This window comes from Clytia hemisphaerica, unplaced genomic scaffold, assembly GCF_902728285.1.
Source record: "Clytia hemisphaerica strain Z4C2 unplaced genomic scaffold, Clytia hemisphaerica genome assembly, whole genome shotgun sequence".
Lineage (NCBI taxonomy): Eukaryota > Metazoa > Cnidaria > Hydrozoa > Leptothecata > Clytiidae > Clytia > Clytia hemisphaerica.
In genome coordinates, this window is record NW_027103289.1 from 1,494,362 (window position 1) to 1,637,992 (window position 143,631).

Below are 143,631 nucleotides of genomic sequence, written 5' to 3' on the forward strand. Positions count from 1 at the left end.
TAGTGACGTGATTTGTTTCGATATCGTTAAATAGAGCTAAATAAGTCATTTTTGTAACCCTAGAAACAAATGACATAATTGTTCACGATCCAAAACTAATTAAATCATAGATAAAAGGTTCTTTAGAAATTTGACGAAATGCAATGTATTCGATGTTGGGTTTTTATAAGTTGTCGCAAACCTTATTATTTATATTTAAACTTCGAGAAAGAAATATGCATGGTGAACTGATGTGAACTTTTGTAATCCTGTGCAGTTGGCCTACAGTCGTTTTAAAACAGAAAGAGAAATTGTTAAGTATGGCAAATTTAAACATTGCTACACCCCCTTCTCACAGAACAGACCCGGTAGGTTTTTTTCAGCCAGTGGGGATAAAAATAATGAACTGAAACTCTTCTATGGCTGGAGATTTTAATTCTTTTGTTTTCAAATCAGAAAATTCAGCGAGAGGGGAGTATGGATCCTATTGTAAACCTTGGTGACTGGTGACTCGATAACGACTTTAGGTTGATTTAAAAAATAGGTAACATACGATAAAAAGGGAAGTTTTAGATCTGGGAGACAGGAAGACGGGAAATGACGCACTTTTCTGAAATTTTGAGTCTAACGAATTTTCACGCAACCAAAATCACTTCTCTAGCACATTCAGTCCTTTCGTCACCCTATGACGACTAAAGATTTTTTGAATCACTAATTTAATTGATCTAATTGCCTGGGAGCCTTTAGCATCAATCTTACACTTACTTTAAAATGACCGCACGTTTTTTTATAAGAACATCCATAAAGCCCTTGGATGTTCTTAACTTTTCGAGTTTTAAGCCCAAAAATGTTCTTGAAATGTTCTTATTTTCAATATTTTGTTATGGAATTTCTTAAGAAATCAGGTCAGATCAGGTGTTTAGAGACTTAAAGTGTTCTTAACTTGTTCTTAAAATTTTGATCATCGAAGCCTTATGTTCTTATAAAGATATAATCATACCGTTACTAAGAATTAGAGAAAGTAGATTTTGATCAAAAAGAATAAAAGTGATTATAAACGACCGTAAGCCCTTATTATCCCAACAAACTTTTGTATCATGTCTCGAAACCACGGTCAACTAAAAAGCTTTTCGCTGACGATCAAATAGAGAGATTGATATCTCAGAAATAATCAGAAATCTGTTTTATTTTGACTTGTTGTTTAGTGTCATGAAATTGTATCATGCTTGAGAAAATTATTTATCACTGATGAGAATTTTTTCATTGGAGTGCTGACGGTTTGAGTCAGAAACAATGCATGTTTCAGTTGTCTTAAAAGAATCGAAACTGTGATTAACTGGACTGACTCCTTACTTTGGCTTTTAGTACATTTTCGGTTGTAAAAGCATTTTGTCAATGAATTTACATTCGTTACTTTACTAGCCGATAATTTATGTCACGCATGACTGTTTGAGAAATAATTTAACTTTTGGCTTCTAAGGATGAAAACATGAAACTAGCCTGAGTTTCTTGTTATGTTGTCCTCGTGATGAACGGGGTCTACTGTAGTTTTGTCATTGTATTTGCGTATTTACATATCTGTCGACGCGTTTATTTACTCGGTAAGCTGATAATTAGAACTGTGGAGGGTAAAAGAATTCAAAAATTGACTCGTAAGAAAGACAGTGATGTAAGGTTATCAATGTTTCTGTTGCAAGTAGCTTTAACTAATATGAAAGTCCATTTTACTGAATAGTCTCTAAATGGGCACCCTTTACGGGGGGAGGGGCAAGGGGGAAATTGGGTTACGACAGCTTCATTCTTTTGCAGAAAAACTTTTTAAATTCAAAAAACTTTTCTATGCTGTTTAGGTGCAGCAAGTGAAAAATGATGGTAAGTTTTCGTCACTGGATTAATCTTTTTGGATGATTTCTTGCTCTCTGACTGTGTTAGCAATTTATTAGTGGGTGTTAACGGTGATCCAAGAAAAATTCGTTTCAATGTTATTTTAAGTTTTTTGCGACCCCCTTCTTAAGATGTCCTGGCTTTATTACATATTTCTCTTTTCTTGAAAGATAAAATTACAAAACAGACAGTGAGCAAGATTACAAAAATTGGCGTTACGGCAAGCGATGTAAAAAGGGAAAAAGAATATGCCCAAAGACAAAAAGTGGAAAACCAAAATTGGTAATGCTTGATTTCAATAAGAAGAGAAAACTGGTCCTGTTGGTATTGGTTATAAGCACATGTTTAGAGGTATGTAAATCGACCGTGGTTGAGAGATTCAATGATGGTGAAGATGAGTTCGAAATCAAAGCAGGGTTAACATGTGATTTGTTCAACGCGTATGAGGTTTTTAAGCATGAAGATGGTACAAGATCTTGTGCGTGTGACCAGGACGAGCATTTGGCGTCAATGGATGACCACGGCTCGCACATGAGATGTATCAAATTCAAAGGTAAGTTGCGCTTGGCTTAACTACGGGAAGACTTTAGAAAGAAAATCAATACGCAGGTGTATACCGTATTACTCAAAATAAACGCCTCCGAATAAACGCCCCGGGCGTTTATTAAATTTTTTGATTTTTAGGAGGGGCGTTTATTCGAGGGGGAGGCGTTTATTCGAAGTAATACGCGGTATTTGAAATAAACAATGGATGTACTGCTAGGGTACGTTTATCATCACCTCTAGGATAGCCCCCAAAGACAACAAATTAAAAAAGCGAATTTTTATTAGGGTTTCTTTTTGGCAAAACACAATATAGAAAATTTTGATAAAGTTTTTGGAATTTCAGTCCCTCAGGAGAACTTTATCCACAATCGTCTTGATTGAAATTTTCTATCAGTGAAGAGTCTTTGACAAGGCAATATTGCTACTTTAGACTATTGCAATGTCGAGTACTTAAAAAACCGAAAGCAAACCGTCCGAACTCGAGAAAAAGTTGACAAAATCTTGAAAATGGAGTTTTGGAACATAGTTTCGAACAATAAAGGCAAATGGGTCGATTTGACGAGTGAATTAGATGATGTGATTCGAATAAAAAGAGCTGGCAGACTGGTAAGTTTGTTTTGAAATTCAATTTCGTACCCTAATGCCATGTTTAAGAGTTGTACTAATGGACGTGATACACTATGAATGGTATTTTCCTAACGGGGGTGAAATTTTGACCAAATTTTCCAGTGGGGTGGGGATCCCACCGGGTTTGTGACACTTGAGGCTTAAAATCGAATTCTTTGAAACTTATTATACTTGGCAAGTTACTTCTTAGCTCATGGAAGGTTAAATTTAAATTGCGCATTTTATTGTGATTTTTATATCTGAATTGAAATGACAGTACTTCATAGGCACCGAAGCACGTATGGTAATATTTTCTAGCTCTTTACTCAATAATTTCTCATTTAAAATGATGTTTTGATGTCTTTTAGAACGTGAGGGCCACAAAGAAGAAATACAAGGGCCAACTGATTAAAATCTCGATGAACAAGGATACTTGTCTTTATTTGATTGGAGAAGGTGATATAACATGTAAGTGCATTACTCCGACTATATGAAGATACCGTAAAGGAGAAAAATTCCTTGTAAAAACAAAGTAAACCATCAAAGTTGCTATCCATAATGCATAGCACAACTACTTTAAATATGAAATTTGAATTTCGAAAATTCCGTATCTTTTTAGATCCCTTTGATTTCAACAAGATTTTTCCAGGGTCAATTCCTACAACAACTACCACCACAACCACCCCTCCAACAACAACGACCATCTCTCCAACTACTACGACAAAAACTACAACAACAACAACAATGGTCCCAGTACAAACAACAACGCCATCGACAACTCTTTACACACCAACAAAAAAAACATCAACACATACTAAAACAAGCAGCTTACAACCACAAACAACAACAGTATATAAATCATCAACAAACGCAATTAGAACATCCTCAACAGAAAACCATAACACATCTCCACTTATTCAATCTACTCAGTATTCAACAGACCAACCTGTCACCAGATTTCCAAACAACCAGAAAGAAACAGCCGATGAAAAAACGAGTTTCAACATTGGGTTGATCGCAGGCTTGGTCATCTTTTCAGTCATTGCATTAGCGTTGATTGTAGTGGTCTCCATATTGTGTAAAAGAAGGTAAGTCTGATCATACAAATGACACACGACGTTAATCGAACCTTATTTGGACGTTATATGGACGTTTTTTGGACTTCAGTCATAGCATTAGCGTTGATTATAATTGCTTCCATACTCTGTAAAAAAGGTATAGTCTAAGATTTTACAGTGAAGTCTCCTTAACTCCAACCTCTACAACTCGAATGTCTTTTTAACTCGAACGACCATGAGACACGCACTTTTTTTCTTGTGTTGGTGGGATGGAGCATATTGCATTGCACCAACGCGAAAAAAACTTCTCGTGTCCCAAAGCCTCAACTGTTAACAAAAGAAAGAAACAAAAGCTTTCCAGACCGGGGTTTTTTATATTGACTATGTTGTTATCATAAAATGCCTCAAGGGAACTAACTTTGACGAAAAAAAAAAACAATTTATCGTCAAAACAAAATAAAAAAAATTGCTGCCTTGCCAAAAAAATAAATTCCTCACCCAATTAAATCTTTTAAAGATTTTTGCTACTAGCCTAAATCAGTTCCCTTAGGGTAATACTTATGACTGTCATTTCTTCAACAGAGCTAAAGCCCCAAGTAAACAAGCACAATCATCAATCGAAAACCCTATCTACACTGTACCTGCAACAAGCCAAAACGAGAATCTCTACTTATCACCGATTGACTTTATGAACGATGCAAAAATGTACTCAAAAAGCGGACAAGATGGCGCAAATATATACTCGGATATCGGCCACCTCGGTCAGGCTTCACGAACTGGCTCCTTTAACTCTCTTATTACAACATCAACAAATAACAGTCCACAAGTACAAAGACCTAGTCCCCTGGTCGTTTGTGATACCGAGAGTCCAGAAGGATTGTATGTAGGGTTATCCCAGAATGCGACAGTTGGACAGACAGAGAATAACTATCAAACATTGCCATCATCAAGTTTTACAGGTATTTTAGCAGTTAGAATGTATGTAACACACCTTTTCGACCGTAGCCGCCAATAGATCTTATCGGAGCTTTTGATTTTTCTAAAAAAGCGATGCATTGTTGGATTGTTTCGAGTGTATTACAATATAATTCCCTCGAGGAATTCCTAAGATATTTCTATTGTAATACACTCAAAACAATCACACAATACATCGCTTTTTTAGAAAAATAGAAAAACTCCGATAAAGTCTATTGCTGCGCGGGCATTTTTTGTCCGTTTTACCACCCTAAAATCGTCCCAGTCTTTTTTTTTGCACCTAAAGACAATAAAAAAAAGTGTAAAAAAAAGGATTGGATCGAGTTTAGGGTGGTAAATTAAATAATATAATAACGCGTCTGACCACGTGACTACGGTCGAAAAGGTGTATTCCATCAATATATTTTATTTTCAAGATCTGAAATTTGAAGGTCTGAAATTTCATTCCAATGCACCGAGCTTCAGAGCTTAAGTATATATACGGAGCGCAAATCGGTTGGTGGGATGCCAGCAACATAAAGGGAAAATGCAAAAGAAGTAGATTTTAAACTTTTTAGCGAAAATTAGTGAAGATCTGAAAGAAACAGAAAGTTCATCGATTTACGAAATTTTCTTCCTAAAGTAAAAACTTGATATAAATATATATATTTTCAATCTTACTAGGAAGCGAATATACAGCATTATCACCAGACAATTCTGGCGCTATTGAAGCAACGAGTGAACCAATGTACCGTGAAGTATACGAAGATCCCAACAGTCCTGGTGGCAGTAGTAACACCTACATTGAACCTTCTCAAGGTGGTGGAAATTATCAATCATTGAATTTACAGAATGAACCACCTAGTATCTATCACCAGCTGCAGAACAACTAATATGTTGTTTTAACTTGCCAAATAGCTTAGTAAAACTCCCTCTTTAATATTCCTTTAATTTATAACAATATTTATAAAAATGACTACCCTAACCATATATAATTTTTTGTAAATAATTTGATACCAAGAAAATACTTTAGAACATTTTTAGCTGAAAATATATCTTTTCTTTATGAAGGAATTTTTTCAGCTGATTTACTTTTGGCAAATTTGTTCCAAAAGCCACATAAACATGACATCACATCCCTGTCTTTGAATGTAATAATTTATACAAATTTGGTTTTCCGATGTAGTAGTTAAAGTCGGTCAGTTGCAATTTCAATGGTTCGAAATTTGTGTAAAAGTCGTTTTAGAATGCTGTAAAGAAGTCATCGAATATTTCTGGTTGGTGGCTTAAGAGTCACTTTTTCTTTGATGTAAAATTCTATCTTTGGTGGTGAATAAAAAGGTTTTATTGGAAAGATTATCGAATCTTGCTCAAGGATCGCTGAGTCGGAGCAACGTTTTGATGTTGCTGCTTTGTATCAGCTCGTCCTCTGATTCACCGAGTTCTGGTATTTTTGGCGCTCCATCACATTCTAAGAGTCTTTCAACACCGTAGTCTGATTGTACGCGAAATTTCCTGTGAAAAAAAGATAGATCTATGAGTAAAAAATAACGCCTAATAAACATAGATTTATAAAGTCCGAAGGACTAGATGTCGTGCCGTCGCAGGCAAAAAAAAGTGAATATCGGAAAAAAATTTTTACTATTGTTTTCGAAAACCCGCGAAGCTTCTGATTGGTCAAGCGCTGAAATTCTATTGTAATGTCACGTGACTTTAGGATTTCCTACCTAACCACGGCACACTTTTCAGCAAAGGTACGCCATCTATGCTAATAACATGGGAACTTCCTAGAACCCGATATTGACAGTTGATACGGTAAGCCGAATTTTCGGTAATCCAGCGTTAAAACTATTTTGACCGTCATTAGAGAAATCTTTAGAAAGCTTTCCGGATATGAAAAATAATAAATAAAACCAGTCGGCAAAGAAGTACTCAGTACTGAAAAAGTATATCTTTTACAGGGCTGTGAATTGTCTAACAAGAATCACTCTTAAGTTTTGCGTGAAAAATTTGTCTAACAAACCTTGTATCAAAGACATAAACTCGGTTTCGTGCAAAGAAAATTGTTTTGCTTTTATCAGGAGGTGAATATGCTGCATCGATGGACGACGGTAGTCCTCTCCATGCCCTTGAGATGTCTTTCGGGTATCCTGTTTTATTCAAAAAGAGGAAATAAACAGACGTTTTGCGAACCTTGCGTAGTGTAAAGGTAAAGCATTTCGCTACGGCGCGCAAGAACGTGGGTTCAATGCCAGGTCGGGTCGTACTAAAGACTTTACACTTGATACAAAAATTGTACTTAATGCTCAGCAATTAAGGGAAGGATAGATATTAGTCTGGGTAGAAAAAGTGGAGTTCTTGATTATCAAGTTCTCGAAACAGGAACCTTCGAGTATTATCTTCTTTGGTCATATCAAAGGTTTAAAAAATGGTACTTGATGCCTGTCTGCTTAATTCTCAGTAATTCATGATATTCATGACGTAATGTTTTCTACGGAAAGACCCCAGTTTTTGCCAGTAGTGACAAATTTTATATAACTTTAAATTTTCCACTACTGGCTAAAACCAGGGTATTTCCGTAGAAAACATTACGTCATGAATATCATGAATTAAGAAAAGGATGGAGCAATCAAGGGAGAAAGAGTGGCGATCTTTCCTACGTTCACGTAGATCGCTATCGAAGGAAGAACCTTTGAGTTGTCTTTAACTTCAGTTGCAGAACTACTTACTTACCTATGAAGCTTTACAACTAGAAGTGACGGAAGTTGTGAAGCCTTTTACGGTCCTAATAAATCATGAAATCGGGACTTGAGTGCACTTTAATAGCAAGTTTCAATTTCTTGGGTGACTGTGATTTAAAGCCTCTACATATTTCTTTCTTAGTATACCTCTAGCAATCTATTTCAGATAGATTGTTTAATGTTAGGAATTTTGGGTTCGAGTTTTTAAGCTTACTTCTATAAGTAAACCTTGTCAAGAATTTCCAGCTCAGATTGTTCTGAAAAGAGTTAATATTACCTTTATCAAAGTCATTTTTCTTGTTGTTATATCTCCAGTATTGGGTACCCGCAAAGAAATACGTTCGTCTGTTACGTGGCCAAAACAAGGCTGCATCAATTTTACTGACGTATCTTGGGAAATTGAAGTTCAGTGGATCAGTAGTACCTTCACTGATAGAGTGAGGACCAGAAATATGATCAAAATTGTTGTATATAACGTACCTGGAAAAAGAATAAATTAGGAAAATCATTTCAGTGGTTTGTCAAAAATTAAGGTCACGGGTTTATTTTGACCGTAAAGTGCGATACCGTAGGCATGTACATAATTTGCCAAAGCAAACCATGCAAGTGAAATCTTATGTACAGGCCTACGGTATCGCATTTAACGGTCTAAATAAACACTTGCTTAACCTCGCTAATATCCAGGAAGTCGCCGTTTGTCAAAAGCTCGTGGATTTTAAAGGGAGTCATACAAAATAGAAAAAAGAGGACGGGTTTTAAATGATGAAACTAACCAACCTTTTTCCAGAGAAAACAATGAGATTTTTCTTTTTACCAAAATCATTCGCTAATACTGCATCAATATTGCCAGGGACGTGTCTCCTTTTGAAATAGCTATATCTGTTAAACGTTGGTAAAGAATTTCTGTAGCCTAAGAAATACATTTTGTTTGTATTTGTGAAGCCTATTTTAAGACCATATCGTTTAGCGTCAAAGATAGCTGTCGTAATGCCAGTTGGACAACGGCGATTGGATTGCGATTTAGATTTTGATTGTGATTTAGTTGTGGTGATTGTCGTGGTCGGGGTGGTGATTGTCATGGTCGGGGTGGTGGTTGTCGTGGTCGGGGTGGTGGTTATCGTTGTGGTTGGGACAGTCGTTGTTGTCGTAGGAATGGTCGTTATAGTCGTTGTCGTGGTTGGGATGGTGGTTGTTGTTGTAGGGATGGTGGTTGTCGTGGTCGGGGTGGTGGTTATCGTTGTGGTTGGGACAGTCGTTGTTGTCGTAGGAATGGTCGTTATAGTCGTTGTCGTGGTCGGGATGGTGGTTGTTGTTGTAGGGATGGTGGTTGTCGTGGTCGGGGTGGTGGTTATCGTTGTGGTTGTGATAGTCGTTGTCGTGGTTGTAGTAGGAATGGTCGTTGTAGTCGTTGGGGTAGTCGTTGTCGTGGTTGGGATGGTCGTTGTTGTTGTAGGGATGGTGGTTGTCGTGGTCGGGATGGTCGTTATCGTTGTGGTTGGGACAGTCGTTGTTGTCGTAGGAATGGTCGTTGTAGTCGTTGGGGTAGTCGTTGTCGTGGTTGGGATGGTCGTTGTTGTTGTAGGGATGGTGGTTGTCGTGGTCGGGGTGGTGGTTATCGTTGTGGTTGGGATAGTCGTTGTCGTGGTTGTAGTAGGAATGGTCGTTGTAGTCGTTGGGGTAGTCGTTGTCGTGGTTGGGATGGTCGTTGTTGTTGTAGTGGTCGGGGTGGTGGTTGTCGTAGTTGTTGTAGCAGTAGTCGTTGCTCTCGTTGTTGATGGAGTTTTTGTGACTTCGAAAGTATCGGTAGTGTCGATCAGATCTTGTTCAGTAATTACTAGGGGTGGTTCTGGTGTAGGGGTGGTCGTTGTAGTTGTGGTTGCAGTGGTCGTTGTAGCAGTTTGAGGCACATCCTTTGCACCTAAGGAAAATAGACACGGTATATAAATTGACCTCTGAATGAGATAAGGACTCCAATAGCATAAAGTCAGATTACTTAGCTTTAAGATAAACTTCTTAGATTTTTCTTCATAATAAACATGATAACACTCATAACAAAGTAGGGGGCCAAACCTTAGGATCCGTGACAACTTTTCTAGGACTCAACCACATAAATTTTATTCAAAAGTTGAATGTATTTAAATACATTTTCTCGGGGGGGTCCGATGCTTAGGCCTGGCAAAATTTTTTAGGGGGCAAGTTGGGAAATTACTCATTGGAAAATTAACCTTTTTTGACCCCATGAAAAATTGTCCTTAAGGGCGATGCTTTGGAAATCATTTCCGCTATGTAGCATTCGCGACGTCGCATTTTCTATGTTCATCCTAGGAAAATTAATTGGTCAGCCCCGATGACCCTTCAAATCCCTTTTTTCCAGCCGCCGCAACTTAAGAGTTTGGTTTTTTTATTCCGATTTCTAAAGTTTTTATCCGATCGGGTTAAGTTTGGTCTCCCGATCTGTGTATTTACTCTCAAGCTTTTTTAGGGCAGTGTTCCGGTTGGGATACGCTTTCAATTCATCCAATCGGGCTAAGTTTGGTTTCCCGATATGTGTTAAAAACAATTCAATATGGCTGCCAAAGCGGTGCTTTTTCGTTCGTTCGTTGTTTATCTCTTGCCAGCTTTTATTTTATATACAATCATTATATTTTGTTGAAGTGGCTTTTAAACTTATAACTAAGGAAGATACAACACTGGAGTTAGATTATTAGGATGTTCTTTTCTTTAAGGTATGAAGATTTTAACTTATTTGCTCAAGTTTTTTCCTGAATTGTGAGTTATTGTTTTACCTGCTAGACCTCATTATTTTGTAGCATGAAAACATATTTTTTCATTTTGGACTTGAATATAGAGTAACCACCAACAATTGCTGGAATTTGATGGAGTGTATATATATTACAGTTCACAGCTTAATTATCTGATTATTCTTATTCACAAAAATAATGTTTTCTCGAACTTGAGCGTTTTTTTTTATTTGATACATTTATAGACATTTTATATGCTTGTTCTTCTGGACAATTGGAGATAATATTGATAAAGCGTAAATGGAAATTGTTCAAGGATATTAAAGTACAGCTCCTATGTAAATTCGAGAAGGAACGAAGTTCTTAATCAAATTATATTGACGCAAAAATGATTTTTTTCTAGACTTGCGTTTTTCACTGGTAGTTACGTTTGTTTTTTCGGACCGACTTGGAGATAATTATCATAAAGCGTAAATGGAAATTGATCAAGTATATTAATAAAGTACCTCCTATGTAAATTTAAGAAAGAACGAAGTTCTTCGTCAAATTATATTGACGCAAAAATGATTTTTTTCTAGACTTGCGTTTTTCACTGGCAGTTACGTTTGTTTTTTTGGACCGACTTGGAGATAATTATGATAAAGCCTAAATGGAAATTGATCAAGTATATTAAAGTACCGCTCCTATGTGAATTTGAGAAAGACCGAAGTTCTTCATCAAATTATTGACGTAAAAATGATTTTTTCTAGACTTAAGTTTTCACTGTGATTTGAAAGCAGACACTTGCATTAGTTCTTTTTGACTTGGAGATAATTAGGATCAAGCGTAAATGGAAATTAATCAAGTATATATTTAAAGTGCAGCTCCTGTGTAAATTTCAGAACGGCTGAAGTATTCTTCATCAAATTATTGACAAAAATTATGTTTTTCTAGACTTGCATTTTTTCACTGTGATTTGATGGCGAACATTTATACATTCTGGACTAATAATGATAAATAATAAATGTATATAAATGGATTGAATATTTTTTAATAGATAAATATTGCACGTTTAAGCATATATATTTAGGCTCAGGTTAGGGAAAATACAGTACAATAATTACAGTCTTTCTGGGACGACACCAGGTATGCTAAACATAAAACTTTAAATTTGAATAAATTTTAGATGTCAGTGTAAACCTTATTTTGAATTTTTCATTGCTTATTATAAAAACATGTAGTTTTAAGCTAAACTATTTCTCTGCAGTTAAGATGAATAAGAATGACACCATTTTAACTTTTACTGATTTACAGCATCTTTGTTTTTGAAACTTTTTTGATTTTTTGTCCAGCTTGAGCTTGAATATAATTATAAGTCTAAGCTTAGTAAAAAATAATAAGTGTATAAACTTTTTGTGGTTTTTGATAAGTACAGTATGCCTTGCATTTAACTTCCTTGCAAGGATTTTTATTTTCTTGAATCTGTTGTTGATGTAGCCTTTTGTTGCTGTTCGTCTGTATAATTTGATGATTTTTTTACTCTCGTTTTAGTAAATCATATCAATTTTTATTAACAACATATCTTTCTAATCATATTAAAGCAATTTAGGCTGACCTTCCAGCGTAGCTGGTTTATTTATCTTATATTGGCACTAACTTTAAATATCGAACTTAGTATAAGTCAATTTAGGAAGATCGCTTTTATATAGCTAAAAGGCTTGTTACCGACTTCAATCAATTCTAAACACAACCCTTTCCGACAATTTGAGCTCATCTATAGAGCAACAAATTATATGCCTGAGGGAATTGCTATTCTAGCTTTTATAGAGCCTTCAATTCTCTTACGAATATATCAATTCTTATTTTATAGCTTGACCATATTTCTAAAACTGTCGAAAGTGCTAACCGCACTGGCTTAACTTCAATATCTTTTAAATTACTCGTAGGCCCAATTGTAAACATAAGATAAAAATTAAAAAATTTAAAATCAAAATTTTGAAAAAGTGAAAAAAAATACCCCCAGATATTCACCCAAGGAACAAGTGTGCAAGATTTCAGCTGAATCGGAATTTTTTAAATCTCCAGCCTCCCCCAAAGTTTTTAGGCTTGTTTTGAGGCTAAAACTCGTGACCACGCTCCTAAAAAACAGACAGACAGATAGACAGACAGACATTCTCAGATTCTAGCTTCAACTGAAGTTGAAAACCTGTTAATAATTACCATAAATAGATTGGATTCCAAATATGTCATCCAGGCTGAGTTGCAAATCTGGATCATAGGCAGTAAACCAAGGGTACATGACCGCATCGTCGAAATCAGAATGTTCTAAACCAATGGAATGACCTGAAAAGAAATGACAGACAGACATAATTCATGATATGCACCATTGCAATCTCTTCTGACATTACATCATGGATCCAATAGCTTATTGGTTGTAAATGACGTAAAATCAATCAATACGTCACTTGCAACCAATCAGTTGTTGGGTCCATGATGTAATGTCAGAAGACATTGCAATGGTGCATGTCACGAAGTAGTCATTTACATAAATCACGTGTCGAACAATATTTACCTCGTTTCGAAATGATAACTAATGTGATCGCCTTCCTTGGGAACAAGTTTAGTCAAATCGGAGACAAGGTCGGAGTCAATTGTAAGTGAGAAATCTCGATATTCTAATCCAAATCCAGCCCGGGGGTCCTCTCAAGATTTTAAAATGGATGGCAATATTTTTATATGAAACATCAAGAATTATCAGAAGACATAGTTCAATCGTAAGCAAGTTCTATTCTAAGCCAAATCTAGAATTCTAGCCCGATGAATAAAAGACAAGTCTTCAAGATGATATTCTGAGGTCCTACCACGAGTCTGTCTCTTACTAGACGATGCTATCGTCCATTTAGAGGGTCAGTAAACGCGGGAAAATATATATGCGCAAAGTCAGGGCGTCAGGGCGGTTTACGGGAAAAGTAGTGGTAGAGTTTTGGAACACTGTAAACACCTCCGCCACAGTTTACTCCGCCCCGAGCTGAACTCCGTTTTCAAATTTAACCCGCCTCCCGAATTATTTCCTTTTTTAGTAATAATGTGTAAACGATAAGATCGTCGAGTCTCTTACCTATTTCATGAACAGCTACCCAAAGGAAATTATATCCATCTTTCGATTGAATAGTATAATTTTCATCATCGTCAAAATGAATGTCACCACTTAAACCGACATTTGTCAACGGATAAAACGCATGCGCAAGAGTACCATCTGAAAAACAAAGATCAGTTCTCATTACGCTTGACCTCTAGGGAAACAAACTTCACTCCTTTACTACTAAGGAAGGCACATAGTGAGTAGAGATCGGGGGGAGATGTCCCACCATGGTTGGGCGACGAAGAAAATTTTCGACTTTTTACCCCTCTAAACGGTATATATGAAATTTTTTAAAGTAGAAAAAAATTACTTTGCAAAATATTGGGGGGGGGGGAGAGGGGGAGAAGGAAAATCCAAGTGCGTACGAATACACCTCAACCCTTGTAATGAGGAGGCTGGGTTCGAATTAGCCAAGAAGGAATGATGTCAAAATGTTTGAAGTCGTTGTATTCACATTTTTATTAGCGAGTTTATATATCGGAGGATATGGAGGGTGACGGAAAGTGAAGTCGACGCAAAACAAAGTCGATAGTTGATGGACGACTATATATCGTCTTTGCTCACCGTCCTTTCCCTGAAAATTTAATACCAGCCCCCCTTGAAAGCAAACCACGCCATTAAGAGTTGGAAGGCGTATAAGAGTTTAAGCTTTGAAAATAGCTAACATTGACACAGGTGTTAACCTTTCCAACGCTACGTTTATATGCTCAAATGAGCCAATATACCGGATGCTAGATTTAAGGCTATATATACCTTTCTAATGCTGACAGAACCATTGTCTAACTCTCAAGTTATAAGCCTTTATATCAATATGACGGTTTGAATTCACACTTTCCAAAAGAGGGTACCTTATCGGCCAAAACTTAGTCGGGCTTAATTTTAGTCGGCCTTAATTATTAGTCGGCCCTAATTTTAGTCACCTCGTCAAAATTTAGTCACTAAGAGCCGACTAATAATTAAGTTTTAGCCATTTTTTAAATTTTTAGTTGGCCCAAATTTTTAGTCGGCCCTAATTTTAGTCACCAAACCAAAATTTAGTCATTAAGGGCCGACTAAGTTTTGGCCGATGAGTTATCTGATTATGACATCATAAGAGACTCTCCAAATACGAAGAGCTTGAGTAGTTTTGTCTCCCGAATAGACGTCCCCCCCCCCGCTAATTGCTAAGAGACAAAAAAATCCATCCCCCCGCTCTTATTAAGACCCCCCCCGCTAATTAAATTCGAATAATTCAAAATTTTATTACAGTGTAGATAGACCTTAAATTTGTTAAAAAATTTCTTTTTGTTAGTATTGGTTCTTATTTTACGTGTTTATTTGTTAAAGTTTCTTTTTTGTTGTTGAAATTGATATCAGTTTAAAAAAATTCTGTCTTCAAATTACCCCCCCTCTTATTCCATCCCCACCGCTTATTAGAATTTAGAAAATTTTCCTACCCCCTGCTTATTTGAACCCCCCGTCTATTCGGGAGACAAGAGTAGTTTTCTAATGCAATCAAAGGAGGACATAAGCTGCTTTAAGTTTTGCGAACTTTACTTTATGAACAAAATTCACTTTCGCGAAAAAAAAGGCCAAAAACTTGAAAATCTTAAAAGTTTCGGTTTATGAAACTTTTTGCTTTTTATACTAAGACACGACAATCTGTTTGAGAAAGAAACGTTACCTGGTCCGTCAAACCAATATGGGTCATTATGTTGCCCTGTTACAAAACTCACTAAAATTTCAATGTCGTTTTTCTCGAATCCTGGTTCGCCTACTTGTGATTCAGGGATTTCAATGAATATGAGGTTAGTTACTTGGGACCAGAAATCAAATGCTTTTCGAAGGTTGATTTTGATGATGGATGAGTCCAACGTCCGTCCTGAGTTTTCCAAAGTCCATTTTAACTCATTCTAAAGATGGAAGTATTATATTGAAATTATTTAGTACCTTATCGGGGTAAACTTTGTCCGGGAAAAATATTCGTCACTTACTGGTAGTTGGTAAACGCATTAAGGCCGGGGAAAATTTTCGACGTGGAAAAATATTCGTCAATCGGCCAAAATTTCGTCACTTTTCCCCGACGAAGTTTTCCCCGATAAGGTAGATTATTGTCTAAGCGCGTTCGCTCACTATAGGCGCTGTGGTAGAGTGGTCCTTGACCTTAGTTGCTGCACAGGCGACTGAAGTTCAATTCCCACTCGCAGCAGTTCACTTGGCAAGTGAATGTGAACCTTCACCCGGGTCAAGCCATTTCATGTGAGGGGAACCGGGTAGTCAGTCCAAGTTGCTTGCGGGGTGCTCATCGAAAGCGTCTATTAGTTGCGAAAATAGACCTCAAAGCCTCCTGCAACTCAACCAAATAGAAATATAGAATATGGTCGAGACTAATCATTTTTTTATTATTACTGAGCACCAAGCAGAGAGACATCAACCCAGCTGGCACACAACGTTGTTTCAACGTTCATCTAACGTTATATGGACGTTGTAAACGTCAGATAAACGTTGAAACAACGTTGTGTGCCAGCTGGGAAGTAGGATTTTTGTACTAAGTACGAAGTCTTTGGTGTGCCTCAGTCGGGGATTTAACTCACGATTATGCGCACCGTATCCGGATCTGTCGGAGACGGAAGAAATTTTAGCACAGTCACTGAGAGTAGAATTTTTTAATAGTATTTTGATAAAAGACCCAGTAAATTCAGGCCCGTAGGAAGCATTTTCATTTTGAGAAATATTTCGAAATAATTTCACAATTTAAGGTGTCTCGATTGCTGGAAAACGCATCTAATTAAAGGATTATGTTTTTGTTTTTTTGTGTGCCCCCCCCCCCGGATGCTACGGGCCTGAAATTCTCTATATCCATTAAATAGCCGTTTCGGAGAATTTGAGACTCCAATTTCTTGAGCTTCTTTTTTAAATTTGAAATACAATTCTTAAGAATTTAAAGCAATACTTCTAAATGAAGGTACCATTAGGTAAATTTTAAGCTTGTCTGTCTGCTTAAGAATTAACAGTGCAGCAAAGAAAACATCCGTTTGTAAATAAATATAACGATAAGTATGTTAAGAGTAGATCATTAAGGCTGTCGACGGAATTAGACGCTAGAAACCGCAGAAAATCCGAGCAATTTCAAGTTGCTGCGATGACAAACAAACTCTCATTTGTTTAAAATTTGTCATCGAATCAATGGGATCTATGATGTCATAATTATTCCAGACTCGGTCGAAAATTATGCGTATCATCCTCTAATAGCAATTGAATAAAGAACTTTCACTTTCGATTTCATGAAAGAATAAATTATAGCAGTCATAAATTACGATTTTCCAAGGTCACCTTTACTTGAAAAAAAATTATGGAAATATTTTCTATTTCGTGCTACCATGTTGCTACCATGGAAAATCCCTCATTTTTACAAACATTTACAAAGTTTTGGTTAGGAAAATTGTAAAAGTGTGAAAGATTGGAAAAGTGGTAAGTTTTTTTCCCAAAACTTTCTCCTGTTGGTCATCGAATCAATAACAATGCTGTGATACCTACTTGGAGTACTTGCAAGTAGTTCGACGCTCTGTGACATCCACTCATATCGTCGAAACCAGTGCCACGTGTGCAAAACATCGATTTCAAACATGAAACGTCACGATGTTTGAAGAACAATGTTTGATGGTTTGCTCCCAGCTTTACTCTGCTTTATCAGTTTTTTTTGGATTTGTTGAAAAATCGATTCTCACAGTGCATTTTGGGATGCTGAAAAATCCTACCCATAAGCGCGGCGCGCGGAACACGACCTGTGCCAAATCATAGTGCCCCCTCCGGGAATACTGTTCGTCTCAGCTCTCCTCAAGCTTGTGTAGCCTGAAACAAGAGGTTCATCTGGGACACTTCACAAGTAACAATCAAGTTTTCTTTTGAATTCGGCTTTTTTACATTTTGTAAGATTCCTCAAATCTTTGGGTAATGATTTGAACAATTTTGGTCCCTACATACGAATGGATGCATAGAACACAGATCTGTAAAGCCCGAAGGGCTAGATTTGCGGCTTTTATCGAAAAGTGAAGCCTAGGTTTGGAAGGATTTCCTACCAAAGTCACGTGACTAAAATATGCAATTTCACCGGGTTGAGAGATGTGAAATAGCGTTTGCCGCCTACTTTTTTTGATCTCGCGCTCCGAAAACAATTAAAATGCTAGATCCTATCCATCGGCACGAAATTTAAAAAGTCAAATTTTTGCTTCACTTTTTTTTGCTGAAGAAAGCTTAAAGTTGCCTATCTAGCCCTTCGGGCTTATAGATATCTGTGGCATAGACTTGGCGTTGAATGGGACTTCTCTTTATCAGGGGAATGAAACACTTCCTTCCATGTCTCTCATTGAAATAGCTGAAGATGCCCCTATTCTCTGTTTCATAATCAATTGCAATATATGGAACTAAGGCTTCTAGGATGCTCTAACGTATCTTTCCCTCCTTCGTTGCAAAGAACATATTACAAGCTCCGTCAGTCTTTCCCATAGCTCAATGCTTTGACATCAGTGATTTGTCTTTGAACAGCCTCGATTCCTTGGATCAGGCCCTTTACCATTTACTTTCGCGAAAAGGGCCAAATTTCGCGAAAATCGCGAAAGTCTCTGCTCGCGAAAGTTTGTACACCTAAAGTATTTATAATTTTAGGTGAGTCTTTACAAGATATTATGAGAAATAGTTGATGAGGCTTTCTCAGTAAAAAGATTACAGCGCATTATTATCATTACTATACCTTCCCAGTTTTCTGAAATAGAGGTAGCCAGGAAGTTCCTTGTTGGAGGTATCTACGACTTCTCCCACTTCTATTATAATCATCTTCATTTTCATCGTCAGTTTCGTTCGCGTTCTTCTTTTTCCCTTTGTTTCTCCGTCTCCCTCTTCTAGCATTGATTTGTTCGACATTTTCTGGTAACCCACATCGAGGTTTTGAAAGTTGGTCAACGGTTGCATCATCCAAAATACCTGGAAATTGGGGATTAATAAAGAACAAGAGGAGTTATGTGTGAGGATGAGTATAATCTGTCAATTTTACAAACATTATATACCTTAAGTGGATTAAATTTCGTATGGATTTATTTCACGAAATTTTGTCAACAAGAATAGGATAAATTGATAAAGCAATCAGCAAAGTCATCATAACTGATAAAACAAGTTCTATGAGCGTGTGCAATATTTCTATAGAGGTATGTAAGCTCAATATCTCACCTGTTTCGGGAAGGTTAGCATAATTTTGAAAATCTTTGATATTTTCTGCTGGTATCTCCATGCTCTCGGAAAAACTGTCCGTATTCAGATATCCCCATTTCAAAAATGATCTCTGAAAAGAAAAATATCAGAATAGTTGGCAAGATAATTGGAAGTGGAACAATTACGTGAACATTCGATTGAAAACCTCAAGGTGAAAAGGAATTATGGTATAATTCATCCTAGATAAACGGAAAACAAACAGTTAAATCAGAATGAGGTTTCTAATACACAATGGTTAAAAGTTCATTATTTTCTTCAATTTCCATATTCATTTTCCTAAAATTTTTGAATTATTTTTCTCAAAAGTTATAGTGTTCTAAAGTTTCTATTCAACGGTAGACATTTTTTTTGAATTTGAAGCATTGGCTTAAAAAATGGCAAGCAAAACAAAGATTAGTGCGAATAGACTTTATTTCTGAATATATGTCATAGTTTAGTGAGATGATATGATATACCTGTGGGGTACGTTTTAATTTCTTGATTTTTTCTCGCAAGCTTGCACTGATCACTTGAGAATGTACCACCAATGCAAGTTGACTGACAATCACCAGAAGAAACAAACGATACACTGGTACCATTTTTTCAACGCCCTGGAATTTGTTAGGGAAACGGCATGTAAAATCAAAACCCAGCTGGCACACAACGTTATTTTGACGTTTATCTAACGTTCACAACGTCCATATAACGCCAGATGAACGTTGAAACAACGTTGTGTGTCAGCTGGGAAAAGCCATTATAAGGTCATGCACAACACCTACAATATTTATATGAACACTTCAAACCCAATGTTCAAAATAAGCCCATATACCGAATTTCAGACATAAGGCTATAATACCCATAGATTTATAAAGCCCGAAGGGCTAGATGTACAACTATTGCTATAAAGCGTGCCGTGGTTAGATAGGAAATCCTACCTAAGTCACGTGACATTATAATAGAATTTCAGTGATTGACCAAACAGAAGCTTTGCGGGTTTTCGAAAACAATAGCAACAATATTTTTTCCGATATTCAATTTTTTTACCTGCGATGGCTTAAAGCCCGACATCTAGCCCTTCGGGCTTATAAATCTATGATAATACCTTACCCCTTGATTAGGGCTCAACCTCTTAAATTGTGAACTTCCCCAAATGTCAAAATAGAATCGCTTTTTTTTCTAAATGTACGCTCATTAAAAATGTGACAAGTCAATATAATTAGGACTCGTATACCTTTACCTACCAATATAAAAGCAGCGAAATTCAACAACTGAAAGTGAAAAAAGATACACAATCAGGATTAGATGCAACGAAATTTGATTTGTAGATCTAATTAAACCCGATAATCGAGAAAGAAAAAAATTGTCCCACCGCTTTAACACTAAATCAAAACAAACATTCAAATCCGAGAAGCAAACCTGATATACAAAAAAGTGAGATTTAATTTAATCAGCACAGTTTACCAGCTTTATGCAACCCCTTAAATAGAACAATATTTTTCCAATGACAATCGATTGTTGACAAACCCCTCATGATTTATTAAACAAAATATTTTCATTGATAGAAAAATTGAACAGACACAATAAGGATGACAGCCCGGCGTAGACGGATGCAAACTCGAATCGTTTTTTTATTATTAGAAAATATTAGAAGACATCCAGTTCTTAATATGGAAGTCAAAATCTTATTAAAAGGGGCTCCTTCTTACAGTGCAACGATAGTGAAATCTTAAGGTCGATGAAAAGATTGATATAGCTACTACCTCCATATTTGCTTACACAGCATATCTAAACAAAAAAGGACAACTTTTACCCCACGTCAGCCCCTCCTTTCTACGTCATGAAAAAGAATATCTTGAAATCATCATACAAGAATTATAATACATCTGTCTGTAACATAAAATCTTACTTACTGGTGAGTAGTTTGATGAATCAAAAGTGTTCACAGGGAGGTCAGGCGGAGGTTTTATTTCAGGATAATATTTCATTGGTGAGATGGTTAATGAGCAGATGCCTTGCTATAATTTATACTCCTGGCGAAAATGTGCGTATGTGACGATTTTGAATAATCCAAGCAAATATACAATCTTGTTATAAAAAATTTCGATTTCCGCGTGATAGCGCCGTTTCATGTTGTAATCCATACTCATGGCGAAAATGTGCATTTATACAAATTTTGAGCATCTATCCACGTATTCTTACAAAAGATACACGGTTTCCGCGTGATAGCGTGATAGCGTGATAGAGGTTGACTTTGTCCCAAACTCCCTATAAAAAAAACCTGTTAGTGGAAAGGAGATTATGAAATCAGTTCATTATATCATTAGTACCATGTAACGACCAATTTTACTAATAGTGGGTCGTTTAGCATAATTTACGGGAAAAAATAAGATGTAGCTGAAACTTTCTCCAGACCTTCTCTATAGGATGGTTATGCCTCAGGAAAAAATCCCCTAAAATCCCACTGGTGGAACATCCCTTTTTTGGGACATTTCTTTTTTCCCCAGGGAAAACCCTAAGGGCGAAATTTTTTGAAAATTTCAAACTTATTTTCAGAGATTATCAAGTATACAATTCGAAAGCTCTCGAAAAACTATATAGAAGACTTTTAAACGGGTATAGGCGATTTCATTACCAAACTCAAGATAATTCACGCAGAAGATGCTATATTTATTGTCAATTTTAGACCAAAGTGTGGCGAAAAGTGGAACTTGCGCATGAAATATCTCGAGTAAGGTAAGGAAATCAGCTATAACCGAAAGTTTCAGCTAGATCTCATTTTTTCCTACAAACAGCCTGTATTTTTGTAACACGACCACACTATAAACAAACATTATGGAATGAAAAGCGAATAAAATCCACTCTCAGTCTATGATAACTTGAATAAAGGTTTTTCTTAAATATATTTTTGGAAAACAAATTTGACTAAAAAAGCTCTCAATTGTGGAAGTAGTTGATCAACTTTAAAAAGTAATACCTCAAATTTAAGGATTTCTACTTTCTAAATATAAAGCTTCGAGCACTTTAGGATATTTCTTCAGCCTCAAGATGTCAAAAAGCTGTTTGAATTTCGTCCCCCGCCCCCGGTAAATATTATAAACCAATACTTAAACTAGGGATGATTTCGTCAATCGAATTTTTACAAAATTGGAAGATATCTTATTTCTTATAAAATTAATTTACATCTATTTTTGATATAAGCGGTCTAAGTATAAAAAATTTCCTTTAAATTAATGTGTCAATTATGTCATCATAAAATTCATTGACATTTTAATATTTTCTGAATTTCAAAATAATTTGTAACTGAACTGTAAAAAACCGATTTTCACATGAGTAATCTATCATCGATTCAATAGAAAATTATCAAAGTCAAAAATCAATCCAGGTGACCAATTGATAAAAATAATAATTTCAAAAAATTTCTAAAAAAACATAAAATTATAAGGTCTTACATCAAAGAAAAAATAGTTGAATCTTTAAAGTGAAAATGTGATGAATAATACAGTCCCCTGAGTCACTAGCCTGGGGTCCACTTAAAGCTTTTTTTATAGACTGGATGGTGCAATTAAGTGGCCCGGTGTAGTATATGGTAATATGCTTTTGCTTAGGCCAGATTTTTGTTGTTTTTTTGAAGGTAAAAACAGAACGAAGCAGTGTTTTTATTTGATATTAAGGGATTGCAAATCTGTTATTGATGTTTGTTTCTCGTTTTTGATTTTATCTTTCAACTCAAGTAGTTTTATTGTTATTTGGATTTTTAACGTTTTCTCTCAAAATGGCGACCTCGCCAAACGCTCCTAGTCTACTTTACTGGACTCAGCGTCATAAAAAAATTATCAAAAAGTAAAGTTCAGCCAAAAGTAGACTCTAGTCTACTGTGTCACTGAAAGTATAATTCACTATTTCGTATTTAAAAAGAATTTCGTATTTTCGGCCACACTGATTTTTTCTCTTGTGTATATAAAGATTGAATATTGTTAAATAAATCCATTTTTATGCTGAAAAAGACCAGTCGGCCTAAATAGTCACAGAAAGATGATGTGTTTCCTTGATTACGCTGATTAACTTGAATATAGTCATTCTGATAGACTCAATTAATTACCTAAATTACATACAGTTGCCGCTCTCTAATTCGACGTTCTACTATTCGATAGGCTCCCTTATTCGATGAAATTTCAAGTTTCCGTCAACAAGAAACTCTCACAAACGACGCTCTCTTATTCGATGAAAGTCCAACTCCCCTTGAAGATCGAATTAGAGAGCGTCAACTGTAAATTGAATGCATATACCGGGTGCCTCAGAAAAATCTTTGGACGTTTGGCGAGCCACTGAGGCCAAGCAAAGTCTTTTTTGAACTCGAAACCATTTTTATTAGAAAGAGGATAGTCTAACTTAAATTTTGCGGTATAACTTTTTAAGTTTGGTCAAGTAGTTGTCAAGTTATAAGCTTTTGAAGTTAAAATTCACTTTTCGAAAAGTGTGAAAAACACGTAATAAAAGGGTATTAAATTAAGCATTTTTAAGCGTTTTCGATAAGAATTTTTTTCAAATATTTCTAAAAACTGACTATTTACTAAAAACTGACTATGTTGTAAACGAAAACTGCTTTTAAAAGTATTTTAACAATTAATTATGTCGTAAAAGTCGTTAAATAAGTCAAATACTGAGCTATTTTTTCATTATTTGCATAAATTTAATACACCTTTTTTTACGTGTTTTTACACTTTTCGAAAAGTGAATTTTGACTTCAAAAGCTTATAACTTGACAACTACTTGACCAAACTTAAAAAGTTATACCGCAAAATTTAAGCTAGCATGTCCTCTTTCTAAAAAGTGGTTTTGAGTCTAAACAAGACTTTGTTCGGCCTCAGTGGCTCGCCAAACGTCCAAAGTTTTTTCTGAGGCACCCGGTAGCTTTAATCGTTTAGGACACGGTCTAGTTAGCATGAGGAAGAAAAAACTAAAATATCAAAATTGATTAAAAAGAATACGTCTCCCCTGTGTTGTGTACGACTTTCTTCACGACGCTGCGGTCTCAGTGGGTGTTGGAGTTTCGGTTTTCTCTTCGCCATCTGCGGTAGTTTCTAAGGAGTACAAAAAGTAATAGATATCTTTTTGTCAGTGAAGAATTCTTTGATAGTCCACTTTCAAATCACGTGATTTGAGTATTGATAAGTTCCATATTATACCGTATAATTTTTTTTTGATTTTCTATACCGTAATTGAGGTACCATGAAACCAAATGAAAGATTATGTACACAGATTATATACAGTAAAGCTTATTCAAACTTTTGTTACTTCATTCGAATCTTTCTATAATTCGAACTTATTTCTAGTCCCCGTCAAGAAGAAACTCTCCTAAAATACTTTCTATAATTCGAATCTCTCTGTAATTCGAAACAATAAAGTTTCCCGTTCGAAGTCGAATTGGCGAGGGTCAGCTGTACCTCAATTACTGTTTAGAGACTCATCGACAACATTTGCATGCCTCAATTGTGGTATTACAAGCCAGGTAGGGAAATTCGAAGCTATAAACTATCTGGGCAAAAACCTTCTAATTAAACGCTCTGAAATAATATGCCAACTTCGTCAAAAATTCAACTTTTTTCTTTATTGTCACGCGCAAGATGCACCAACTGTCAGCAGAATAAATATTATTTCAATAAAAATATCGAAAAAAATTACCCCTATGTTGAAAATATCATTCCGGAAGGTTCTCTTCCCTAATTCAACTAACCCGTTTTCTCGGCAGCTGGTTTGGTTTCTTCAACTGCTTCTTCGTCAGCGCGGAAAAAGATACGTGCGCTACTCATGGAGAAGAAAACCAACTCGAATTCCTAAAAAAAAATGAATTGGGGTTGATGAATAGAATATCTGTAAAGTGAAGCAACGTTGAGTGAAGTGAAATCGCAAAAGAAATTTCTACAAAAAGAATACACAAGAACAGGATTTCGTTTAAAATAACAACCTACTACCACCCTATACCTTTGAGACATCGAGTTTAAAGACCGAAGGGTTAGAGAGAATATTCATCTTTTTTCAAGCAAGAAAACGTAAAGGCTTCAGATTTGTGCCGCATTAAAAATGAAGAATTTAACCCTTTCTTTATTGTTTTTACGCGGCATATTTTTTTGAAATTTGTCTTCATATTTATCTGGTGTTCGTGTGCAAACCTTGCGGGTCAAGCGTTTTAGATGGGAAATAAACACATCATTTTCCATCCAAGAAGATCTCTAGCCCCTCCGAGGCTGTAAACTCAATCCTTAACCTAGCCCGAGTACCACTTGATGATTTTAGATAGACTGTAGTTTGATAGACTGGATGCTAATGATAAGTGTGATGGTCTTGTTTTAGCTTTGGTAGAGCTTCTACAAATCCTAAAATTTGTTTGGTTTGATGGGGTACGTACTCTTTGATAGTTGGTGAGACGTTTGAGAGTTAGATTAGTGGTCTGTTGCAATTTTTCATCTTTTACTCCAGCTGCACTGGACACCGTTGCACTCTGAAAAAAAAACAACCGAAACAAGAGAAATGAGTCATTTATACAGGTCTTGTGAACAATCGTACATCATGGACAATCGTACATCATGGCTGGCATTGAAAAATGATGAACATGAATTGTGATGAAATATCATGTCATCTTGATACTTTTATGGACCTACCTGGCCAATCAACATAAAAAATAGTCAAACAAGCAACATGCTGAATGGACCTACCTGTCGATCAAAATCAGAAAAAAATAGGACAAATAGCAAGGGAATAAGAAAGTGTAGTGAGCAGCTTGAATAGATTACCGTGAGTATCAGAGCTCAAATTAGTCAAAAAAGTCTAAAAAAAACAAACATTAGGCACTTTTCTACCCAAATTACCATATACAAAAAATAAGAAAAAAAATACCAAGCCAATCTCGAGAAATGCTCATTTTCCCTAAATATGACAAAAGGGAATTTCTTTAAGAAAATCCGATTTACTTTATGCATAAAATCAGGAAAAACTAATGAAGCAATTTTGCACCAAGTCCAAAAAAACTTATTTTTAGGTAGTTTTTGGCCCAAACTTGCGAAAATCCGTATTTTACGACGAAAAAAAATTTTCCGAGAAAAATTACTTCAGCCACATTTTAGGGTGCCTTGCACTCTATCTTTCTGCCAAAAATCAGGAAAAACTAATGAAGCAATTTTGCACAAAGTCCAAAAAACCTTATTTTTAGGTAGTTTTTGGCCCAAATTTGCCCCCAAAATTTTTTTTTCAAAAATCGGGCTCCGTCACTTTTCAGGCATTGCTATTTTGTATCATTGTGCAAAAAAATAAAAATAAACTTATGAGCCAATCCCGAGAAAAGCTTGTAACAGACGAACGGACAACGGTCAAATTAAAGGACCTCCCGGTAGGTCCAAAAACCAGGAAAAAATACTTATTTTACACAAGTTTGTCCAGAAAGTCAGAAAAATTCAATGCGCCAATCACGAGGAAAGCTAGTGGGTTACTAACGAACGGACAACAGTTAATTTATAGGACTTCCACAGGTAGATCGAAAAACTTACCAGGAATTTTTTAGCTTGGGAATCTAGATGTATTTTCAAGACTTTTAACCAAACATTTACAACATACTGAATAACTAAGCTATATAATGAATGGAGGGGTGATATGAGTTGGGGAATGATCAAGATTCATTGCAACAAATAAAGTAAATCAAGCCGCTTACATATTCCATCAAAGTTCAAACTCAAAATATTGAAAAACACCCGAAGGCTTCAAAAGTTTTGGATGTTCTTATAAAAAAAACGTGTACCATGTCGTGGTAGAGAGTTAAAAGGAGTCCGTAAGAGATGCACGTAGTACCTTTTCTTTCTGATATTTTTCTCGAACAGATTGGAACCAGTGAAGCGAATCAAATTCTTTGTACTGGTCCAATAGTTTGAGAATGTAAGCCAAACCCATGACAAATCCATCGTCAGTGAAACTGGCTCCTATCTTGTTCTTCTTATTCACTTTCTCTTTGCAACTCATTGAAAACTCGATGAAATTTAATGTCTAGGAAAAAACAGTTGTTACTGTTATTTATCAAGAAAATAAAGATGGGTCAAATTCTAAACTCAAGGGCTAGAGAAGACGGAAAACCAGGTTAATAGTCTTACTTTCTTCACAGAAAAGAACTACTTAAACGGCTTCAATAGGAATTTTGTTAGATGTTTTCCCTAAAGCTAAGGTTGAACAATCCAGCCTCGAGGTTGAACCTACAACCCTGCAAACTTAAAAAGTGCAAACACAAACTCGCTAATGAATCCACTTACCAAAGGTGGCAGTATCATGAAGAAGTTCTTCAAATGCATATTCTTTTGATCACGAAATTCCGCTGAGAACACATCTACCAAAATCTAAAGTCAAAGAAAAAAGATAAGAAAAGTTTTTTACTACAGTTGACGCTCTCTAATTCGACGTTCTACAATTCGATACACTCCATTATTCGATAATATTGAAAGTCACCGTCAGAAACTCTCGAAACGACACTCTACTATTCGATACGGTCCCTTATTCGATGAAAACCCATTATATGAAATTTGCCGATTTTTTTTAGCTTTGTACCCTACTGGTACAGATATAAGAGCTCCGTACCTATGTTCCATATCGAGTTAAAAAGGATAATATAGTTATTTTACCTTGAAATACTCTGTTCCTTGAGCGAAATTTTTGGTTAAATTCAAAATGGCGGTGTCAACATTCCTTAAAAGAAAGAGTCAAAGTAAAATCTCAACCAAGCTTAAGAGCCAAAGTATATACCGTATTGCTTCGAGTAAACGCCCCACCTCGAATAAACGCCCCTCTTAAAATCCAAATAATTGGCAAACGCCTGGGCCTTTATTCAAAGTAATACGGTAGTGATACTTTTGGTTAAAACAGATTTGAAAAACACGCACCACCATTCTTTCATCAATACCTTATTGATAACACTGATTGCTTTGGATGTTGAGAAATCACACAATTATCAATTTTTTTTTCGACTTGACGAATATATACATATTAACATTACATCGTGGTAGTCGACTTTGAGAAAACTTACTTTGCAGCTTCTTTCGATTCAGTGGATAGATCAGCCTCAGAAACTAACTCCTCGAAATTGATGATGTCGTCCAGATCTGGCAAAAATCTATTAACAAAGATTTGAAAATATGACATCGATTGGTGCCCACAGCTCATCGCAAAAAAATTAGTGGGTAAAAGAGGACAATATTTTAATTTTAATTGAAACCAGAAATATTATATTAGTAGAAAAAAAATTCAACTTTGATCCACGGCCGTCATTATCATTCTGTTTCAATTTCATGGATGAAACCCTCTCGAATAAAACTATGTTCTAATTTCTACTACCGTAAATCCTCCAATAAGCGCCCCTCTCGAATAAGCGCCCCCCTTTTAGTTAAAATAATATCATAAGCGACCCGCTCGAATAAGCACCCCCTTCGAATAAGATATTGAGTAGATACTTGTGTCTTAAAAAGAAAGAAAGCCATCAAGAATAAAATTATATAAATTGTCAATTGGATTTTTCCAATTTTTCTTTTATTCATCTTTTTTTGAAAAATCAACCCTTTGAAACAGTTAAGTTTAAGCAGATTCCAAACTTGTTGATATACGAATTTCTGAAATAAAAAAATAAGCGCCCCGCTCGAATAAGCACCCCCCTTAGAGCCTGAAAAATTAAATAAGCGCCCGGGCGCTTATTCGAGGATTTACGGTATGATCAAATTGTTTTTTCCCTCCTTTTCGCAGGACTGAACAACTTTTCAAACCAAAGTTTTCCAGTAAAAACACACGCCCATCGCCGCCTTATAAAGATCTACGGTTGAGTCTCCATAACTCATACACACACACGGGGAGTCGAAATTCGTTCGAGTTAAATGAAATTTCGAGTTATGGAGATTGATTCATAAGGCAAGAAAACTTGTTCGAATTAAGGAGACATTCCATTAACAGAGGTTCGAATTCTGGAGGCTCCAGTGTGTAACAAAGATTTCACCTGACAGCGTTCCCGACAAAATGAATACCACCCGATCTGATCATGCGGATGTATCCCATTGCATTGCCGATTTGTGTGATCAAGTTACGGAACTGGTCCAAATAAGAATGACCGTCCGGCGTCAAACCCAGCTTCCGAATTCCTTTATTGAACTTCTCTGCACGGTCGAATGGATACTAAAATCGGGAAGAGAAGCAATTTCAAGATCTTACGGGCTGTTAGACAAGCATTTTGACTCTTTGTATCCATTGCATATGCCAAAAGGGTCAGGAAGATTGAAAGGGTTTCACCTTGATCTGATAGAGGGGACACATTAAACGTCAGGGCCTTTTTTTAGGCCTTTTTTACATAGTAACATCTATTTCAATTTGTGACTTTTTCGAATGTTTGGAGCCTAGGTTTTCAGGCTGTAAAGGTCTCCACTTGCACGCGCTTCGATCGCACTTTTTCGAGCAAAGCTTTTCACGCTATTGTTCAAAAGAAAACTGACAGCGGTTAAAAAAAGTTGAAATGTGTTCAACTTTTTTTTCAAAAGCGCGCTACATTTTTATGACGTAATTTTTTCAAACAAAAAGGCCAAAAAATGCGATCGCAGCGCGCGAGGAGACACGCCTTAATGCTAAACATTCGATCTTTTTACGAAATAATCGAATTTACGTCAAAATACTTCAAATGCTTCTCTCTTTTTAGTAAATCACAAGAGAAGGAATGAAAAATCATGTTTTTTGGTAAGACAATCACTACTTCCTTTTGGTTACTTTTTAAAAGTTTGCCCCATAAACGAAAGTATCCATGATACAGTCATGTTTCCCCTGTAGGATAATTTAAACTTTTAAAAATCATAAAAAAAATCCCCTGGACGGTTGGCATGACATAAAGAACTTTCATAGAAAGTTTCTTTATGGACGACACGACATGTGTTCGGAGAAAAGAAAACCTAAAACTAACCTTTTGATCCAGTGCTTCTTTCGAGTCCTTGAAAAATCTGATATCCTAAGATAGAGCGAATAAAAATGTTAGAAAAAATATTAATTATCCTTTAAAATCACTTAAACCGTGGCTTACGTACGGGTTCACCAGGGTATAATCTGCATTGATGCACTCATGGAAACAGACATTCTACGTCAGTCGTGCCAAGTAAATTTTCATTTCAAGCCAAGAGTTGTTGAAATCATTTAAAGGATTTTCTGATTCGTTATGAACTCTTCGTCCTTCTTATTCGAGGATGTTTAAACATAATGACGAAAACGTATTTTACTAGTTTAAATTGGTAAAATTTTTCAAAATGTTAAATGGAGGTTTACATAGAACACTATTAATGCTAAAAATAATACGAATAAGCCTGACATGATGTTCGTCGTTCAGAAATTGAGATAAGGTAAAAGTAGGCGATCTCATGTCTAAGCACTGGACCTTGTAAATTAGGAAAGTTAGTACAATACCTTTATAAGTCTAGCTTTAATGTGTTCGTCGTACAAGAATTGTGAAAAGATGAAGAATTTCTTGCGTAAGAATTGATAAGTGAAGTTGACGGTCGTGTTCATGATGCCACTACCGTGCGTCCGAATGGAGTTGGCAATATGGCGGATGTTGATAGTGTTCAAGTGTTTATTGTTCGATGCACGCTCTACGAAAATCTGAAACAAAAAGAGGTGAATATGTCAATTTAAAAAGCATTTGATAATTTTGACATATGATGATTTTATACGAAAGTCAATTTCATGAGTACAATATTAAAAATCTGAGATTCGTCATTTTAACACGTTCGCAGCCGACTTATACCCTTAGAAAAGGGGTCAAAATATATCTCCGTGAAATTCTGCGTCGTTTGATGTACAATTTGAAGGCATTTGAAGCAAAAATGAGGCCATAGAGCCTCAAACTTTTAATGGAATTCAGAGAGGTCGAATTTTCGATTTTTGAAATGTGTTTGGCAGTATGTTAACTCGTTGATGCTACCCTGAGTATCAGAAGTTAAGTTTTCAAAGAATATATTAACCTCTGAAGACCAATAATAGAAATTTTATCGCGCATGTGTCAATCTAATCACTGTAGAAAGAATCAAAGATGAAGAATAAATATTACCTTATTAATGTCTAGCAGACTGTATTAGTATTAGTATGCAGTTTACTATTTACAAATTCCCCAGAAACCTCCAAGTTTAATTGAAGTGAGTTTCTTTCGAAAGAAATATTTTACATTATCCCCAAATGTATAACAGTAATTACTAAACTATTAATTATGGAAATGTCACTTTAATTGAATCGAAATAATAGACAGACTTTATGTTATGATTCTCTATCACTGACTCTTTTAAAAAAGTATTGATGATATTTTTTAGTTGTGTTTTCAACGACGGGAATAAAAATATCAACTTTGAACTTCATCCTTCTTGGATCTTAGATGGTCGTCATGGTTCCTTTTGTCTGCGTTGATTGCGCGCTGAATAGAATCTCGATTGGTCGCCACAGCGTCGATATATGATTTCGACCTGTGCTTTTCACGGTACGTTGATGCACACTTCCAATGTGAAAGTATTTTTGATGATAGAGCCAATTAGGCTTTTCAAGAAGAACTTTCAAGACCCGAGCGCCACTCAACTAGGCTGCGCACATCCCCAGAATTTATTTTAATATAGGGGACACGTATCGCGTATGAAATTTCCGTCCGAGAGTTACCCCGAACCAAAGTTGCATGAATTAATAATTTGGTCGAGTGCAGCCTACCACTCTCCCAGTGTCGTTTGAGTATCAAGAAAGTTTTGTGATTCCTACTTTTGCGGTATGGCAGGGCCAATTAAGATAGCTATCAGAGAACAGTTGATCAATTTTTGATTAAAAAAAAAACAAAAAAAAAAGTCATCAAAAGCTTTTACCTGGTTGTTAAGATTGTAGGAATATTTGGCGACGAACACATGGATGTTTCTCATGATACCAAGGACGTCTAATCCCTGTTCAAAGCGAAAGAAAAATCTAAGAAATTGAGTTGTTTAAACTTAGTTGTTTAGCAAACGGCATATTATTCACCATTGGCGATTTAACGGTCGAAATGAATCATGGGTAATAAGGACTAGTTGCGCCACAATAACAACTTTTCTCTGGTTAGACACACAATTATCCAAAATTTTAGACCAACAGAAAGCGCGGTGGTCCTGATTACCCATAATTTCTTCAAACATGAAATGGCTGATACTTTCATTTGAGTTTATTGTTGAGTAGGAGCGCATGACCCGCTTAACAACCTCAAAAGGATACTTATAAAAGCTAAAAAAAGTCTTAGAATTAAAGGAGCTACAATTCCCCATGCAAATATCTTGAGACAGAAGAATTCTAAACATTTTTGAAAGATAAAAATCCGTCCCCCGGACCCCAATATCAGTGTCGAGTCCGGAAATGGCCGAGAACTCAACGCTGACAGTGGGGGAAAGGGGGACAATGTGAAGTGTCGAAGATATAAATTTCGGGATTGTAGTATCACGGCTATCCACACTTTTCCTGAGGTATAAAACTGTAACATTTATGAACCTGTTCGAGAGTTTGACTCGGCAAATGTGCTTCCATCATGTCTAAGCCATATTTTTGCGACGCCAAATTTCGCATTTCAGTGTAAGTTTTCCAATCGTGAAGAGCGACAGTGTTATTGTTGTAAAACGTCTGGTCCAAGTAATGAGTCACGTACCCTGTTGGTTGAAAACACAGATATCTTGTTTTAAACACTACTTTAACCAGCTAAATTTTTGTGAGATTTAATTTCACATTTTCGTGAATTTTCTCCGTTCGCAAAATAAATCTTGCGAAACTTTATCCCATTAAAGTAGATGAAGCTATCCCTGCTGGCAAGGAGAAATTATGCGCCACCTTTAAATGACGTCAAAGTTTTGCTTACGAAAGCCGACAAATTTTGACGTCACTACTAAAGCTAAACTCAGCATTTCCTTCGTCTCTGAATATACCCGACTAGGGAAATTTCAGAATTCATTGCTGTAACGATAACGCCACGATAAGTACAGAGGAGTCTTTCCTTAGCTCCTTATCAAATATAAGTCTCAGGTCGCTCTTCATTTGATTGTTTTTACATCTTAGGTTTGGTCCAAAATTGAGCGAACCGTTCTTACAAAATGTTCTCATAAATAAAACACAATACCTTTTATGTCAATAAGATCATCGAAAAATTTGATCGGTCGAATATTCAACAGCTGCGACAAATCACGAAGTCCAACCTGTTGCAAAAGACGGGATTATGTTATAGACGTCGTTTTATATTAATATATAGTCTCTGATAAGACCAACTTCAGGACAAATATTTTTTTTCTACAGTTTTTACACCTAGACTGTTTTCAAAGCTAGTTATGAATTCGTTCTATTCTCTCGGTAGAAAATGTGACTGAAAAATCTCTTTAGAGTAAAATTTACCGCAATGCAAAATAAAAATAGTATGTACCTTAAATGGGTTTCGGTCATCTAATTGTAGGTGGCGGTGAATACTCAACCGTAGGTCAGTTTCGATATCTTTGCATAATGGTGTAAGCAGGTTCTAAAATAAGGGAAATCGCAAGAAAAAGGTTAGTGGACCAGGTCCCTAGCAGCGATTAACTCTCAAGGAAATCCCATAACCCAGGGCAATACTACTTTGGGGCTGAATCCAGAATTTTTTCTTAAATGCGATACCTTGTGGACGAAAAAAAAGTACCCTGCACATTCCCTGTACCACTTTTAGACTAATTACTCCTCCCCTCCTAAACCTAGGTTCGAAGCTTTGCACACATATTGAATTCGGCCAAAATGTACGGTATAAAATCAAATTAATTTAAGAACAAAATATTTAGACATACATCTTTGGTAATCTGCATGATTTCTTCTTTGAAGTCATTGGTCATTTGGTCACTGTCTTCTTCGTGCTTTGCATTCTTCAATTGAGGTACACAATCTCTCAGGGCACCAAACATGTACTAAGAAAAAGATTAGGTTTTATCGCACTGAAGAAATAATTTATGATAATTTACCTTTGGTACAGATTTTTCATTTTTGAGAAAGATTAGGTTTTATCGCACTGAAGAAATAATTTATGATAATTTACCTTTGGTACAGATTTTTCTTTTTGGTCCTATAGAACAACCAGAAAAGACCCCCGATTCAATAGAAAAGTTCTTGAACCTTTTGACAACCTTCGAATTTTTTTATGATGACATCAATTTTTAGCACTAGATCTCAAGAAAAATTTGATTTAAATGTTGAAAATTGTCGAGTCAGCAGTTATTTAGCATATTTATCCCCTTGAAAATTAGTTATCTCGTGATCTCTCTTCAAAACTCCAAACTTTTATCACAAACCATACATTTTTTGGATACTACCTTCATCTTCTAAAATTTTTGGAATAATTTTTTCTCAAAAGTTATAGTGCTCTGAATTATCTTTTCAACGGTAGACAGCTTTTTAGATTTGAAGCATTGGTTGGCAAATGGCAAGAAAAACAAACATTAGTGCACACTTAAAAGAGAATGAACTTTAAGCAGCAAGGGCCATCCAGTTGTGTGTTTATTTTTTTCTGAGAAATGTTCCCAGTAAAAAGCTGACGTCATTGGGAAACGCCCAAAACGTTAACTTTTAGCCTTAAAAAGGCTATTTCTCAGCATCAGGTGGTCGAAACTTAACAAATGACCTAATTTTTTGACACTTTTTTCTTTATAAGAACATCCCAAATTTTTGAAGCCTTAGGATGTTCCTAATTTTTGAGCTTTAATCTTAACATGTTCTTATTTTCACCCTTTTGTGAGCATTTTTGTCCATTTTGTTAAGAAATTGGCTTTTTTAGAGTCTATAAAGCCTTAAAATGTTCTTAACTATGTTCTAACTGATATAGTTTTATCTTATAAAAAAACGTGTATATACTTTTGGCAATGAGACCGTTTGTAGCTTTAAAGATTTGATTTTCAGACTTTAAGAGAGGCAAATTCATATTCAAGATTTGCTCTGATCGAATTTCCGAATTTCGGACTCTGGTCTGTTTCAGTGGTTTCAAGTTGGTAAAGAAGAGCTTTTTCCAAAAAAAACAAACTGAATACGCTCTTTTCTTAAAAACTCATAGCTGGAAAAATTAAATAGCTATGACCAAGAATTTATTATAGACACTGGATAACCAACGAGCTATATTTTTATTGATTTCTCATGTTCGAGCCTTGTCCGCAGTAATGACATTATTGTTCACTCTCCTTCCTTCATTAAACGATTTTTCGTAACATTTTAATCATTTTTTTCATCTTAAAACAGTTCGTGTTCAGACCAAGGTTTAAAGTAATTAAGTTTACATGTTTCTTTTATATTCCTTTTGTATTCAAGTGCACGCTCCTCATAAGTTAAACACAGTTTAAAAAGGAATCACCATCTGGTTTAAAAAAAAAGTTTTTACGATATTATCACAGTTTTCTGAATAGACGAAATCAGAATTCGCAAGTGAAAAGCATGCTCCTTTTGTAAATTATGAAAGGAGAACGTGAAATTTATGACTTAGTGACGCTCGGAGCGCCTCTAGCAATTTAGGCAGTTAATGGGCTTTTAATGAGAATATCATGGATCGAAGTATGGAGATTCCCATACTCCGCAACAAAACTGTTTGCGATCTCCTCTATCTAAAAGCCTCACTCAAACATTCAAAAGGGGATTCCTTTTTCCTCTCTTATGTAATCTATCTAAAAGATGAAATAGCAATTAAGTCGTTCCATTTCTTAATTCCCATATGAACTTAGTACTACTCAAGCCTTAAACTTAAACTTTCATGTCTGAACACGACCACAGTCATTTCAATTCCCAAATGAAAATTAAGTTTTCCTTAGAGAGGCGAACGCGTCAAAATAATCGCTAATTACGTGTCGTTATGACGTTTCAAGTTGCAAGAAAGATACGAAAACATGCTATGTATGAAAAATTGAATGTTGACACCAGAAATTTTCAAAATTTAACCTCAATAAAACCACCGATCCACCACGAGCCTCCAAAATATTTTCATACCACGGTAAAGCCAAAACTCAAGTCTCATATATGTCGATCTTAGCTCTCCTCAGAAAGATGTTAGAGAGATATTGCCAACTTAAAATTCTGTGACATTTTTGTTTGATTTTTCTTATCTGATGATGTTTTTGTCACAACAGATTTAATACATGTATCCGTTAAATATTTTAGCACTTGTTTTCAAATTTTTGGCGAGTAAAAGTACAAAAAGATAAAGATAGAGGACTTTTTAGAAAAGAGATTATCAATCATTTTTCAAAATCAGAGAACTTCGAGCCGCCATGACAGTTGTCCTTTGCGGACAAAGCTAAATCCGCGATTGTTTTCTTTTTAAAACAAAAGAAAGACAATACTTCACTCTCTACCGTTTTATACGTTGTTTTTCCAGTGTCTATAATAAATTCATGCTATGACTACTTTTTTCCTCGGTACATGTTGTCTTTTATAAGGAACTTTAATTTGGCCCCGAGCCTAAGTTCCTTATTTTTCCAGAGAATTTCAGCCTCAAAGTTCCTTATTTATTTAGCTGCTATGATTGGATTTGCCGAGTATGTAACTTAGGTATAAGTATAACAATGGACTACAGTACAGAAATAGACATTATTGAATGTTGTTTCGTCAATATTTTGTCATTTTCTTTTCTTTGTAAATGTGAGCGAGTTCAAGTTTAACTCTTTGTTTCTCATCTTATTTTCTTATTCTCAGCCTGAGCAGTTCCTTAACAATTCCTTATTTTTAGGACCATTTTCAGTCTCAATTTTCTTATAAAAAAACGTGTAGAGGTTCTGTCATTTGATAATATTAAAAGACTGAAAGTTTCATAAGCCCTGGTCGATTTTTCGAATGATAAACGTGTCTGAGTTGTATAAAACAAATACACCACGGGTTAAAACAGGGTTAGTTAAAAGGACTTTTGGTAGAGCATGATAGAAAATCAAAACTCTTTTTGACACGTTATATAAATTGTTAACTTTAGTATTTCAAAAAATAAATTTTTTTGTAAATTCTATTCTATTCTAATTATAGTAACAGTCAGTGTAGTACAATAACAGTCCGAAATTTCTGGCCAATCAACTTTAAATCTTTATTCTTGCTCCAGTTTCTTCTTATAAGTCTCTTCCAAAGGCAAAACACAAATCATCGATAACGCCGTCAAACCAATCAAAAACCACATTACTCCAAGATAAGATTCATAAATTAAAAATTGAAATAAAAAAGGTATGAACACTTGTGATATTTTACCAACACTGGATATCATCCCAGTGGCCGAACTGCGTACCACTGTTGGATAAGCCTCCACAGTAAGCAGGTAACCATAAGTGCCAAATATTGTGGCAGTGCTATTAAGGATGAGTAGCGAAGCAATACTTAGCCAGTCTGGTATACAAAATAATTGTAAGATATAACAAATCAGGTTTAATGCGAATCCAACTTGCATGAACAATTTTCGTCCGTATAATCCTAACCGGTACATTATCAGGGATCCTGGGACCATACTTAGAGATATAAGGAACGATTGTAAATGTGCTGAGTCAGGTAAAATATCCGTGCAGTTATTTGTTGAGTTTGTGGCGATTGTAGCTGAAAGATATTGTTTATGATGCACTGGTTTACAAACTGGATTCTGCAATCTGTAGGTTAACAAGAAACTCGAGCCGTAGAAACAAGTCATCGCTCCAATCCATATGATCAAAAACAAACATGTCGTTATAGGGTATGTCTTTAAGACGTATCTGTAACTAGCTTTATTTTTAGATTCTCTGCACTGTAGATCCAGGTTGGACGGTATTTGGACGTCATTTGTACGTGCAAAACGATGTAAAATCTCCATGAGTTTCTTCTCCTTATTTGTGGTTTGTAAATAGCGGAAAGACTCTGGAACTATCTTCAATAATAGAGCGAAAAATAAACCTGGCGTGCATAGGATGAGCGTCAGTACACGCCAGCCGTACCGATTCAAAACAAGATATGAAATCAGGTAAGCGTACATCATGCCAAATATAAAACACAATGCAAGAGCTAGAGAATCCTTAGAGCGATGTTTCACTTTGACATATTCGGCGGTGAGAGTGGTAGTAATCAGGTAAGTTGCTGTAACACCTATTCCCACGAAAAGTCTTGTTAGACTGAAAAACGTTGCAGATTGACTTGAAGCGTTCAAGAAAGCAAAATACAACATAAGTAATACTGCGAATACCAAGCTTGCTTTTCGACCACGTTTATCACTCATGTAACCAAAATATAATGCACCAATGTTGAGTCCAAGGAAATAGGCAGCTCCTGTTAAAGCGGCTTCAAAGTTGGTCAATCCGAATTGGCATTGTATGTAAGGTGCAACATTGGAGATTAACACTTGGTGAGCACCTGGTACAAACCATTGCAGTGAAAGAGCGATAACGACTTGTATAGTAAATTTATTTGACTTTGAATTTTCTAAAACATCCTCGAAAGTCAAAGCCATTTTCTTTCTGTTTGAAAACCACCACGTTCTCCTCAACACATCACTCTCTTATTATAAATGCAGTTTGTCATGCATGATCTATTTCATCTATGATATTAAATTAAATTTTTTTGATTTATAGAAGTGTATTTCTCAGGTCTATTGACCTCTATGAAACAATCTTACATCTTTACAATTTATAGATCTTATCATATCATATAAACTAATCTTATCATTCCATTCGTTTGTCAATTCTAGTTTGAATTTCCCTACGGACGGTGCATTTAGAACATTGGTTGCCAAACCGTTCCAAGTATCAATGCTCCTATAGTAAAGTGAATTCGTTTGGTATCCTCTAATGTCGTCTTCAGCGAAATTCCTCTTTAATTCGAGATTGTGCTTACGGTGAGGTCGATTTCAAAGAACGAGTTTCTGACATTGGGAAGATTTATCGTAGACATTAAGATGTTTATATACTTCCACCATGTCCCCGATTTTACGCCGGATCTTGAGGCTGGGTAGGTTCATGACTCGTAAACGTTCTTCATATGAATGGTTTCTATAACCACCGACAAGTCTTGTGGCCCTACGTTGGACACTTTCAATTACATCAGAGTGTTTGATCAGCCGTGGAGACCAAACAGCTCGCGCGTACTCAAGGTGAGGTCTCACAAATGCAATGAAAAGTGTGCGGAGCATCTCGGGAGAAAGGAAGTCGAAGCTTCTGTTAATCAATCCAACGATCAAGTTAGCCTTCTTGATCTTGGTGTAGATGTGTTCTTCGAAATTCAATTCACTATCAATAATCACTCCAAGATCCTTCTCTTGATCAACATGTTCTAGGACAGAGCCAGCGATCTCATAAGGATGTGCATCTTGAATGTTCCAGAATTTCCCTAGTGTCAACACGTGGCACTTGTCAGGATGGAATTTCAACAACCAGTCACCAGACCACTTTTCCATTGCCTCGATATCGTGCTGAAGTCTAATTGCATCTTCAGCGTTATTTATTTCTTCAACAAGCTTTGTGTCATCGGCAAAGAGGAAAATTTCTGAGTTGGTAACTTCAGCTAGATCATTGATGTAAATAACGAAAAGGAGTGGACTTAAGACACTTCCTTGTGGTACACCACTTGGCACCTGGCATTTCTTAGATAACTTTCCATTGACCTTCATATATTGGTAACGATCGGACAAAAATTCTTTCATCCAACCAAGTACCCTTCCTCTGATACCATACGCCTCGAGTTTTCTAAGTAATCTGCGATGTGGAACGGTGTCAAATGCCTTTGCGAAGTCGAAATAGATTACGTCAACAACCTTATCATTGGATATCGAGTCCGCTCATTTGTCTAAGTAGTGAAGTAGTTGTGTCACTGTCGATCGCTTACCCATGAACCCATGTTGTTTTGTTGATAGCAATTTCTCATTCGTGAGGTGTTCCATTATTTGTTTCTTTAGGATTCTTTCCATTACTCTACACGCAACTGATGTTAAACTGATAGCATATTTACCCCATTGAAATAATTAATCATCTCGTGATCTCTCTTCAAAACTCCAAACTTTTATAGCAAACCATACAATTTTTGGATACTACCTTCATCTTCTAAAATTTTTGGAATAATTTTTTCTCAAATATTATAGTGCTCTGAATGATCTTTTCAAAGATAGACATTTTTTTGAATTTGAAGCATTGGCTTAAAAAATGGCAAGAAAAACAAACATTAGTGCACACTTAAAAGAGAATACACTTTAAGCAGCAAGGGCCATCCAGTTGTGTGTTTATTTTTTTCTGAGAAATGTTCCCAGTTAAAAGCTGACGTCATTGGGAAACACCCAAAACGTCAACTTTTAGCCTTAAAAAGGCTATTTCTCAGCATCAGGTGGTCGAAACAAATGACCTAATTTTTTGACATTTTTTTCTTTATAAGAACATCCAAAATTTTTGAAGCCTTAGGATGTTCTTAACTTTTTGAGCTTTAATCTTAACATGTTCTTATTTTCACCATTTTGTGAGAATTTTTGTCCATTTTCTTAAGAAATTGGCCATTTTAGAGTCTTTAAAGCCTTAAAATGTTCTTAACTATGTTCTAACTGATATAGTTTTATCTATGAGACAGTTGGTAGCTTTAAAGATTTGATTTTCAGACTTCAAGAGAGGCAAATTCATATTCAAGATTTGCTCTGATCGAATTTCCGAATTTTCGACTCTGGTCTGTTTCAGTGGTTTCAAGTTGGTAAAGAAGAGCTGTTTCCAAAAAAACAAACTGAATACGCTCTTTTCTTAAAAAACTCATAGCTGGAAAAATTAAATAGCTATGACACCTTTTTTCCTCGGTACATGTTGTCTTCTATAAGGAACTTTAATTTGGCCCCAAGCCTGAGTTTTTTTCCAGAGAATTTCAGCCTCAAAGTTCCTTATTTATTTAGCTGCTATGATTGGATTTGCCGAGTATGTAACTTAGGTATAAGTATAACAATGGACTACAGTACAGAAATAGACATTATTGAATGTTGTTTCGTCAATATTTTGTCATCTTTTTCTTTAGTTTCCAACAGTGGTACGCAGTTCGGCCACTGGTATGATATCTAGTGTTGGTAAAATATCACAAGTGTTCATACCTTTTCTAGCAAAAAAGTATACTACAACAAGTCTCTTACTCGAACACATAAAGAAATACGGCCACTTAAAGTTCAAAATTCTGTCAGACTCCGTACGGTTTAGGCAAAATGTGACGTCAATCGTACTCTATCTAACAGAATTTCAAACTTTAGATGGCCGTATTTCTTCGTGCGTTCGAGTAAGAGACTTGTTGTAGTATACTTTTTTGCTCAGAATTTCATGCCCTTTCCGATGGTCTCATTCATTTTTTTCAAATTCGACTTAAAAAAACGTCAATTTTTACCCATTTTTTACCCTTACAGTTTTGTCTGTAAACGTCAGTCTTTTAGTCATAAAAACTTTTGCCGGGCCTAATTCGCGGGCCCCCTCTCAAAAAAGTCTTAAAAACCTTCCTACTTTCGAACTAACCACATGCGGTTGCGTCGCATAAAAGATGTTACGGATCCTAAGGATTGGTCCCCTACTATTAGGCTTTTGTAAATGTGAGCAAGTTCAAGCTTAACTCTCTGTTTCTCATCTTATTTACTTATTCTCAGTGTAAGCAGTTCCTTAACAATTCCTTATTTTCAGTGTCCCTTATAAAAAAAGGTGTAGAGGTTATATCATTCAGTGCCGTAGCAACTGGGGGGGGGGTGGCAAGGGGGGCTATGCTGCCCCAATAATTTTTTCAAAAATGGTTATTTTGTAAAATGCAAGTTTTTCTTTTTTAATTTGTCATAATTGTCTTTATGTGCATGTTTTGAGTGTATTTTTAAGCAATCTAGAGCTCAAATTTTTTAAATCCCCCCCCTCGGGCCAAACCATGGTTGGCCCTGGCGGTGTCACTAAACTTCAGCTCCCCCTAATATGAAAATGTTTCCTACGGCACTGGTCATTTGATAATATTAAAAGACTGAAAGTTTCATAAGCCCAGATTTTCCGAAGGAGAATTGTGCCTCAGTTGTATGGGACAAGCTGGAGTTTTTACAAGCTCTTATGTGATTTGGTTGGTCGTTAAGATGTAATAAAAATAATCTCGTTCTTTTTCTAAAGAACGCGTCATCTCTATCACTTCAAATAACCAATTATTGAAGTATCTTATAAAAATTCCAGCTCATCCCGGGAAGTTGTATAGAACAAATACACAACGGGTTAAAGCAGGGTTGGTTAAAAGGAATTTTGGTAGAGCATGATAGAAAATTAAAACTCTTTTTGACATGTGATATTGTTAACTTTATTATTTCAATTTTTTTTTTTTTTTGAAATTCTATTCTATTCTATTCTATTCTAGCTATAACAGTGAAGTATTGTAACAGTCCGAAGTTTTTGGCCAGTCAACTTTAAATCTTTATTCTTGCTCCAGTTTCTTCTTATAAGTCTCTTCCAAAGGCAAAACACAAATCATCGATAATGCTGTCAAACCAATCAAAAACCACATTACTCCAAGATACGATTCATAAATTAAAAATTGAAATAAAAAAGGTATGAACACTTGTGATATTTTACCAACACTAGATATCATCCCAGTGGCCGAACTGCGTACCACTGTTGGATAAGCCTCCACAGTAAGCAGGTAACCATAAGTGCCAAATATTGTTGCAATGCTATTAACGATGAGAAGCGAAGCGATACTTAGCCAGTCTGGTATACAAAATAATTGTAAGATATAACAAATCAGGTTTAATGCGAATCCAACTTGCATGAACAATTTTCGTCCGTATAATCCTAACCGGTACATTATCAGGGATCCGGGGACCATACTTAGAGATATAAGGAACGATTGTAAATGTGCTGAGTCAGGTAAAATATCCGTGCAGTTATTTGTTGAGTTTGTGGTGATTGTAGCTGAAAGATATTGTTTATGATGCACTGGTTTACAAACTGGATTCTGCAATCTGTAGGTTAACAAGAAACTCGAGCCGTAGAAACAAGTCATCGCTCCAATCCATATGATAAAAAACGAACATGTTGTTATAGGGTATGTCTTTAAGACGTATCTGTAACTAGCTTTATTTTTAGATTCTCTGCACTGTAGATCCAGTTTGGACGGTATTTGGACGTCATTTGTACGTGCAAAACGATGTAAAATCTCCATGAGTTTTCTCTCGTTATTTGTGGTTTGTAAATAGCGGAAAGACTCTGGAACTATCTTCAATAGAAGAGCGATAAATAAACCTGGCGTACATAGGATGAGCGTCAGTACGCGCCAGCCGTACCGATTCAAAACAAGATATGAAATCAGGTAAGCGTACATCATGCCAAATATAAAACACAATGCAAGAGCTAGAGAATCCTTAGAGCGATGTTTCACTTTGACAAATTCGGCGGTGAGAGTGGTACTAATCAGGTAAGTTGCTGTAACACCTATTCCCACGAAAAGTCTTGTTAGACTGAAAAACGTTGCAGATTGACTTGAAGCGTTCAAGAAAGCAAAATACAACATAAGTAATACTGCGAATACCAAGCTTGCTTTTCGACCACGTTTATCACTCATGTAACCAAAATATAATGCACCAATGTTGAGTCCAAGGAAATAGGCAGCTCCTGTTAAAGCGGCTTCAAAGTTGGTCAATCCGAATTGGCATTGTATGTAAGGTGCAACATTGGAGATTAACACTTGGTGAGCACCTGGTACAAACCATTGCAGTGAAAGAGCGATAACGATTTGTATAGTAAATTTATTTGACTTTGAATTCTCTAAAATATCCTCGAAAGTCAAAGCCATTTTTTTCTGTTTGAAAACCATCACGTTCTCCTCAACACATCTCTCTCTTATTATAAATGCAGTTTGTCATGTATGATCTATTTCATCTATGATATCAAATTAAATTTTTTTAATTTATAGAAGTGTATTTCTCAGGTCTATTGACCTCTATGAAACAATCTTACATCTTTACAATTTATAGATCTTATCATATAAACTAATCTTATTATTCCATTGGTTTGTCAATTCTAGTTTGAATTTCCCTACGGACGGTGCATTTAGAACATTGGTTGCCAAACCGTTCCAAGTATCAATGCTCCTATAGTAAAGTGAATTCGTTTGGTATCCTCTAATGCCGTCTTCAGCGAAATTCCTCTTTAATTCGAGATTGTGCTTACGGTGAGGTCGATTTCGAAGAACGAGTTTCTGACATTGGGAAGATTTATCGTAGACATTAAGATGTTTATATACTTCCACCATGTCCCCGATTTTACGCCGGATCTTGAGGCTGGGTAGGTTCATGACTTGTAAACGTTCTTCATATGAATGGTTTCTATAACCACCGACAAGTCTTGTGGCCCTACGTTGGACACTTTCAATTGCATCAGAGTGTTTGATCAGCCGTGGAGACCAAACAGCTCGCACGTACTCAAAGTGAGGTCTCACAAATGCAATGAAAAGTGTGCGGAGCATCTCGGGAGAAAGGAAGTCGAAGCTTCTGTTAATCAATCCAACGATCGAGTTAGCCTTCTTGATCTTGGTGTAGATGTGTTCTTCGAAATTCAATTCACTATCAATAATCACTCCAAGATCCCTCTCTTGGTCAACATGTTCTAGGACAGAGCCAGCGATCTCATAAGGATGTGCATGTTGAATGTTCCAGAATTTCCCTAGTGTCAACACGTGAGGATGGAATTTCAACAACCAGTCACCAGACCACTTTTGCATTGCCTCGATATCGTGCTGAAGTCTAATTGCATCTTCAGCGTTATTTATTTCTTCAACAAGCTTTGTGTCATCGGCAAAGAGGAACATTTCTGAGTTGGTAACTTCAGCTAGATCATTGATGTAAATAACGAAAAGGAGTGGACTTAAGACACTTCCTTGTGGTACACCACTTTGCACCTGGCATTTCTTAGATAACTTTCCATTGACCTTCACATATTGGTAACGATCGGACAAAAATTCTTTCATCCAACCAAGTACCCTTCCTCTGATACCATACGCTTCGAGTTTTCTAAGTAATCTGCGATGTGGAACGGTGTCAAATGCCTTTGCGAAGTCAAAATAGATTACGTCAACAACCTTATCATTGGATATCGAGTCCGCACATTTGTCTAAGTAGTGAAGTAGTTGTGTCACATGAACCCATGTTGTTTTGTTGATAGCAATTTCTCATTCGTGAGGTGTTCCATTATTTGTTTCTTTAGGATTCTTTCCATTACTCTACACGCAACTGATGTTAAACTGATAGCATATTTACCACCTTGAAATAAATAATTATCTCGTGATCTCTCTTCTAAACTCCAAACTTTTATAGCAAACCATACAATTTTTGGATACTACCTTCATCTTTTAAAATTTTTGGAATAATTCTTTCTCAAATATTATAGTGCTCTGAATGAGCTTTTCAAAGGTAGACATTTTTTTGAATTTGAAGCATTGGCTTAAAAAATGGCAAGAAAAACAAACATTAGTGCACACTTAAAAGAGAATGAACTTTAAGCAGCAAGGGCCATCCTGTTGTGTGTTTATTTTTTTCTGAGAAAAGTTCCCAGTAAAAAGCTGACGTCATTGGGAAACGCCCAAAACGTCAACTTTTAGCCTTAAAAAGGCTATTTCTCAGCATCAGGTGGTCGAAACTTAACAAATGACCTAATTTTTTGACATTTTTTTCTTTATAAGAACATCCAAAATTTTTGAAGCCTTAGGATGTTCTTAACTTTTTGAGCTTTAATCTTAACATGTTCTTATTTTCACCATTTTGTGAGCATTTTTGTCCATTTTGTTAAGAAATTGGCCATTTTAGAGTCTATAAAGCCTTAAAATGTTCTTAACTATGTTCTAACTGATATAGTTTTATCTTATAAAAAAACGTGTATATACTTTTGGCAATGAGACCGTTGGTAGCTTTAAAGATTTGATTTTCAGACTTCAAGAGAGGCTCTGATCTGTTTCAGTGGTTTCAAGTTGGTAAAGAAGAGCTGTTTCCCAAAAAACAAACTGAATACGCTCTTTTCTTAAAAAACTCATAGCTGGAAAAATTAAATAGCTATGACACCTTTTTTCCTCGGTACATGTTGTCTTCTATAAGGAACTTTAATTTGGCCCCAAGCCTGAGTTCCTTATTTTTCCAGAGAATTTCAGCCTCAAAGTTCCTTATTTATTTAGCTGCTCTGATTGGATTTGCCGAGTATGTAACTTAGGTATAAGTATAACAATGGACTACAGTACAGAAATAGACATTATTGAATGTTGTTTCGTCAATATTTTGTCATCTTTTTCTTTAGTTTCCAACAGTGGTACGCAGTTCGGCCACTGGGATAATATCTAGTGTTGGTAAAATATCACAAGTGTTCATACCTTTTCTAGCAAAAAAGTATACTACAACAAGTCTCTTACTCGAACACATAAAGAAATATGGCCACTTAAAGTTCAAGATTCTGTCAGGCTCCGTACGGTTTAGGCAAAATTTGACTTCAATCATACTCTATCTAACAGAATTTCAAACTTTAGATGGCCGTATTTCTTCGTGCGTTCGAGTAAGAGACTTGTTGTAGTATACTTTTTTGCTCAATGGTCTCATTAATTTTTTTTCAAATTCGACTTAAAAAAACGTCAATTTTTACCCATTTTTTACCCTTACAGTTTTGTCTGTAAACGTCAGTCTTTTAGTCATAAAAACTTTTGCCGGGCCTAATTCGCGGGCCCCCTCTCAAAAAAGTCTTAAAAACCTTCCTACTTTCGAGCTAACTACATGCTGTTGCGTCGCATAAAAGATGTTACGGATCCTAAGGATTGGTCCCCTACTATTAGGCTTTTGTAAATGTGAGCAAGTTCAAGCTTAACTCTCTGTTTCTCATCTTATTTACTTATTCTCAGTGTAAGCAGTTCCTTAACAATTCCTTATTTTCAGTGTAAGCAGTTCCTTAACAATTCCTTATTTTCAGTGTCCCTTATAAAAAAAGGTGTAGAGGTTATATCATTCAGTGCCGTAGCAACTGGGGGGGGGGGGCAAGGGGGGCTATGCCCCCCAATAATTTTTTCAAAAATGGTTATTTTGCAAAATGCAAGTTTTTCTTTTTTAATTTGTCATAATTGTCTTTATGTGCATGTTTTGAGTGTATTTTTAAGCAATCTAGAGCTCAAATATTTTAAATCCCCCCCCTCGGGCCAAACCATGGTTGGCCCTCGCGGTGTCACTAAACTTCAGCTCCCCCTAATATGAAAATGTTTCCTACGGCACTGGTCATTTGATAATATTAAAAGACTGAAAGTTTCATAAGCCCAGATTTTCCGAAGGAGAATTGTGCCTAAGTTGTATGGGACAAGCTGGAGTTTTTACAAGCTCTTATGTGATTTGGTTGGTCGTTAAGATGTAATAAAAATAATCTCGTTCTTTTTCTAAAGAACGCGTCATCTCTATCACTTCAAATAACCAATTAGTGAAGTATCTTATAAAAACTTCAGCTCATCCCGGGAAGTTCTATAGAACAAATACACCACGGGTTAAAGCAGGGTTGGTTAAAAGGACTTTTGGTAGAGCATGATAGAAAATCAAAACTCTTTTTGACACGTGATATTGTTAACTTTATTATTTCAAAAAAAATTTTTTTTGGAAATTCTATTCTATTCTATTCTATTCTATTCTATTCTAGTTATAACAGTGAAGTAGTGTAACAGTCCGAAGTTTTTGACCAGTCAACTTTAAATCTTTATTCTTGCTCCAGTTTCTTCTTATAAGTCTCTTCCAAAGGCAAAACACAAATCATCGATAATGCTGTCAAACCAATCAAAAACCACATTACACCAAGATACGATTCATAAATTAAAAATTGAAATAAAAAAGGTATGAACACTTGTGATATTTTACCAACACTAGATATCATCCCAGTGGCCGAACTGCGTACCACTGTTGGATAAGCCTCCACAGTAAGCAGTAACCATAGTGCCAAATATTGTTGCAATGCTATTAACGATGAGAAGCGAAGCAATACTTAGCCAGTCTGGTATACAAAATAATTGTAAGATATAACAAATCAGGTTTAACGCGAATCCAGCTTGCATGAACAATTTTCGTCCGTATAATCCTAACCGGTACATTATCAGGGATCCTGGGACCATAGTTAGAGATATAAGGAACGATTGTAAATGTGCTGAGTCAGGTAAAATATCCGTGCAGTTATTTGTTGAGTTTGTGGCGATTGTAGCTGAAAGATATTGTTTATGATGCACTGGTTTACAAACCGGATTCTGCAATCTGTAGGTTAACAAGAAACTCGAGCCGTAGAAGCAAGTCATCGCTCCAATCCATATGATCAAAAACAAACATGTTGTTATAGGGTATGTCTTTAAGACGTATCTGTAACTAGCTTTATTTTTAGATTCTCTGCACTGTAGATCCAGTTTGGACGGTATTTGGACGTCATTTGTACGTGCAAAACGATGTAAAATCTCCATGAGTTTCTTCTCGTTATTTGTGGTTTGTAAATAGCGGAAAGACTCTGGAACTATCTTCAATAGAAGAGCGATAAATAAACCTGGCGTGCATAGAATGAGTGTCAGTACACGCCAGCCGTACCGATTCAAAACAAGATATGAGATCAGGTAAGCGTACATCATGCCAAATATAAAACACAATGCAAAAGCTAGAGAGTCTTTAGAGCGATGTTTCACTTTGACATACTCGGAGGTGAGAGTGGTAGTAGTCAGGTAAGTTGCTGTACCACCTATTCCCAAGAACAGTCTTGTTAGACTGAAAAACGTTGCAGATTGACTTGAAGCGTTCAAGAAAGCAAAATACAACATAAGTAATACTGCGAATACCAAGCTTGCTTTTCGACCACGTTTATCACTCATGTAACCAAAATATAATGCACCAATGTTGAGTCCAAGGAAATAGGCAGCTCCTGTTAAAGCGGCTTCAAAGTTGGTCAATCCGAATTGGCATTGTATGTAAGGTGCAACATTGGAGATTAACACTTGGTGAGCACCTGGTACAAACCATTGCAGTGAAAGAGCGATAACGACTTGTATGGTAAATTTATTTGACTTTGAATTCTCTAAAACATCCTCGAAAGTCAAAGCCATTTTCTTTCTGTTTGAAAACCATCACGTTCTCCTCAACACATCTCTCTCTTATTATAAATGCAGTTTGTCATGGATCATTTATTTCATCTATGATATCAAATTAAATCATATTTGAATTATCTTTAATGAACCTTTTCATAAATTACGTCACGAACATCTCTTACATCGTGTTCAAACAATTTCCATGGTGATATCCTTCGAGACATTAAATAATTTTCTTTTATGAATTGAAATTAAAGTCTGTACCCAGATATAATTGACAGTGGAAACAAAAATGCCATTAACTTTGATATTCAAATATAATTTCAAATTTTTTTTTGCTTGTTTTAGAGAATCAAAAGCGCTATATTTCATTGTGTTTTTGGCTGAAAACTTTGCGATTTCTAGCGGTTAAATTTGCGATTGCAAAAATTGAGCTTTTTTTCTACTTATGCTACAATGTTTATTTTTACACCAGTGGTATTTCAACCTTGGGTTAGGAAGGTTGTGAAATTTCAAGGCAAACGAAAAGTCCTTCGGAAGATACAGGAACCAAAATATCCCTTGCAAGCACTTTTCTGTGAAATATCTCCTAATTTTTACTAAAAACCGGGTGTAAAAACCTCACTTTTTAAAGTTATTTTTTCTTATAAATAATTTTCTAATTTTTCTTTATTTTTGGCATGCGGCGTAAGCGCTCGCTTCGATGTACTTAATTTTCTTATTATTTGATTGGTAATTTATCACGTGACTTATTTTTATTGGCTAATTTTTCACTTATAACGGCCTCGTGTTTAGAAGGTCGCTCTCTTATTTCAATATTTTATAGAAGATAAGGTGCATCATGAAATTTATTGAAGATATTGTTTGAAGTGACTATCCTGATTTTCCTGAAAGGAATAAACATAAATTTCCGTTTTTACACCAGGTTCATATTATCTTTTTTGAACAGTGCAATTAAAAGTTGGAAAGTGTTGATGCATTGGTATTATTGGTATAATCGTCAGCCGTGCAAAATTACTCGAATCTGATTGGTTTAGAGGAGTGCAATTAATCGTTAATTGCACTATTACCACTTTTTGCACTCTTCGGCGGGGGGACACTTTTGTCCCCTTATTCTTTTCTCTCCCAAGTACTGTGTCAGAGACTTTTTTTTACTATATAATAAAAAACAAAGACATTTTTTTCTTCAATATAAAAAAGAACAAAGAAATTTTACGTTAAAATAGCTTCTTTTAATTGAAAACAAAGAAAAATTACACTGCAATGTTTTCTTTTTAAACACAAAAGAAAAAAAGGAGGTTTTCGAATGTTTATATTATGACGATTACCTCGGAATCGTATGTTTTGTCGTGCAATTAACGATTAATCACTCGTAACAAAGGAGAAAATACCGTAATTTGCACTCGTCCTTCGGACTCGTGCAAATTACTATTTTCTCCTTTGTTACTCGTGATTAATCGTTAATTGCACTCCAAACCATACGATTACTAGTACTAATCGTCAGCCGTGCAAAATTACTCGAATCTGATTGGTTTAGAGGAGTGCAATTAATCGTTAATTGCACTATTACCACTTTTTGCACTCTTCGGCGGGGGGACACTTTTGTCCCCTTATTCTTTTCTCTCCCAAGTACTGTGTCAGAGACTTTTTTTTACTATATAATAAAAAACAAAGACATTTTTTTCTTCAATATAAAAAAGAACAAAGAAATTTTACGTTAAAATAGCTTCTTTTAATTGAAAACAAAGAAAAATTACACTGCAATGTTTTCTTTTTAAACACAAAAGAAAAAAAGGAGGTTTTCGAATGTTTATATTATGACGATTACCTCGGAATCGTATGTTTTGTCGTGCAATTAACGATTAATCACTCGTAACAAAGGAGAAAATACCGTAATTTGCACTCGTCCTTCGGACTCGTGCAAATTACTATCTTCTCCTTTGTTACTCGTGATTAATCGTTAATTGCACTCCAAACCATACGATTACTAGTACTCATTGATTATTTTGAAACGAAGTGAAATCACAGTATAATTGTTTTTATTGAGACGATAAGCATATTGAACTTATATTGCCTTTGTTATTTTTAAGTAATTAAAGAGCTTTGCTAAGCACAATTTGGCTATAAGGTCATTATCGTAAAAATATCGTAAAATGTGTTATGATTGAAAAACTGTTTTATCATCACTACCCCCGTTTTTGTTAAAAAATTGGAGATTTGATATTTCACAGAAAAGTGCTAGCAAAGGGTATCTCGGGTCCCGTATCTTCCGAAGGACTTTTCCGTTTGTCTTGAAATTTCACAACCTTCTTAACTTAAGGTTGAAATACCACTGGTGTATAAAAATGAACATTGTAGCATAAGTAGAAAAAAAGCTCAATTTTTGCAATCGCAAATTGAACCGCTAAAAATCGCGAATTTTTCAACCAAAAATACATTCAAATATAGCGCTTTTGATTCTCTAAAACAAACAAGAAAAATTTTCGAAATTATATCGGACTATCAAAAGTTACAGGCCTTCTTGTTTTCACTGCCAATTATATCTGGATACACTTTAGTTCTAAAATATTAAAAGATATCTTTCATCACAAAAAATAAAAGAGTACACTACTCCGATTTTCGTGCTACTGCACTTTTTAAATGTACAAAATAAAATCGTAAAAATATCAGATTTTATTTTGTACATTTAAAAAGTGCAGTAGCACGAAAATCGGAGTAGTGTACTCTTTTATTTTTTGTGATGAAAGATATCTTTTAATATTTTACTTGGCTCTGGTTTTCATTGAGCACTCTGCAACATCAATCACAAACAATACTACACTTTAGTTGTAATAAAATTCGCTAAGAGTTAATCACCATGGTAATAATCTCAAAACGAGGTAAGTGATGTTCGTCGTGACGTAATTTATGCAAAGGTCTATTATATTATGCGTTTTTTTATAAGAACAAACAACATAAACAATATATGAAGCTTCGATGGCCGAAATATTAAGAATAATTTAAGAACCTTTTAGGGCTTTTCGGTTTTTTAAAAGACACAATTTCTGAGGGAATTGCACAAAAATGCTTACGAAATGGTGTAAATATAAGAAGATGTTTAAGAACATTTTTAGGCTTAAAGCTCAAAATGTCGTGAACATTCGAAGGCCTAAAAAAGGTTGACCTTTATATAAAAAACATGTAAACTAAAGAATAGTATGCGACAGTGAATGCGGATAAAATATCAACCAGGCCGTCATAATACTCAAACATCTCAGATTTGCCTACAAAGAAATTTCAAAATTCAAATAATTTAAAAACTGAACTATCTTTCGCTGCTCACAATTTAAAAAAATTTATAAATCACTCAAACTTCGAAAAGTCTTCAAGACTCATCGTCACAGTAAGACAATCAAAAATAAAGCGACAGCAAAAATTATTTAAAACCCAGCATACATGAAAAATTATTTTTAAAAGAATTCTCTTCTGTCCAATAGATCTTATCAGAGTTTTTGATTTTTCTAAAAAAGCGATGCATTGTGGGATTGTTTCAGGAGTATTACAATAGAATTCCCCTGAAGAATTCTTAAGAGATTTCTATTGTAATACTCCCGAAACAATCCCACAATGCACAGCAATGTATCGCTTTTTTAGAAAAATAAAAAACTTCGATAAGATCTATTTTAAATAAATTTTAAGTAGATAACATTATTACACCAGGTCCTAGCTACATAAACAAATATGTATTGCATTTATGTTTTTCAGTGCGGACAAAATTGAGAAAAGCCTTGAGCAACAGGCGGCTTTTATAATAAACACAAGCTGTTCTAACAAGCTGTTTTAATACCATAACATCTCAAAACAATACTTATTAATCTGCACCCTTATCAAAGAAATTATAAAATAGATTACCGCAAGAAAGTTGATTAGAAAACCACTAAATATTTTCATATAATAGCTAGAGCTACAATACCAATACACTGTTACCGATGAAACCAATAAATTACTTGACTTACTCACTTCCCTCCCCCTAGAGCTGTAGAGGCAAACTTTTTGAGATTATTGTTGTGATTTTAGTATTCAGTGAACATAGCGAGCGTACCGTGAGCAATACAGTTTAGCTTTCCTTAAAATTGACCTGTGAAGACGGACTATGAGAAATTGATTGCATCTTGACGGAGATCACAAATCGCCATGTTAAGCTTAAGTAGGTTTACTAGAGTCTACGTTTGGCTGAACTTTGCTTTTTCATATTTTTTTATGACGCTGAGTCCACTGAGTAGACTAAGAGCGTTTGGCGAGGTCGCCATTTTGAAAAAGAATGTTTAAAATCCAAACAACAATAGTCTAGCAAGCTAGACGACTAATTTATACATAGTAGAAATAAAGCAAAAAGTAATGAATGGAACAATTTTAGTCGTCTAGAAACCTTTGTGCACTAACTCCAAACAAAAGAAAAGTGTCAATATTGCAATTATAATTTTTTCCTGCTCAAAATAATTCTTGAGAAAAAAAATATGTGTGGATTTGTGTATTGAAAGTTTTTCATTTGAGTTGATTTCGTTTTGAGAGTTTGTTGTTGCTTGATAAATTGTTTTCTCGCTACGCAAGTTGTATCTATAAGGCTGGAACACCGGATTCTTCCAGTCGTTTATACAAACTAAATCCCGTATTATTATTATTATTATTAGTATTGGTATTATTAGTATTACACGCATTATAAACGACTCCAGTCTAAAACAACAATGAAACTACTTGGAGTTGAAAGATATAATCAAAAATGAGAAACGAACAATCATCAATAACAGATTTGCAATCCCTTATTCTCAAATAAAAACATTGCGTCATACTGTTTTTACCTTCCAAAAACAATTAAAATCTGGCGGCTAAGCTATACCGGGCCACTTAATCGCGCCATCCAGTCTATAAAAAAAGCTTTAAGTGGACCCTGGGCTAAAAGGTTGAAAAATCACATAAAGCTAGTTTAATTCTTCCTTTCCACCAAAATGTGTAACAGTGATCACCACGTGATTAATAATTTTTAATTTTCAAAAGTTACTTTAATCGATTCCTTATTATAGAAAGATAGTGTAAAATATTCATGTAATACACGCTTTTTTTTATAAGAATACACTTTATAAGAATGTCCATGTTGAAATTGGCCTAAAAATTAAGAATATACTAAGAATATCACCATCATGGAATTTTGCTATTCAAGCAAAGAATGTCATTTTTAGAGCATTTTAAATTATAAATTACCAATTACCCCCAAGTAATAAGAATGCTGTAAGAATATTTTAGGATGATTTTCCCAAAAAAGTTAAGAATATCCATGATGAAATGGATTTACACCATTCTTATAAAAAAAAAGCGTGTAATCATGGTATAGCGAGCGTCCAGCAGAATACAACGATAAAGTTTACCAGTCTATTCCATAGTCCGTATAAGAAACCCCGGTCTGGAAGCCTTTTATTTCTTTCTATTATTGCGAATTTGAACTTGCATTGAGAAATTATTTTGTTTTGCTAACTTTTTGATTATGAGATTAACTTTTGAACCAAACCCAAGAGGAGTATTTAGTACCGTGATCAAAAACTGAGCAAACCGATTTTTATAATCTTTATCAACAAATTATTAAAAGTTACAACAATAGGCTTCCAAACCAGGCTTTTTTATACGGACTATGTCTATTCTCACTTGCACACATATGATAAACTTTTTTTAAGCCTCATTTTGCTTGTGCTTGTGCTCATGCACATGTCATGGGATTGCAAACTATGTATGTATATATACATTCTTTAGAAATTTCATAAACTGTGACTTTGCATACACATTTTTTATGAAAACAAACTATATAAGAACATGAGGCTTTGATGGCTCAAATATTAAGAACAAGTTAAGAGCCAGTCTTTTTAAGAATGGGGCAGTTTGGGGCAGTTCCAATAGTTTGAAACTTAGATTTTTTTCATTTTTGGATATGTTGTTAAGTACAATGAACTGAGTAAAATCCCAAAATATTTTGGTCTGAAAATCCATAATGGCGGATTTATGCCAATTTGAAGTTTTTGACATTTTTGGGCATTGCACTTAAAAAGTTTTTTGATATAGAACCATGCTTTCTCAAATCCAAATGAGGAATTGATTTTTGGTGATTCTGAAACTATGGCCAGTAAACTATACAATTTTCAAAAAAAGTCAAAATTTTCAAAATGGTAGCTGGAATTATGACGTCACAAAAACACTGCAAATTTGATTTCAGGGGTATTTTAGAGCCATCTGACCTGTCCTAGGGGAGTTTGTTACTGCTCAAAACAATAATTTCTGGTAGTTTAGTCCCTGGTCTATTCATTTGAAATGATTGCAATAAAAAATTCTGGCCCTACTGGCCCTTAGAGGCCATCAACCTTTGCCATCAACCTTTCACCCCTTAAATACTTAGAGATAAGCCCAAAAGTACAAAATATTCCTAAAACTTTCCTTCTCTTTTGATAATTTGAACTTTGGGCTCATTTAACTGCATTTGAGAGAAAACAGGTTGTTAGCAAAATTGTTTTATGGGGTTGGTAAAGTTCACTTTTGAATATTTGAGAGTTTAGAAGCACATAAAATTATTAGGCAAATTTAAGAACATCAAAAGACTTTAAAAAATTTGGATGTTCTTATAATAATAAAAAACGTGTAATATGTTTAGGCAAAAGCTATTTTCCCCCAGATTTCAGCCTCGATATATCTAGAAGCGTAATGCTTCAAAAAAAAAATTTGTAGAGTGAATTTTTAATGAAATGATATCTTACATGGATTCGATGGAGGTCGACACATCCGTCATACAAATGTTTGAAGTACACTGGTAAAATGACCTGAAATATGAACAAAATAAAAAGTAACAAGCGATACTTTTATGGACCTACCTGGTTATCAAACTAATCAGTGAACATTGAAACAATGAAACACATAAGACATAACTGGTCAAAATACAAAAAAATAAAGAAAATGAAAGCATATCTATTGAGAGAAACTATTATTGAAAAAGATTTTTGAAAAAGAAATAAAAAAGCTATTAAGCGCTTTTCTTTATAAAAACCACTATCAGAAAAATGCACAGCTTAATAAATAAGGTTTCCAGAAAAGTCAAACCGTCGCACTCTACCGTGACACTTTCTTCTATTAGAAAAAATAATAATAAAAAAACAATTTGGCTAATAACATTGATATATGCTCATAAATAGTGATTCTTATAGATATAGATTAACCATTACCCTCCACCGTGACATTTTCATCGTAAAAAAAATAATAGAAATAATAATAATAATAATATGGCTAAGAACATTGATGTATTCTTATTAAAGTGGTTCTTATAGATAAAAATGCGATTTTTGAGCCAAAAAAATTTTTTTGCAAAAATCTGCTTGAGCCATCCTTTAACTAAGATTGTACCCTACTTTCATGCTAAAAATCAGAAAAATTAATGATCTAATTTTTCACAAAGTCCAAAAAACCCGTTTTTAAGCCGTTTTTTGGCCCAAATTTGCCCAAAAAATTTTTTTTTCGAAAATCGGGCTCCGTCACATTCGAGGGTTTATGGTCATGCACCTTTGTGCCAAAAATCAGAAAAAACTAATGAGCCAATCTCGAGAAAAGCTGGTAACTAACACACTAACTAACGAACGAACGAACATGGGTTAATTTATAGGACCTCCACCCCACCGGGGTAGGTCCAAAAAGTATCCACCCATAGGCGTGGAGAGATACCCTGCAAAATTTATGGATGAGAGCGGTTTTATACTGTAATTATTGTCTTTGTTTTATTAAAAGATAATCTTTATGTCATAAACGTCTGCACTCCCTCATAAATTTTGCAGGGAATCTCGCTACGTCTATGCCATCCACCCGGGGGGGGGGGGTACTAGGGCAAGATGGGTTACGGGGATGCTCCGCTGGTCAGGGTACCTTTTTTGACCTCCACGAGTCCCAGGTAGGGTCGCAAAAACACCAAAATAGAAAAATCAGTCCCCCGTAGGGTGCCTATTTTTGGAAAATTTGGGGAAAAAGTAGAAAATTTGAGAACCTCAGCGGAGCACCTCCGTCGGTCGACAAGGGTAGTACCCCCCCGGGGCCATCCAGCCTCTTTCCCTATATATCATTCGCTTTTTTATACTTAATGCTAACGCCAGGGTATCGAGCTTGTAAAGTACTTCGTCTGACTAGCGTGGTGGTCATATAGAGGTTTTTGATGGACTGCTCGGCGTTATTAGTATTAGGTCACTTTGCTGGACTATGCGACATCGTGCGGGACCATGAATAGAAGCGCCGTTTTAATCTACAGATCAAAAAAAGAACAGAAATCTCACCTTGTGAAAGTAGAGGAAATTGCAATTGGTAGCTTTGCGAAGATGAACTCTCAAGTTAAGAATGACATCCATGTTGGTGAATGCTACTGATAGATTGGTTAATTCTTCATCTCGCATCCATTTCTAATGATAGAATCAAAGAAGAGTATGACAATGGTGAATGCAGTTTCACGCTAGGCTGCTGCTGGCATCCATTAACGGATTCATGCTCCTGCAGTTTTGTAGAGAGAGGTTTGCGATTCAGACTAGTTTCACACTGAACAAATCCCTATGTTTATAGAGGTAATCAACTGCACAATGGACTGGATATTTATTTTTTATTCGCCATGGCTATAGTTTTAGGCCAAGTTTTATGTTAAGAGGTCATTTTATGCATTCATTTTTATTGATAGAATCAAAGAAGAGTATGACAATGATGAATGCAGTTTCACACTAGGCTGCTGGCATCCACTAACGGATCCGTGCTCCTGCAGTTTTGTATAGAGGTCTGCGATTCAGACTAGTTTCACACTGAACAAATTCTTATGTTTATAGAGGTAATCAACTGCACAATGGACTAGATATTTATTTTTTTATTCGCCATTATTATAGTTTTACGCCAAGTTTATGTTAAGAGGTCATTTTATGCATTCATTTTTATTGATATAATCAAAGATGAGTATGACAATGATGAATGAGTTTCACACTAGGTTGCTGGCATCCATTAACGGATTCGTGCTCCTGTAGTTTTGTAGAGAGAGGTTTGCGATTCAGACTAGTTTCACACTGAACAAATTCTTATGTTTATAGAGGTAATCAACTGCACAATGGACTGGATATTTATTTTTTATTCGCCATGGCTATAGTTTTAGGCCAAGTTTTATGTTAAGAGGTCATTTTATGCATTCATTTTTATTGATAGAATCAAAGAAGAGTATGACAATGATGAATGCAGTTTCACACTAGGCTGCTGGCATCCACTAACGGATCCGTGCTCCTGCAGTTTTGTATAGAGGTCTGCGATTCAGACTAGTTTCACACTGAACAAATTCTTATGTTTATAGAGGTAATCAACTGCACAATGGGCTAGATATTTATTTTTTTATTCGCCATTATTATAGTTTTACGCCAAGTTTATGTTAAGAGGTCATTTTATGCATTCATTTTTATTGATATAATCAAAGATGAGTATGACAATGATGAATGAGTTTCACACTAGGTTGCTGGCATCCATTAACGGATTCGTGCTCCTGTAGTTTTGTAGAGAGAGGTTTGCGATTCAGACTAGTTTCACACTGAACAAATTCTTATGTTTATAGAGGTAATCAACTGCACAATGGACTAGATATTTATTTTTATTCGCCATGATCATACGCCAAGTTTTATGTTAAGAGGTCATTTATGCATTCATTTTTAGTCATAGAATCAAAGAGGAGCATGACTTTCTCACTAAAGACTAGAATCAAAGAACAGTATGTGATGAACAATGATATTCGCAGTGATTTTTATATATCAACCGTACAATGGACAAGATCTTTATTCGCCATGGCTATAGTTTAACCCCCTTTTTTACTTTTTTTGAAATTTTAGAGACCCTCTTTTGGTTTCTCACGAATTGCACAAAATAGTGAGGGGATTGGTAAAGAGGTTACAAAGGAGATTTCTTTTCGGCGACGGTATATGAGATACAACCGCAGAAGTTCTAATACAGCTTGTCAATAATTGCAACTCGCACTTTCAATTTGCAACTCGCAATTTCAATTTGCAACTCGCGAATTTTGTGCGTTAAAATGCAACTCGTAACTCGTAACTCGTGAAAAGTAACTCGCAACTCGTGGTTCTAAATGCAACTCGTAACTCGCAACTCGCAAATGAAAAATCCTCATTGTATTGAGGTGAAAAATGTCACTCGCAGATCTATCTTTGTTTTTCATTATAGCAAACAAAAAAGGACACGTGTAAAGAACTGCTTGGTGATTCTTGCCAGTGTAAACCAAAAAGCAGGAAAGTAAATCATTATCTACCAACCTTTTGTCGAACGAGGTGGGAAGCTATTTTGGTCAACAGATTTCTTTCTTGAGTGCCTAAAAAAATGAACGTTTACAATCAAAGTCATAAGATTTGTTCCAATAGGAGGGCTGAGAATATGGGCTGAGAATATGGGCTGAGAATATGGGCTGAGAATATAGCCTAGAGTCTAACGAACTCCTCTGAAATCAAAATATCCCATGGAAAAAGTGTAAAGTCTCGTCCATTCTCGTCCAAAATTTTAATTCTGAAAAACGACAAAATACCCAGCAATCTCAGTATAATGAACTAAGTGGAAAAAGGTGATAGGAATAACTCAAATTGAACAAAAACTGTATTACAACTTAATCTCAAATTTTCCGCGAACGTATTTTGGGCGTTTTTCGGGCAAAAAATCTTAGATTATGTATGAATTATCCCCATGTTGCTTCTCCTTAACCCGAAAAGCCCTACAAAGAGCTTAAAATCCTTCTTTACTTAAAAAATCTTACCCCCTGGGTGAGATTAGAGCCAAAGCTAATGACAAAACTACAAACTATATTCCCATACCAGTATAAAAACATTGTAAACTTACCAGGGCCATTCAGGGAATTCTGTAATAACATGATCGCTCCCAGAACATCCTGAGTGAAAACAAGAAAGACAATAAAGTGGAGTCTTCATAATTTGAGCCTCTATAGCTTGAATGTCTCCTTAACTCGAACAGGTTTTCTCGTCCTTTCAGCGAACAATATCTCATAAACCAAGCTTTACAACTCGAAATTACCTTAACTCGGACGAGTTTGTGTTCCCCGTGCGCGTTCAAGTCTTGGAGACTTAACTGTATAACAAACCGTTTTAAGTTATTTATTTTATTTTATTTTTTTTTATTTATTAATTGTCTTTCAGGCTCTTCCATATTTTACAATGGCTATTCGTCCTATGTAAAAATAATCATATTTAAATAAAAAGATAATTATATTCTATGAAAAAAAATATGCTGTAGAAACAAAACACACAAAAAAAACAACTGAAGAATACTGACAGAGCTCACAAAATTTCAGATTATAAAACCGTAAAACTGTAGAAACAAAACACAAAACAAAACTCAAGGATACTGACAGATCTCGCAAAATTGCAGAAAAAAAAAAACAGAAAGTATAACTTGTTGGTGTTGTAGTAGATTAGGAAAAGTTCGGTTGAGTTTTAATAGTATTGAAGTGGCTAATCCTGCGAAAATTAAGTGTTGATCAGACCACCAGACTAAAATATCAAGTAAATATTGTAAGGTAAATATTAATAATATAACCACTAGACCTCATGATCATAGAATCTACAATATATTGGCTTGAAATAGGATAAACTGGCACGACCCGAAAAACGTTGCTAAGACTTGAACATGATGAGAAATTGTAGAGTTGAATACTGCTAACTCGAACGAAGAAAACTATAAGATTAAGTAATGTATAGATTGCTGTGAGGTTACCGATTGTAAAAAAAAAAATTAGATATAACGTGTATAAAATATTGCCAGACTACGATCTAATAAATACTTTTTTAAAATATTGCGAAATTTTTTGTGATCAGGTTCTTCCCTGATCGCTTTTGGAATATCATTCAAAAGGCGACTTGCCTTGCCAACAAATAATTTTTCCGATACATTAGTCTCATATTTAGATTCAACTTCCTCAACATTACGAGTATTACGTCCCGCGACTCTAATTTAAAACCTTTTAAGTACGATGGAAACTCATCCTGGTGAATCGATTTGTGTGCGAGTTTCAAAAGTTCAAATTAATTTGCTGCTGGATCGGTAACCAACCAAGCTGTACTACATCCTCGATTGTAGAATATCTCAGCGTCACAAAAGCTGCAATTCTGCATAGCAGTTTATCAAGTTTTTCAACTGGATTTGTGGTAGGTTCCAGAACAATGAACAACAGTAGTGTAACTTCGATATAAGAAGGGCTTCGGCCAGTTGCTTCCGCAGACGAAAAGTTGCTGTACGACGAAGATAGCGTAGCACGTATAATTTTGCGTAAACTGATTGACAGAGTTTATCGATATGAGTTTGCCAATTTAGATTTTGATCGAATTGGATGCCAAGAAGTTTATAAACGGTAACTCGTTCTATCAGTTGGTCTGTGTGATAGATATGAAAGGTTGCGTGATCGGGGTTCATGAAATCGTGAAGGTTTGACATTCTCAGTGTTGACAGTAGCATGATTTTGGTTTTTTTGTTATTAAACGCCAGATTATTAGTGCTTGACCATTCTCTAAGTTGGTTTAAACGATGTGTTAAGTTGACGATTGAAGCTGGGAGGTTTACTACCTTACAGTGTTCATAGATAGTAGTGTCGTCTGCATATTGGTTTTTACTCCCACCATCAACGTTATCTTGTAGGTCGACGGTATAAAAGCAGCAAAGATACTGGGTTTGAGTTTAACAAGAAGGAATGACGTCATCGTTTTTGTTAATACAGTGTTTTCAGACGAGTTCAAGAATGACTTGACTGGTAACCTCGAACCCAGCCTCCTTTACTTTAAGGGTTAACATGGGGTAAAATTTTAAACCCTATCAATTTCTTATCTATGAATGCTCCAATAGATTCCTGGTCGACGTAAGGGGAAGAGAAGATTGGAAACATTTCCAAAGATACGAAACCCTCACTTTTTAGTAGAAAGAGAGCTATTTCTTATTGGAGTTTGTCCAATCTTTTAACTCCGGAGAAGAGCTTTCCCTTTTCTTTAGTTTTTCAAAAAATCGGACTTCGCAACACTAGATCCATTTCGAATACTTGCTTAGAAAACCATCACTTAATTAGTGGAAAGAGAGATATTCATTAAGAAAAGTTAGCCAGTGCGTTTTAAATCCGAAAATGAGTTTTCCTTTTATCTTTTCTAAATACGTATTCAATCTCACTAGATTAATTTCAAATGCTTTCGTTAAAAGACTTGTCATTGCATTGTCTTTGCAATCAAAAGCCTAGCTAAACTGCTTCTTGTGAACAGCCAATGAGGAAGTTAATAGCTTCACAAGTAGAAATATTTTTCTTGGTTTACAACAAGGCTTTCAAAATGTGTGATACATACCAGTCTTTGGTCAGTGAATCGCTTGTCTTCGATGATTCGTTTCTAAGTAAAAGAAATTTACCAAAGCTTATCTCGTGAAGAAATTGAGAAAACACTTCGATGAGGTTTTCAAGAGGAAAAGGAGTCGCTTCATTTTTCTTTTGACCAATAGTTTGGAAGCTTTACTCGAAAAAGTGCGATCAAAGCGCGCGCAAGTGGAGACCGACCCTAAGACATTTTAATCTAAATACGTACGCGCGAGCACATAAATCATGAAATTTTTCTTCTTACAAATCCTACTCTACTTTATTCCAAACATGATTCATAGAGGGAAGGCGAAGTACAGAAAAACAAAAAAAAACGTAATTCCACACCTTGACCGTGTCAATGACAACCATGGCTTTGAAGGAGAGATGTTGACAGATATGATTGATGCTCTCTGCTATGTACATACTTCTTCGATGAAAAGTATATTCGATGCCCTTGAAAGAAAGAAAAGAAAAAGGAAAGGGTCATTAAAGCTACACTGGTTCTCTAAACATGAAAAAGGGAACACAAATTTGTTCGAAATTTTGAATTATGGATGCTGGTTTATAATACATTGTTGTTAAAACTGAAGGGACGAGAAAACTTGTTCGAGTTAAGGAGACATTTGAGTTATAGAGGTTTCGGGTTACATATAGACCATGTTCAGATGTTACGGTTTCGTGTCGCTCCGGTATGATTTCCGTTACGGGTCGAGCTGGGTCAAGAGTGTTCCTATGATTGGTTTCGGAACGTTTTGGAGCAAGAAAACGTAGCTGTTCCGTTCCGATGAAAAAATTGGAGCGAAACCGTTTCCATCCATTTTGCTTTGTAACGTCTTCTTTTTGACGTTCACACTTGTTTCAGAACCGTTTCGTATCGGAACAATACGGAACCATAACGTCTGCATGTGGTCTTGGACTTCACTGTATGTTAGAGCGTGCTATCAATTCTGTGCTTTTTGAAAAATATTTCAAATGCAAAATCTTCTTCAAAATCTGTTTCGTCGTTTCAGTCATACGAATTTTCCAAATAATGAAAAGATTCCCCGACCTTTATCATAGAGATTAAATGGAACCGGAAGAAAGCAGCCTCGGTGGGTGTGAAAATGTAAATACCTTCAATAGACCAATCAGTCGGCAAAAAGCGATGACAGCTCCTTTGGTCATTGGTTTGTTCAACGAGACGTGAAGATTCATCACAGTACGAATGGTGTTGCTAATGTTGTACGCGTACCGTACACCCTGAAATCAATCAGAGTTTATTAGTTTATTCTCGGTTAGCTTTGGTTCTTTTCATGTCAATTTAATGACTTTTTAAATATTTGGAAGAACCGTCCGCTGTCTTTTACATTAAACGAAGGTTTGTAGGTAGAAAGTTTGTCTGTACACAGACCCAGTATCTACAGCTAATTTCAAAATTCATTGCTGTAGTGGGTCTGTTGTCATTGTCTTTTCTCATTTGATATTTTTCAAACTGACCGCTACGATGGAGTGTTGGTGAGAGAGGGGAGGCGATAAGAGAAGTGTTGGTTATCATACTTCATCGCAGAGTTCTCCGTACGTGATTTTTTTATGAAACAGACAATGCGCACATAGTGTATTACGAAGCGATAAACGTGAGATCACTCTGGAACAGAGTAGTAGAAAGTCGGCAGATAGACGAAGAGTTCGGTTGAACAGTACATTATATATAAAGTACATCTTGAAAACAAGATTCGAGGCCTGGTGCTTTTTATAGTCCCTACCTCATATGTGTTTTTTGGGTTTCAGAAAATCTACTAAAGTATCATTATCATTCTTTGAGAGCTTTACCTGAATGAAGAGGGCTGCTTTCTTGTTCAGCATTTCGCCAAGGTTGTTGGTCTTGGATGCAGCAGATTCCATTTCGATCATCCAACAGCTCACTTGAAGGTAATAATTGTGTGCATCCCTGAGATTGAGGAAAATATTATTTTAAAGCTTTAACAAGACATCGTTTTATATTGTATCTAATCAGAACAGGTCTCACCTGGATGCCACTATGTATTACTAATTAGTACTCTCAGGTACCTAATAAGCATCCTTCGTTAATTAATTTTCAAAAAATTTTCACCCAGGACATTCTTTATTCCAACGGAAGGTTGGAAAAAACGTCCTTAATTTCCATCAACTTTTAGGAAAATGTTTTTGAAAGTTCCCTCTTTTTCCATAATTCTCCTGTATAGCCTCTTTTTCAATTTTTTTTATCAATATTTGAGAGTTTTTCTACCAACCCCGCTTATTCCAAAGCCCCCGTTTATTAGGTAGCCGAGAGTAAGTAGCCGAATGCTACGGTCGCTAAAGTCAGCCCAATGGAAAGATTATATTCTTGTCTTACCTCAGGTATGCTTTCGCATACAGGTCGAGCTCGAAAAGTCGTAGGATCTCACAAATTAAAATCCTTCTCCGGACGAAATTTCACCAATACACTGCCAACAAGAACTAATCAAAACATATATGGAGTTGTTTGCTGATCTTGCAAAAGCAATGCAAATTTTGGACCATCAAAAATGCAGAACATTCGTTTCAATTCAACATTTTCAAGTCAAAACGTTCTAAATTGTTGAGGGTCTGCATTATTTAATTTTATAAAGAAGACATTCCATTGTCAAGTAAAACAAAAATTAAAGGCCGGTCTCCACTCAATTCTTTTTGCCTGGAAAAAAGATTACGTCATAAAAAAAAACTTGAACACATTTCAACTTTGTTCAACCGTTATGTCAGATCGCACCAATGGAGTTTCTTCATTTTACTTTTGACCAATAGCGTGGATGCTTTGCTCGAAAAAGTGCGATCGAAGCGCGCGCAAGTGGAGACCTGAAGGCCTTCTGCCGTAGCGCACACTTTTTTGTTTTGATGACTCGTTTTAACAACTGCAATGCTTTTGCAAGCTCAGTATTATTTCATAGTGGTTCAGACCTCACTTTGAATATCGTTAACCTGACTTTATGACTTACTTAGTGAGATTGGTATTATTGGCGACCAAGTATGCAAGTCGTGCGTTGATCACAGCATCTATTTGTTTCTTGTCAATAAATTTCTCGCAATGTGGAATGTGATCCAATAAGAATTCGTCGGGAAATATCAAGATGTTCCCACACAGGTGAATGGCTGGCACCTTAAAAGAATGGGGAAATCATCAAGTATACATAAGGATTTGAAAAAAAAAAGGTTTTAAATTTAGAGTCAGTCCTAGATTAGAAGGGAGAACTCGATTCCGAATCCGAATTAGAGATTAATTTGAATAATTGAAGTTCGAATTAGAAAGAGTTCACTGTCTGTTAGTCTCTGTTAGTTTTTTTGTAGATTAAAATTTCAAAATGCAAAAATAATCCAAATCAAAACAAGAAAGAATATGCTTTCAAATTTTTCAAGGCTTTCTAGATTTTCCTTGGACAGTTAGTTAACCCTTTAAGTGCCACGGTCAAGTTTTTTAAAGAAAATCTCTAGTTCAAACTTTAAAGGCTTATATCTCCGGATCTAGAAGGAGTTAGAGGCTTGTTCATAGCTCGTTGGATAGCTTAGAGTCTCCTCTTTCTTTTAGGCGCCTTCGGCGCCGCTCGATTTTGGAAGGGCGGGGTGGGCGGCGGCTAAGGTGGGGGGGGGGTAGGTAAGGGAAATTAAAGCAGTCGCGGACCTGCCTGAATGATAGAAAAGTGCCCAGTAGTAAAACTCCAAACTAATTCGCTGGAAGGCAGAATCAAGTGAAGCAGGGCCAAATTTGGAGCTGTTCTTGGATCACTCGTTGACCAAAACTGGTCAAAAAAACTGAAAAACGGTCAAAATCTTTAAAAAGTGGATTTTTGCTAAATTTTTGCAGTTTTTGACTTTTTGGCTTAAAATCTCGCTAGAGACTTCCTTTTGATTTTTTTTGCTTGACCATGAAGCACAATCCAATTCCTACGAGTTCGACCAAAAATGACGATTTCTAACTCAAACTGGGCATTACAGGAGGATTTCTAACTCAAACTGGGCATTGCAGGAGGATTTCTAACTCAAACTGGGCATTACAGGAGGATTTCTAACTCAAACTGGGCATTACAGGAGGATTTCTAACTCAAACTAGGCATTACAGGAGGATTTCTAACTCAAACTGGGCATTACAGGAGAATTTCTAACTCAAACTGGGCATTACAGGAGAATTTCTAACTCAAACTGGGCATTACAGGAGAATTTCTAACTCAAACTGGGCATTACAGGAGAATTTCTAACTCAAACTGGGCATTACAGGAGGATTTCTAACTCAAACTGGGCATTACAGGAGGGCTTCGCCCTCCTACATAACCCATGTCTGATATATACGACATTGGCACTTAAAGGGTTAGTTTCCAATGTTTTCAAGACACCCTTTTTAACGTACATAACGTACAAAATTTACCTTCTTATAGACGTCCCATAGTTGTTTGAAGAACTTCTTGTCCAATGTTTGGTAGATGTTGAAATAGAGAGTGAATAAACCCAACAATCCTACGTATTTCATACGCTGGTCAATTTCACTTTTGTCTCCTAAAAAGAGTCATGAAAAGAGGGGAAGTCTTGCAACCAGTTTTGATGAGTCTGTACAGAATGGGTATTGGGTTTTGAACGGAAATCCACGTTTTAAAGCTCAACGGGACGGATTCACGTATACAGACGAGAAAGCTGCGACACTGAGAGAATTGATTAAACAACATAATATATTAAGAGCCATTTTCTGTAAAAATCAGACAAAATCAGGCAGGTCGAGGAAGTGATATCCTCAGATTTTGCCAATTTTTGGATATTTTGCTCAAATACATGAAAATAACATCCTGTGAAAATTTTTTTGAAAAATCTTTTTTCGTTCCCAAGATATGGGCCTTTAAAATTTTGGCCAATTTGCCCAAAAAAGTGCACTTTTGATAAATCTTTGACTTCAAGAGCAATTTTAGACATGATCAAGCTTAAGATTCATTTCAAAACATATTTTCCTGGAAGAAATCCATGGGTACTTTGAAAAAATGGCATTTTGAGAAAAATTTTTTGACCCTATGGCTAGAAATCATTGCCTGAAATCACAACATTTCTAATTTTGAATAGATTTTGAGAGCAATTAGCTGGCTTGGCCACAAGTGTCACATTGATATTTTTGTATATTTCTGAAGTCTCTATGGTCATCTTTAACTTTCAATTAAAATTGTCATGTGACACTTAAGGCCACGCCCTAAAATGGCGGTTAAACATAGCTTTTCGCTCAATTTTTAGTATTTTCAATGAGCTTTTAAAGCCATGGCCCTAAGTTCCACCACTGAAACAAACCATTTTTAGTTAGTGTTTTGGCCATATTACCCAATCCTAAAATCAAACCCATGTGTTCTAATACCATTTTTGCACAATTTATCTTCGAAAATCTTTTTAAGTCATCAAGACTTAGCCAATTTTTCCCTTAGCAACGCATTGTTTTTCCCTAGCAACCAGGCATCCAGCTTTATCAAAATTTTCCAAACTGTTTCCTAGTGGTTCCAGACCATGGTAAATGTCTTAGATTGCAATATCAAAGTCTTGGACACAATTTTCACTGAATTTTAGGGCAAATTAGGGTCGCAGAGACAGAAATAGCAGACCCCAACAGGTAACGAGGAAGCAACTTTGGCTGATGCCTGTTACAAAACCCTAAATCAAATCAAATTGATTCTAATGTTTTTAACATTATTGCAGAGGAAATACTAAGATAAAATTAAGTGGGAGTACTTAGCATAGAAGTTGAAGGTTCTTTTAACAGGTGAAATGAGGCTTTTAACAAGAAATTTCACCACTAAGGAAAAACGCTAAGTCTCTTGTTTTTCTTTGTTTTTAAATGCTAAAAAATTATTTGCCATTGATCTTTGAAGGGAAGTCTCTTCTTGCATTTCATACCTTTGTACTGTTTTATCATTATAGACACTACACAGACCTAGAAAAGAACTTTGAAGAAAGTTATGCTGCCTTACAGATGAACTCTAACTACAGTACTTTACATAGGATCGTACAGAATTTCAGTGCAACATTGATTTTTTAGAACCATTTATGCTAGATTCCACCCAATTTCATTAGTTGAATTTTGACTCTTTGATATTAGTTTTGATCAAAATATTGAAATAATTTGACTTGAAATGATCATGCTTGATGAAACTCGATTAAAATGGTTCTAAAAACTCAGTGTTGCACTGAAGGTCTGTATCCTCTCCTCCTCTTAGAGTTCGTCTGTAAGGCAGTATAACTTTCTTCAAAGTTCTTTTCTAGGTCTGTGTAGTATCTATAATGATAAAACAGTACAAAGGTATGAAATGCAAGAAGAGACTTCCCTTCAAAGATCAATGGCAAATAATTTTTAGCATTTGAAAACAAAGAAAAACAAGAGACTTAGCGTTTTTCCTTAGTGGTGAAATTTCTTGTCAAAAGCCTCATTTCACCTGTTAAAAGAACCTTCAACTTCTATGCTAAGTACCCCCACTTAATTTTATCTTAGTATTTCCTCTGCAATAATGTTAAAAACATTAGAATCAATTTGATTTGATTTAGGGTTTTGCAACAAGCATCAGCCAAAGTTGCTTCCTCGTTACCTGTTGGGGTCTGCTATTTCTGTCTCTGCGACCCTAATTTGCCCTAAAATTCAGTGAAAATTGTGTCCAAGACTTTGATATTGCAATCTAAGACATTTACCATGGTCTGGAACCACTAGGAAACAGTTTGGAAAATTTTGATAAAGCTGGATGCCTGGTTGCTAGGGAAAAACAATGCGTTGCTAAGGGAAAAATTGGCTAAGTCTTGATGACTTAAAAAGATTTTCGAAGATAAATTGTGCAAAAATGGTATTAGAACACATGGGTTTGATTTTAGGATTGGGTAATATGGCCAAAACACTAACTAAAAATGGTTTGTTTCAGTGGTGGAACTTAGGGCCATGGCTTTAAAAGCTCATTGAAAATACTAAAAATTGAGCGAAAAGCTATGTTTAACCGCCATTTTAGGGCGTGGCCTTAAGTGTCACATGACAATTTTAATTGAAAGTTAAAGATGACCATAAAGACTTCAGAAATATACAAAAATATCAATGTGACACTTGTGGCCAAGCCAGCTAATTGCTCTCAAAATCTATTCAAAATTAGAAATGTTGTGATTTCAGGCAATGATTTCTAGCCATAGGGTCAAAAAATTTTTCTCAAAATGCCATTTTTTCAAAGTACCCATGGATTTCTTCCAGGAAAATATGTTTTGAAATGAATCTTAAGCTTGATCATGTCTAAAATTGCTCTTGAAGTCAAAGATTTATCAAAAGTGCACTTTTTTGGGCAAATTGGCCCAAATTTTAAAGGCCCATATCTTGGGAACGAAAAAAGATTTTTCAAAAAAATTTTCACAGGATGTTATTTTCATGTATTTGAGCAAAATATCCAAAAATTGGCAAAATCTGAGGATATCACTTCCTCGACCTGTCTGATTCTTACAGAAAATGGCTCTTAAAGGGCTGAAACATAATAAACGAACATGGTCCCTGAAAAGAATTGATTTCCTCAATTGGATCACTCCTTGACCGAATACGGCATGATTTTCATATTGCAATAAATAAAATCATCATGTCCTTCAAAAAGGGTAAAGTCCATTTATTTATTGGTCAGATGTGTTCATTTTCTTGTTTACTTTGTGCATTCCCAGACTTTTAGAGAGAACTTTTTAAAAATAAAATTTCTCAAATTCCTCTAAAAAGGCCTGCAAAGTCTTCTAGATTGGTATTTATCATTGTCATTGCCATTCTTAATACCTTGCTTTGTCAACAGAAGACCTCAATTAGCCAGTAGTCAGGACACCATGGTTACAAAAACTCTCTAATCGACAAATTTAAAGGGGAGCTTAACCATGGATAACAAAAGAAATCAAAACTTTAAAAGAGTTAGCACCAAGAAATAAGTATCCTTGAACTACTTCTGAGTTAGGAATTCATTAAATTTAAATAAACATTCTTGTGGGTTGGGTATACTTAATTGATAGTGGACTAAGATTACTGACTATAAATAAGTTCGTCTTTATACAAAAAAACTTTAAAAAACCATACCTAATTTGGGCTCAATAATTGTGAACATAGCTTTCAAGCAAGTGATCATTTCCTCTGCTAACAATGTATTTCGGGTAACATTAATGGAACGTGTGTCAAAATGAAGGTTCAAACAGTTCTGAAAGAAGAAATGATTCAATGAGTGACGGACGAGTGGTCTAATACAAAAGCACCACAAACCAGGGTTCCTTGGGCAAAGCCCTTCTCCTTCCCAAGGTCCTTTCAGCTCATAGATAACCAAATCGACTGAACGTGGACCCCGTGAAAACAATCATAAGACTGCCTAAAAGTCCTAGAGTAACAATATTCAATGGAGAATTTCTAATCGGACGAAAAAATCGATTTTACTTAAATTACATTCAGTCTATAAGGAATCATAATTTTGTTAGTATTTTTATAAAAAAGTGCCTTTTTTACAAGCAGGATTTATCATGATAAGCTAACACAAGATAGCTAAGTACCACAGACATAATCACATTCCTCAAGATTGAAGTTTTGTTCTAACTAGGCGTTAAAGAACAGAAAGAAAAGCTTACTGCGAAAATACGGCCATGCATGACTTGACCTTCAAGAGATAAAAGTAATTTCTCAAAAGGTCTTAGTTTGGTTTCATCGACATTGAATCTTTGAGAGTTGTGGTGCACTGACTTCAACATTCTATAAAGTAAAATAATAGGTTCAGTAGAGTCTCTTTAACTTAACCCTCGATAACTTGCATGTCTTCTGAACTCAAATAAGTTTCTCGCTCCTTCAGTTAACAATGCCTTATAAACCAAAATCTCCACAACTTAAGATTTCCTTAACTCAAACAGATCGGTGTTCTCCGTGTGGGTTCGGGTTATGGAAATTCCCTTGTAGAATGAAATGCCTCAAAAGACTACTAGTCGCGCGGCTGAGGTCGAAAAAAGTGGCTAGAAAATGATTTTCGTGATACACCTCTTAGAACTAACTTTTTTTGGTGGAAACTCGCAAATTAGTATATGTAGATTCCAAAATCAAAAAGTTTCCACGATATTATCGTGCAAGTAACGACTAATTGGCGATTTTTTGCGTTTCCAGGCAAAATTGCAAGGCCTGGAAAACTTCTCTAGATCAAAAGTTATGGGCCTATTTGTGGTCAAAAAGGTGTTTAATTTTGCATAAATTAATGCAGATTGTGGGGAAATTCCCTGTTTTCCATCAGTTTTTCACCACAAATAGGCCAATAAATTTTGATCTAGAGAAGTTGGGACTTTGGTGTAATACACTTTTTTGCTCAGTTTGAAGAGCTCTATCATTTGATATAGGTTTTTTTTTAATTTGAAGACCCCCCAAAAATCATGAATTTCCAGGCCTTGCAATTTTGCCTGGAAACGCAAAAAATCGCCAATTACTCGTTACTTGCACGATAATATCGTGGAAACTTTTTTGATTTGTAATCTACACATACTAATTCGCGAGTTTCCGTTGTTTTTTTTGGAATCTAAAAGATGTATCACGAAATGAAACGTTTTTCGACCTCAGCCGACTATACTGGGTACGGTATACCACGTTTTGAAGAAATATTCTGAGCTCTGAGGCTTAAAAAAAATCACTTTACATTTGAAAGAAAAACGATAAATTTTGATGGGCTTTTTATTAAATTTGGTTCTTTTGATCAAATGTTACGCACCATTGGCAGTCGGCATACCGGATAAGTGGGATGGGGGAACCTGGGAACCTAAAGTGGGAACCTAAATGAACACCTGAAAAGTGGGATGGGGGAACCTAAGTGGGAACCTAAATGAACACCTGAAAAGTGGGATGGGGGAACCTAAGTGGGAACCTAAATGAACACCTGAAAAGTGGGATGGGGGAACCTAAGTGGGAACCTAAATGAACACCTGAAAAGTGGGATGGGGGAACCTAAGTGGGAACCTAAATGAACACCTGAAAAGTGGGATGGGGGAACCTAAGTGGGAACCTAAATGAACACCGGAAAAGTGGGATGGGGGAACCTAAGTGGGAACCTAATTTTTTATTTTTTTTATTTTATTTTTTTATTTTTTATTTTTTTATAGCAATATATTTCGCACGTCTATTGACCTCCTATGAAACAGAACTTTTGATTTAACATTTTATAAAGTTTTTTCTCCCTTTCTTTTATCAAACGCTCTTTGAAGACTTGTAAGGATGGTGCTTCAACAATATCTTCTTCTAGATCATTCCAAGGTTTCACACTTCTGTAAAAAAGAGAGTTGCTTTGGTAGCCTCTCATACCGTCATTAGTAAAGTTCCTTTGAAGCTCGTAATCATGCTGACGTCGTGGTCGTGTTCGAGGAGTAAATTTCTCTGATCTTATAGACTCGTCATAAATGTGGAGGTTCTTGGAAACTTCCACCATATCACCAACTTGCCGCCTGGTCTTTAGGCTAGGTAGATTGATGAGTCGCAGCCGATCTTCGTATGAGTAGTTTCTATAGCAACTAACTAGCCTTGTAGCTCTTCGTTGGACGCCCTCGATTGCATTGATATGTTTGATTAGCCTTGGAGACCATACTACATGTGCATATTCCAAATGGGGTCTGACAAATGCAATGAAAAGCGTTCCAAACATATCTGGTGAGAGAAATTCGAAGCTCCTGCTAATCAAGCCAACGATAGAGTTAGCTTTCTTGATTTTACTGAATATATGGGCTTCAAAGGTCAGGTCACTATCGATTATCACTCCTAGATCTTTTTCTTGGTCAACATGTTCTAGAACAGATCCTGATAGGGATGGACATATTTGATGTTCCAAAATTTACCCAGTGTTAAAACATGACACTTGTTCGGATGAAATTCTAAAAGCCGGACTGGCTTTGACCAAATTTTAAACCCTTAGAGTGCACTTATTCTCATTTTTGCTAATTTCCGCCCTTACAGTGTACTTTGGGAAGCTTGGAAAAAAGGGCCGCACGTATGGTAGGTCGTTTACCTTGAGTGCACCCCCCCCGTGGATCTATGCTTATGTGTATTGAAACGTGGCAAGCCGTGCAATATGTTCTATTTTACTATCAAACATTTCTAATTATTGAAGTGTATTCACACGCTGACTGTTTGGTTGGTACAGAAAGAAAAACGAGCTAGAATCCGTTAAATGCTAAGCGACCCCAGCCCTGACCCGAAAATTGGAGCTGCTAATAAAAAACAATGTGTATTGCATCAAGAGTGAACAAAAACTAGATCGTAAATAATGTTTTACTAGATTCTGTATTCAAGCAAATTAAATCCGTGCAAAAGAAAGAAGAGGCTCTAAGTTATACATCGAGCTATGAACGAACTTCTAATTCCTTCTAGATTTGAAGATATGACGGTTTAAAGTTTAAAGTTTAAAGTCAATTAAGTCAATTTACTAAAAAGAACCTTTCAAAAAGATACACTATAAAACTGCTGATAAATAAACATGCTTTTTTGAGCTAATTGAATAAATAAATTCCCTTTGTTTTATTTTCAACATTATTGTTGCGAACCGTAATGTAAAAAGTAAATAACTGGTGTTCTTATATGATAAAAGGTTTTTTCTTTCCTTGCATATAATATCCTTCTTATCTTTATGTATTTGTTTTTAAAGAAAAATTAAATAATAACAAATTAGGTTCCCACTTTAGGTTCCCGGGTTCCCCCATCCCACTTTTCAGGTAAAAAATATGTGCTCATCTTTTCAAATTTTCAAAATTTGAAAAGTAAACACAAATCGCCATTTTCATAGACCTATTTATTTAAACATAAAGGAATTCTTCTTAAACTACGATAAGACTTGCTATCGAGCAATTTTATTTTTCGCTTATGTATTTGTTTTAAAGAAAAATATTTCAATTCTATAATAATTAAACAACTTAGGTTCCCACTTAGGTTCCCCCATCCCACTTTTCCGGTGTTCATTTAGGTTCCCACTTAGGTTCCCCCATCCCACTTTTCCGGTGTTCATTTAGGTTCCCACTTAGGTTCCCCCATCCCACTTTTCCGGTGTTCATTTAGGTTCCCACTTAGGTTCCCCCATCCCACTTTTCCGGTGTTCATTTAGGTTCCCACTTAGGTTCCCCCATCCCACTTTTCCGGTGTTCATTTAGGTTCCCACTTAGGTTCCCCCATCCCACTTTTCCGGTGTTCATTTAGGTTCCCACTTAGGTTCCCCCATCCCACTCCCACTTTTCCGGTGTTCATTTAGGTTCCCACTTAGGTTCCCCCATCCCACTTTTCCGGTGTTCATTTAGGTTCCCACTTTAGGTTCCCAGGTTCCCCCATCCCACTTATCCGGTATGCCTTGGCAGTCGAATGAGAGAATGATAAATGTTTTTATGAATCAAAACCAAAATATACTCAATCACAAACCTTTTATACTTCTTCCAGTGTTCTTTGAGTAACATATTATTGTTAATAATTTCATCCAATGTGATCAAAGTTGCCAACAAATCACCCAAATGTTCAAATAATGTCTAAAGAAGGGGAAAACAATCATAAAAATATACATTAAAACTTTTCAAATTATGGGCTTTGGATAGACCAGGTAACTAGGTAATTCTTCGTCACGGCATGACGTCAGAACTGGGGTACAACAGAACACTTACTAAAGATTTTAATTATGTGTTTTCAGTAAACATAATCTTTTAATGAGTTAAACCATAGTGTTTGTTTTACCCTCGAAATTATTAAATCTTATTGGTTGAAAAAGATGTCACATGACTTTCTGTGGCAAAGAATACAGAGAAATTTACATAAGATATAAGCACTAATCTCTACTTGACTGGATCCCAATTCCCATTAAAAACATATAAGTGTATCAAGTTTTAGAGACAAGGAGCCTGTCAAACTTTGAATTTGAATGTTTTTAAAATTATCAAAAACAGGAAGGCATCAAGGCGCCTTCGGTATAACCTGACCGCAATACTATAGCCGTATGTCCTACTTTGTGCTATGGTTGCTTATGATTAACAAAAACTTACCAAAAAGTGAACATCAGTTATATCCATCACTTTTGGACCAGCCCTAAATGGAAAAGATTATTATTATTATTTTAAAATGCTAATATTATTTCAGTAAAGACACAGTTCTTTCTACTCACCATACTCCAATACAATTGCTTCTGAATCAAGTATCCCAAGAATCTCAAAAAAATCATTAATTACTCTACAATAGATTTTTCACATTATTAAGGTGTTATTTGCAAAATAAAAGAGCTTTAATCCTTGCGTCAAACTGACCTTGTGTACAATGAAGCAAATTGATGAATAACATGTTGAATAACCTCATAAGATCTTTGTACAAAAGTTGATGCATCCTTAAATGAAAATTGTTTGTCTACATGAGCCGTATTTTAAATATATTAAAGCTTAATCTTGAATCCGAGATGTCCTTTATTGTAATAAATTAGCTTTAAACATGTTGGAATCCTTGAGAACAATGAGGCTCAACCCCACCCCCAAAAAAAGGTAATCTCTGAACTACAATCAATGTAAGGGTCAGAGTGGTAAAAGTTTGAGCCTAAAATACCTCTATTTTGCGTTATAAAACAAAAACAGAATTAGAACAAATTGAGCCTACCTACAAATTGAGTACCAATAAGAAATTAATAATTGGGTCTCAACAGCTATTTACTGGTCCTTATAAAAAAAGAGCCTACTTGAAGAGGTTGTAACATTCGTCCAAGGTATTCTTCGGGTTTGCCTTCTTCCAAAGATTTCTCAGACACTTCAATAAAAAGAAAAAAGTATTCACTTTCCAATAGAGCTTTACATACCCAATTTTTTAAGATGAGTTTTTCAAAAGAAAAATCAAACATCTTTCTCAGATGTTTGTTTATGTTTATTTTAGGTCTAGGTATAAGATCTTTCTTTTAAAATAAAGAAATCATTTAACAGAGAGAAGTTTATACCTTAACCTATAATTTTACTCCGATTTTTATACTTCAACCTTAACCCGAACACAGGTCAAAAATAATACCAATAAGGGCCAGCAGCGTAAAAGGTGCTAAGATTTATTTTCTCAGGACATAATTTCATTTTCAAACATACCAAAATAATTTGAGTGGAAAAGAGTAAAAGCAAAAAAGAGGACGTACATAATCAAGCTGTGAATATCTATAAAACTAGCTTCTGGGTGATTAATTAATTGAGATTCACCTCGTCATAAAATAAAGTACTCACAAGCTTCATCGTATAACATTAATGGATCATACAGCTTTGTTTTGGCCTAAAACAGCAAATAGTCGCGATGTAAAGTATTCTACACAATTTTTAATAGACAAATAATACCTAACTAGTGTTTAATGATCTTAACGAACTGAACGAGTAAACTATATAGTTGTGTAGGAATAAGAAGAGTACCAGTTTGAAATAGATTTGCTCGAAAACTGAGGAGATACCATAACACATAACGGCATCAGTATTTCAGAGTTATTATGTCTGCCATACCAGCTATTACTGGTTGTTTGTAAAATGCTTAAAAATTCATCTCAAGTATGTAGAGAATCTTTTACACTTTACTGTGCGGGAAGAACTTTCAAAGATTATATATAAGGAATTAGGCAAACAGATTGTTACCTCATGAACCAAAGCCTTCAGCTCACTGCACAGAACACCAATCACAATGATAACTTTGTTTAAAACCTAAATTAAAACAATAGGAATAAATCATTAAACATTTCAAACAAGAACTAAAGTATACGAGAGCAGATCAAACTGTTATTGGGTTTGATACAGTCAAATCTATGAGGGCTATGAAGGGTTATACAATGTGAGTTCTTTTTATAACTTTAACAGATTTTTTTCAAGCTGGCAAGCTTTAGTTGGCAAGTTTTAAACTTGTTGCTGTTCCCCAGAAACAGCCTTGTTTTCAAGATCTGCTGTGATTTGATCAGAATATGATCAGATGAAGATGGGTATATTTTTTTTTTTAATTGAGTTAATTAATAAAATGTTTTGTTTTTTTAATTAATGATTTGAAAAAAAAAACATAAAGAAATTGAATTTAACACACTCTAGTGAGGTTGCTACCATTTGTAACCCTCAAGTAAATGAGCCATACTTTCTCTTTTTCCCAGATGGTGTCAAGTTAGTAGCTGGAAATCATTTTTCCACTTGCAATCAAATTGTAAATTGTTGTTTTTTTTCACTTGACTTAGCAGCCTTAGTAAACTGGAAAATCCTTTTACTTTTTAAATTAAAGTCAGTTATTCTTGAAAAAAGACATATCTGTCAACTCTATTTAAAAAAAAAAGAATAATGAAAAAAGGCACCATAATAATTATTACTGTAAATCTAAATGTTACATTACCTTATTGTCAGTATTAACCAAGTCAAATAGCTGGGCATGTTCGTACGGCAAGATCTAAAAAATTTAAATTTTTAATATACCTTGCAAATCAATACAATGTTTTATTAATATTGTCTAACTTAATTGCTGAAGCTGATATTTCAAGCACTTCATCACCTTGACACCAAAATGACTAAAAATCTACAATAGCAGGATTAAATGCCATAGAAATAATCCCAGACTCCTAAATGTCCTCGAATGCTAAAAAATTGATATCTACTCAAGTTGCTCCGAGAGGATCGACCTATTGAGAAATTCAAAACTTTTAAATTGCAGAATAATATACTTGTAAAGAAATGGGATCCAGAGTGAAATCCCAGCTATCTCCTGCTTCTTCATCCAAGGCATCTTCAATAGCCTTCAATGAACTTGCATATTCATCGAGAAAGTTGCCATACTTCTTAAGCTGAATCTCCCCAACCATTTCTTCAAATAGAGAAAAATAAAAAAAGTTCTTTCTGATTCTCAAAATTTTTTGGACACTTTTTAAAATGTTAAATTGAGTTTAAAAAATGATAATGATTTAGATGAATTAGAAATTCCTTCAGTTGATAGAATTAGTTTTTTGAATGCTTATTGTCTAGAATTAAAATTCTTACTGTTGGTTCCATCGTCAAATCTGTCAAATCCCCAACTCTCATCTACAGGTGTTGAACCCATATTGGGTTGATAGTTAAGTTATTTTACTAATACGAAAAAAAATAACTTTATCTTTTATGTTTATAAGAAAGAGTTGACACCATATCAAACTCAGAGTTTTATGGTGCTCAGGCACTAATCATCAGTGGAATGAGAAACGTTAGAAAATAAAATACAATATACATTGTCTTCAAAAAATGTTTTTGACGTCACATTCGAATGTCATCAGGTAGTATCAAGCTGAAATTTTCGTCTGTGTCTACATTTGGCAATAATTTCTACTCTTTTATTCAGTAAGTTCTTGCTTGGGTAGTTCGCGATCTCGAATTTCTCGGCAAGACACAAATTGCAGCGTTTGGTATCTGGAGTGAATGCTTTGGATCTTTTATGTTTATAAACAAATTCTATCAAAGTTCTTATCTGTAAATAATTGCACCAGGATATGTCCAAGTAGCACAACTCACACTTTTGACCCCCTATGTAGGACACATTAGTACATGAAGGATATTTGTGACCATCCAAGTGATTAAAAGGACATGAAATTCTTGCTGGCAAATAGCCAGCTTTGTTTTTGCCGGCATATTGCCGGTTATCTGTTTGGTGTAGGCGACAATGTAATAACAGTAGCCTTAAATAAACTTAAAAAAATAAGTTAATAATATTCAATACACTATTTGTATCTCTCAGAAAATAAACACTTACAGAACGACATGGTTTATCATTTGGAATACCCCCGTATTTGGACCATTCTATCGTGGGCGTAAAATAAGGCGGAAACTAAGAAGTGAGGGCACAGGGCTGCAAATAACTATTTTTAGTCAATCGGACATCATGTCCAACAGAAATGAAATCCTGTTGGTCAAACTCAAAATCCTGTCGGTCATTCAGTGTATATTTTTTCTGAAATTATGCAGTCTTGAGAGTTACGGAGAAAACGAGTAGGTAAACTAAAAGTTACCTTGGAACAGTTTGTTACTGTAACAGAGAAATTGATTCGATAAAAGTGATCTTAGAAACACCCTTGGAAGTTACGAAGAAAGCAAGTTGATAAAAGTTAACTTAGAAACACTCTTGAAAGTTACGAAGAAAGCGAGTTGATAAAAGTTAACTTAGAAACACTCTTGAAAGTTATTAAGTAAGCAAGTTGATAAAAGTGGTCTTAAAAACACTCTTGAAAGCTACGAAGAAAGCGAGTTGATAAAAGTTAACTTTGAAACACTCTCGAAAGTTACGAAGCAAAAAAGCAATCTGATAAAAGTGATCTTAGATACACTCTTGGAAGTTATGAAGAAAGTGAGTTGATAAAAGTTAACTTTAAAACATCGTTGAAAGTTACGAAGAAAACAAATTGATAAAAGTGATCTTAGAAACACTCTTGAAAGTTATGAAGTAAGTGAGTTGATAAAAGTTAACTTAGAAACACTCTTGAAAGTTATGAAGTAAGCAAATTGATAAAAGTGATCTTAGAAACACTCTTGAAAGTTATGAAGAAAGCGAATTGATAAAAGTGATCTTAGAAACACACTTGAAAGTCATGAAAAAAGCGAGTCGATAAAAGTTAACTTAGAAACACTCTTGAAAGTTATGAAGTAAGCAAGCCAATAAAAGTGATCGTAGAAACACCCTTGAAAGTTGCAAAGAAAGCAAATTGATAAAAGTCATCTTAGAAACAAAGGAGGTTACGAAGAAAGCAAGTTGACAAAAGTAATTTTAGAAACACCCTTAAAAGTTACAAAGAAAGCGGGTTGATAAAAGTGGTCTTATGGAAACAAAGAAAGTAACGAAGAAAGCAAGTCAATAAAAGTTAACTTAAAAACACCCCGAAAGCTACAAAGGAAGCAATTATTAAAAGAATACGCTAAGTAAGAGACAGCATGTAAGAAATTTATTTTCAGCTCTCAAGTTAATGGTTTATTCCTTTTTTTATTCGGACATCATGACCGACACAAAGGATTTTCAGTCGGTCAAATGGCTTTTTCAGTCCGACATTGACCAATGACCGACGCTTTTGCAGCCCTACCCTCAGTGCAAGATTGCCGCCTCATCTTTATTCGCCTGCGCGAAAACGCACTCAAGGGGAAAAGGAAAGTAATCAATATTCTTTGAAGGCAAAACGTCAGAAACAAACCCAAAGATAGACCAAAAGAAGTATTTTGTTGTTGAGAATCGATCCTTGTTAGTATGAAAAAATTTCTGCGATGCGTTTTTTTTGAAACGCTGAAAAACTCTAATTTCGATCTTCCTTAAGGTATGTAAAGAGGTTGCGAGATTTGGGTTAGCGAGGCAAAAATCGCTAAAAAGCTGGTAAAATCGTAATCCTCAAAAATAGAAGCTCCAGCCTCACTGCCCTTTATTTTCATTCTTCTTCTATGTGGGCAGTGGGGTTTTTTGCAAACTTCAAAAAACTGATTTTTGTCCTGCTTTTGGCAGGATTTTAGCTGAAGTGCTTACGTGCAGCATGATGGTACAAAAAGTCCAAATATGCGTTTCCCGTAACTTTTGTATGAAGAGTTAGGTCTATACTGACATGCTGATTAGTGAAAGGTCTATTTAAAGAAAAGGATCAAGAGTATAAAAAGGAAGAAATCCAGCGTGAGAATAAAGAAGTTGACCTACTCCTTCCCCTAACTTTACACCCTACCTTTTGGCTGTTTGGGTTATAATACCAGACGGTACTAATCAAACGTTTGATTGTAAACGAAGTAATTAATAATGATCGATAATAATCGAAGGTGGTCAGTGACCATCTATCTATTTTATCGGTGATTGAATACTCACTCGACTCCAGATTATGGCATTTTCTTCTACCATTTTCGATTTATTCAATCATTTCGATTACTTTTCGATTACCTTCAATCATATTGAATACCTTTGATTGTATTGAGTACTTTCCAGCCTTCGATTTTATCAAATATGTTTCCAGTAGCAGCGCGTCAAAATAATCTGAAACCAAGTTTACTTCGGCCAATTAAAACACACGATTCACGCGCGAAAACCATTATCGTTTTCTCCAACCAATCAAAATGCACAATCAGTCTAAACTTAAACTCCTATATCAGGATTAGAAACTAGGCTAGTCTTACCTCTTTTATCTTTTCTTTTACAACAATATAATGCTGACAAATTGACACAACACATGTGTACATGTACAGTGACAAGTAATTCCTGGGATGAGTGAGAGAAGTTTTTATAGAAATCTGCAACAAAAAAAACGAAAGTGGTCTCTTCTACTGATTGCTTCCCAGCGCTCCTTCACAGCTGTTTATCAAATTTCCACCAATGAGGTTGCCGCATTTCAAATGGCCCTTCTTTTAGCACTCGTGGCCTTTCAGTGCCTTGCACGAAGGGCGGTTGTAAAATCCGACCCTTCATATTTGTTTCAATCCATGATCCGTGGCTTAGGTTTTTTCTCATCTTCAATTTACTGAAGAAAGCGGGAATTTGATGCGAGAGTTAGATTGTCAACAAAGTGCCGCAAAAAATCATTGAATAAAAGAAGAACTTAAAAAATCCTAAATATTTTCATTTTGAAGAATAGGTGCAAAAAAGTGAAACATAGAAAAGTTTCATTTTTCATTGCATTAATCGAAATGGGGGATCTCGCACAAACCCCTGTAACTATGGGTGAGCACCCCGTTGCTAAGATGTTGGGTTGAAATCGAAAATGAAACCACTCAAAACGAAAGTAAAATGGGCCCGTGCTCTAAACCCCGTAATCTTGATATACAAGTTTAAGTCTGATGCTAATCAAAAATTAACCCCTGTTTTGTGACATTTTTGATGTCATCCACTATTTTGCTCATAGAATGAGGCCATCATGTGGCTTACATGTCAAAATACATCCATGGTTAAGCTGAATAATTTATCTACCTGTTGCAAAAAGAAGGAAATTTTGTGGCTTACTCAACTTAAATATATTAAAGCATGAAATGTGAGTAAAATAATGTGGCTGACAAAAAAGCCACAAAAAAGTACATTCAACAACGCAAAAGTATGTACATTTAACAATTTTTGGAAAATTCAGCCTTTCTTCTTTCAAGTCTAAAAGGTCCCATTCAGAGATCACATTTCAATATCGTATGGCTTACATTTAAAAAAAAACTAGAGTTTTTGAACTGCAGCCACAATTTTGACTCAAATAACAAAATTTTATTTTTTAATCATCTCCATGTTGAGGTCTATTACCCAGTGAAATCTCTATGGCTGACTCAAAAAATATATGAAGAGTTATTCCAGAAAGTTGATTTTGAGCATTTTGTATAATGTCACACTATTTTTTATTAGCATCGTCTATACTGACGATATGAGTTACTTGAGGAAACCCAGGGCGAAGGCAAAATGACAGGGGAGGAATGGCTGGGAAATAAGGGGGTCAATCTTTATGGCGGGGCTTCTTTTTGTGCTTTGGTTTTAGGTCATTTTTTTTGGTTTTTCTTAAAGATATATTATAGTAATTGGTTATCGAAGTACAATTGGTTATCAAAATTATCAAAGTTATCGAAAGTAATCAATAAAACAATCAAAGTACTTGAACGGTTATCGAATCTTCAAAGGGTTGTTAAGAAAGTGATCGAATACTCACAATTTTTTTGAAATTTTGGTACTCGACATTCGATCATTATTGATTACTTTGATAATCGAATTTATCTATTAGTATATACCGTCTGGATAATAATTTCAGAAGCAACAGTTTAACTTTCATACTGTCAACTGCTCTAACTTGGGACTATCTGACAAAACATGGGACGGCAATTCGGCCAGCATTTCACCGAACCTCCAAAGTCATTCGATTTGAGTTAAGGAACGGCATATTAAAAAATACACGATTTCTCTTTTGATTTTACAGTAAATGAAAATACAGACCAGATATGCAACAGGGCGGCAATCAAAAATATGTTGTGTTCGGGTCGTCCGACCGACTGTTTATTTACAAGAAAACCTGATTCGGAAAGTCGGTAAAATCATCGGGTTTTTTTGGGCGCTGTTCGCTGGTTCGGATCTTTCCCATAATGGCGGGCACGGGCGAACGGAGCAAGTCTTTGAATCATTATTTTTTGTTTACTTACGGTAGGGTCGCTCGGGGCAAAAATAGCAAAAGTAATCCAGACCCGATCAATCGAACTTGTTTAACCAATCGAACAATCGAACTAATCGAACTCCATCGAACGATTAAAGTTCAATTAAAAAAATTAATCGAACCTAATCGAACACTCACAATTTTTGAAGCAATAGCAGTTCGATTAGTTTGGTCAGTAAAAAGTTTGATTAGTTTGATGATATTAAAATCCTCATATCTTCCCTCTCTTGCAAAAACTTTGTCCTGGCACGCGATTGCCATTTCGACAGTTCCCAAACTTAACAGCTTGACCTTTATTGTACCCGGATATTTGTCTATCCGGGATAAAGTCCATAGCGTAGCCCCTCTGTTGCGATTTTGCGCATGCGGACGAGTGTGGCGGAATACTACACCCCAACAAACCGCCTCTGGCGCTAAAAGGATACAGGAAAAGTGTGTAATCCGTTATCAGAAGTAATTTCCTGATTCAAATTTCGAATTTGGCTTTAAAAGAAGCTATTATACGGTCAGTCAAGCACATCCTGGCAAATAAACGGGGTGAGCATTTGCATGGGGTATTCGTCACCCAGTGTAAATGAGATAGGACGTCTCAGGCTAAAAGCGTGAAAATGAATAAAAATGAACTTCAAACTGAAAAAGGGAAAAAAGGAAGAAAACTGGGCACTTTATTTTTTCATTAAAAGTTTCTTCAATCTTCGAAGACAAAATTGACCCATGGAGAAAAAAAATTCATCTATGCAGTTCTTTGAAATGAAGCAAAATATTTCCAACCCGGTTCAATTAAACTGGGTATTCAGCGCTATTACGTCACTTTCGTTTTCGACCCCGTACATTTGCCAACGGTCCTAAGTGAAAAATACCCCGTTCATTTGCCAGGATGTGCCTGACTGACGGTGGCGGAGCAGCACAAACTTGTTGAACAAAATTGGTTTATCGAACCAATCGAACCGAAACCCATTGATCGAACTTAATCGAACACTCACAATCTTTTAAAAAATCTTAGAGTTTGATTAATTTTTTTAATCAAACTTTAATCGTTCGATGGAGTTCGATTAGTTCGATTGTTCAATTGGTTCGACAAGTTCGATTGGTTCGACAAGTTCGATTGATCGGGTCTGGGGTCGACCCCCAAATATAAAAGTTAATCATCTATTTTCCAATTAAGTTAGGAAAATTATTAAAAAGAATGATTTGAATCTTACATAAATAATGAAAATATTTAACAATGGATGATGATAAACCAGGAAAGGTAGATAAAATTAAATTCAATTGTAAATACATGGCCCGAACATGGTCCAAACAAAATGTTCGGGCCGATTCAATAATACTTTTTTGTGGCCCGAGCATGGTCCGAACAGGCCCGAACATGTTCGGGCCATGCCGTGGGTCGTGTCTCTGGACTAATGACCAAGTTGGGGCCACAGAATTTTTAGCCTTTGGCCTCCCTCCTTCCCTTTTACCTTGATGCACATGGGCAAAAAGCCCTTCTCCTAAAAGTTTGTCATGGATCTCCTTTATTGACTGCTATCTTTCAGTAAGGCTATCTTTTAGTAAAAGTGCACTCATCTCACCTAATCTCTCTGCTGCTCTGTCTCTGATTTTTTCTGTCCATCTCAATCAGTCAAGGGTATATTTCAATTTAGCTGATCATCGGTTGTTCAGCCAACCATTAGTTATTTAGACGATATTAGATAGATTATTCATTTTCAATTCTAAACGTTCAAGGACTTAAACCACAAACAGTTCAATCAACAGTACCATATATCAAAGACAAGTTGATTGAGAATAACTTTTTATTTATGATTTTAACAGAAACTTGGCTCAAAGACCATAATGATGCTGAGTTACACATAGAAGGCTATGAAATATTTCGGTCCGACAGAAAAAGACCAAAGTCACGATTTGGAAGATGTAGTGGTGGTGTCGCTATATACATGAGAGAAGATATTTCATCACACTTCAAACAGACCGTTACACACTCAAATGGCGTTATCGAAGTCATCTGTCTGAGCTCGACTACATTGGATATCCAAATATGGGGAATATACCGACAGCCAGACGACTCATCAAACGGGAATCCATCTAAGAATGAACAATTCAAACCAGTTACAGAGTTAATTAAATCAGAACTAGACAAAACTGAAGGAAAAACACCAGACATCTTCATAGCAGGTGATTTTAACCTGCCACACGCAAATTGGGACAGCAAGTGCTCAAACCCTGGGGCATCTACAGAGGAACAAAGAATGACTAGTGAAATATTCACTCTTATGAATGACCATAATCTGATTCAACACATTAGAGGAGCCACACACAAAGCAGGAAATACACTGGATTTAATGCTCACAAATAACCCTCTACTAATACACAGCTATGAATCAGCCCCATCACCAGATTACATATCCCATCACTCAATGATCAATGTTAAAATTCACTTTGATTTACACTCAAGTTTCCAAAAGGAGGATCCCTTTGTTGTGCGTAATGTATTTGATGAGTACAATTTTCATTCAAAAACAATAAACTGGGTATCAATCAAGGAAAAAATGAAGGATAAATTGTGGACAGACCTTCATGATCAACCGACAGCTGACCAATTGTCAACAATCACAGACTGGATCATAGACATAATTAAGGAATATGTACCAAAACGAAAACCAAACACTAAAAAATTTCAGAAGATACCACGCGAGCGAAAGATTTTATTCAGAAAAAGAAAAAACATTTTTAGAAAATTTCCAAACCCAATGAAAAATGCAAAATCCAAACAAAAATTAATAGACATTGAAACTAAACTAAAGCTATCCTACGAATCAGAGAAGAAAAGCCAGGAAAGGAAGGCAACAGAATCAATAAAAAACAATCCAAAATTTTTTTATGCATATGCAAAAAAGCATAGTAAATCAAAATCCAAAGTTGGACCACTGCGTGACAAAAATAATTCTTTGATATATGATGCTGACCGTATTGCTAATATACTCCAAGACCAATACACATCGGTTTTCAGTGTACCATCGGAAAATGACGTCACTCATCCAACAATATGTCCAAACGTGCTAAAAGACATAGACTTTGACGAAAAAGATTTCATTGAAGCAATCTCAACATTGTCACCAAACTCTGCTCCCGGTCCTGATGGATTTCCTGCGATTTTGCTGAAAAATTGCAAAGAAGAACTTGCTAAGCCACTCGCAATATTCTGGAGGAACTGTCTGAACCATGGAGTAACAGAGGAGATTCACAAAAGAAATCATATCACACCAATATCAAAGGGTGGAGATCAAGGAGAGCCATCTAACTACAGGCCAGTATCACTTACGTCCCATCTCACCAAGGTGTTTGAAAAAATAGTTCGAAAGAAGATAGTCGAATTTATCAACAACAATGACTTGTTCAACCCAACACAGCATGGTTTCCGGGAAGGGCGATCATGCCTTAGTCAATTACTCAGCCACTATGACAGTATCCTATCAAAACTAGAAGAAGGATTGGATGTAGATGTTGTATATCTCGATTTTTCAAAAGCATTTGATAAAGTCGACCACAGGATACTGCTATCAAAACTGAAATCTATTGGAATAACAGACAAACTACTTAAATGGATTAAGTCATTTCTTCAAGACAGAAACCAAGTAGTATTTGTAGACGGTCACAAGTCGTACCAGGCAAAAATTCAATCAGGAGTACCTCAAGGATCGGTTCTTGGGCCATTATTCTTCATCATCATGATATCAGACATTGATGAAGGGACAACCAAAGCAGAACTTGCAAGTTTTGCTGATGACACACGAGTAAAGAAAGGAATCCAAAACATCATTGACCAGTTTCACCTACAAAACGACCTTAACAATGTTTATCAATGGTCGACCATAAACAAAATGATGTTAAATGGAAAAAAGTTCGAGCATCTCCATTATGGAAACGGACCAGCCACCAGTTATTTCACAGGTGAAGGAAAGATAATCCAAACCAAATCTTCAACAAGGGATCTTGGTGTTACCATGTCAGACGATGCGAAATTCAACCAACATATTCTAACCATTGTAGAAAAAGTACAGATACTCATTGGTTGGATTCTGAGAACATTCAGCTCAAGAGAACATGATGTCATGCTCACTCTTTGGAAGTCTTTAGTCATACCACACATCGACAACTGTTCTCAACTATGGTCACCCAATGAAGTTAATCTGATCCAGCAGATCGAAGATCTCCAAAAATCATTCACAAGGAGGATTAAAAACCTACACAACCAAAACTATTGGGAAAGACTACAAACATTAAAACTGTTTTCACTGCAGAGAAGGCGTGAAAGATATATTATCATATACACTTGGTGTATTATTGAGAAGCTTGTCCCAAATCCTGGGACAATCACGTTCTATGCCAATCCCAGACAAGGAAGAAAATGTCACATACCACTAGTGAAAAGGGGGCCCTGGCAAAAAGTCATATACTCAAGTTTTAAAGTCCAAGGACCAAGGCTTTTCAACTCGCTGCCAAAACGTCTGAGGGATCTCACTGGGTGCAAGAAATTGAAATTCAAAGCTGAGCTGGATAAATATCTTTTTACAGTTCCCGACGAGCCACTCGTGACTGGCTACACTATGATGAGACGAGCTGAAACAAACAGCATCATCAATATGAAAATTTACATCGGTCCTCACAGGATGGATGCGTAAAGATATTACGAAACAAGCTCAAGGTAACTCAAGGTAAGGTAGACGACCGGTTATTTAGCAGATATAATATCGTCTAAATAGCTAATCTTACAAAGCCACCGTCAATCGACTAATTTGAACATATTCCTCACTGGCTATCGGCTTACCTTACCGCTTAAATCCGGAGGACAAAATTACCGGAGTAGTCCCCTTTTTTTGAAATCGAAAGTGAACTGGAAAAGAGCAGTCACTGCAGAATTAGGTTTTCCCTGACAGCCAGCAGTCAGTGTTTGATCATGTGATTGAGGTAATTGATTTCTTCACTTTCCTTTACAAGTTTTTAGGTGAAATGATTTTGAATCACTTTTTGTAAAACAATCATAGGCTAGGATTTTACAGTGCATCAAAAATCTTCAACAACATCCTTACAAAAAATGTTTTTTTGATTTCCCAAAACATTTGTTTTGAGCGTTCACTTTTCCACAATAATTTATGTAATTACACTTTATGTCAGGGGGGGGCACTCATGGTAAATGACCTACCGTATGTGCGGCTGTGAGGGTATATTTTGCAAGATTTTCCCAAAGTGCGCTGTAAACCTTTTAAGGGTAGAAAAAATCAGCAAACCAAAGATGTGAAAATTTGCACTCTCTAACTAAGCGATCTAAGGGTGTAAAAATCTGACCATAATTTGCCTGAAAATGGTCAAAAACTTACAAGAAAATACACCATAAGGGTCGATTTTTTGCTCAAATTTGCTCAAATTTTGCAAAATTTTCTTTGCACTGGCAGTTAGACACACTAGCGTCCCGCCAAAATGCGTATCAAAGATTAATGCTGCGAAAGCGCTATATCGTTTACTTGAACTCTCAAGCAAAAAAATGCGCCGCAAAACTTCTGAAGGGATTCATGAAAAAATAACCCGGCGCTTTTTAATGAAATTTACATTTTCAAAAACTTTGAGAAATTGCCTAAAATTTGAGCCATAGATGAAAAAATTTGAGCCAAGCCAACCTTGAAAACTAATTTGAAGATCAACTTCCCAAGAAAAAGATCTACGGGGGAGGCGGAACCCACCTAGATCCGCGCACCACCGGATAGGCTGTTTCCCGGAAATTTTGCCGGACCTCAAACAATGACCCATTTACATGTGCAGAATTATTTTTACTTTAGCGTATAAACAAGGCCTTAAAAATCGAAGCGCTGTCTCGGGAATTGAATGACAAATTTTGGTTGGTTGATTTTGGCTGCTGCACGTTTTATTTTGTTTCAAACTTTCAAGTTTTAATTAATTGTCTTGCGAACTTGATTCAGGTAACTCTCCTCCTTGTTGTGCAAATACATCCTGTAGATGACTGATGTTGTTTTTTCTGAAAGCTAGATTTCCTAGTGTGACTAACTGACTGGATTTCAAAGGCCTAATTTTTGGGCTGCATGTGTATTATGGTTGTTTTTTGATCAAGTGCCCCTCGGGGGTCAGTCAGGTTCATCATATCTGCTTGTTTTTAGTTCACGTGACTGAAATGCCTACCGTGAGATCGGGTAACTTGCATCAGTGGAGGCTAACATGCATAGTCCTCAATTGAATGACCTGGCTGGTCATTAAAATACAAAGTTAAATCAAAGACAAATTCTCCTAGTCATGAAAGTGATGTCATGCATAGTTATGTTTAATATATCTTTATTAAATTTAGGACCCTCCCGGCGCTCTGAAAACGTTCCGGCAGTTATTCACACTAGGAAATTAAGCTTTCAGAAAAAACAACATCAGTCATCCAGTCAGGGAAATCCCTCAATTGCGGTAGTAAATTTTTACTGCAATTGCAGTATAAACGTCAATTTTACAAATTTCATATACCGCAATTGCAGTACATTCAAGAATCAGAATTCAAGATTCAAGGAAAAAACAGGCAATTTTTGTACATAATTGATCATATCTTTTTAACGCACAGACAAAATATTTTTTCCGTAGATCAGATTCTTTTAATAAAGAAAAGCTTTCTTCTCGTACGATTTTTTATAGTCGATGTTTGTTTATCTTTGTCGACCAGCACTATATGTAGTCGTTATAAGCCTTTGTAGGCTAAACACGAATGAAAACTACCGCAATTGCAGTATACCGCAATTGAGAGATTTCCCTGACTGTCATCTACAGGATGTATTTGCAACAACAAGGATGAGAGTTACCTGAATCAAGCTCACAAGACAATTAATTAAAACTTGAAAGTTTGAAACAAAATAAAACGTGCAGCAGCCAAAATCAACCAACCAAAGTTTGTCATTCAATTCCCGAGACAGCACTTAGATTTTTAAGGCCTTGTTTATACGCTAAAATAAAAACAATTTCGCACGTGTAAATGGGTCAGTGTTTGAGGCCCGGTAAAATTTCTGGGAAATAGCCTATCCGACAGTGCGCGGATCTAGGTGGGCTCCGCCTCCCCCGTAGATCTTTTTCTTGGAAAGTTGATCTTCAAATTAGTTCTCAAGGTTGGCTTGGCTCAAATTTTTTCATCTATGGCTCAAATTATATAGGCAATTTCTCATAGTTTTTGAGAATGTTAATTTCATTAAAAAACGCCAGGTTATTTTTTCATGAATCCCTTTAGAAGTTTTGCAGCGCATTTTTTTGCTTGAGAGTCAGGTAAACGATATAGCGTTTTTGCAGCATTAATCTTTGATACACATTTCGGCGGGACGCTAGTGTGACTAACTGTCCGGTGTTCCGGAAATAAATTTTCGCCGATTGGTCTGCACCAGAACTCCGGAACGTTCCGAAGAAGATATCCGCGATATAATTACGATAGCGCTCGCTGTGCTAATCATGTGAAAACTAACTCTGCACACACATGTTATTTAAAAAAATCAGCCAACTCATGGAAGTGAAACCTCGCATTTTTTAATTTTTTCAATATTTCTACCAGTGATGCAACCAAATATAATGTCACAAATTCAATTTCATTAATGGCTGAACCATCATATCAATATTTTGAATATTTTGTTGTAACCATGTTTAAACAGTTTTTAGAACGTGTTAAAAATCACTTGCTCCGGAAGCACCGGAAGAGCTCCGGAACTTTCCAGATAGAAAAATAGTGAAAAAAAAACTCAGGAAGTTTCCAGAGCGCCAAGAGGGTCCTTTAAATTTGAGATTACATGTCCAGCAGCCATCTAGAAACATCTGAATTCCTGGTGCCTCTTAAAATTTATGATCTATATGATTTTTTATTATCCAACCACGCTATTTTATTTACCCACAGTTCTGTCGGCGAGTAACTTGCCAAAAATACTTGCGCGACAAATATGAGATTCTAAAATGATAGAGTAGGGCTGCATCTTGCAATGTTACATTTGTTTTGAAATTTACTGATTTGGTCGGTCCGGCATTTGATGGCTGCAAGTTACCCGACTTCACAGTACTAAAACTGTTGGCACACAATATCATACTCCAGGATTTTCAATCTGCAGACCTAGATGGGGGTTCGGTTATTATCAACTAGGGTTAGGGTTGGAGCTTGAGAGTCACAATAAAAGGCTGAAGGCTTTCCTAGGGGCATTCAAACCCTGAAACTTAACTTTGGATCCCGTAGATATCCCTTTTGGGGCACCAGTAGGGTTTGGAGCTTTGTTAATTGTAAGGACTATAAATTACATGCTAAAACTATCCAGCGGTAAAGTGTCGAAGCAACACAGATTTTTCTTAAAGTAAAGAAGTATCTTTTCGCATTGACAATCAAATATAATGAGTCAGCCCTATGGGTGCCATAAGATGGTGCATAGGTTGCAGCCCTCTTAGGTCCCTACTGGGAGTATCAAGTCAAATATGAGCATGATATAACTTACCCTCCTCAGGAATGGCTGTGCATACTGACATGGGATCAGAATATAAGGAAGTTTGTTTCAAAATTATGACCCTAGATGGACCTCTGAATTTTCACCAAAGGTGTATATTGATGAAAGAAATCAATTTATTGGAAAAAATTGAGATTTTTTGCTGACGTAGCAGAAATTGCAAAAAATCCATTTTTTCTGAAAAATACTGACATCAATAAAAAATTTCTCATTTCATCAATATACACCTTTGGTAAAATTTGTTGAAGTCAAAAGTTGTATACTACTAGAAGTTGGTCAACTTTTTATTTCTGTGACATCATCAAAATCAAGAAAATTGTCTGAAAATTGAGAGGCTTTTTGGAAATAATATTTTCAGGATAAACTTGCAACAAGGTGGAGCTGAAAATAGGATGTCCATCACACCTATACCATTATCAAGTTTCATCAATATACACCTTTGGTGAAATTTATTGAAGTCAAAAGTTGTATACTACTAGAAGTTGGTGAACTTCTTATTTCTGTGACATCATCAAAATCAAGAAAATTGTCTGAAAATTGAGGCTTATTGGAAATAATATTTTCAGGATAAATTTGCAACAAGGTGGAGCTGAAAATAAGATGTCCATCACACCTATACCATTATCAAGTTTGAAGAGAGGGCAAACAAAATCTCAAGTTAATAGTTTTCAATACCATTTGTACGAATGTGCCCATTTGTTATCAGTAAAGAATGGAAGACCTGACTCAATAAAACATCTGCCAGGTAAAATCATGGTTGGATCTGATTTGATTCTTTTAAAAATTATATGAAGTAATAATTATTTTAATTATATTTACATATCAGGTTTGCCTTGAAAAATCTTCTTTTTTTAACTTAACTTTATCAGCCTAAATAAACCAGAATGGACAAGGTTTTTTACACTGGGAAGAAGAAAGGTGAACATTGTTTTGTGTTCCCAAGAGAAGTGCTCCTATTCTATATTAAAGCAATAAAATAAGAAAGCGTAAAATTGTCATTTTCAATTACTTGCAAAAACTCTCAATATATCTGATTTGAAATGTGAAAACAAGCCACAACAAGAGTTTTTATATGTAATCAGGAGTTTGTAAGTAAGTATATAAGTGTATAAAAAACTTTTGCGCAACAAAGGTTATACATCACATCTGGCACTCTGGTTAGGCTAAAAATATTATGCTGGGGTTCATTATCAATTTGGTGTATGTTTTTTAACTTGTTATTTTTTTCAATAAAGATTATTGCTTTTTAGCTGGCATAGATGTTTTGAAGAGCAGTTTCTATGAGGGAAGTGGACGCTCTCTTATTGCACTTGTTTGCTCTAATGGTACGTTTATCAAAACTCCTTATTCCCAAATTTATATTATGATAGCTTTTATTTTTAAGATAAAAGTACCTTTTCCATAGCACGACTCAAAATAATGATTCAGACGAAATGTACCATCAGAAGCAGTCAGAAGTGCTTTTGCTTGAAGTTTATGCTTTTTGGTAGACAATGTCCCATGACTGTCTGACTGTTGTTAAGTCCTGTAATCCTGTATACGTTTTACACTACAGTGTGCCTAGATCGTGTTCAAAAATAAAGGCCTGTTTTGTGACATTTTCAAATTGGCTGACAATTTTGTTAATAAAATGAGTATTTTTGGTGGCTAACAGTTTATTTTTTCACCAAGCATAAGTAAACCGATTAACCTTTCCAATTGTTTTGGAGCGAAATTAAGTGGCTCACTAGGTTACAAGATATTTCAAGATAAGCTATGAGTCGTTTATGTGGCTGACAACACTGGTGGCTTTTTGAAACCAACCAGTTTCAAAATGTTGCTCCTTTATCTGTTTTGAGATAATATGATACCTCTAGTTACCGATTCAAGTGTCATTTTCAAACAAACCATTTCCTCCTTTGAGGTGGCTGACAAAACACATATTTGGACATATTTGGACCTGGAGCCACACATTTTACTCATTTTACCATTTTTTTCATCAAAATATGTTCTTTGTGTAAATACCGATCATCATATAAAATTTCAACGTTTTATTTGAAATATGTCCCAAGTTATTCAAGAAATACTATATTTTTATCAATTTTTGAGTTCCCTAAATGTCACACTATTTTTGAACATGATCCCTAGTATTTGGCCTGTTATGTTTTTGCTCTTATCAAAACAATAAAATCAAATTGTGAATGTAATTTTATCATTTCATTTTGTAGGCCACCTTTTATTTTATCTCCGTGAAGGACAAGCCACAAAGCCTATTGTTAAACAGTTAAACTGGTTCCAGGTAATGAATAATTATACTGTAATTTCACTCTATGTATGAACAATCCAAAAATTCCAGTGGAAAGGTATTTCATTTGAAGTGAGATGAGATCTCACAGTTGTTTTATTCTTTTTGTGAGGAAGATTATGGTCTATTTTGCCATACGGAATGGGAGGAAGGTCCAATCTGGTCCAATTGGTTCTTGAATGTGTTGTTTGAGTATAGCTCAAAATGCATTTTCCAACAAACTTTTAAAGTCAAAAGCTCTGTTTCTGGAAAATCTAGTTTCCAATTTTTTAACATTACCTGAAAATAGTGAAAATACTAAATATAAATTTTTATCGTTTCCTCACTTATGAGATCTTTTTATAATTGAAACTATGTTTTCCAGAATCCAGGAAAACAAATCACTTCATTATGTATCGATCCTATCAGGGGATCATGGATCGTTTGTGCATGTGCAGACTCAAGTGTTTATCTTGTCCCTGCTCTAACCCAAATGAAAGTAAGTATCTCAGAAAAAAAACTGAACAAACAGACGTCAATACTTCTATATATAAGTTTTATTAATAACACAGGCTTGATGATGTTCATCATTCTATACAAAGAAACATTCTCAGCATATACAGAATAATTGAAATTGAATTTAATCCAATGTATAATTATAGTGGAAATGCTATTTTGGAAATTTTTTTTTGTGTTTCATTTTAATTCTTTCTAGGAGGTCAAGGTTTACTGCCTCAATAATGAAGATATAATAATGTCTGAGTATAGAAATGATTGATTGGTTTCTTTTTTTTTCTAAGGATTAGAAAGCATTGTTGAAAATGACATCTTATTTATTTTCAGGATTCGATCAAAGACATCAGTTTATCTTTACCAGCATCAACCACAGATATCTCTCGTGTTCAATATGCAAAGCCTCTAAAAGGAAAAGGTTCGAAAAAAATATGATTGTATTGCTTCTAATTGGTTCGGAATTGTAATTTCGAGGATCTTTAAAGTACAGCAATGGCTTAGGGAAAAACTTCAAATCATTTTCCTTCAAAAATACATCTTTCAAAATAATTTAAAAATACAGAAAAGCAAGAAAGGAAGTTTTTGTAAACCAAGTATTGTAGTATTGACTTACTTTTTAGGGAAACCAACCTGTGTGATTTGGTGGCATACAATAGATGATCAAAATGTGGGGATAGTGGGAACAAAGGTAATTGGTATAGAAATTATTAAGTATAAGGACTTTCAGATCGTTTTTTAAGTTTGTCTTTGCTTCTTACATTAACTTTGCTCAATATACTCGCTTTCTACCCTTACCTTTGGGTTTGGCTCTACTAACATGGACATCAAAATGCAATCGATCAATGCAATACCTTTAGAAATTTGGTGTCATTCAATCCATATAAACTCTAACCCTATCCCTTTTAGAATTGATATATTTCATCATAAACAACCTCTTAAGTTTTCTCAAATCCTTTATTTATTAAAGGCTGGAGAACTTGTTTTCCTTGATTTATCGCAAAGGATCGAGCTATGTCGAACTGTATTGAAAGAGAAAATCGTAGATTTGGAGCTACTGCAGGACATCCATGAGAGAACAACACACCTTTTTGTAAGATTCTGTTTTTGTTATCATCCCCTTTGCGAGTGGAGCTAAATTGAAACTCGATTCTATGTTTAAGATTATGAAACTTCCAGTAGCAGGGACACTGAATATTGATCTTATGCTGAATAAAAGTTTGACCCAAAAAATTTAACATACTATCATTGTTCAAAATGGGATTTGTGTTCAAGGCAGAAATAAAATTAATTTTTGAACTCTGAGTTATCTATTTATATCATACTGCTAGATGAGTGTTAAAAAAATGTCTAATATCAGCAGCTGGGAAAGACAAAAGGATGGAAGGGACGGAACAATGTTAATATAAGAACTCCTTCAAGTTTGAGCTATTGAGCAGTGAAATATCCTTAAAGGTTCTCTCAGGGGGGAGAGAGTTAAGGAGATCAAAATCATAGATTTGGAGATTTTGCTGTTATTAAATTAGAATGTGTTACGCATTTAACAGAAATTTATCCTAATTAAGGTTCGAACAGACAAAAACTGGACATTACAGCTCCTTCTCGAACAACCTTCACAGACAACAAACTTTTCATCAAGTTTAACACAAGGCTATGATATGGGTTATGACATGTTAACAGAATGCAGTATGGAATCCATTTTAACAACGGAGAGAAAAGACAGTAAAGATGATCATATTCCCATACAAAACCGTGTTGAGGTGAGACTATTTTTACAATTCACATTTTTGTATGTATTGTTCTCAAACAAAAGCTGAAAATTCTGAACATTTCCTTTTCTTTACTTGTTCAGGAACGCTCCCTAACGTTCCTTTTGGTGTTCAGAAGCGTTTTTGAAAGTTTTAGAACGTTCAGGAACGATCTGAGAATGTTCCTTAATGTCAAGAGAAGAGGTCCTTGCTAATACACATGCCAGGAATGTTCAGGAGTGCTCTCAAAACGTTTTAGAGGTCCCAGAACGTCCTATTTCATTTCGTATTTAAAATAGCTTGCTATATCCCAAATGTCCAAAGATGCTAATCAAAAATAGTGTGACATTGTAAAAAATGCTCAAAATCAACTTTTTGGAATAAGTCTTCATATTTTTTGAATCAGCCATAGAGATTTCACAGGGTAATAGACGTCAACGTGGAGATATGATTAAAAAAAAAATTTGTTATTTGAGTCAAAATTGTGGCTGCAGTTCAAAAATTCTAGTTTTTTTTTAAGTGTAAGCCACACGATATTGAAAAGTGATCTCTGAATGGGACCCTCTAGACTTGAAAGAAAAAAGGCTGAATTTTCCAAAAAGTGTTAAATGTACATACTTTTGCGTTGTTAAATGTACTTTTTTGTGACTTTTTTGTCAGCCACATATTTTACTCACACTTCATGCTTTAATATATCTAAGTTGAGTAAAGTCACAAAATTTCGTTCTTTTTGCAACAGGTAGATAAATTATTCAGCTTAACCATGGATGTATTTTGACATGTAAGCCACATGATGGCCTCATTCTATGAGCAAAATAGTGGATGACATATAAAATGTCACAAAACAGGGGTTAATTTTTGATTAGCATCCAAACGCAACGCGTTTATATAGTGACAAAAAGCAAATGAAAAAAAAACTAATTCTAGACCAAAATTTCAAAAATAAGTTGAATTTATCACTTTTTTAACTCCTAAGCCATTGTTGAAATCATCCTTCCATTCTTTCCATCACATTTTCAGGTGTTACCACAAGACTTCCAATACAGTGCACAACCGGTCAAAGATAATATCTGGATCACTAAACTTGATTCTAAATTCAGTGCTGTTGAAATCTTCAGTGATATCAAACGTGTTCCAGAATTTGTTTATCATGTTCCTTCGAGTACCAAAGAGATTGTTCTTTGCACTAATTTGATGTTTGCTGTTTTTGAGAAAGAAGAAAAGGTATGGAGAGCTCTTTATTTCTTTACTCCTTTAGTAGCCAAGTTTTTGGTCTTGGGACTTACTGTGGTTTTATAGCTACAACCATGGCCGAAACTTATTACTGAAATATTTGTGTATTTTAAATGGATAATCAGATGATTCTTTTATATTTCGCTTAGAGATTTTATGATCTAGAGAGACACCTAAATCTTTTGACCCAATTCTTTTTCAAAGCTGAGAAATTCGACTTTGAAATCTCTAAAAATGAGTCTTTACACAGTTTTTACGTTGAAATTCTATTGTTTTCAAGTAAAAATCTGAAAGTCGAATATCTCATCTTTAGAAAATAATTGGGTCAAAAACTTTGGAGGTCTTAGGACCATAAAAGGTATCTCTAAGCCATATATAAAAAAATCATCCCTTAAACGTTTAATCGGAGTTTCGAGTTTTCCACTTTATTTCATTGAATAATTCAATCTCGGTGGGGTTCAGTGGCTTCTATGCTATCCACAGCCTTATTTGAATTATTTTGAGCTTTTGAATCCTGAGATCCTAAGGTCCTAAGTCTTAAGTCTCGTGTAAAAACTTGGAGTTAAAACTGTACTTTCCAGCTGTACTTTAACACGCTTAAAGATCATTTGTGGTGTTTAAAATTTTGCAGAGAAATCCCCTTTGTCTCAAATACTATGAAAGATTTAGATTACAGATTTAGATTACAGATCACACGTGTTTTTACGACCAGCAAAAAGAAACAATATTTTTTTGTTCTTTATTCTCGAACATGATTTGTTTTCGTAAAGTATAGATGAGGTACCATTACCAGTTGATGTTTTTCGTTTTTGGTTAAAAAATGTTTCTTAGTTGCTTGAAAGCTCAAATTTTTATTTCATTTGTAGTTGACGATGTCATTGTTATCCCGTCAATTATCAAGCACTTCCTTTGGTCGCCAAGGTTTGAAGGTAAGTCATATTTCCAAGCTGTACTTATTACACTTATATAACTAATCTAGTATTTAATGCGGGAAAAGTGAGGGCAACAATTTATTAATGTTTAATATATACATGTAAAAATGTAGTTTGAAAGATATTCCAGAGCACTTTAACTAAGATCCTACCACCCTTCCTGAAAACGAAATTTGCCACAGTCAACACCCTTTCAAATTCGATTCGAAAAATTATCGAATCTCTGTGTAATCTGTAGTAAAATATTTGGCCCTTCAATGGAAAGTCGAAAAAGTTGTAATTCGAATCTTAGTCTATTTCGAACGTGCGATTCAAGACCCTGATTACAATATTTAAAATTTTCTTTGTTTTCGGTCTAAAAGTGATTATTTTTCCTCAGAAACCTGACCCATCAATGAGAGCTGATTTACAGACATTCCAATTAGGAGAAAATCAAACACTGATCAACTGCTTCAAATCCAAATTTGCAAGCTCAGCCAGTTGGGAGAATTTATTCCCACACAATGTGGGCTATGATGACGTCAGCGAATTGAATTCTTTCTTTGTGGTGACCAATAATGGAATCTTCGAATGCAGGCCAAGGTTTGTATCTTATGACTTGTTAATAATTTCTCATGGTCTTCAATTTAGATCCCCATCCTTACCATAGATATCTTATATAAAACACTAGATAGAGCTACTCTGTATTTCCCAAGCAACGGCAGGTGAAGCAAAATAATGCGCCATTTTGCTGAAAGTAGCTCACAGTTCAATACCGACAATTTGTTCAGCCAAGCAAAATAACCTGAATGGGGCGAATGAAGATAGGCTTGATCGATCAAATTGCCGGCACCGAACTTTGGTCTACCTATCAAAGATGGTGGATTATTTTGCTCCAGCTAGGGACAGAATCATCTACTGTTTTATCTGGTTTTATATAAGATATCTGTAATCCTTTTACCTCATCGTGAAAATCAGTATTGTTTTGACCCAATGTGTCTTGAGTGAGTAACATAGGGTACTGGCGTGTCGAAGGCTTCTATATAGCTTTTTCTTACCCTAAGGTAAAGGACAGGGTGCAACTCCTCTCCCTTGATTTCTCCACTCACCTATTAGCCTTCGCTTTATAGTTGCTGAGCTTCAAGTGGAAAGGCATAACGTTCCCTTTGTATCCCTTTGATATGACTCGACTAGATTGGAACTCACAAAATTGCACACCATTAGCCGAATGCTCTAATTTCTGTTAGGCTCGCTTGACTCATTTTTTTTCCTGATAACTTTACATTTTTTTCACTTCGTAGGATTTCTCCGGAGCATTATTTCTGCGAACTTGCAATCAAGAACGAAATCGATGTAGCTGAGAGGCTCGGTATCACTTTGGATCTTAACGTTCCTCTTTTGTGCGAGGTATCTATACTATGTGATTGTTTTTACCAGCAATAGCGTTGACAAAGATAAAAAAGCAGACTTTATTTTGATAGAGCACTGAACTTAATGCCCAAAAAGATGGCGACACTTTTTTCATCAAGATCAATGGTTAAAGGACAACTCCAAAGGTTCTTACTGAATTTTATGCTGTCAGATTTTTCTCGGATAATTGTTTTTTCCTAGGTTTTGATATTCAGGATGACACGAGGGCTTGTTATATTTTTTAGTATATAGGTGACAAAGTAATCCAAGGCAAAGATATTCCAGCTGCTATGAAGTTTTACCACCTTTCTAAGGTACGTATATCACCATTCGTAACGACGTTGTGTTGCGTGTGACTGCATGAAATGCCAACTCGAAATCTGTATCATTTTTTTGTATAAGAGCACACCTTAAAGGGATCTTACCAAAACTGTTACTATTCTCATAAAGTTTTAATTTTAAAATGTTTTTAATCATACGGCTATTTAAAATGACGTATCTTGCGGTTATACTTGAGACTTTTATTCCAACTGTTTTGTATCTTCAGTGTTCAGTGATCAAACGAGCAACAAATATAGTAGAATTTGGATCCGTCACCGATGCCCTCATTTACATCAAACAGGTAAAGAATACATATGGTACACAATTAGCTCAGTTTTCACACTCATTGCTGGACTGAAACACCCTTAGAATATTGGTGGTAGTTTGAAACATTGTTCAAAAACACCAGGAATTTTAATAACAGTGTCTTTCCAATCGGAGGTGGAAATTCTGCGCCTAATTAACTATCCCGATTATAATATAATCTTCTATTCTCCATGACGATCTAGAGATTTTTAAAGACTTCTCATTTTAGTGGAGAGTCTTTTTAACTCTAATCTCGACTTTAACTTTAGGTATTAAAGAAACAACAAACTTCGCTAGCGTCTAAAGAGAAAAAGTCATTAGCTGACATGGCAATTGCTTGTTATGTGGAGCAGGTATTCCAACTTTTTGTTTAGCCATGACAAAATTGAGAGATCGCCAAGTTTAACAGACTTTTACAGACATCCTGAAGTTTTCTTCTTATAAGTTACGCTCTGAAACATTGTTGTTTTTTCCTTTCAAGGTACTTGAATGTCAACAGGGAGGTTCTTTCTCGAAAAACCTTGCCGAGTCATTCAGGTAAATTAATTATCTAGTATCAAACATGCGTGTTTTTTTATCAAAATCAAATTTACCAGGTGATTTTAATTACAAGTGATTACATTGAGAGCCCATAAGGCTAAATAGGTTTTCTCAAACTTAAGTAATCCTTTTTCTGACCAGAATTGTAAACATAATCTGGAAGGGTCTAAAATCTACAAATATTTGGCAACAAACTTCCTCTATAAAGGTCGTTTTCTTCTAACATGCCCCCTCATCTCGTAAACTTTGTAACTACCTCCCATTGACACCAATAAGCTCCTGTGCATAAAGAGCTTAAAAAGTACTTTTTAACATTTTAAAATTATTTTCAGGTCATTTCTTTGCGACAATTTCGATTATGACGAGAAGAAAGCCATGCAATTGTTAGTCGAATACGGAATGATCAACAATCTCTTTGAAGTTGGAAAGGTACCCTATCTTATTCATTCAGTTTACAGATTGGCCTTTCCTGGAAACATGTAACAGTGCTGCCAAAAACGACCGGTGTCCGGTAAATATCGGCCATTTCGTAGTTTCATCCGGCCATTCTGAAGAGTAGAGCTCAAAGCATTCTCGTTACGCTCGAAAAATTACCGGCCAAATGAAATTTCCTTATTTGCAGCACTGTGGAATTTCCACTTCTCCATATCAGCAACCCCAATATTATTTAGATTCACCTTTGCTGCACACTTTGTCCGTATGCGAAATCCCAAAACACTATATCTATTCTACCTTTGCTTAGATACAATTTAGATTGATCTTTCCTGGACACTTTAACTTTTAACGACCTTTCGTTAAGTACTTTTAGGTCAAATGTTTCTGTTCACCAAGCCATGGTAATTTTACTTCTCCGTATGTGAAATCCCAAAACACTATATCTATTCTTCCTTTGCTTGATATTCTTTAGATTGACCTTTCCTGGACACTTTAGCTTTTTATTGATCTTTCGTTAAGTGTTAAATGTTTCTTTTCACCAATCCATGGTAATTTTACTTCTCCGTGCGCGAAATCCCAACAAACTCTGTGTTAAAATTTCTTTCGTCCCAGACGGATTTCCGTCTCAGTGAAGTATATAAGGAGGTTTCCCGTCTCAAATTTTGGCTAAATTCACCAAAATTTCAAGATAATGTGCTAATTTTTTGTGTAGAATCCATTTTCTGTCTCAGACGAAAAACCTTATTTTGACCACTGCAAACTATCCATTCTGCTGCGAAGTTAAGGAAGGAAGGTTTATCCCTTAACGTCATGTTCTTTTGAGGCTTTCTTAAGGCCGGTCTCCACTTGCGCGCGCTTCGATCGCACTTTTTCGAGCAAATCTTCCACGCTATTGGTCAAAAATAAAATGAAGCAATTCATTGGCGCGATCTGACGTAACGGTTGAAAAAAGTTGAAATGTGTTCAACTTTTATTTCGAGCGCGCGCTACATTTTTATGACGTAATCTTTTTTCGAGCAAAAAGTATCGAAGCCAAAAGGTGCAATCGCAGCGCGCGCAAGTGGAGACCGGCCTTTATTATACTTTTGAGTTTTTTTTTATTCTACTTCAGGCTCGTGGTAAAATCGAAGAAGCTCTTGCATTGATGGCATCTCGAGGATTCTTTCAACTTTCGACCAGTATTCAGAACAAGTTGTTAGACTGTGGCTATGCTGAGAAAGTGTGCAAAGCTTGTAACGGTAAGCAGTAAAACATCGTAAAATATCATCCAGCTAAGGTGTGCAAGGTTTTTGGTTTGTTCAACCCCCAGCCGGGTTATACCAAAGATCCCTAAATTGTACTCGACGCCTCTCTGCGTGATGCTCAGCAACTAAAGAAAAGACCCCTAGTTCGGATTGTCTGTACACAGACCCAGTATCTACAGCTAATTTCAAAATTCATTGCTGTAGTGGGTCTGTTGTCATTGTCTTTTCACATTTGAGATTTTTCAAACCGACCGCTATACTGTGATGGAGTGTTGGTGAGAGAGGGGAGGCGATAAGAGAAGGGTTGCTTATCATACTTCATCGCAGAGTTCTCAGTACGGGAAATTTTTTATCAAACAGACTATGCGCACAGAGTGTATTACGAAGCGATAAACGTGAGATACACTCTGGTACAGAGTATAGTTCGGGTAGATTATATAGGAAATTGGAGAGCCTTCGTGCTGTTGTTAACGGTCTGTCTCAAACTTATTAGAAGGGGACACAAAAAGTCCTTTTTAGAATTAGTCAGGGAAAAATTTCGTAATCTGTTAAAAAATATTCGTGACGCAAAATTTCGCTGGCTTTCCCTGGTCATTTACCAACGATAAAATATTTCGATAACTGTATCTCAAAGAGGAGCGAATAGAAAGTAAAATTTTTCTTTGCTTGAAAATTTTGCGGGGTCATTTCCTTGTATAATGTTGGAGATTTTTTGTATTACTACTTCTTTAAAAATCTTCCTCTGTCGCAATCTGTTTTTTGAGCTTGTTTTTGCATTCGATTGACCCTTCAAATTATTTCAGCTTATTTCAGCTTATTTTGTCTTTCTCAGGGTTGTTTGTTAAATTTATGGCGCCTGAAGACGCTGTCAAGTTTTTATTAGCTCAGGTAAGCTTAAAATGATACAAGCTCGTTTTTTAATGAGAGCTGCATAAATCGAAATTTTTCAAATTTGAGCTTGTATTCCTCATAAAAAGAATTCTTATAAAAAAACTTTGTATTGATCAGTTTCAACTGCCAGATACTAATTTAAAACTAGCTAAATATCTGTACACCAATTTGTGACACTAATCATAGAATTAATATCATTTCTTCTTTCTGAACAATTTAAAGTTCAACTATTCTGCTAGCTCTGTATAACAGACAAGCATATTTGAATTCCTTTTTCGCTCACTCAGCCAGATGTTTCCAAACCATTCATCAAGAAGTTAAAGGCTCTGTTACCCAAACTCAATGAGACCTCTTTGCTTTTGGTTGCAAGAGTGTTCGACCCATCGAGGCAATTCATCAAACCGTACTTGGAAAAATCAGACGCCTTTAAACGACAAAGGTAATAATTCTTACGCCACAAGGGGGGTGGGTTTTAGTTCTCAACTTCAGTCGAGCTAGAATCTGACAATGTCTGAATGTCCGTCCGAAAACTTCTGCCCCTGGAGACTTCAAAAATTGTTCGATTTTGCTGAAATTTTGCATACTTGTTCCTTGGGTGAATATCTGGGGGTATACAATTGGGCCTATGACTAATTTGAAGCCACTGAAGTTGAGCCCAGTGCGTTGCGCACGTTCGACTATTTATCAGGGTCGAAGATAATTTCAGACCTATTGATTGTTGTTTTTAACTTTTAAAGTAGTCGAAAACAAAATCTCCATTTAGTGCTAGCAGTTTGTTAGCTCTTTCTAACAGGTCAAAAGTTCCACCGTCTCGGTAAAGTATATAAAGAGGCTTTTCCGTCTCAAAATTCAGCATGATTCACCAAAATCCCCATGTATTAATGTATACATGTAAGTACATGTATTAATTTTCTCCTTAAAATCCATGATCGATCTCAGACGAAACACCTTGCTTTGACCGCTGTTTAATCATTTAGCATTTTTTACTCAGAACTGGTTCTCGATCATCCTTGGTATCGATGCAATCATCTTCTGTGCAAACTGAGGTGAGAAAATCCCATAACATTAAATTTAGACTTCAACCTACTGTAATGTTTTGTTGGGATATTGCAAATCTAGCTTGTAATATAGACATCTTATCAATATCAATGGGCTTTTCCAGAAAAAAAGATTTACCCCCACTGTTGAGGATATTGATTTTTCGAACTATCGAACTCCCTGGATATCCTACTTTATTAGTAAAGACCCCCTCCTCTGGATATCCTCTCTTATAAAGATGCTTACCCCTGGATATCGTATTTTTTACTTGAAAAGACACTTTACCCACTGGATATCCGCTCCCTTGTAGATGTTTTAACCCCCTGGATATCCACTTTTGAACAGAAATCGTTAATCCCCTGGATATCGGATATCCTCAACAGGAGGGGCAAGGACTATTTCTGGAAAAGCCCAATATATTGTGAGCACTGAACAATATATTATCCGTACTTACAGGGGGGGGGGTCAACATCCAGATACCAGACCCATAGCCGGGTGGTGGTGTCTTTTTTTCCTTTAAAAGTCTGAAAAGTCAAGTTGGTATTGATGGGGGTGGGTCTTCCTTTTTTTAGAAAAAAGAGTTATCCTCAGTTGGTATTGATACCAAAATAGGGGGTGGGTACCCCTTTTTTAAATAATATGATTCAGAAAGTTGGTATCCATATCAAAATGACAGCAAAACTTTCCTAATTTTTGCCCTTATAGCTAGAAAATACCCCGGGGTACATATCAGTCTAAACATGTTTCAATTGGATTTGTTTTAGCTTTTGAGTATAATGACTGTAAATGAGTAATAAGTTTAAATGACTTTGAAGTTTGTTTATTTTGGACTTTTTCGATATTTTCAAGTTTTATTTTTGATCAAGCCTGAAGCAAAAGCATTTTTTCTGTGATAGCATTTGGTAATGAGTGAATCTATTCTGTTCTAAAATTATGTACTAATGATAGCTTCTCCTAGTTTTTGCACATCAATTATATTCAGATAATATTGATTCAGATTGATTTTGCTAGCTTCATTGGGTTTGTTTTTATTATATTGTCAGTTTTTAGTCATTTTCTATTTTAGCATATATATATGACATTTTTTGTGTTGTGTTGAAGAAAGAGTATTTCAAAAATTAGTTTTTTTGAAGTTTCTCTTAGTACCCTGTTTGTGTGGGAGGGGGTGGGTTCCCTTTAAACAGCTTTAAACTCAAATTTGTCAGATTGGTATTGGTACTAAATTAGGGGGTGGGTCCCATGATATTTTGTCAAATTCAAAAAGTCATGTTGGTATCGATACCAAATTAAGGGGGTGGGTCCCCCTTTTTTCTGAAAATTATGATTTTCAAGTTGGTATCGATACCAAGACAAGGGGGTGGGTCCCCCCTTTTTCTGAAAATTATGATTTTCAAGTTGGTATCGATACCAATTTTGGGGTGGTGGTGTTAACTTAGCTCAAAAGGTCAAAAGTTAGGTTTTTGGGCTATGGGTTGGTATTATAAATGTTGACCCCCCCCCCCCCTGGTACTTACCGATAAATTGTCTGACAATTATTTTGTGTACTATGTAGCCATAGAGTGCGTGCCTTAGTTGAATTATGTGTGAAAGTTACACAATGTCATTCAACATTGCCAGAAGACCGCTATAAACGCGTCACGACGTTTGTTATCAACAAACTACCCCACCTGTTAGACGATTGCCCCATCGAGGTGTCCTTTCCCATAGAGTTTGCTGTAGTTCTAGGTATTTAAGATCTACTGATTGATATTTCACTATCGCAGGAGGATCCTTACACGGCAACAGCCAGTGATATCATTGCCATGTTTCTAACGACAATGATCTATTTGAACTCTCGAAGAACCTGGAAGAAGTTCCCGGATATGTGAGTATATTTGATATTCGAGCAGTACCTCTTGGATACATCATTCAGCCTGATTGTATCTTCCTTTTGAGTTCACTCTTTAATATCCTGGCAAATTATACCTGATTTTTATTTATATTGACCCTAGCTCATAAGAGGCTAAAGGGCAACTAAAACTACACAATATATTGGTGAGCAATATTCGACAATATAGTTTTCAGACCGTAATGTACGGAGTAAACAACAGGTGCTCTTTTATAAAAAGGAATAAACAATCCCCCTATATTGTTGGAATATTGCAAATTAAGCTGACAATATATTGCAGCAAGGACACTTGTATAGCGAAGCTACGCTATACAAGTGTCCTTGATTGCAGACACCTTTTCAATATATTGCCGGCATTCAGCAATATATTCTCAATTTTTGGCTCGACAATATTGTTTAGTGTATGAAACCCTTAAAAGTTAATTACTCATCAACTCCCAAGTTGGGAATTCGATTTTGCCATCATTATTAGATATGAAGAATGTATTTGAACAAGTATAATTTGAACTTTCCCTACCTGTAAAGTTGATGAGTAATTAATTCAAATTACTTCAAGTTATTTAGATTTATAAGAAATAAAAAAATTGGTTCAAGAATAAATATTCCCTCTTTTAAGTCTAGAATTCACGAGTGAATTCATAGCTGGCCAAACGAGTTAACTTAAACGGTGAATTATGTTCAAATACTGTTTGTTTTATGACGCTTTTGTGGACGATAATTAGACCTTTTCATAGATTTTTGGTAATTGCGATTTCCAGTGGAGTTCATAAGAAGTTTGCTCTATCTAGTTTACTCGAGTGTATTACAAGTTGTAATACACTCGAAACAATCCCACAATGCATCGCTTTTTTAGAAAAATCGAAAACTCCGATGAGGGCTATAACCAGTAGTCTATAATAAAAAAGCGGAATGTAGGTTCATAGGAAGCAAAAATCAGAATCTTTATATTGTTTAACAGGCGCGTGATTTCCAAATCATTGTCTGGTCAGTTCAGTTGGACTGGCTCCTTTGGTCGAAGAGTGAGTACACCTTAACCTTTCGTTTTCGAGTTATTCTGGAAATCTAAATGGCGTGATGATTGAATTGGACACAAAAAATCTTGATCTTCCTTGGAACATTTAGCATCAAAATGAAATTCTCTTCACTTGCAAACAACAAATAATTTTTCTATCTCCCAAAAGAAATTTGTTTTTCCTTCAAAAATACACAAGGATTTACCCTCTTTCACGAAAATACCTGAAAGTATAACTTTACATTAATTTTCCTTCAAAAATACATTAAAGGCATAGAATATTCCCTAACAACGCACAGTCTCTTCTTGACTTCTTTAATATCTTTTAAAGTCGGAGAGCCTTGGCAGCAATGAGATTGTCTTTTCGGAGATCGCACAAAAGAAAATCGACTGTGGAAGATATCATAGCGCTTTTGTTACTGCCGAAAAAGAACTGTACACATGGGGTCACGCAAGCTTCGGAAGGTATGATAAAAAACATTCTCTCTTCTCAGGTTATCTTTGCATTTGTAACAAGTCTGAGACCTTAGTCGAATGCGACCCAAAGGCTGCTTTTTCAGTAGGTATCTAAACAGAATAGCAGGGGAGGGCGTATCAGGGGAGGGCGCCACTGTCTTCACTGGATTCTGAATTGCTGTGAATTAAGTAGAGAGGCATCTAGGAACATTTCTTTTACCAAGTACGAACTCTTTGATATGACTTGGCCGGGGATTGAACCCGCACTCTTGCGCACCGTAGCCGAACGCTCTTCAATTGCAATAGGTTATATGATATTACTTTGCATGGATACTTAGAGAAATTTGAACAGTAGCTAAAGGAAATTAGTTCTAGTTTTCAGGTTTTCAGGCTTACTTAATTAAGATCTTTTGGGAATATCTATTTTATTTCTTCCATTCTGAAACCTTTTTAAATGCAGGAAAACTCTACTTAGCATGTTAATTAATATTTAAAGGTGTTAAAAAAATCGCAAACTACAAAGGCTTGAGTTGAGATCTAGTTTGGTTCAAAATTTGGAAAGACGAAATAGTTCACATAGTGTGAGCCCCCCTTTTTTTTAAGGGGGGGGGGGTCCAACTTTTCAAAAAGTGCTTTATAGGGGGATAGGAGATTTTAGGTAGGGATCAAGTAAATATATAGGGGATAACAACTTTTGGTCAAAATATCTATCATATTTTATAATGATTTAGATATTTGGTGTGGGACATCTAAAACACAAGTGTAGCTAAATTTTCGCCTGCGGCGCCATGCTAAACCCTTTTTTATTAATAATTTTTAATGCAAATTTCAATGTTTTGGGTTTTGTATGACTGGTGGACTACTGCTGAAAATAGCGTGGGCTCGAAATTTTTCTAAAATAGGGGGGATACACGCATAAAGGGGGGGGGGGGATGAAATAAAAATGAGGGAGGGTTCAGACCCCTCTGCACACTATGGTTCATTTGTGGGATAAACATTCTTTGGTTAACGATATTCACTCTCTCATTCTTTATCAGATTGGGACATGGCGATTTAATGGATGAAAATGCAACAAGTCAACCGATGCGCGTTGAAAGTCTTCATATGCACGGGTAAGGAGATTACAATTCATTGCAAAATGATACCATTTCTACCATAGCAATTTCATACCTTCATTTGTCAAATATTTTTGTAATTTGAACGTAATGATGCTTTAACAAAGACTTTTCGTGATTTCGAATCTTTAGCTCATTGGAAGGCAACTATTTTGTCAAATTGACCGAATTAGAAATTGTAAACTTTTTATCATGTAAGAATGTAAAACGCAGAGTAACGCGACGATTTTGCCACAATGTTTTTCCGCTAAATGTTTTCGTTGTCTTTTGATCTTTTTGACTGATCGTAATTTTTTGCATCTTTCCTTTTGCATGAATTTGGCTTATTTTGAATACAGCTGATGCTCTCTTTTATTCGACGTTCTACTATTCGATAGGCTCCCTTATTCGATGAAATTTAAAGTTCTCGTTCAACAAGAAACTCTCATAAACGACGCTTATTCGATGAAAATCCAACTCCCCTTGAAGATCGAATTAGAGAGCGTATTTTCACTTTTTCAGGATCCAAGTGATGTCAGTCTCATGTGGAGCAATGCATACCGTAGCCCTCTGCCAAGAAGGGGTAAGGATCACCTATATATAATTTCGAATTTTCAAAGATTTCAAAGCTCCTATCACCAGAAGATAGACCATTAACGCTATTAGCCCCAGGGGGAGGGCAGAATCTACCACGCTGGAGTTCTTTTGTTTATATCTCGGAGAAAACCTTTTTAACGACTAGAGAAACTTTCTGACTTTTAATAAAATCTTATTAAGAGTACTTGTGCAAAACTTTAGGGCTGGTCGTCCAGGACCTTTTTTAAGTCATTGTTTGAATCAGATTCTATGTTAATATGAAAGTATAGATACCCTTTATAATAAGGCATTAAAGCATTTCGTTTGAGCTGAAGGAAGCCAGATGTATTTTATTTTGTCCGTTTCTTTTTTTCTAGGTATTTGCGTGGGGTCACAATCGTTATGGACAGGTAAAGAAAAATTTCCTTTAAATTTAATATCATCACAATATTTTAGTACAATTTTATCCCGAGTTCTATTCTCAGAAATGTTTTCTGTCTTCCATACACAAAAAAACATGTTTTGATATTTTTAATGACCATTCGAATCACTTTCGAATTTTTTATTGATCACTAAGATTCAGGAAATGAAAATAAAACAAAACAAAGAAAAGCAGACACAAATGGAGAGAGAAAAGTCTGTTGATATTTTTCAAGTTAACGATAAACTAGTTTTCACACTCTTATTGATAAAATATTGGATATATTTTTCTCGGTCAAAGTTTTCTATACTTTCCTCGCTTAAAGGCGCGGAAAATATGACGAAAAATCTGAATTCGAAAAATATATCCCATATTGAACCCGTTACGGTGTGATTTTACATAATGACACTTAACCGATAGAATTAGCAAATTATTGCGCCCGTCAAGGGCGCCTTAATGAGGAGTACCTAGGGAAAATCTCACGATTCAGTTTTCCGGCTCGATTATTCATGTTTGTTCTCGATCATTCATTTTTTATTTTGTGTTTTTTTTACGCATGTTAATGTTAACAGAGACAAGAGCCTTGCTCGATTAAACTACTTTTCGTAGTATTTCCCCGATTTCCTATCTTTCTTCCGATCGGATTCATTAAAAGGTTATTCAAGATGGCTACCGAAGCGATAGTGTTTTTGATCATTTGCATGCTGGCATTGCAAGTTTCATCTTTTTGAATTAGCTCTAACTTGGCAAATTAATTCTTGCATCAGAGACATGCCTTTTTGCATCATGTAAAGACTTTATTTGCTCTAGTTTTCGTTGATTTTTATGAACTATTTTTTACCAAAAGTGAGACTTATTTTTTTGCTTTGTTTTGGTTTGTTGTTATGATTCCATGACATTCCAACCATTCCATGATGATGCGATGGTTGATTGCAATAAAAAACATATTTTCCTGTTGGGCTTGGAGAAAGTTATGGATGGATTATTGGATGAAGTATCCTAACGTATACATTTCCTATTATGTAAATAAGTAAATGTAATGAAGAAGAAGAGAGAAGTAATTTTCACCAAATTATGGCGGCTTTCAGCACTGCAATTCGATTGAAGACGAAAATGTGATGAACAATATTCGATGAACTTTTAGATCGTATACTGGATTTTTGTCCATAATTCAACAAATTATTGACAAAAATCCAGACGGTGCGATTATCGATTTGCAATTGATGCATTGGAGTTTTTTCACCACTGCTGCGATTTGATATTTAATACGATGATGCGATAGATGATTTGATGAACTTTTAGATCATTTATTATCATAAAGTGTTACTGGGATTTGATTAAGTAAGACCAAAGTATTTTTCAACAAATTATGGACAAAAATCCAGACGTTGCGATTATTAATTATTGTGATTGCGATTGATTGATGCATGGGTTGGGCGGCAATCGAAAATATGTTCCGTTCGCGTAAAAAATCTTCTTAAAATTGAGTCGGTCGGTCGGTAGTAAATTTAGTCGGGTTTTTTGGAAAATGGTTTCAAAGTATATATAGTTTTTAATATTTATTTGTCGCTTGATGAAAAATTCCGACAATTTTCTGACTCATCTGACTAGGAATTTTTGTCTGCCAAGTTGGTCAGTCGGCTGAACTTTTGGATCATTTATTATGATAAAGTGTTACTGGAATTTGATTAAGTAAGACCAAAGTATTTTTCAACAAATTATGGACAAAATCCAGTTCTTGTGGTTATTAATTGCGATTGCGATTGATGCATGGGTTCGAGTTTTTCACCACTGCGATTTGCTATTGAAGACAATGGGTGGTTTGATGAACTTTTAGATCATTTATTATGATAAAGTGTTACTGGAATTTGATTTAAGTAAGACCAAAGTATTTTTCAACAAATTATGGACAAAAATCCAGATGGTGCGATTATTGATTATGATTGATAAATAATCAATTATGATTAAATATCGATTGCAGTCGATCAGTATCAATTTAAGTACATTACATCGATTACCTATTGATTTTTACTGACTTAATAACTAATTGATACATTAACGCAATCGATAGATAATTAATATATACTCACAATTGTTTCAATAAACTATGTATCAATGCAATCAATATTTTATAGATTACTCATTGATTGCAATCGATAATCGATTTTATCTTTTTTTTATATTTTATTTATGTTTTACTGAAATAAATTTCTTCTAGATGACTTTGAGTGAATTATGTTTTAAAAAAAATATTGATTTTTGTTGTTCTGTTGTTAACAGGAAAAAATGTTAAAAACCCAGGCCTGGGAACAGGGCATTTTCGGGGTGGGTTTTCATCAAAAAAATTTTTGCCTTGGGATTTTCATTTTGCTATAAGTTGAATAAAAATGTGGGTGTCTTTTTAGCTATTTTACAGACCTGAAAAAATTTTCGGATGAAAAACCCACCTGGGATTTGACCATTTCCCAGGCCTGGGTTTTTTAAAATGAGGATTGGATTGGGATTTGGCAATTTCCCAGGCCTGTGTTTTATAGCTCAAAAATGAAAATTGTCTAAAAAGCAAACCCAAAACCCACCCTTGTATACAGGTCATTTCAAAGGCATGGGTTTTTTGAAGTCGGGTCCGAAAATGGCCAAATCCCAGGCCTGGGTTTTTCAAAGTGAGGACTCCATTGGGATTTGGCAATTTCCCAGGCCTGCGTTTTTATAGCTCAAAAAATGAAAATTGTCTAAAAAGCAAACCCAAAACCCACCCTTGTATACGGGTCATTTCCAAGGCTTGGGTTTTTGAAGTCGGGTCCGAAAATGGCCAAATCCCAGGCCTGGGTTTTGGGGCTGTAAAACAGTCGTTTTCGGGTGGTTTTTCCATTAGCCAAATTCTGGAGCCGCTCGCTGCGCTGCAGTTGATGTGCGTGTCGGGACAAAAATCAAGGCGGAAGCCATTTTGTTTACATTTTTGGCTGGGGAAGCACTGCAAAACAGTGCTTTTTGAGTAGATTTGGTGATTCTTGGTAAGAAAGAAGAAGAATACTACTTGGAACCAACATCAAATGTATTTGAATAGACTTCTATCATACATTGGAATAAAAGACAATACTTTTTTAACATAATGAATGTGTGAAACTTGCTTTTTTGTTTACAAACTTCACTCAAGTAGTTTCGTCGATTTCGCTGCTTTCGAAAGCTGTTGATGGAGACTACTAACTTGCAGAAGTAACTTTATATTGGTGCAAACAATGACTATAATAGCTTCACAAACATTCCCTATCATGGAATTCAGCTGAGAAAGATTTTTTTCGATCGCATTGAACAGTTTTGATATGAGGAGAGATATCCAAGATATAGGCTCATTCAAACATGGTTTCACCCATCCCTTTAGATAACAAAGATTTCATGATTCATTTTATTCATCTCAAAAATGGCTGAAGAGGCACTAACGGTCAGATCGGATTCATCGCTGACTGCGCTGAGGGATAAACTTTACTTTAACTCTCAAAATTTTGACGTTGAATCTTCCCAGTCGTCAAAGACGGAGTTATAATGTTATAAACGTGACTGATTTTGGGGTATGTTTTACGTGCAGGTTTAGATTGGATCCAGGACAAGAAAAGGATAAGCGAGTGCAAAGAAAGTGCCCAAAAATTCTGAAATTTTGAAAGTACCGCAAAAAATTGAAAGTACCTTATGACATTGACATGATTGTGTACATCATATAATGGGTTGTTATTGTTTTGGATATCCGGCATACCGTCAACGGCTCTAACTTGGGACGAATGTCATATCATGGGATGGTTGACTTTCTGAACTGTTTTTTCACTGTTAAATCTCTGTTGACAACAAGTTTGTTTTCTATGATTTGGGACTATGTTAATTTAAAATGACTTTTAATAGGTAGAGGTTCGGTAAAATGATTGCCGAATTGCTGTCCCATGTTTTGTCAGACTGTCCCAAGTTAGAGTCCTTGACGGTACAAATCCACTTTGTAGTCATTGCATTTTCAGGCAAAGTTATGATGCCTATAGCACTGTCTGAAATTATTTTTTTATTTGGATTATTAGTTATCAGTGCTCAATTCTGTTCGGTGGAAAGCTTCCAACTTCCCAACAGAAAAAGTACTGTCACAAAGGATTATAATAAAAAAATTTTGAGATGTTTTTACTTTATCATTTAAATATATAAAATTTGTACAAAGTTTGCTTCAGCCAAATATTTTTATGCTTGAAAATAGTTTATAAATTCTATTATGTTGAATAATTTTGTGGTGGTAAAGATAAGAAAAACATAACATGAAGTCAAGTCAAAATACTCTCAAACACTCAAACATGTTTATGTATAATTTACGATGTTTTCATTATCGCAAAGTAACTCTTTACGAAGATAGAACCTCTGTTAAAATTTTGTTTTATTATTGCTTTCATTGTTGGATGGATGGATTTCCCATGTTTGTATTTATATTACAACCCACGAAAACCGAAAACGTTTTTCTATATTTTCACTGACAGATTTTTTTATCATAGATTTTGTTACGTCTTTTTAATTAGTATTCTGCTTAATGCAACAAACATAGCAGTGTAAAAACTGAAAGCTAGTAATTTATTCGCTTTTTGTATTTGTTTTTTAATTTGATACCCCTGTTGGGGTAGGGTAGGGACTACTAGTAGTAAAAGTATTGCCACGTTAAACACATTTTCAAATCTTTCTGGATATATTTCAGGATTGACATGAAATTGAAATCACTAGCTAAAGAACTCTTGAAGTCGCCCAGAATATATACAGATATTTATTATATCTTTATCTCAAGCTTTTGTTAATATTTCATTGATTTTAAATAATATGAGATAAACAATTTCAGATATTTATCTTTAAAATATCTATTTTATCTTTAAGTTTTTATTTGCATACAAAAGATATAAATAGTGTATAAAATATTTTAATATATGTAAAATAGTTCCAAGGAAAAAAGCAATTATCCCCAAAAGATAAAGGTCAAATCCGTTTTTTCATGTGCTTCCGATGAGAAACTTAACGTAATTTTGACCATGTTGAGGGGGTGGGATTTGGCTTTGGAAAAAGGAACATGTACAGGTCTGGGAACAGTACATTTTTGGGGTGGGAAATGCCTTTTTTCGGGGCTGGGATTTGGCTGGGGAAAATGGAACGCGTACAGGTCTGGGAACAGGGCATTTTCGGGGTAGGAAATGCCTTTTTTCGGGGATGGGATTTGCCTTTGGAAAAAGGAACATGTACAGGTCTGGGAACAGTACATTTTTGGGGTGGGAAATGCCTTTTTTCGGGGCTGGGGAAAATGGAACGTGTACAGGTCTGGGAACAGGGCATTTTCGGGGTGGGAAATGCCCATTTTCGGGGGTGGGATTTGGCTTTGGAATATGAAGCATTTTCCACCCCGGATTTTTTTAATTTCGGGGCCGAAAATGACCAGCTCCACAACCCGTGATTTTTGTCTACTAAAAACACCGACCTGAAAACTAGCAATTTTCGACCCCGAAAGTTTGAAAATCTAGCCCTTGGGAACAGGCCAAATTCAGCCCCGAAATGTTGAAAACACAGGCCTGGAAACAGGCCATTTTCGGCCCCGAAATTTTAATATCCTTGACCTGGGAACAGGGCAATTTCGACTCCAAATTAAAAAAATTCGGGGTGCGAAATGCCTTTGGCATGTTTCATGTTCCAAACCCAAATCCCACCCCCGAAAACAGGCATTTCCCACCCCGAAAATGCCCTGTTCCCAGGCCTGGGTTTTTAACATTTTTTCCTGTGGTTGTATATTGATTTTAGGTGTTCCACACTTGGAAGCTGCTAAATTTATTTTTTCCTGCACAAGGACCATAAAGGAGTGGCAAAGAAAACTTCTTGTGTGATTTTTAAGAAAACTATATATTGTTTTGTTTTAACACATTTTCCTTCCATCCTTTCCTTCTTATAAATAAAACTTAAAAAAGCAAATTTTATTGCAACTTTCTGACTCATTTAACATGAAACATGTCATTGAAATGGTTTACAGAAACTGTAATTATTTGGGCCTCCTGCTTTTTGTTTCCTTGGTTATCACTAACCGACGTCAGTTTCCCAGAAAAACATTGCAACGGGCGCATCATAGCCTTGGCTATTAGCTAGTTTTATTACATGTATTTACAGCTTGGAGTTGGAGACAAAAGAAAACGAAGTCGCCCCGTACTACTATCGGACATTAGTAGCAAATACATCAATTCTGTCGTCTGTGGACACTATCATACCCTGGCAATCACAATTGATCACAAACTGTACGCCTGGGGTTGGGGTATACACGGCCAACTTGGTTTGACTTCGAATGAAAATCAAGTCAACCCTCAACTGGTCTCGTTCTTCAAGGACGAGCGGATTGTTCAAGCGGCCGCTGGTTACGCCCATTCGGCTGTCCTCACAAGTCGGGTAAGTAGTTAATTCCACAAATTATTTTTAAATTTAATCAGTTAAAGATCGCTTTATCTTTTTTATTCGATTTGGTGCGATTTTCCTTCAAAAATACAAAGAATTTATTCTCTTTCAAAACTCGTTTCAGTTCTCGGTATCCTTTAAAAATGCAAGAACTCATGGTCATACAAAAAACTCATGGTCATACATAAAACTCAGTTTTTACGCAGCAAGAATTTAGATTTTCCTTCAAAAATACAAAGAATTAATTCAAAACATACACGAGAAATTCAGTTAACATATAATAATACTTAAAAAACCAGAAAATTGTGTTCTTTCATTCCAGATCACAAGAAAGTAGATTCTTCTTTCTAAATAGTGGGTTTTTCCTTCAATACTTACAAAACAAAGTCAGTTGCATTTAAATGGTACAAAAAACTCACTTTCACTCAAGAAACCCTTTGTGTGTAGATTTTCCTTCAAAAATACCGAGATTCGGTTTCCTACAAAGACTTTCACAATAAATTCATTTCTCATAGAAAAACTTGCGATGTTCCACTCAAGAAAAAATGGAAGTTAAAATTTTCCTTCAAAAATACAAAGAATTGATTTTTTATCAATGCTTGTGATAAATTTATTAAAGAATACAAGAATTTAGATTTTCCTTTTAAAATACCGACAATAAATTTAATGGGAAGCATATGAGACATCGAGTATGTTTTCAAGAAATTCCTTCTTCTTTTTCCTTAAAAAATACAAGTAATCTCACCCACTAAACAGTACTCTCATTTTCTCCTTCTTATAGGGGATGGTGTATACTTTCGGTGCAGGTATGCTTTTTTGTCTCGTTTCTGATCATAGATTGAGTAGGTCGACTTTGAAGAAATGAAAATTATAGGAATCAACAAGATAGCACGTAGCCTTTCTTTTTAGAAAAGTGCTCAGTTGTTTTTGGAGGTATAAAATATATTGCCGATTAGTCCTTTTTCGTAGCAATATTTTCATCAAAACATAAAATTCGTTCTTCTCCTTGACTATACAAGCCTTTATAAAAAAATCCTTTAAACTCTTTAACGCTCTTTAATTTTTACAATAAGATAAGCATGTGATTGGTTGGAATAACATTAGGTGTGAAGACAGTTACCGAAGCTGTAATGGTTAACCATTTTATTGTGCGCATAGCTCTAGTGTTTCTCTGAAACACCTCTTGTTATTTAATATCATTAGCTTGGTGCTAGTGTTGGATGTCTTTGAAATTTTCCAGTTAATGATGAAAATAGCCGAAAAAATAAGAATAATGCTAAGAATATAATGGAATTTTGCTACTCAAGCTAAGAATGTCATTTTCAATTATAAACTGTCAATGACCCCCAAGTAAGGATCACTCCTTTCACAAAAATTTTAGGCTGTAGACGTATGTACTAAATGTTAAATCTAGTCTGAATTAGGATTCTAACCTAAGAATGCTGTAAGAATATTTTAGGATGAATCTCCCAAAAAAGTTAAGAATATCCATTATGAAATGAATTTGCACCATTCTTATAAAAAAAGCGTGTAATTTACGTTTCCCTGAAAATTAAACTCTTTCGTTATCGAAAAGGAGAATACAAACCACCGAAAAGCTCAAAATTATCCAACATTTTTATCATTTTAAAGGTTTATATGGCCAACTTGGTATTGGCACCAACAAGAAAGAAACTTTACCTCAATTAGTCGACACTTTACTCGATGATTCAATCTACCTCATTGCATGTGGCTGCTTCGAGACGGTATGTCTATACCATAGATTTATAAAGGCCGAAGGGCTAGATGGAGTGATTTAAGCTCTTGTAATGTCACGTGACTTAGGTAGGATTTCCTACCTAACCCCCGGGGGCACTCATATAATCTGGCCTACGTCATGTGCCGCGCTTAAGGGTGAGGTTTTTCAACACCCCAAAATGCACTGTAAGGGTGTGTTTCTGTGATATTGCACTGCAACTGTCGAATTTTAAAACAAATTCAAAATAATTATTAAAAAGAAAGGTTTTTACTTCTCGTTTGTTTGAAAAAGTTTCTATTGTGTGATAATTACAGCTGACAAGAATAATTTTCTCAGTTTTTCTTTGAAACAGAAAATTTCCAAAGCTTCTTCTTTTACGCAGATTTACAGCTGAGAAATATAGTGCACTATAAGGATTGGGTGAATCAAGAGAAAATGCACTGAAAGGGTACTTTTTTAGCCATATTGAACTGCACTGTAAAGGTACGATTTTGAAAAGCAGATTTTGCGCGGCACATACCGTCGTTTCGAAATCGAGTGCCCCCCCTGGGACCTAACGTCGGCACACTTTCCAGCAAAAGCACGCCATCTAGCCCTTCGGCCTTTATAAATCTATGGTCTATATACTCCTTTAATCCACTGTAATATTCTGTTCACCCGGAGGTGAATCCCTTTGTTCTCTCAGGTGACTCCGACTAACAGACGTCCCCGTTTATTCCTTATTTCGGTCCAATATTTTTAACCCTGGCATAGTCCTACTTCTTTATTAAATTTTGTGAAAATGTTTTTCATAGCACCCCCATGGTGTCAGCCCCCCCCCAGAAATCTGAAGGGCACATAGGCCAGGTTAGTAGAGGGGGGCTAATGCCTTGCAATTCTTTGGGGTTACCTATTCATTAAGGGTACCTAGCTCTCTTGATGGAGGCTCTGAGGGCTGGTTATACTTTCCAAATCGAATATTTCAAAATATTTCAAATTATTGAATTTTTTTACCCCAGCACCTAGTTTCCCATCCAATTTCTCTTTCGTTTCCCATCACGCCATCTTTGCTATATTTTTCTAATGTGGTTGTTTTGATTTACAGCCGCCATCTTTATAGCATAACAACAAATTTTTTTGGCTGAATGGGGGTACCTAACTCAAAGCAATTTCTCAAGGGGACCTAAATTGCTGGGGGCACCATGCTCAATGGGGGCACCTGAAAAGTGGGCTGAAACCATGACCCCTGTCACACCACAAGTGTTATACTTTAAGGTGCCTAATAAGTTATGTACGGACAAAAAGGATTAAACTTTCTCGTCGCAAACAGTGAACTTTTTCCTGAAAGTTTGTAAAGTTCGTACCTTTTCACTTCAATGTGCTTTAGTTAGGAGGCCTAGAGTAAAACTTACCCCTTAGGGCAAATTAAAACTGTTTTTCTCGTTTAGCTAGCAGTATCGGAAGAGCAAACTATCTTTTGTTGGGGAAGAAATTATCACCAATATCACATCTGTGGTGTAAGTAGACCCATATTTATTGCACAATTTTATGAAGGGGGCGGGTACTGTACGATATTTCGGTATTGTAGAAATCGACCTCAAGAATTTCGGTAATGAGGAATAATTCTGAATTTTGACCCCCGGACAAGCATCAGTTGACCCCGCGGACATTCAAGATAACCCTCAAACCGAGCAAAATTACCCCCAAACAGAGCAAGCTCACCCCCCCCCCAACATAAAGGGGGGGGGCGTACGGGGTTTGCGATTTCCGAAATACCGAATAATTTTGCTAAAATTTCCAAAGTTCCGTAAAAAAATATTTGCCATTCCGATACCGATTTTTTGGGTATTTTCCTCGTTTTGACTAATTTTTACCCTTAGTGAGACTGGAATTTGATTTTCTGATTTTTCCGACCCTTAGCGGGACTTTGGAAATCCAAAAAAGGTACCCTTATGGGCGGCACATACCATACCCTCCATTTGCCTAAGTACCCCCCGGGCTAATTTTTCATCAAATTTGATTTTTCATGCATGAATTCCGAATAAGGGGGATAAAAACTTTATAATACCGACATTCCGAAGCAGAAATTCATGGATTTATCATGCTGGACCGGACCAGAAGCTTACAGCCGTTTTTCGAGGGTGGGCACAGGAAAGTTTGATCACAAGACCTTTCTAGAGGAACTTAATAATGTTTTGAATACTGAGATCAAGAACGCATCTAATTTTATTCGAATGTCTTTGACCAATATGAAGACATCAGAATTGAAGAAGCTAGCCGACAAAATTAATGACATACTTTTATCTAGTCCTCTAAATTTTCCATTTTCTCAGTGGTACTCTATCGCCATAGACATTATAGATTGCCGTGTTTATTCACCTCCTCCACCCAAAAAGAAACGTCCCCCGCTTAAAAATGTTTTACATGTAGATTTTTGCAACAAGGGAATAGAATTAGTCAACTTGCCATCCATCTTACATGAAAGATCTGTTTTAGAGACAATCCCTTCTATCATCAACACCTTTTCTCCACCAACCATTGTTTATTCCTTAGAGACAGCTATTGGATCAAAAATCTTCAATTTCAATCAATTTGTGTCAAACTTAGACGTTGAAACTTTTCTTGCTGATCCTTCCTCTCTCTCATGTGACTGTGGTAACTCTGAATTCAAAGATGAGCATCATGGTCATATCATTTCTGGTGATTTGAGAATAGTTAGGGACAATAAGCTTAGAAAACTTTTTACGAAAGGTCCAAAATACAGGGAGAAGAAGTTTATAAACTGGAATGTTGTAGAAGAAAAACTGTTGACAGAAATTAGGAATTGCGCAAAGGATTGGTGTAACAAACACAAGAAAAATATTGTGTATCTTAAAGGATGGATTGCTCTAGTTTCTGAGAAAGTGAAGAAGAAAATTGAAAGTTTGAAAAGCAACAATAAAGCTAAACCTTGCATTTCTGTTTTAAATTCACATGGTGGTCGCGAAGCTCTTCTTCAACTTCAGAAACGGTTTGTCATCTGCCCTATTGATAAAGCTGCAAGTAATATAGCCTTTGTTTGTAAGAGATTTTATGCTCAAGTTTTGGTTAAAGAACTCGGATTAGATGGGATTGAGGGTTGTGCCACTTATGAGAAAATCTTTGAGCCAGTTACGGACATTATAGAGAGGGATATTAAAACTTTGAATGAAAATTTCTGCATTAAAGTACCAGAGGAAAATAAAAAATTACCACACATCTATTGGATGCCTAAATTACATAAAAATCCAATAAAGTTTAGGTTTATTATAGCTGCCCCTTGCTGTTCCATCAAGCCGCTTTCTAAAGCAATTACAAAAATTCTGAAATTATTCTTTCGTCAGATAGAAAACTATAATGCTAAATCTTTTTTCTATTCAAGTGTCAAAACATTTTGGGTTATTCAAAACAATGCCGATGTTATCAAATGCATTAACAAATTGAACAAGCGAGGTTCTTTTAGATCTATGGCCACGTTTGATTTTTCAACCCTTTATACCAAAATTCCACACGAAAGTTTACTTGATGTGTTGAACACTCTTTCTGATTTTTGTTTTCAAGGAGGTGCTAATGATGTGATTTCTGTTTCTGGTACTAGTGCAAGATGGGTGACAAAGAAAAGTAATGCCGGTGTAAAATTTTCAAAAGATCTTTTCAAGGAGGCCCTCTCATATCTTATGGGGAATTGTTATTTTACTTTTGGGGTTAATATTTTTCGTCAGATCATTGGGATACCGATGGGGTCGGACCCAGCCCCATTTATGGCTAATCTTTTCCTTTATCATTTTGAGTCGAAGTGGATCAAGAGCTTGAAAAAAGAAAATCTTCAAAAAGCCAGACGATTTAGCAACACATTTCGTTTTATAGATGATCTTCTTACCATCAACGATAACAATCTCTTCTTGGAAAATTTTGAGTCAATTTATCCTCCAGAATTAAAATTAAATCTTGAAAGTTCTGGTGATCGAATTACTTTTTTAGACATTGAATTGAGAAACATCAACGGTCGTCTAGATGTTAGACTTTTTGATAAAAGGGACAGTTTTTCCTTTGAGATTGTACGTCTTCCTTTTTGCACTAGTAATTTGCCTTCAACCATGTTTTACTCTTGTTTTGGTGCTGAAATCATCCGGATAGCACGGGTTAGTTCATCTTTGGAAAATTTTAGCTTGGCGGGTAGAGTTTTAATGGACCGTGCTTTGAAACAAGGCGGAAAAGTCTTTCGTTTACAAAAGACATTGAAAAAAATATATGGACGCCAGCAGGTATTCCATTCCCTTGCTAGCAATATAACATTATTCTTAGAAAGTCTTCTCTAGTTTTATTTAATTATTATCATCATCTAAAACATTTATCGGATTTGTCGTTTTATTTTAACATTTTTAGTTTGAAAATTGTGAATGTCTCGTTTGAACTTATTAGAAAGTCTAGTGGTTGGTAGCGCTCCACTTGTTTGCAGGATATGTGAATTAGCAACTCTCATTAGTAAAAAATTTGGTTAAAGAAGTTCACGCGTATTGATATAAATTTGTGTGTTTTTTGTTTGTAGTCCTCATTTCCTTCTTCTTTTTCTTCCGTACGGCCACTCGGATACGGCACGCCGAACCGGGCTCTGGGCCAACTTTTCAAACTTTTCGATTATGCGTCTTTCTTTCTAAATCTTTTCTTTTCTAGATTGTGATTGCAACACTTTCTAACCTTTCGTTAGATGACGGGTGACTCTACAGTAGCAGGGCAAGCTTACTCATGGCCACACCTGATGCCAGACTTTGGTCTTCATCTATCCGCTTTCCATTTATTTCTCAACTTTCTTTAAATTCACTTACCGGTTTTCTCTCCGCTAAATTTGTAGATTTATATTGATTGTTTGTCTATTGTAAGATTATTTATTTGTGGGTTGTTACTTTTTGGTTCTTTGTTTTTATTTTGTTATTGTTGTTGGTTTTAGGTTTGTCGCTGTTTTGTTTTGTTGGTTCAACTTTGTCCTTGTTGCGTTAAGTTGGTGAAAATGATTTCTCGCTCAGTTTGAATATTTTTGATTTAGTTTGACACGCGTTTTCTGAATTTTAATTAGCTTTTTCAGATAAAAACTGATAAAATCATGCTTTTGGTAATTGTGAAAATGTTTCGTGATGAAAGTCTTTCCTTTTGAAAGAAAGTATGAAAATGGGAAAAACTCTCCGACGAGGATGGGATTCGAACCCACGCGGGCAGAGCCCAATGGATTAGCAGTCCATCGCCTTAACCACTCGGCCACCTCGTCGTGAATACATGTTAAGCAAAGATTTATTCGATCACTTGCTAAGCCACGAAATAGGGAGAGAAAAAGTCAATGAATTAACGAAATTTGATATCATTTCTGTTACCATGGTGGCAATAATTGAGATTGATAAACATTTACTTCGATTAAAGCCTTTTTTATAAGAAATGTACTTTTTTTGTATAGTTCTAAACGACTTTTATTTATGTAATACACGTTTTTTTATAAATAAGAACATATAAACTTTTTGAAGCCTTGCGATGTTCTCAACTTTTTGAGTTTTAAGCCTAAAAACATGCTCTTATTTTCCGCTATAGTTAAACATTTTTAGGCTTATAAAACTCAAAAAGTTAAGAACATCCCAAGGCTTCAAAAATTTTGGATGTTCTAAAAAAACGTGTATTTCTCGTGTCGTTTTTGGTCGGATTATCCTCTTTTTGGATTCTCGTTATTTAAAGGTTTTATTTTTACATAAGTGTTCCCGTTTCATATCAGACACAAGGTTCGTATCAGGACAGTGTCTGGCTATTGTTATATTGTGCTGATACAAGCAAAAAAAAATTCAATCTTGCTCCACATCCGTGTCAATTCAATATGAACAAGCTATATGCTGAATGGACCTACCTGATGATGAAAGTTATATAGCAATGCGAAAAGAAAAATGAAAAAAATCAGTCAGAAAATATAGCGCTTAGCGAAAATACACAACACAATAAATTCATCATTGATTGTTGATGGGGGGGAGAGGGAAGGGTTGTAGGGAAGAAATAAATAGGAAGTTCTGGTCGCAAAATTTAGTTTTATTGACAATTGAATCATGCTTGATGGTGAGCATTGTTATCAAAAATGTTTTTGTTTGAAAAGTATAGAAATATAAGGAAAAAACCCAATGAAAATCTGCAAAAATAAAGAAATTCAAGAAATACTGTCTTTCCGGCGAAAAAAAGGTTGTTCCGGCGACTTTTAAAATATTTCCGGCTTCAAAAATCTATTTTATTGAAAATTGAAACATGCTTGATGTTGGGCATTGCTATTAATAATGTTTTTGAATGAAAAAACAACCAAATTTAAGGAAAAAGTCCAATGAAAATCTAGAAAAACGGCGATTTCCGGCATATTTCAGGCATTTTCCACCGGAAAAAAATTCTTCTCAAAAATCGGACTCGGCCATGTTAAGGGCATTGTTAATACGCATCTTTGAGCAAAAAATCAGAAAAAACTAATGATGAAATCTCGAGAAAATGCCGAAAAACCAGTTTTTCCGGCATATTTCCGGCATTTTCGGCCAGAAAAAGATGTTTTTCGAAAATCGGGCTCCGTCTTAATTTAGGTATCGACATTTTGCATCAGTGTGCAAAATTTCATGAAAAAATATAAAGTACAGCTCAAGAAATTCAAGAAATACCGTTTTTCCGGCGAAAATCAGCTGTTCCGGCGATTTTTAGAAAGTTCCGGCTTCAAAAATCTATTTTATTGAAAATTGAAACATGCTTGATGGTGGGCATTGCTATTAATAATGTTTTTGAATGGAAAAAATAACCAATTATATGGAAAAAGTCCAATGAAAATCCAGAAAAACGGCGATTTCCGGCATATTTCCGGCATTTCCGGCCGGAAAAAATTTTTTCTCAAAAATCGGACTCGGCCATATTTTGGGCATTGCTAACACGCATCTTTGTGCAAAAAATCAGAAAAAACTAATGATGAAATCTTGAGAAAATGCCAAAAAACCGGGTTTTCCGGCATATTTCCGGCATTTTCGGCCGGAAATGATTTTTTTTCGAAAATCGGGCTCCGTCACATTTTGGCCATTGCCATTTTGCATCTTTGTGCAAAAAATCAGAAAAAACTAATGAGCCAATCTCGAGAAAAGCTGGTAACAGACGAACGAACGAACGAACGAACGAACAGACAGAGGTTAATTCATAGGACCTCCACCGGGGCACCCGGAGGTAGGTCCAAAAAGCTTGTAAATAAAATTGATGAGTAAGCAAACGATATCACTCTTATTTAAAAAAACAAACTTTTTTTCTTATAGAAAGCAAGTAACGCGAGATATGGACGCCAGATGGCAAGTAATACAACTGACATATCACATCGCTATTATCCTGAAGATTTACCTTTCAAGCTACAACAACCCATCACTCAGGTTAGTGCGCTTTTTTTGACCTACCTGGAGGTCCTATTTTGTCCTATTCCGGGGAGGAGGGGGTACTTGGGCAAAAAGAGGTACGTGAATGTGCCGCTGGTCAAGGCACCTTTTATCACGTCTATGAATCCCAGGGTCGCAAAAACACCAAAATATAAAAATCAGTCCCACGTACAGTCTATTTTTCCAACTTCAGCGGCACACCCCGTTGGCTGGCAAGGGTAATCCCCCTCCCCCGGGGGCCCTATAAATTCTTTTTCTGTTCGTTCATTCGTTCGTTCGTCTGTTACCAGCTTTTGGTATTTAGGTGTAAAATAATAATTCCTAAAATGTGACGTAGCTGATCTTTGAAATCATATTGATTTTATCATTAGTTTTTTCAGATTTTTAGCAAACCAGCGAAAAATGCAAAATGCAAACTAGCGATGCCTAAATCATGATATAGCTCAATTTTTCAAGAATTTATTTTCCCGGTGATTTTGTCGATGGATCTATCTTTAGTTCTATTTTCTTTCTCCTATTTCTCTCAGACTTTTTTGACAATTTTTATCAGGTAGGTCCGATCAACATCCAGCTCGTTTAGATTAGAGTTGCCGTTTTTTCAAAAACCAAAGCTCGTCTGTCTCAACCGGATTTTTGTCTTAGTGTTTGAATGGATTTTTTTCGCATGAGATTTTATTCAAATTCAACAAAGTTTGAATAATGTGGACCAAAAATTGTTGTGGGATGTCTATTTTCTGTCTTTGACACAGAATCTACTTCGATCGCCGAGCCTTCATTGGATTTACCAGTAACTGTGTATTTTATACCTTAAAGTCTGTTTTAGAAAATGTTTTTCAATTTATTCGGGACTGACTTTCCAAGGGACCTTGATGAATACCTTTCAATTGAAATGGTTCGGATTGGAAGGAAACTTTACGTTTAGGTTGAATGAATTTGACAAGGTCTAGGTGAATGCTAGGATCTTGTAGGATCTTTCAAATGATTTTGTACTAAACTGTTTTTAGGGTGTTGACAAAATGGCCTGTTTTAGAAGTCATTTTTTAGAATTTCTATTATGTTTCGAAAGCTTTTCAAGACGGTAACTTCACCAATTTAAACAATTACCTTTTAATATGAGCTTAAGTATTATTAATATTATTCTTTTCGTTAGAAAATTCGTCAGTAAAAAATGACGAAAAAATCACGTGATGTCGAAATTATTACCGACGAATTTTTATAGCCGACGATTATTTATTTTAATTTTGGTCACCTTGGGCATTCTTTAGTTTAAATGATATATTTTAGCGCTAAACTTTGATTGGAATGCTATTACATGCAACAAAGAATTACGGCAAAAGCTAAAGGAAATGTAATAAATTCTGGTGAATAATTCGTCGTCGGCAAAAACTTTTCGTACGTAGAAAGTAACGAATTATTTCAGCAAGTGTCAGTTGATTTTTGCTTACGAATTTATTGACCGACAAATTTTCTACCGATAAGGTATATGATGATTACCCGGGATAATACTTTGGGCCGATGGAGAGAGAGTTTTGCTGAGTTTTGGCGAATTGATTTCGCCGGAAGAGTCGTTACAAACTAAAACATTCTGATTATGGAATTTCTTACACTGTTGATGAAAAAAATCTATACAAATTATACAAGAAAAAAAGAAAAAAAATTAAATTTAGGCGAATGATAAAAAATGTTTTGTTTCCGGAATGCGGGTGAAGGAAAAAAGTTATCATGCGGCCGGCCGGAAAATAATTTTTTTTTGCTATTTTTGATAATTTATGGCTCATTGAAATAGAGTTTAAGAATAACTTTTATGTATAAACACAGCATAAATTATGCCCTAAATTACAACAAGTACGAACTACTAACGAACGAAAGTTTGCGGCCGGGTCAGAAAAAAAAAAAATTTTCACCCGGCCGGTTTCCGGAAACAAGAAATTTTTTTTGTTTCGCCTTAGATAAGTATTTTTTTTTAAAGCTATAAAGCTTCTTATAGAACAAAGGATTATTTCATGTACATTATTTGGTATATAGTCCGGAGACATCCCGGTGTGCTAAAAAATGAGCAAATATAATTTTGATAATATATATTCATACACTTAGGTATAACATTGTTATATACATATTACGAATAAGGTCTAAGAGTTCCTTGCCAAAAACTTCAAACCTTTTTATAACAAACATTTTTAAGTATGAGACCTTTGTGACAATTACACGCATTGATTTATCGGCTAATTAAACTCCGGTTAAGGAAGAGTTTCTTAAAATCAGTGTTTTTCATATGTAATTGTGCGTAAACCCGATTAATCGCGATTTCCCGATCTTTCCGGTTTAAATTCCCGATTTGTTTGCCTTTGTGCTTGCACTTACTAGGATATACTCTTTTAAATTTTATGTTAGATATATTAAGAAAGGCTGACCACGATAAATATGTTTACGTAATGGTTCGCTATTCAAAAATGACAATTACCAGGGTTTATTTGTACTAACATGGCCCTGAAATTAGGCAAAAACGAGAAAAAAGAACAATCATATCCATACCCAACCCATATCCTTACGCATCGTAGAATATACTACCTATTTACACTATGAAACTCTTAAGTATTTGCCGAGCATAAAACAACAATTACGAAGTTTACTATAATTATTATCGTCATGAACATCATCACATTTAATCCTGTCGTCTTTGAAATGGATGTGATATTTCTCGTGCTGAAGGAGTCAACGAACACAAAACAACCAATTACCAAGTTTATTATAATTATTATCGTCATGAACATCATCACATTCAATCTTGTCGTCTTTGAAATGGATGTGTTATGTCTGGTACTGAAGGAGTTAACGAACATAAAACAACCAATTACCAAGTTCATTATAATTACTGTCATCATGAACATCATCACATTCAATCTTGTCGTCTTTGAAATGGATGTGTTATTTCTGGTACTGAAGGAGTTAACGAACATAAAACAACCAATTACCAAGGTTATTATAATTATTATCAACATGATGATCGTCACATTCAAATCTGTCGTCTTTGAAATGGATGTGATATTTCCCGACCACCAAAAAATCCATTGATGATGTATGGCGCGTCCAACCGATATAAATATCGTTGCAATCATGTTTTGAAGTCTTTGAGTTGTCATTGCCTAAAAAATCAAGAAAACATATATTGCATGTACTTGAAAAATATTGAAAAACTGAAGCCACTAGCTTGGAAACTTCTTGGCCCTTTAATTTCGAATCCTGGACTGGGTTTATTACAATTTGAACCGTAACAGCACCCTACACTTGAAAACAAAGAAAGCGCTAGATTTAATCGTCAGTTGAAATGCGGTGAAAATCCTAAATTATAAATCGTTTGTTTATTGGTAAACGTTGTCTGAAGATTCGAACATACCGAAAAACTGAGCACTGCCACAAACTCCTAGTGTGCGCTCTCTGTTGACCAGCCATTTGTAAACAACGTTGCCACTAAACTTAACATGTAGAGTTCGGCCATGGTACGGTTTGAAGCATTTGACTCTGACTTCGGTGTAACCACCATTTTTAAATAAGGTTCCAATATCTGAGTTGCTCAACATGAATTTTCCGTTTTGAATCTGATTGAGTTTTGAGATTTGATACCCTGTATTAATACTTGTTAACATTCCTGCCACTTGGTTTGCACTCGTTAATCTCACGTTCCCGACGGCTAGCCAACCACCTGAAAAATCAAAGGGGAACTCAACTATTTCCAATAATTCCACGCAATTTTGATAAAAAAATCTACTTGATACTGAAAATCTAAAATCTCAATAAGATGCTTGCTTTTTAAAGCAGATAGATGAACACATTGGAATATTTGAGCCTAGAAGTCGCTGGATTTACTTGATGAATCAATATTAGTGGTCGGGACATGAAAGTACTGCCTAAATTTGTAAACAAATTAAATCGTATGCTGCGCGATACAAAATCAAAACAAATGTCACATGTCAAAATATAAAATAAAAACAAATATGGCTGATTTTGATTGTTTCAATTGTTTTACAATTTTACAATCAGATTGTTTGTTTTGTTCTATTTAATGACACGTGGTTTACGCAATATTTACATTTTACTAATTTTATGTCCCTTTAAGAGCAAAAAAACTTTTTTTCATGACAAGGGGTGGCGCTGCTGGTCCTCTTTAAGTTGTTGTTTTTGAAATAATAAATAATTCTTACCTCCGTCCACATTCATATCACAAAATCGATTTGAGTTTTGTGCAAACATTTCGAAAAAAAAGAAACCAGATTGACAGCCAGGGCAAATTTCTTTGATTGCTTTGCAAGACCCATCAACAACTGCTCCTTTTTCGATCTTGCAGAAAAGGTTTACTTGTTCTCCGCTTGGCATTTCCATATTGTAGAAGTTGGTTTCGCATGTTGGGCAATTATTTCTGATATCATTACAACTTGGTTTTTCAACACCATCAGCAGTAAATTCACAAAACACTTTTTTCATAATGCAGTCTCTCTCTAGGGAATAAAAATCGGACGTGCAGGCTGGACAATTTTCCTTCACTTCTTTACAACTCGATAATGGAGTCTCCTAGAAATAAAATAAACTCATGATTACTTAACCTGATAAAGGTGCTTGAAAATTATACATCTGAGGAAAATAGTCCTCCCGCGAAAAATTCTACAACAAGAATCTTGTTGTGTGCCGGAAAAATAAAAACTGATACGGCGCCCTATTCATAAACACAATCGCGCAACTTTGTTGCCATTCCCAGTCCTTTTAGACGAACGCGGTCCTCACGATTTCGAGAAAGCATATTCGTCAGATTGTTTGTTTTCACACATCCCTTTAGAGCTTCAGCGTGGTGTACAGAAAACAATCACAATCTGATCTCAGGTTATGATTACTTTAATGGATATATTTTACAGCGGACTTTGAAAAACAAAAATAGTTTGGAGTCTTTTATAATGCTGTGTTAGGCAGGAACATAGGTGTTGTAACCATGTGTTGTAACCAGATCGTTACAAGGTAAGTGTAAAGGTAATTTTTCTTTTTTTTTGTTTCATGGGACAAAAAATGAAATGTTCTTAACATGTTCTTATTTTGACCTCTTTGTGAGTATTTTTGGCTATTTTACTATTAAAAAGGGTGTTTTTGAGACCACAAAGCCTTAAAATGTTCTTAACTTGCTCTTAGCATTTTGACCCTCGAAGGCTCATGGTCTTATATAGTTTTTCTTATAAAAAAACGTGTACCCTATTTAAACTCAAGTTAACGAGTTTCGTATTATCAGTATTTTTCATTTGACTTTTTTTTGTGATTGTGCGTGAATCCGATTGATTGCTTATGATATTTCCCAAACTTGACTTGCGTCTTAATTCACACTTACTAAGATATACTGCAGAAAATTTTATGTTAGACATATTGAGTAAGGCTGACCACGGACTCGTAGAACTGAAGCACGTTGATGAAGAAACAAGATGGCTGAGAAATTCTTCACTGTGAATTTTTGTGAGATTCAGCTTTATTGTTTCGAAACGTATGGAAATGAATCAGCTTGCTTTATTGTTTTTTGTTGTTGTTGTTGTTTTTTGCAGATTTACTGTAGTTTCAGGGAGTGATATTTCCTTACATATGCTTGTGAAAAGGCTGAATTGCTTTTGACCCGTTCTTACATCCCTATATTGATAAATTGGTACTCAAATGATAAAGAAAAGGGAAAAAAAGGTTTTCATTCACTATGTTGAAATGACCTTGGTCAAAGATTATTTAATCAATCCTTTCTTTTAAAAACTAAAAAAAAAACACCCGTGGCGTTTATTCGAAGTAAATCATTACAATATATTCACAAGTGGGTTTATCTAAAGAACCCTGCATTTATTAAAAATAGACAAAAAGAACGACAAATTTCATAAAAGACGACAATTTTCGCCGTCCACAACCCTGACCGAAAGTGACTGTACCATCCCTACGTATTCATTCCTCTCTAATTATCACATGAATTAACTACATATGGTTTTAAAGAACGAAAAATTACGCATGTGTGTTACAATGGAGGATTCTTTAGACGAACAGACTGCTCATAACAGCCAATCGTGGAAGCAAAGTGTTTGTCTTTCATCCGCCATTAAACACGATGCATTTTAAATAATTAAAGTTTTGGTCCACGTGAATAATTGGGGGAAAATAATCACACGGCTGTAATTATATTTGTTAGGTGCAACTATGCAAACCAGCCAATTAAATAGGAGCTGCAAGTTTATAAAAATATAGAATATAGAAAAAATATAGAAATTAATTTTAGAGAGCTTCTTACGAAAATTTTCTCTTTTGGTACCTTTTACGCTTTAAAGTTGCCGCGAGACGGGGTTAAGTGATTTGAAAAGTGGAAAAGATTAAGCTGACGCGAAAATTAGTGCACGTGAAATTAAGTTTCCTTGGGTACACGCTTCAAAGATTCCCGGGGGGGGGTACCTAGGCGAAATGAGGGTACGGATATGTACCACCCATAAGGGTTTCCTTTCTGGATCTTCAAAATCCCACTAAGGGTCGTCAAAATCACATAATTCAATTCCAGTCCCCCTAAGGGTTGTAAAAACAGCTCAAATTCCATATCGTGACCCTCTTCTATAAAATGTCCCAATAAGGGTCACAAAATTCACAAAAATTCGGGTTTTTTCTCCATTTAAGACCCTGTAAGGGTGCATTTTGGTCCCTATAAGGGCCCAACCGCCAAAAGTCGGGCAGCACATACCCGTCATCCTGCAAACCTAGCAAATCTGGGGGTAGGGGCAAAGATTGTGGATGTTCTCATAAAAAACGTGTTTTTCGTGACTAATTGTTGATTAAACTTCAAATTGTAAGATAACTACTTTCTTTAATCAGATGAGCTGGAGTTTTTACAAGCTGGGATGCGATTTTCTTTGTGTGTATTTTACGGAGAAGATGTCAGATAACTACTTTTAAAATGTTAACTAGCATCTAAGTAGCGCTAATAATGCGTACTTTAACAACCATTACCAGTATCGTATAATTTGGCAGAAAAAGACGTAAAATCATGAAGATATTGTCTCCCGATGCCAACCGCGAAATCAAGTCCCCGCGAAATCTTAAAATTTTGCGGATCAGCTCAAAGTGAAATTTAATCCCCGCGAAAATTTATCCTATTAAAGTAGTACACACTTGAGTTACCTCTATTTGATGATAAAGAAATCCGGTGTTATTTTCACTTGCATATATTTTTTGTTCTTCGTTTTTCAAACAAAAACTTTTTTTTCTATATAAAAACCCTTTTTCAATTGTCTTTTACATTTCAAAATACACTCGGTAGGTGAGTGCGCGAGAACATATTTTGAAGCATCCTCTGTATCGACACGTTTTGAAGCATCCTCTGCATCTACATGTGCTGTTTTCGGTTGTTTTGCTTCGCCCAAATACCATTGTGAATAAACCAAACAGAAATTCGACAAGATTATTAGAACCTTCATATTTAGTACTTCGGGTAGTTCTTTGTGTAATGGCCAAGTTGTCACGGCGTCAACGCTTGAAACCAGGGGTTCCAAGTTCGTTCGAATTCGAATGTTCTGTTCACAGTTCAGAGATAGCCGAGCCAGCTTGCCGTGGACGACGTGAAGACTATCGAAAGACTATCTAAAAATTTTAGAATACTGGGCTATCCACATTAAATATCGACTCTCCAAATATTCTTTACATCTGTTCATCATACACACTGAAAATTGAAGAGCTACAGTATCTATTATTTATTCTTTTTCTTTCTTTCTTTTTGACGAAATGCCGAAATGCCGAATGCCGAAAACATGTCAACATTTTTGATGTGAAGAGAAACGTAAAAATTTACAAATCAATGTTTTGTCACAAAATATGTTTTTGTTTATGATAATTGGTACAGTTTGAGATCAGATCAGTGGTTGCAAGAATCAAAAACACTGAAATATTAATCAGAAATTTTATTTGAATTTGATATGTTTGCCGATAACAACATTTTTTTTTAATTCAAGCAAAAGCTTTTCGGTCTTAAGACCGTTTTACTGTTGTTTGTGACAGGTTATCATGCATAATATTCTAAACTTAGGACGTATTCAGCCTAGTGTGAGACAGGGGTCCCAATAGGCCGATGCTTAGGGGCGCGAAAGGCAAGGAGCGTCCCTTCATTCCTTATCTGTTCCCAAGATCTGCCCAGATGTAGAAACTTTCATTCTACAGCTCTGAAGTCGGGAAAATATTTTCAACATCTGAAAGGTTTAGATTGCGGTATTTTGCAAGACCGTGTCAAAGGATTTTGCAGTGGGAGGCCTGGACCCCAGCCCTCATTTTAGGGCGATTGGAAGGTCTAACGGGAATATTTTAAGGTTTACGGGCAAGGGGAGTTTTACCTGTCTGGGGATGCGGCACATCAAGGGCCGACTATCATTCCTCTCTGATGGGAAATTAGCCTGCTCCTTTAGAACTTTAGCGTGGCCGCCAATTCGTCATCGAAATATCAGATGACTTCATTTCCTTTTCAGTGATCAAAGTTCTTCCTCCTCAGACGGATTTCCGTCTCACAGAAATGTTTGTCAAAGTTTTCCGTCTCAGTTAGAAATGGTTATTTAGCAAGAAATAGTGATTTTATTCTCTAGAATAATTCCATCAGAAAGAAATCTCGTATTAGAACTTTGATAGATGTATATTTTCACTGTACGATATCGATATGGATTTTAAGAACATTCTGAGTTGTTTTAATTAACAAATTTTAGTGCCTTTCTAGCCAATCTAGGGGGTAAAAAATCTGCAAATTTTCTGGCCCTCGGCCCCAACCATCGTGGCGCCTGTGGGTGTCATTATATACCAAAATATCTCTATCAAGAAATTTTCCGTCTCACAGAAAAAAACGGCTTTGACCACTGCTTTATAAATTAGCAGTTCCAAAAATGTGTATGTGTATGTGTTTACTTTGAGTTGAAATATGAATTAATTATGAAAAACATATTTGAAATATATTTTAATTATTCAACTGTGCTATTTAATGAAATCTAGTTCAAAATCAAACTTTCAAAAAACTTCAAAAAAAACCTCTGGCAAATAGGTCGCGATCTCTCCTGTCAGCAAATGCCGACACTGGCAAATAGGTTGACATCTCTCATGTCGGCATATGCCGACAGCGGCACTGAAAGGGTTAACTTTTTGGGTTTTACGCCTAACAATGTTCTTAAAATGTTCTTATTTTCTCCATTTTGTGACCTTTTTTACCCATTTCCCTAAATGATAAGGTATTTTTGAGTGCACAAAGCCTTAAAATGTTCTGAACTTGTTCTTAGCATTTTGGCCATCGAAGCCTCATGTTCTTATATAGTTTGTTCTTATAAAAAACCGTGTAGTCTGCACCAAACGTCTCTAAAACGTTAAATATTCTACAATTCTATAACGTTAGATGACATTCAAATAACGTTAGATGACGTTCAAATAACGTTAGATGACGTTCATATAACGTTAGATGACGTTCAAATAACGTTAGATGACGTTCAAATAACGTTAGATGACGTTCAAATAACGTTAGATGACGTTCAAATAACGTTAGATGACGTTCAAATAACGTTAGATGACGTTCAAATAACGTTAGATGACGCTCAAATAACGTTAGATGGACGTTATAACATAGTTGTGTTATAGCGCCCAAACGTTGCTGGAAAAATATATCGTTGGGGTTAAAGGTTTTGTTTTTAAATAAAAGTGATATCTTTTGCCTACTCATCAATTTAGATTCACAAGCTTTTCCACATTGGGCTTTTCCAGAAAAAAATTTTACCCCCACTGTTGAGAATATTGATTTTTCGAAGTATCGAACCCTCTGGATATCCTACTTTTTAAGTAAAGACATCCAGTGGATATCCACTCTTAAAAATATGCTCAACCCCCTGGATATCTTCTCTTATAAAGATGCTTACCCCTGGATATCGTATTTTTTACTTGAAAAGACACTTTACCCCCTGAATATTCGCTCCCTTGTAGATATTTAACCCCCTGGATATCCATATTTGAACAAAAATTGTTAACCCCTGGATATCCGATATCCTCAACAGGGGGCACGGACTATTTCTGGAAAAGCCCATTGAATTGACAAGGATGTGGAGCAAGATTGGCTAGAAAGAGGACAAGAAAAACGTTTTTTGCTTATATCAGTATAATATAACAATAGGCAGACACTGTCCTGATATGAAAGAAATATGTGTCTGTCTCATATGAAACGGGAACACTTGTAAAAACAAAACCTTTAACAATAAATATACTCGTTTTGCGTAGATTAGTCTCTTCTTCCCTTTTCCCCTCCCCTCCAAAATGTACCTTTTTCTCTGAGAGATGCATTATTTTTGTCAAAGTAAAATTTGTATGTCATGCATGTAAGTTAACCACTGATTCTAGACCTTTTAGGAATTTCAGTTTTTTGAAGCTAAAAGAATCATTTCAGCAAGCGTATAGGTTAGCTTATAGAATGAAGAAAGTTGCAAAATGATTAATTACAAACTGTTATTAAATTTTTGTAAAAAAAAAACCTTAAATGTGCAGCTGGCCAGGGTACCTTTTTGCACCTCCATTAGTCCAACGTAGGGTCGAAAAAAACACAAAAAACAGAAAAATCAGTACCTCTTAGGGTACCTTTTTGGAAATTTTGGGAAAACAGCAGAAAATTTAAAAAGTTTAATCCCATACAAAGTGACTTTTTTCGCAAATTTTTGCAAATGTTTTCAAAATTTCTACGGAAGTTTCATTTTTCAGCGGAACTTCCCCGTCGGTTGGAAACGGTAGTACCCCCCCCGTACCCCTTCTTTTCAAAAATTTTGGTAAAAATATTATCTCTATAAAATTTCAATTGAATTTTTTATATTTTATTTAGCTCCTTTTATTTTCCAGCTGATCTGTGGTAATTGGCATTACATGGCATTGACTTCGAATGGACTTGTCTACACTTGGGGATGCAATGATTGCGGACAACTCGGACATTACAATAAAATTGATCAGGTGGGTTTTCTTTAGCCTGTGCAAAACTCTTGTTCTTGGAATGACAGGTGGGCGTTCGGTAAGCTAGTGAAAAAGTTCTACTAACGGACAATTTAAGAAAAAACTCCATTTCTTGCCTATAGGTGTGTCTGAAGTCCCTTATTAGATCAGTCGTGCAATTATTAGTGTCATGCTTCAAGAAAAAATTGTTCTATCGCGCTATGCTTCTTGTCTATTTTCTTATACATGATTAAAAGCCACACAGTTCATATTTTAGAAAGGCAGGATAGTGTCCGGTGGCGTCCAAAAAAGGCACTTTTTGTAGTGTTTTTTTTTCACTAAGAAGGCTGTTTTTACTAAAACTTAGTTAATTTCAGGAGAGATAGCTTCTTATAACACGACGCTTAAAGGGCTTAAAAAATGGCCTAAGCTTGTTTTTAGAATGTAGAACAGTCGTTCTTTCGTACTCGTCAATCGGGGAATTAGTCGCAGCTGAGATAATAATGAAAATTGAGAATGAGATGTGACAAAGTGAGTATACTTTGGAAATGACTTTGCTAAATTTACGTAGCGAGCATAAGGAAAGCGTTGCCTGCAGTGTCAAAGGCGACTCTTTTAATAGCTAGCTTGTGTCTCGTTGGGTGGATCGACGTCTTTCAGAAAGGAAATTTCTTAGGGTTTTCACTCCTGTTTCCTCAACAGGGTGTAGCTTTATTAACCATTTCTGAAAGGGTTATTGCAGAAACAAAATTCAGCGTTAATTTAATTCTCCAAAAATGAAACGCGACAAAAAGATGACTTTTAATTGTTGATGTACTGTATTTGCCTTTCAGCCTGCACCAAGACTCGTGAAAGCGTTGTCAAGACGATGTGTATCTCATATTGCGGCTGGAAGTGAATTTTCACTTGTCATCGATGCTGACGAACAGGTTTTAGCCTGGGGATGCGCAGATGGTGGGCTGGTAAGGAATTTGCTGGCTATTTTCCATGTATTGCCTATTGCATTTCACGAGTTTTCTTGCATCCAAAAGTTTAGATTCGATTAGGCCTCGAGCAAGCATTTCCTTTCTTCAATGTTTCGTCCCTCCCTTATATTCTTACTAAGAGACTTCGATCCTAGCGATCGATCGTCTAATTTTCAGGCTTTTTAACGAGAGAAACTCTAGCGGAAAGTGATTTTCGCTGTTTTTGCAAATAAGCGAAAGTTAATTCCGTGAAAAAAAAATTCTTTGCTTTCAATCTTCGTTCATTTGTGAAATTTTCTTTGCGTGAAAGTTTCTTTCCCTAAAGTAGACATAAAAATCTACAGTACTACAACTAGACGAAACCCACTCTTCTAAATCACTTAAATAAAAGTCAAAAGTCAAAATCTTTTTTTAGATTGGCATTGAAAACGAAGGTACAGCATCATCAAATCCGGTTGCACGGCGTTCCGCTTATTCGGTACTGGCACCCACACTCGTGCCCGGACTTCCCATGCATTTCGATCAAGTCAGTATTGGATCTGGACATGTGAGTTCTACGCTATTCTTTTTTTGTATACCAATTGTTCCTTTTAATGCAACTATCATTTTGAATTCCAAAGGGAATCAAACGGAGATTTCTCAAGATACATCAAAAATCTATTTACTCCAACAGTTTCTAAGGTCAAGGTCACAAGAAATACCATAATTTATTATCAACATGAAAAATATGAGTTAATCTGATTGGCTTAAAACGGGAACATAAATGCTGCAATTCATGTTTTACATGTAAAATACGAGACCGTGTTCAACAAAAGCGGTCTGTTAAGCGAGAGATTATAATTGTACAATTTTATCCCGAATTCTTTTCTTAGAAATCTTTTCTTTTTCCTCTCAATACACGCAAAAGATATCGACAAAAGTATATCTGCAAATGTTTTGATATTTTTAATGACCGTTCGATTTTTTTCTCGAAATTTTTGATGTTGATTTCACCAAAATAGAAAAGAGAGAAACAAAAAAAAAAGAAAAAGACACAAATGGAGAGAGAAATGTTTGTTGATATTTTTCAAGTTGACGATTAACCAGATATCACATTTTTACTCGTTAAATATAGTATATATTTATGTCGTTCGAAGTTTTCTAACTTTTTGCACCTAAAGGCTTGGAAAATATAACGAAATAGCTGAAGTCGAGAAATATATCCCATATTGTACTCGGTACCGTTGGATAACTTACTTGTTTCTCTACCGATGTTCAATTTGATGTTAAAGTTGATTGCTCAAAAGCATGTTTATTCATTCTTTCACAACATTATTAAAAATGGTATTTTTATGAACACTAATTTTTAGTCTTTAACAAGCAATAATTTATTCAGGCAAGTCATCAGCTTGTTTTGAATTAACTTTATGCTATCGAATTCTCCGTCCAATAGATATATTAATTAACAAAAGCATCATTATCGTTTTTTGGAAGAATTAACCGTTTTTATTTAAATATTTCAGAGCATGAGCAGAGAATATGTCTTCGATCAGCATTATGACCTTCCTGATCTTTCAGCTATTGGTAAGTATGAGCAAGATCAGCTGACTCTCTCTCTCTCATTCGATTTCTCACATTTCTTTTTAAATTTCTTCTTTGAATTAAGGAAAGATGCGAAATATCAGGCTTTTTAGACTGCCAGCGCGGGGAAATATTTAAATTTCGAATTAGAGATCTTCTCGGTATTTTGGGTCTTTTTCTAGGAGTCCTAGAGCCTATAAAATCTGGAAGGGCCTTACCTGCGAAATTTTCTTTTATAATATTTTTGTAAAAAAACGAAATTGATCATGCGCTGACGTCTTAGACCACTCTTCCCTCGCCTCTTTCAATGTTAATGAGAGTTTTCAAAGCAGACTTCATTATATCACATTTCCAAAAAATGTATTTTCTTGATTTTAGGGCAAGATCAACCTCCGTATAGCGTAGAAGCAGTGCTTCTTTCTCTCTACAAATTGAGCGGACTGTACTCAAGAGATGAAATCACACAGTAAGATTTGATTATAGATCAAAATTTCGCTTCAAGAACTCTTATTCAGAATTCGAAAAGAATTGCTGCAATTACGAAATTTTCTTAATAGTTTAGATAATTTTGAACAAACTTGGATAATCTCTTCAACTATCAGACTGGTCATGTTCTTACGATGGTCTTATTTTTTTTCCAATTCAGCCTAAATAGCTCCAAAAAAACGTTTACTTTGAATGACGTCCGACCTTGAACTGTTTTGTTTAATTTTAGGTACGCACTTCAACTGAAGCATTGGTTCGTTCTCTCCTTTTGTTATGAATTGAACGAGCAATGGGACTTGGTAAGCTGTTGGGTTACTATATAATGTGAGGTTCAGTTCAAAGGCTACAATACAGGAACAAATTAAAGAACAGTCTCAGCAAGGAATCATCATAGACACTGGATAAACGCTTCACAAAACGGTTGGGAGTGAGCATTAGCTTAGTCCTCAAAGGAGAATTGACATGGCGGCTCCAAAGCTCAAAGATCTTTAAAAAATTATAATCTCATTTCAATAAAGTCCTCTAGCTCTTTCTTTTGCACTTTTTCATGCTAAAAGTTCTAAAATAAGGCTAAAACTAAGTAGGATACTTATAAATGAAATTCTTATGGTGACACGAAATTGGAAAATCTTTCTAACACTCATTCTAGAGGAACTTAAATTGATATAGGCTTCACTGTGGTGTTATAATCTTATGGTGGCTCGTGGTAAAAAGGGGGTTTTTTGGAGCTCGAAAATTTCTGGTGTCAACATTCGATTTCTTATTCATAACATGTCTTTTGCACAACTTGAAATGTCATAACGACATAATATAACTGGCAACTAAATAAGGACATGTTTTTTTTTGACTGTACCAAAATCAGGTTTTCGAAAATCGTGAAAATCACTTTATTTTAATTATTTCCTCATTCGCATGATAAATCTTCCCAAAATTTTGATATGTATTGAGATTTGGGAAGGGCTTTAAAATGAGCTATTTGAAATTTCAAAATTCGGAGTATTTCAGGATTAATCAATCATGGAGTGTTTTGGATCATATCTCACTCCATGACTCATTATTCGGTCCTGAGGAGGTTTCTATGCATGCCTGAGGTAGCCTAAAATCATAAAATAGCCTGAGGAGTAATTTTTTTAAAGGCCGGAGTGAGTTATGATCAAAACAATCATCACGACTTTTTTAATCATTTTTCACTCATTTTAACAATTCCTGTTTTCTTTAGTTTGTTCCTTTCTTATCAACTAACCAAAAATCTCAAATCACCTCCCCGATAGATAGACTTGTCAGGAAAATATATACAATTAGAATTAGCACCTAGATTTCAAAAATGATCAATTTGATCCCATTTTCCTCCGGTTTTTTCTAAAAAAAAGAGGTTGGTGTGAAAATTCAACCCTTTAGCTACACCCTGATATAAGTTTCGTATATAAATTGGACTCGACAAAGGCCAAATATAGAGCCGACTTTATAAATCCGAAATGGACTATGATTTTTTTCATCCTGAAATACTCCGGATTCAACAAGCAATATCTTAAGTTCCATAAAAGCTATTAAGATCGGACAAAAAGTATCGGACAGAGCTACTAATCTATTTTTTTATTTTTGAATAACGATAAGAAAGGGTTCAGCTGTCTCTGTTAGTGCCGATTTGAACCGGGTTGGTTGAAAATCGGCATTTTGGTACAGTCAAAAAAAAACATGTCCATAAAGGAGTCCGACTCTCAGAAGAAAAATTTTAGTCTCTTTTGGGAATTTGATGATTGATTTTCGATGAAAAATGTAGTGAAAAGCTACGAAAAATCATTTACTAGTGGACGGTGGGGGGGTAATAATGTTATTATTGTGGACTAAAACAAGACCAGAACATTAGGAATCGTTACTTCCATACCTTTACTGAGCTCTAAAAATTGGGCTATTCCATAAAAAAATTTGTAGACCCTATGTTGAGGAGATATTTTTTAGGAAAGGTGACCCCTCTGCATTTTTTTTCAATTTTTAGGACCCGCTTGGATTTTTTTCTCATTATTTGGACCATCCCGGATTTTCGACCTCGGCTTACTGACCACTTTCGATTTTCAACCTCATTTTACTGACCATTTTTTACACTCGAAAAACCAGACCCCCTGGATTTTCTATTTTCTAGACCACCCTGGACACCTCCTCAACGTAGTGGGTACAAATTATTTCTGGAATAGCATATTTCACATTTATTTTCTTTTTTTTTTGGACACAGGCTTTTACGTACCGCATGCGCTCAGTTAAAGAATATTTGGAAACAAAAGATACGGAACCGAACACGTTTAGACTGAGTGAGAAATGTCTTGTGGTGGTTGCGAATTTGTTCAAGTGAGTACAGACTACGCTTTTTTTTATAAGAACAAACTATATAAAACATGAGGCTTCGATGGAGAAAATATTTGGAACAACTTAAGGCTAAGTAGACTCACCTAATTTCTTATAGGAATACACAAAAATACTCACAAAAAAGGAAAAAATTTTAGGCTTAAATAATACCAGAAATTGTGAAAAGGCTCTGAAATTTTGTACAGATGCTCTTCTTGGCATAAAGAATGCATATTTGAACAGATTCACTTCGAATTTTCTTTTGCAATCAATGACGTTACTTAACATGCTGATGGTCGTAACAGCGAAAGGCTGGCACCAATCAACAGAAAGGGCACAAAATTCTAACAATTTATATCGTATGTATCGTAATTTAGTGATGACGTCATTAGCCTTTGAACGAGAACATGCCCTATCCAGAACTACATATCCCATCCATTGATATGGAAATTACTGCGCTCACCTGACTCTCTCAATTCGAGCTCGTAGAACAAGAGCTGCCAATGTATATACAGTGGGTCACCATAAACAGCACAAATATCTTCGAGTTGAAGAAACTGAGTTATGGAGTATGGTTTATAAGGCGTTGACTTGCTTAGCGACCATAAGACTTGTTCGAGTTGAAGAAACTTTGAGTTATGGAGTATGGTTTATAAGGCGTTGACTTGCTGAGCGACCATAAGACTTGTTCGAGTTGAAGAAACTTCGAGTTATGGAGTATGGTTTATAAGGCGTTGACTTGCTGAGCGGCCATAAGACTTGTTCGAGTTGAAGAAACTTCGTGTTATGGAGTATGGTTTATAAGGCGTTGACTTACTGAACGACCATAAGACTTGTTCGAGTTGAAGAGACTTCGAGTTATGAAGTATGGTTTATAAGGCGTTGACTTGCTGAGCGACCATAAGACTTGTTCGAGTTGAAGAGACTTCGAGTTATGAAGTATGGTTTATAAGGCGTTGACTTGCTGAACGACCATAAGACTTGTTCGAGTTGAAGAAACTTCGAGTTATGGAGTATGGTTTATAAGGCGTTGACTTGCTGAGTGACCATAAGATTTGTTCGAGTTGAAGAAACTTCGAGTTATGGAGTATGGTTTATAAGGCGTTGACTTGCTTAGCGACCATAAGACTTGTTCGAGTTGAAGAAACTTCGAGTTATGGAGTATGGTTTATAAGGCGTTGACTTGCTGAGCGACCATAAGACTTTTTCGAGTTGAAGAAACTTCGAGTTATGGAGTATGGTTTATAAGGCGTTGACTTGCTGAGTGACCATAAGACTTGTTCGAGTTGAAGAAACTTCGAGTTATGAAGTATGGTTTATAAGGCGTTGACTTGCTGAACGACCATAAGACTTGTTCGAGTTGAAGAGACTTCGAGTTATGAAGTATGGTTTATAAGGCGTTGACTTGCTGAGCGACCATAAGACTTGTTCGAGTTGAAGAGACTTCGAGTTATGAAGTATGGTTTATAAGGCGTTGACTTGCTGAACGACCATAAGACTTGTTCGA

The 143,631-nt window shown here is 35.6% G+C and overlaps 7 protein-coding genes and 1 non-coding gene across 9 annotated transcripts in view; 2 read left to right on the forward strand and 6 right to left on the reverse strand.

The window, feature by feature from the left end:
* Positions 1-2,035: 2,035 nt before the first annotated feature.
* On the forward strand, positions 2,036-6,097 carry LOC136809888 (uncharacterized protein DDB_G0290587-like). Its single transcript, XM_067066452.1, has 6 exons — positions 2,036-2,416; positions 2,840-3,015; positions 3,384-3,483; positions 3,635-4,103; positions 4,656-5,032; positions 5,712-6,097. Exons 1-6 carry the CDS (start codon positions 2,149-2,151, stop codon positions 5,918-5,920), a joined length of 1,599 nt encoding a protein of 532 aa, XP_066922553.1. The 5' UTR covers positions 2,036-2,148; the 3' UTR covers positions 5,921-6,097.
* Positions 5,876-20,307, reverse strand: LOC136809879 (uncharacterized). The gene is made up of 11 exons (XM_067066440.1): positions 20,095-20,307; positions 19,330-19,464; positions 18,833-18,944; positions 18,360-18,589; positions 15,294-15,522; positions 13,607-13,744; positions 12,709-12,831; positions 8,546-9,686; positions 8,046-8,248; positions 7,051-7,177; positions 5,876-6,542 (listed from the first exon to the last, which is right to left on the reverse strand). The coding sequence occupies exons 2-11, from the start codon at positions 19,450-19,452 to the stop codon at positions 6,398-6,400; spliced, it is 2,571 nt and encodes an 856-aa protein (XP_066922541.1). The 5' UTR covers positions 19,453-19,464; positions 20,095-20,307; the 3' UTR covers positions 5,876-6,397.
* Positions 20,308-23,640: 3,333 nt separating this feature from the next.
* On the reverse strand, positions 23,641-78,424 carry LOC136809868 (WASH complex subunit 4-like). The gene is made up of 36 exons (XM_067066429.1): positions 78,300-78,424; positions 77,987-78,126; positions 77,662-77,715; positions 76,929-76,994; positions 76,533-76,578; positions 76,010-76,077; positions 75,591-75,667; positions 75,333-75,375; positions 74,722-74,825; positions 70,926-71,046; positions 70,390-70,507; positions 66,718-66,845; positions 65,297-65,457; positions 64,134-64,251; positions 63,438-63,563; positions 62,670-62,777; positions 62,317-62,358; positions 59,819-59,867; positions 59,245-59,300; positions 57,238-57,360; positions 55,684-55,746; positions 33,700-33,816; positions 33,309-33,401; positions 33,012-33,087; positions 32,393-32,547; positions 31,744-31,818; positions 30,311-30,505; positions 29,817-29,861; positions 28,869-29,044; positions 27,912-27,998; positions 27,511-27,574; positions 27,145-27,228; positions 26,693-26,884; positions 25,260-25,352; positions 24,588-24,687; positions 23,641-23,934 (listed from the first exon to the last, which is right to left on the reverse strand). The coding sequence occupies exons 1-36, from the start codon at positions 78,358-78,360 to the stop codon at positions 23,870-23,872; spliced, it is 3,489 nt and encodes a 1,162-aa protein (XP_066922530.1). The 5' UTR covers positions 78,361-78,424; the 3' UTR covers positions 23,641-23,869.
* LOC136809847 (synaptic vesicle 2-related protein-like) lies at positions 36,827-38,374 on the reverse strand. The gene has a single exon (XM_067066406.1). The coding sequence runs from the start codon at positions 38,331-38,333 to the stop codon at positions 36,957-36,959; it is 1,377 nt and encodes a 458-aa protein (XP_066922507.1). The 5' UTR covers positions 38,334-38,374; the 3' UTR covers positions 36,827-36,956.
* On the reverse strand, positions 42,207-43,727 carry LOC136809859 (synaptic vesicle 2-related protein-like). The gene has a single exon (XM_067066417.1). The coding sequence runs from the start codon at positions 43,658-43,660 to the stop codon at positions 42,263-42,265; it is 1,398 nt and encodes a 465-aa protein (XP_066922518.1). The 5' UTR covers positions 43,661-43,727; the 3' UTR covers positions 42,207-42,262.
* A 9,868-nt stretch (positions 78,425-88,292) lies between the features above and the next one.
* Positions 88,293-143,631, forward strand: part of LOC136809923 (uncharacterized) — a 58,368-nt gene continuing 3,029 nt past the window's right edge. The window contains exons 1-40 of one of the 2 annotated variants that reach the window (XM_067066501.1): positions 88,293-88,381; positions 92,490-92,668; positions 93,174-93,248; positions 94,131-94,201; positions 94,572-94,685; positions 95,030-95,117; positions 95,320-95,387; positions 95,667-95,789; positions 96,262-96,456; positions 97,465-97,668; positions 98,544-98,606; positions 98,989-99,191; positions 99,890-99,995; positions 100,244-100,312; positions 100,546-100,620; positions 100,895-100,978; positions 101,107-101,162; positions 101,498-101,594; positions 102,712-102,838; positions 103,677-103,732; positions 104,023-104,174; positions 104,727-104,781; positions 106,537-106,637; positions 107,620-107,680; positions 108,005-108,138; positions 109,167-109,241; positions 109,746-109,806; positions 110,177-110,209; positions 116,377-116,649; positions 117,437-117,461; positions 118,288-118,400; positions 119,821-119,889; positions 125,689-125,799; positions 136,687-136,794; positions 137,607-137,735; positions 138,154-138,285; positions 139,241-139,301; positions 139,677-139,764; positions 140,014-140,083; positions 142,015-142,127. In XM_067066501.1, the coding sequence (XP_066922602.1) occupies positions 92,524-92,668; positions 93,174-93,248; positions 94,131-94,201; positions 94,572-94,685; positions 95,030-95,117; positions 95,320-95,387; positions 95,667-95,789; positions 96,262-96,456; positions 97,465-97,668; positions 98,544-98,606; positions 98,989-99,191; positions 99,890-99,995; positions 100,244-100,312; positions 100,546-100,620; positions 100,895-100,978; positions 101,107-101,162; positions 101,498-101,594; positions 102,712-102,838; positions 103,677-103,732; positions 104,023-104,174; positions 104,727-104,781; positions 106,537-106,637; positions 107,620-107,680; positions 108,005-108,138; positions 109,167-109,241; positions 109,746-109,806; positions 110,177-110,209; positions 116,377-116,649; positions 117,437-117,461; positions 118,288-118,400; positions 119,821-119,889; positions 125,689-125,799; positions 136,687-136,794; positions 137,607-137,735; positions 138,154-138,285; positions 139,241-139,301; positions 139,677-139,764; positions 140,014-140,083; positions 142,015-142,127 (3,983 nt within the window). In that variant the 5' untranslated portion in view covers positions 88,293-88,381; positions 92,490-92,523. Of the gene's footprint in view, positions 88,382-92,281; positions 92,669-93,173; positions 93,249-94,130; positions 94,202-94,571; positions 94,686-95,029; positions 95,118-95,319; positions 95,388-95,666; positions 95,790-96,261; positions 96,457-97,464; positions 97,669-98,543; positions 98,607-98,988; positions 99,192-99,889; positions 99,996-100,243; positions 100,313-100,545; positions 100,621-100,894; positions 100,979-101,106; positions 101,163-101,497; positions 101,595-102,711; positions 102,839-103,676; positions 103,733-104,022; positions 104,175-104,726; positions 104,782-106,536; positions 106,638-107,619; positions 107,681-108,004; positions 108,139-109,166; positions 109,242-109,745; positions 109,807-110,176; positions 110,210-116,376; positions 116,650-117,436; positions 117,462-118,287; positions 118,401-119,820; positions 119,890-125,688; positions 125,800-136,686; positions 136,795-137,606; positions 137,736-138,153; positions 138,286-139,240; positions 139,302-139,676; positions 139,765-140,013; positions 140,084-142,014; positions 142,128-143,631 lie in introns of both variants that reach the window. The other variant, XM_067066495.1, reaches the window with a different exon arrangement.
* On the reverse strand, positions 123,572-123,653 carry Trnas-gcu (transfer RNA serine (anticodon GCU)). Its single transcript has one exon. It is a non-coding gene; the product is annotated as a tRNA-Ser (tRNA).
* LOC136809898 (uncharacterized) lies at positions 127,586-133,040 on the reverse strand. Its single transcript, XM_067066463.1, has 4 exons — positions 132,970-133,040; positions 130,002-130,368; positions 129,197-129,502; positions 127,586-128,945 (listed from the first exon to the last, which is right to left on the reverse strand). Exons 2-4 carry the CDS (start codon positions 130,279-130,281, stop codon positions 128,749-128,751), a joined length of 783 nt encoding a protein of 260 aa, XP_066922564.1. The 5' UTR covers positions 130,282-130,368; positions 132,970-133,040; the 3' UTR covers positions 127,586-128,748.

Bases quoted from the DNA above. Each gene is read 5' to 3' on its own strand.
- LOC136809847 (XM_067066406.1), bottom strand. From the start codon at position 38,333: ATGGCTTTGACTTTCGAGGATGTTTTAGAAAATTCAAAGTCAAATAAA.
- LOC136809888 (XM_067066452.1), top strand. From the start codon at position 2,149: ATGCTTGATTTCAATAAGAAGAGAAAACTGGTCCTGTTGGTATTGGTT. The intron at 4,104-4,655 runs GTAAGTCTGATC...TTTCTTCAACAG, and splicing joins TCCATATTGTGTAAAAGAAG to AGCTAAAGCCCCAAGTAAAC. The intron at 5,033-5,711 runs GTATTTTAGCAG...CAATCTTACTAG, and splicing joins GCCATCATCAAGTTTTACAG to GAAGCGAATATACAGCATTA.
- LOC136809868 (XM_067066429.1), bottom strand. From the start codon at position 78,360: ATGGGTTCAACACCTGTAGATGAGAGTTGGGGATTTGACAGATTTGAC. The intron at 63,564-64,133 runs GTAAAGCTCTCA...GATTGATTTCAG, and splicing joins AAGCAGCCCTCTTCATTCAG to GGTGTACGGTACGCGTACAA. The intron at 62,359-62,669 runs GTGTGGAATTAC...TCTTTTACTTAG, and splicing joins TTGTCATTGACACGGTCAAG to AAACGAATCATCGAAGACAA.
- LOC136809898 (XM_067066463.1), bottom strand. From the start codon at position 130,281: ATGAAAAAAGTGTTTTGTGAATTTACTGCTGATGGTGTTGAAAAACCA. The intron at 129,503-130,001 runs GTAAGAATTATT...TTGATTTTTCAG, and splicing joins TGATATGAATGTGGACGGAG to GTGGTTGGCTAGCCGTCGGG. The intron at 128,946-129,196 runs GTATGTTCGAAT...TTGATTTTTTAG, and splicing joins TGGCAGTGCTCAGTTTTTCG to GCAATGACAACTCAAAGACT.
- LOC136809859 (XM_067066417.1), bottom strand. From the start codon at position 43,660: ATGGTTTTCAAACAGAAAAAAATGGCTTTGACTTTCGAGGATATTTTA.
- LOC136809879 (XM_067066440.1), bottom strand. From the start codon at position 19,452: ATGGTACCAGTGTATCGTTTGTTTCTTCTGGTGATTGTCAGTCAACTT. The intron at 18,945-19,329 runs GTATATCATATC...TTTTCTTTTCAG, and splicing joins AATTAAAACGTACCCCACAG to AGATCATTTTTGAAATGGGG. The intron at 8,249-8,545 runs GTTGGTTAGTTT...TTCTTTTTCCAG, and splicing joins ATTGTTTTCTCTGGAAAAAG to GTACGTTATATACAACAATT.